The 144179-nt window shown below is 31.3% G+C and overlaps 7 protein-coding genes, 1 long non-coding RNA gene and 1 pseudogene across 12 annotated transcripts in view; 3 read left to right on the forward strand and 6 right to left on the reverse strand.

The window, feature by feature from the left end:
- Positions 1 to 806: 806 nt before the first annotated feature.
- LOC124530425 (catalase-like) lies at positions 807 to 2840 on the reverse strand. The gene is made up of 2 exons (XM_047104593.1): positions 2742 to 2840; positions 807 to 2290 (listed from the first exon to the last, which is right to left on the reverse strand). Exons 1-2 carry the CDS (start codon positions 2838 to 2840, stop codon positions 836 to 838), a joined length of 1554 nt encoding a protein of 517 aa, XP_046960549.1. The 3' UTR covers positions 807 to 835.
- Positions 2841 to 6821: 3981 nt separating this feature from the next.
- Positions 6822 to 14882, forward strand: LOC124530720 (dnaJ homolog dnj-5). 2 transcript variants are annotated; one of them, XM_047104976.1, is made up of 9 exons: positions 6822 to 8555; positions 8633 to 8799; positions 8993 to 9110; positions 9596 to 9749; positions 10778 to 10902; positions 11946 to 12048; positions 12395 to 12496; positions 12725 to 12834; positions 13182 to 14882. In XM_047104976.1, exons 1-9 carry the CDS (start codon positions 6994 to 6996, stop codon positions 13318 to 13320), a joined length of 2580 nt encoding a protein of 859 aa, XP_046960932.1. In that variant the 5' UTR covers positions 6822 to 6993; the 3' UTR covers positions 13321 to 14882. The 2 variants fall into 2 exon arrangements, with proteins under 2 accessions (XP_046960932.1, XP_046960934.1); XM_047104978.1 differs by having other exon boundaries at positions 12728 to 12834.
- A 249-nt stretch (positions 14883 to 15131) lies between these two features.
- LOC124530721 (pre-rRNA-processing protein TSR1 homolog) lies at positions 15132 to 19840 on the reverse strand. The gene is made up of 8 exons (XM_047104979.1): positions 19651 to 19840; positions 19304 to 19574; positions 17941 to 19195; positions 17587 to 17853; positions 16974 to 17063; positions 16794 to 16901; positions 15848 to 15968; positions 15132 to 15322 (listed from the first exon to the last, which is right to left on the reverse strand). The coding sequence occupies exons 1-8, from the start codon at positions 19745 to 19747 to the stop codon at positions 15165 to 15167; spliced, it is 2367 nt and encodes a 788-aa protein (XP_046960935.1). The 5' UTR covers positions 19748 to 19840; the 3' UTR covers positions 15132 to 15164.
- Positions 19841 to 20256: 416 nt separating this feature from the next.
- LOC124530333 (protein transport protein Sec61 subunit alpha) lies at positions 20257 to 24661 on the forward strand. Its single transcript, XM_047104466.1, has 10 exons — positions 20257 to 20420; positions 20562 to 20629; positions 20832 to 20897; positions 21342 to 21552; positions 21960 to 22121; positions 22226 to 22321; positions 22497 to 22663; positions 23135 to 23275; positions 23492 to 23740; positions 24202 to 24661. Exons 1-10 carry the CDS (start codon positions 20414 to 20416, stop codon positions 24463 to 24465), a joined length of 1431 nt encoding a protein of 476 aa, XP_046960422.1. The 5' UTR covers positions 20257 to 20413; the 3' UTR covers positions 24466 to 24661.
- A 608-nt stretch (positions 24662 to 25269) lies between these two features.
- LOC124530332 (midnolin homolog) lies at positions 25270 to 36114 on the reverse strand. Its single transcript, XM_047104465.1, has 5 exons — positions 35746 to 36114; positions 35528 to 35615; positions 33908 to 35388; positions 33279 to 33366; positions 25270 to 27646 (listed from the first exon to the last, which is right to left on the reverse strand). The coding sequence occupies exons 1-5, from the start codon at positions 35943 to 35945 to the stop codon at positions 27221 to 27223; spliced, it is 2283 nt and encodes a 760-aa protein (XP_046960421.1). The 5' UTR covers positions 35946 to 36114; the 3' UTR covers positions 25270 to 27220.
- Positions 36115 to 36750: 636 nt separating this feature from the next.
- On the reverse strand, positions 36751 to 57748 carry LOC124530296 (ATP-binding cassette sub-family D member 3). The gene is made up of 15 exons (XM_047104399.1): positions 57382 to 57748; positions 56706 to 56957; positions 48503 to 48572; positions 47918 to 48015; positions 46823 to 47003; positions 46402 to 46471; positions 45788 to 45882; positions 44991 to 45108; positions 44173 to 44270; positions 42794 to 42983; positions 41600 to 41729; positions 40836 to 41010; positions 40099 to 40272; positions 39004 to 39108; positions 36751 to 38636 (listed from the first exon to the last, which is right to left on the reverse strand). Exons 1-15 carry the CDS (start codon positions 57486 to 57488, stop codon positions 38502 to 38504), a joined length of 1998 nt encoding a protein of 665 aa, XP_046960355.1. The 5' UTR covers positions 57489 to 57748; the 3' UTR covers positions 36751 to 38501.
- Positions 57749 to 58518: 770 nt separating this feature from the next.
- Positions 58519 to 62128, reverse strand: LOC124530426 (annotated as a pseudogene).
- A 1960-nt stretch (positions 62129 to 64088) lies between these two features.
- On the forward strand, positions 64089 to 89228 carry LOC124530169. 4 transcript variants are annotated; one of them, XR_006966458.1, is made up of 6 exons: positions 64089 to 64390; positions 79403 to 79580; positions 79947 to 80077; positions 81126 to 82584; positions 82726 to 83442; positions 83786 to 89228. It is a non-coding gene; the product is annotated as an uncharacterized LOC124530169 (long non-coding RNA). The 4 variants fall into 4 exon arrangements; XR_006966459.1 differs by having other exon boundaries at positions 82726 to 83007; positions 83173 to 89228; XR_006966457.1 differs by having other exon boundaries at positions 82709 to 89228.
- Positions 89229 to 97443: 8215 nt separating this feature from the next.
- LOC124530312 overlaps positions 97444 to 144179 on the reverse strand; it is a 48769-nt gene continuing 2033 nt past the window's right edge. Inside the window, exons 2-3 of the mRNA XM_047104425.1 lie at positions 127370 to 127421; positions 97444 to 99394 (exon numbers count right to left, since the gene is read on the reverse strand). Of these exons, the coding sequence (XP_046960381.1) occupies positions 98875 to 99333 (459 nt within the window). The 5' untranslated portion in view covers positions 99334 to 99394; positions 127370 to 127421 and the 3' untranslated portion in view covers positions 97444 to 98874. The remainder of the gene's footprint in view (positions 99395 to 127369; positions 127422 to 144179) is intronic.

The following is a 144179-nucleotide window of genomic DNA, read 5'->3' on the forward strand; positions in this document are numbered from 1 at the left end:
AATTTGTCAGTGTCTAAATGGCTTTACGCAATAATATGTACTAGAAAGAACATTGAAAATATTTCAGAAATTACAAGTACACAAGTTTTAAGTTACAAGTCTAGCACTCTTTCATAGTCCATATAGTTGACCGAACATAACAAACGTTTCCTGTATATGTAGACGTATGTTTGTATGATTAACTATGGTAATTTTGTCATTAGAAGTATAGCTTAAAATTATCGTTAATAAGTACGGTCGTACCATCTCCATCCACCCGGGTGAACCTGCACGCTAACACTAACTAACACAGAAACATAAATGTATATCATTCAAATATAATATACTGGAGTAAAATTGAAATGTTGATTAAGAATATTTGCAGTGCTGATATTTATTTTTTCTTTTAAATTTATTGTTTTATGTTAAAAAATATAAAAAAAAACATTTTCGATAGCAACCAAAACCTACTTAGATTATACTTAGATTAAACTAGAAACATTATTTATCTAGACGATTTTTAAAATATAAAAAAATAAAAAAATATTTAAGAAACATATTTTAAACTTTTTTTCAGGCATTAAGTTGGTAAATGTTTGATGTACGTACTGACACACAAATAATATTATGGCGAGCTACTCAAACTGAAAAAAATTACAATCTTCCTATTTAAATACAGTTCAATTGCATGGAAATGTAATATGACTACTCCCATCGTATTTCTACGATGACTTAAAATTCCTTTTAGTTACAATAATAAAAAAAGCATTATTATTTTACGTGAAATGCCGTTTTCCATCTTTTAAAATAAATATTTATTTTTCCGTGTTATTAAAATACAAAGCCATAAAATAATCTAATTCCAATTATTCCATTTATTGTAAGCATCACTTTTTGTTGTATTCGATTGTAGTCCCTGCTCAATTCGAAAACCCAAATCTGGATGAATTATTGAGAATAATTTTACTGCTCTTTCTTTAAGCTGCGCCGTCGCCGGTGCCAGACTATACAAAACATTTTCGACCAACCTAGTTCGTTCCTCACTCGTCATCTCATTAACATACAATTCAGTTGCCTGTTTAAAATTATCTGGTTCATTTTCTATGATTTCAATCAATTCTGTTCTTTTCTTATCAATATAAGGAACAGGACCATTAAATGAGTTGGGAAAATAGTTAGGTATATCTTTTTCATTATCTTTAACTGGAGGGCGACCATCTCTATTGTATATAAAAGTTTTTGTTCTGAAAGGACAGTTTACAGGTATCCTGTTGAAATTGGCCCCTAATCGGTAATACTGAGCATCCCGATACGCTAAACGTCTTGCTTCAAAAACTTTATCTGGCCCTCCAAGTATACCAGGAACTAGATTCGCTGGACTAAACGCTAATTGTTCTATTTCTGCGAAGTAATTCACCGCATTTTTGTTCAGGACAAATTTACCAACGGGGTGTAAAGGATATTCATCTAGAGGAATTACGTTTGTGACATCAAATACGTTAAATTCCGACTTTTTAACATCATCGAGAGTAAGCACTTGAACACTTACTGTCCAACTTGGAAAATCACCATTGCCTATAGCTCTATACAAATCTCTCGTATTGTAATCTGGGTCTTCAGCTCCTATTTTCTGAGCATCTGCAGCTCTTAAATTTTTGATACCAGCATCAGGCACAAAGTGAAATCTTATGAAATAGTTGTCACCGTGTTCATTTTCAACTTGATAAGTATGAATTCCAAAACCAGGCATATGGCGATAACCATCGGGTATACCACGATCTCCGAAAACCAACAAAAACATGTGTAAACTCTCCGGTTGCAAAGTAAGAAAGTCCCACAAGGTGTTGGCATCAAAAAGATTAGTCGCTGGATTTTTCTTTTGTGCGCGAACGAATGTAGGAAACAAACGAGGGTCGTTGTATACATACATAGGTGTATTGAAACCGACTATATCGAAGTTTCCATCTTCCGTATAAAACTTCACAGCAAAACCTCTAGCGTCGCGTGATGTATCACTACCGCCTCTTTCGACAACTACAGGTGAAAATCTTGCCGCTACAGGTGTTTTCTTGCCTATTCTACTAAATAATTTAGCTTTGCAGATATGTGTTATGTCATGTGTTACTTCGAAATAACCAAAAGCTCCACCCGCCTTTGCATGAACTAATCGTTCCGGTATTCTTTCACGAACAAGATGAGTCATGGTGTCCATGAAGTACTCATTGAATATGAGCCTTGTATTTAAAGTGTTTAGTGCCTCAGTGTGTTCAACGGGTGCTCCTGCGCTTGTTGTTATTATTCCAATAGGACTCTGAAAGAAAGTTTGCTATATGAAAAATTTGAAGAATGAATCTATTCAAAAACAATAATAGACGAATTTAGAATAAAGGAATTTATAAAATCATCTATATTTCAGAATGTTATATATTTATAAACGACAATATTGATAATGTTTTTGCCTTTAACTAACTATGACGCTAATTCATCTTATTTCAGTGATATTTTTTACATTGATAAGATTTTATATGCAGCTGACCAATTTAGATTTTTATTTGGAATATATAATCTATTTTTTATTTCAAGTATAATAATATATCTCAAATTTATATAAGGCAAAATTAATTTGTAAATAGAAATTTATTAATTTCTATTTTTCCTCAGTTACTATCGGTGTTATCCTTAGTACTATTTGATTTAAATAAAAAATATGATAAAATATCATTATCAGAGCATGAAGTAACGGTACAGATTATTTAACTTACCTTGTTTCTCTCTTTAAATGCAATAATTTGTTGCGCTGCCGGATCTCTCAAATCTGCAGCGACCGCCGTCACCAGAATAGATAACAAAAACACTAACATTTTCAAAGACCCACAATATACCAATCATGTAGAAGTGTTTCAACAACAACTTTACTGCAGAGCACCGTCTTTATAATGCTTTGGGTATTGCGACCTTGTTTAGCACTGCACAGGCACCGCAATCATTAGTCAACTTTAATAAAATTGGTCAATGTTTTACACGTAAGAATAAACTTTTTTATAGCGGCACAATTGATTTCATTGATCTGAAAGTGTCTAAAATAATATCATGGCAATTAATATATATATTCTAAACGCATTTGTAATTATATTGTTACACGATTTAGCTGTACTTAATACTCAATAAAATGTCTATAAATATTACATAATAAGTAATAGGTACAATTAATATTCTGTTATTAGATATAAATAAAAACCGTTGCGTATCGTTTAATTCTGAATTTATATTATTACAGTTTAAGCTTTTCTTAGATTAAAGTGTATCGCATTAATATATTCAAAGGATACAAATTGTAATAATATTTATAATAATTTAATTTTAAGATTAATAATAACAAAGCTAGGAATTACAGTATTATTAAGATATAATTTATTAACAAAAATTTTATTGAAGCTTAAACATACTTTCAATTTGTGTAGTTTATCTGTAAATCAGTGAATGTTTTATAAATATTTTAGGATACCTTGATATAAACTCACTCACTCGTGATATGAATTGCACACAATGAAATCACTTAATTAATAATTAGGGATCACAAAATATAAGAGTTACAGTATCTATCAACACTGGATATCTGTTGTGGTAAGTGAAGCGAAAATTTTCGATGATAGGTAATAGGCAGGTACTACTTCATTGCAAACTTTTGTTGATTGCCAAATAAATAGTGAATGCATTTTGTCGCGAATCAAATCATGTTATACAATTTTGCTTTAGTTGGTTATTTTTAATATACACCGCCTACGTAATCTATACATATAATAAATTGTAGTGTCCGTTTATAATATGAAAATAACGGCTTTTTACTAAATGCATATATATATGTATGTTTACATAACATTTTTTGTCTGATTATCGTTTAATCTCTGGAACGACTGAACCAATTTTAACGGGCCTCTACATGCATATAGCTGATGTATTAAGGAATAACTTAGACTACATCCGAGTCGATATGGCCCAGTGGTTAGAGTGCGTTCATCTCAACCGATGATTGCGGGTTCAAATTGCTTGTCTGGAAAAACATCACTGAATTTTCATGTGCTTAATTTGGGTTTTTAATTCATCTAGAGATTAACGGTGAAGGAAAACATCGTGAGGAAACCTGCATGTATTTTCTTTCAACGAAATTCGGTCACATGTGGATCCCCCAACCCGCATTGGAGCAGCGTTGTGCAATATGCTCCTAACCTTCTCCTTAAAGGGACACAAGGCCTTAGCCCAACAGTGGGAAACTTACAGGCTGTTATTATTATAGACTACAACAATAATTTATTTCTTAATTCAACACGCACAAAGCACACGCATAAAGTCGCACACACATCTAATAAAACTTAGCCAGATAATCTGCAGAATCGTTTGTTAATCTGCACTCTTACTAATTTACGGCAATTAACGGTATATATACAGGCTATTTGACTGGTTTTTAAAATCAATTTTATATTATTTAGTAGAGGTTAAGGAACCCTGTAAAAGTTATTTTTTTTTCTAGTATAATTTGCCAAAAAATATCATATTAAGGCAGGCAAGCAAGGTTAACAAGCAAATAACTTCATCATAAACCCGGTCAATCAAGAGCGTTTTGTGTCACGTGACAAACGTTTAAAAAAATGCATTTTTATTTATGGATTTTTCAATAAAATAAGTATTATTTTTCTCTCTCTTATCAGTCTCATTTTTATTGATTACAATAATTGACACTTTATTTTCCGCATTGTCAAATAGCCTATTAACGATTATTCATCATTTAGGTACTAAAAGACAAATAAGAAGATATGTTTAGGTACGTTACATATATGTTCAACAAAGATTTTGATTTAAAAAATATATTTTATTTTCTATTTCAAAGTGATAATTAAATTGTTGAATGTTCCCTAGACATGTCATGGCATGACTTTGTTATTTTATTTTTAATTTATATATTTTATACTTATATAGTGCCCACTTTGTGTTTTTATGAACAAGCAACGTAAAAAAATAAGTTTTAGGATATGTAATACAAAGTATTCACATGCAATATATATATACATATAAATGTATCTCGAAATAAGTGTCTATCTATATTAAAATTCATTCAATTTCAGACGATATCTATGCTATTTCGGAATTCGTTAACAAAGGGCTGTTTGTCTTCATGCAATTCTGTAAACCTTGTTTGAAAAACGTCTTCGATGTCTGCGGTATAAATACGAATCTTTTTATCTGTTGCAATATACAATATTAGCAGGGTTATTATGATTATAACTGTTGCTATAAAATGCTTGTTGCGGATTGATAAATGTTACAGTCGATAAATCAGAATTAGGTATGCTACTGCACAGGTCCATAATTCTGATTTACATTTTTAAGATTTGATTTGGTATCCATACGCAATATAATATTTGCTAGAATTTTATAGAACCACAAATGGCAATGGCTCCAAAGTGGACTATCTCGAGGATCGTATTGTGTTATATCTTCTTTACTGTGTCCACTCCCGCCGCGCCAGGCTGGTGATTTATCTCTCGAATCTTTTTTTGCATCTATTGTGGTGATGGCTAAAATATATTCTGATTGCACTCTCTGTTTTCAAAGCGACTGTCTTTAACCAAAATGGTTTTTTTTTTTATTAATGGCCGTCGTATTAAATCGGCCTTTTTTTCTATAAAAATTCCATAGAGTAGAACATTACTAGTATTTTTATCACATTTATTCAATATCCAAAAATATTATTTATTCAGCATACGTACACGTATGAGCCCTAGAGTGGAGACCGCGTCTCGGCAAGCGTAATGTAGGACGACCTCCGAACCGCTGGTCCATTCGTAGGATCGTCGTTAGAAGCTGAATGGGGGAACAACACTAGGCTGATGATGCATGCATTACACTGCATTTATTGTAAAATTTACATTTGTATCTCTATAGGCTGCATTACCCTAAAGTTAAATGCCGTTAAACATTATGCTGAGAAAGTGTCTGAACATGCCAGGTGCGCCGTATCCACAACAGTTAATATTCTATTTTTTTTTTAATGCGAACGTAAACGTGTTTCTATTTGCCAACTTACTAATATCTCTCATTTTAATAAAAAAGTTTTTATCGTTATTAACAAAAAATATTGTTAACAAATAACAATTAGTAAAAATATGTTGCAAATATTGATGTAGGCTTCCATATTACTGAAATTCTTAATAAATAGTTTAGTATTCAATTAATAATATTTATTTTTTTATTACGAACGATCTATCTTGTAGTCTATATTTACAAAACATTACAAATTATCATGACGATAATAATTTGTTTTTTCAATGGGTAAAAACCTGTTGCAATAACTAATGTGGGACAAGTGGTCCCACCATCAGGTGGCCCATATGCTCATGCTCCACAAACCTATACAATAAAAAATCATAATAACAGAAATAAAAAAGCAGTGATAATACTTTGATCGTAAAGACGCTTCTCGATGTCCACGAAGCTGCATACTGCTAGGGCCACATCGACATCTGAGGTTATTTATGACATTGCGCTCCATATTAATAAAAACAATAGCTTCCTCATATGTGCCTCCTATTTTGGCAGAAAAAGAAATAAAAATATTCGTCGTGGCAGCGTTCGTATTTGCAATTCATACTCAGCATTATTGCTCGGGTTTGGTTTCACGGATCAGCGTGACCGTTATGAAATGTATTAAAGGAAAACTCTACTGAGTCTCTATAAATAGATATTTCGTTTTTATAGTCAACAGTTTTATATAATGTTTATTTTTTATTATTTTATAATCTACAATTAAATTCAATTTACTTTCACTATATAATCTGTATCGTAGCCAATCGAAGTGTCACCGTAAATAGCAGTGTCAAAAGTCTATAAAATACACATAATTATTTAAGTATTTTATTTTTTGAAATCTATATATGAAATAGAACAATGCTAAATCCTTAGTACAACAATCAACACAGTGTCTATATATTAACATTCATTGGCTATATCTTCTTCATAATGGCAAGGTCGCCAAAGGATGATCCAAGATTTAATGACAATACATGGAACTATCACGCGGAAACCGGCGAGAATTGTACACCTGGTGGTATAAATGAATTAAAGAAAGCACAGTTACCACCGAATGCCACTGTAATACCTGAAAACATGTATGGAAGATCGAATTTTGCTAATGATGTTTATATTAACAAACCTTATAACATGCAGACAAGCGATAACGCTTCAAATAAAGACGATAAAATGTCATACAATACCATGCCGAATGTAAATCGACAAAATTATGGCAATGCTATGTTAAATTTAGGTAATGGACAGGTTGTCAGAGTCTTTTACGATGAAAACAACCAGCAACTTATTTTCCCGATGTCGGGCCAATATGAATTGTTCAACCATAACCAAAGCCTTTGTGACGTTCCTCTGCAAACACAACCTTCACATCTTTTTACACTGAACCAGGAGTTTCATGTGAATAACAATGTTCACATGCAGCCATCAACAGCCACTATACAACCTAGCCCATATAACCAAGAAAACGTAAATCAGACGTCTAATATACCCACATCCAATTTTTTAAAAGAAGTATTGGGAAATTGGGAACCTAACTCATCTGGTACTTATTCACCGTTCGGTCAAAATTACCCTCTCAATCATCCTGATGCACCTACAATTGTAAACACTAATCCAACCATGGAACCATCACTGACTCAAATTAAACCAGACAATTCTCCTAAGAGAAATGAAAATGGTCCTTTAGCTGACACAAGTAATAAAAAGCGTATAGTCGCTGAAGTTAAACCAATGCGGCCAAGCTATTCAGATGTGTTAGCTAAAAACACAAAAAATACTCAACCAGATGCAACAAAGAAGGTTCAACCTCAAAGCAATACTGAAAATAAAACCCCGAATAAACCAAATCTTAAATCTGAAAAAAATTCAACAAACATAAAACATGTCAATGAGGAGAACAAACTCAAAACTGAAAAGAAACCTCATACAAGTACAATATCGTCTGGCAGTGAATCCGGCGATATAAATACTGATGATATTGAAAAACATCAAAAGAGCAACAAAAAGTCAAAGAACAAGAGAAATAATATGTCTCGTAAGTGGTCATCACTGGATGATATAACTGGCGAAGAAAATGGAAGCTTTGAGCAGGAAAGCGAAAGTAACTTTGTGTTTGTTAAGAATGATACAGAAAAATTAACAAAGAAGGAAAGAAAGCAAGATAAGCCTAAAAATATGGAAAAGAGTTTTGAAGAAGAGGATTATGCCCTTGACGATGAAGATGAAGAAAAATCGCAATTCATCCTTCAAGATGTACAAAATGAAGCAGGCAAGACTAAAAAGAAAAAAGAGCCACGGCACCATAAAATTTCGAAATCTGTTCAGGAAAAAAAGAAAGGAAACCAGACCAAACTGAGGAGAAACAAGCCTGGCTATATGGGATTGGTACAGAACTATTTGGAACATTGGGGAGAGGCATCTTGCAAGGCTCTTATTTGGTTCTTCTACTTGCTCTCGGATATCTGCCGTATGAGTCTCCATCTGTCTTTTGACTTGTAAGTTTTTAATCATTACAAGATTTATTATTACTAATAAATCTAATTTAATTTTAAACTACCCTACTATATTCCAGGTGTACATCAGTATTTACTCAGACTTATGTGAGCTCTCAAGCAGTTTGGCGTAGTGGCAAGGATTGGCTCTCCAAACTCGGGGAAAATAAATATTTAATGTATATTGACAGAAAATTTGGACATACCAAGTTTGGTTTCTGGAGAAAACTGAAATGGTTTAAAAAAGGTATGGATTTCATTTTTTATATGAAAATTTTTACTCATGCAACTGTAACAGACTGATTATCATTGCATTAGCATTACTATTTTGTGTAATGTAGCAGATAAGATGTGACTTACATGTAAATATGTTAAAACAATTAAATCAACTTTAAATATTTGTAAAACATCCTATATTAGGTATTATTATATTTGAATAGAAACTGACATGGACAACAGCAATGATGCAACAAAATTGAATTCAAACATACCACTGCCGGCAACTGGTGAGGAAGCAATGAAACGTTTGTTGGCTTGTAAAGGCAAGGACCCATATAGGTAAGACTGATCAAAAACAGGATTAAGATCCTTCTTATCTTACATCTAATTTGGTAAAAAATAACATTTATCATAGTCACCACATTTCTTATTGTTTCTATAAACAAATTTCCTTTAACGCTATAAAACATTATTATTACTTGAGATATTGTACTGTTCAAAGTTATAATTTGTGAAAATTAAGTTTCAATTTAAAATCATATTCATTAGTTACCATAGTAATGCTAGAAAGCAAAGTAGGATAGGATGATAGCCCTTAGGAAACTTAAACAAATACACATATAGTTCTTAGTAGACATTTTACTATAAGATAATAGCAATATTAACAAAGGAAAAGAAAACAACATAGCAATCCAACAAATTCCTGTACATTTTTTAAATGATTTTACATAGTAGTAGTATATTTAAATGGAATATTTTTAAGGCATAGACTAACCTATAGATCATAATAGATTTTTTAACTTGCTTATTTTCTGTCCTTTCAGCATCTTGGGTGTAAGTGTGACATGCACAGATGAGGAAATAAAGCGTTATTACCGAAGACAAGCTTTCCTCGTCCACCCAGACAAAAACCAGCAGCCCGGTGCCGAAGAAGCTTTCAAAATACTGCAACATGCTTTTGACCTTATCGGAGAGCCGGTATAATAAAGTTTATTCGTTAAACATTTTAAAACAAAAGTTACTATAGTCTGTTCGAGTTAAGAATGTAGTGAACACAAATACGCCTTTACCCTTCTTTTAAAAAGATTTGATTGGTCAAACAATGACAACTCACTGCATTCTTAATGCGAACAGACTATAGTTAATATTTCATATCTGAAAATAGTAAAATGCATCAATTTTTTATATTATATATTCACTATATTTAATGTATTTTGTAATTAAATACTAAGCCAACTTACCTCACTAATCTACCTAAATAAAACAAATTAGTTTGTGATTAAATGTTAAAGGGCAGAATATATGATATAGATAGAGATTATGATAGAGTATAGATATATGCGTGTTAGCCTTTCCCTGATTTTTTACACTTGCTGAATATGCTGGAAAAGGCACTCGAGTAAGAATGCTTCTAAAATTCTACTATGGGCTACTTCATGTATTCGTAATAGTCAGTACTATAGTGGAATTTAATCACAAATAAATTTATTTTATTAAAGGGCAGAGTATGTGTATGCGTGCTAGCACTTTACCTGATTGTTTACAATTGCTGAATATGCTGAAAAAGGCACTGGATTAAAACTACTTCCAAAATTCTACTATAGGCTACTTCATTTATCCGAAGTAAAGTAAAAAAGTAAAGTAACAGCCTGTAAATTTCCCACTGCTGAGATAAGGCCTCCTCTTCCATTAAGGAGAGAGATTGGAACATATTCCACCACGCTGTTCCAATGCGGGTTGGTGGAATGCACATGTGACAGAATTTCGATGAAATTAGACACATGCAGGTTTCCTCACGATGTTTTCCTTCACCGCCGAGCACGAGATGAATTATAAACACAATTAAGCACATATATATAGTGGTGCTTGCCTGGGTTTGAACCCGCAATCATCGGTTAATATGCACGCGTTCTAACCACTGGGCCATCTCAGCTCTTTATCTTTATCCGAAGTAGTCAACGCAAAATCAAACAAGTTGGTACTATAGTGGGGGTGTGTGTGCGCAGGAGCGGCGCGAGGCGTACGAGCGGCGCGCGCAGGAGTCTCGGCACGCGGAGGCGGCGTGGGGCGAGTTCAGCGTGCTCTTGGCGCAGCTGCACGACAAGATGGAGTTCGCCGCCAACACCATCCGGTAGCGCGCCCGTCGCCATTTTTTTTTTTTCATTGTCATACATTTTCCCTAGTCCAGTCAGCTGACATGTTGTGAAATGTTTAATATTTTTTTTAATATTATTTGATGGTGCGCGCCCGTCGCCATTTTTTTTTATTTTTCATTGTCATACATTTTCCCTAGTCCAGTCACCTGGAATGTTGGGAAATGTTTAATATTTTTTTTTTAATATTATTTGATGGTGCGCGCCCGTCGCCATTTTTTTTTATTTTTCATTGTCATACATTTTCCCTAGTCCAGCCACCTGGAATGTTGGGAAATGTTTAATATTTTTTTTTAATATTATTTGATGGTGCGCGCCCGTCGCCATTTTTTTTTATTTTTCATTGTCATACATTTTCCCTAGTCCAGTCACCTGGCATGTTGTGAAATGTTTAATATTTTTTAATATTATTTTTAATTTTAAATGTTACTTACTTGGTGGTAGGGCTTTGTGCGAGCCCGTCTGGGTAGGTACCACCCACTCATCAGTTATTCTACCGCCAAATAACAGTAGTCAGTATTGTTGTGTTCCGGTTTGAAGGGTGAGTGAGCCAGTGTAACTACAGGCACAAGGGACATAACATCTTAGTTCCCAAGGTTAGTGGCGCAGTGACGATGTAAGGAATAGTTAATATTTCTCACAGCGTCATTGTCTATGGGTGATGGTGACCACTTACCATCAGGTGGCCCATATGCTCGTCCGCCAACCTATACCATAAAAAAAAAATGTTAACTCTGAGTTGAGACTACTTATTACTGAGACACATTTAAGCTTCTAACTTACTTGGTGACAACTCTCATCAGATATTTTCTCACCAATATTAATTATTAGTATGCTTAAAGTGTAAGCGATCCATAAGCTCAGGCACAGACGACGTAACCATTGAAATCCCTAAATTGATAGCAAAGTGGCAATTTGAGTTAACATTTCTTACAGCGCCGATGTAATAAATTACCATCAGGCTCATTTGCCCATTCGTCTAACGTCAAAAATTAATATGAATAACCCACGATTCCGACAGATGCACGAACTGCGGGCGGCGCCACAAGCGCGTGCTGACGGAGCGGCCGTGCTACGCGGCGCGTTACTGCGCGCAGTGCAAGATCCGCCACTCCGCCAAGGAGGTGCGCGTCTGACCCGCCATGCTCTCCCATACATCCCATTCAAAACCTTCCCGCTTTACTGGACTTGTGAAATGGGCTGCAAAATATTATTAAAAATAATTTTATTATACTAGAACCCTTTGTTATGACGCACGTAGCAGATAAACGTATCGAAGTTTATGACTGATGATGACTTAAGTGAAAACTAAGGTAGATTATTTTGCTACCGACCATTTCTCTTGTACTGTGATATTATGTACATAGTGTAATAAAAACTATAAAAATAACCTGTCACTAAAGTATCCGAAGAACTAAATAAGCGTGTATATCATTTATAATTGATGGTTTTAATTTATGATGTATTAAGGGTGACATCTGGGCGGAATCGAGTATGATGGGCCTACTGGTGATGTACTACGCCTGTATGGACGGCGCAGTGTATCAGATAACACAGTGGGCCAGTTGTCAGGTTTGTGACACCTTACTCACACCATTGTTTTTCTCTTTTTATTTAATTCTGTTCATTAGATAGTTTAATATAAAGTGTGTAACAAAATAGTAAAGAAAAATAACCATTAAGATAGTCGATTCCTTATGTATTAATCAACAGTACTAATTATAATTTGTGTTAAAGCATTATATTAAACACGATCGCTTATGTTTGTGCATATGTCTCTATATATTTGTTTGTGAATAGAAGAAAAACCTCAAACAACTGAGGCCAGACTGCCACGTGGTACAGTACAGGATCGTTCTCGGAAACAAGGCGGCCGCCGCTTCTGACATCAACCAACGACCATCCACTGGGTAAATAAAATTATATTACTTATTTCAATATTTTTAAGTCTTTATTACAATACATAGGGACATAGACATAGGGATACATGTACTTTTGTTCAAAAATGTAGGAATTCCGACCACAGCTATTAATTATATACTATAATATACTATCAGACCCGACCACGTTGCTATGGTTACCCTAAATGTTAAATTAAGTATACTGTATATAATATTCAGTCCAAAAATATGACTTTAATTATAGAAATTTAATGTATAAAATAATACTCAGCGATCTTTTTATAGGATTAATCTACCCTATAAAGAATTTCGAATGAGAAATCCGCACAATTTATAAGTAATTATTTTTGTTGCAGTCACGATCCTAACCTGGAAGAATTTCTCAACAACCTGTATAGTAAGTCCGGGGTGTCGACAAACACAGCGAGCTCCAAGCAGCCGCCCGCCGACGCTACGGATGCGAAAAAACGACGCAATAAAAAACCTAAAGTTTAAGATAATCTGTAATTGCCTCTAAAGAACTTGATATAAACCCAACCAGCACAGCGACGGCCATGATTTGGCGCCATTTCATGTCTGTCTCTCCGTCGTAATATTATCTGTGAAAAATTGCCTTTGATATAAATATATATTATATTTAATAAATGAAACATAATTATTATTCTGTAAAATTCTACCATATAAAACAGAGCAGATTACATTAATATAAATAAATGGCACTTTGAAGATGGATAAACGATATGCGTACCTCAGAAGTTAAGAGACTTACAAGCATTACTGTTAAGCGATATTCAAACTTATCTAAAAGATATAAAGTACATATTTATTTTTCCTGATGTGCAGTAGATGTATATAGGTCTCTAAATTTTGGGCGATCTTAGTGAGTAAAGTTTAAAGCGTGTCATCGCAGTTTGCTTAGAAATTAATATATCTCAAAAAAATTAAATACTTTTTTATTTTCAATTTATTAAATATTTTGCAAATTAACACCAATTAACTTTCTCATGGCACATTATATAGCATTCACTTCTATCGATTACTTTTAAAGAAACTTATTCAATTCATTCGGCAATTGTTATTAATATAGTTACATATTATAGGATAATAAATGTGGAGTAAATTTTACATGCAATTTATTAATACTAAAAATTATTGTTTCAAAGTAATGCATGGAATTGACATTATTACAAATAAACTATAAAATTAAGAGAAAAAAAGTTGCAACAAACATATTTCTCACATTTTGTCTTCATTGGGGAAACTAATTATTTAAATTGAATTGTTATTTTGAACAAATAAAACAACAAAAATTTAAATGTTTTGTTATGAATTACTTGTTTTTTTTTATTATTGTATAATAGTTATCGAATATTATTCCGAATAAGAAATGTATGTAAAATTCAACACGACAATCTCTCCACTGATAAAAATTAAACTTATAGTACAATCATGTTTGCATTCATTATAATAAAAAGATTTACATTATTCTTATTTTAAATAATATTTCCAGAAAATGCTACACATTATGTAATAATTTTGTAAGCTATTTTAACGTTTTCTTTAAAATGCTAAGTCATTAAAACGAATATTATCAATAATATGATTAATTTTTAAATAACGTGTAGTGTTCATTGTGTATGAATTGATTTTTATGATAATATTTTGAAAAGTCGATCATTTTGTTGGCACAAAACTTTAAGAAATTTGAATAATAGATATTTGAGCAATCTATGATAAACTAATGTATCCTTTGAACTTTTTAATAGTTATAACATTTTCAATATAATTGAAACTTCGTCAATTTAAACCCAATTTTTTAAAATAATATGTAATTATTAGAAGTTTAATTAACATTTTTCGATGTGAATAAGTAATTCTGATTGATTCTTATTTTTTTGCCAATTGAATATCGACATAACATAGTAGATGTTAAGCAGGGTTACACCCACTGCCTCTACCAGAGATTATTGTTAATTAAGCTAGGAGAATCGCTGTCCTATTGTTCACTGTGCGTAGGCATTCGCGCTTCATGTGTCAGTAAAGATGTGGAAACTGAATCTTTTCTTTTTTAATACCTTTTATACAAACCTTGTGTTATTTCCAAACAAACATTACAGTATATGGATACGATTTCATCCGAATTTGTAATTAAATTATCTCTTTTTGTCAATAAAAATCCTTGCAACATTAAAATAAATGATAAATTGCTCTCACCGAACGGTGTGACAATGCTCTTTTGTTTGAATTTTATTTTAGAAATTTAAAATTGTGATTTTAATAATTAAGCGTGAAAACAAAGTCCAAGATTTATATAATAACCTTTATTAATATACAGAAAGTTATTCCATTAGAACATCACTTCCTTTCCAATCCTTGTCTGTGACAATGCAGTCTTCGTAATTCCATTTGGGGAACATGCGCTTGTACATGTTTAGAAGTACTGTATCTTGAGATTTCAGCTGACCATCAAATACACATTTCATGTGACCATGTGTTCCTGAAATGTTTAACATTATGAATATACCATGGGAGATAAATTATATGTCAAGTTAAAGTTGTTAAAATCAAATCAAAATAAAATCAATTATATTCAAGTAAACTTCACAGTGAAGCGTTTTTGATCAATAATTAAATACTACCACCGTTTCGGAAAGCAGCTTCTAGCGAGAAGAAACTGCAAGAAACTCGCATAGTTGCTCTTTTCATATAAACAAATTTACAGTAATTTTGAAAAGTGTCCTATGATGGAACCCGAGCCTAACTCCAGGCGTTTCTTTCTAAAAAGTAATTCTTTTAATAAATAATATGATTTATGAATTTGGTCTTAATAATCTTTTTAAATTTTGAAAATGGTAAATTGATGATATTTATCAGCATCTTATTATATATGCATATACCATTCAATGCTTGCGGAATTTATACTTGCTCACACTTGGTGGTGTCTAAATATTGACGATTCAAAAACGGTTAACTTATCGTTTAATTGGTAATAATATACTACTGAATCTGATTTAAAACGTACCTAGAGGTTCCTTAATGTGACCAGTGCGTCCATATTTAGTTCTTAACTTGCAAGGTTTGAAGTAAATCACATCATCTCTATTAAAGAACATAAATCTTATAACTGCTGATTTCTTGTGAACCTGTAATTAAAAGACAATTTTAAAAATATCCAATGTTTATTACCACATTAGAAAATATTCCTCACAAAACTCAAAAAGTACAAAACTGAAGGATTGTTTAAATATTTGTCTAAACAAATTATGTTGACCAGTAAATATCTTATATAATAATCGTAAGCCGATTTTAGTCCCCGTGATTATGAGACGATATCTGCACATAGAAAATTATGAAATAGTTATGATCTCATTTTAAAGAGCTCTAGCCATAGATGATCAGAAAAAAAGAGAATTAATAACAAAGATTTAATATTATAGAATGAGAGAAAGGTCGGTCAGACAGCGGCTGTATAAGAAAAAAAAGTAAACAAAATTAAGGAAAATTGCCATCGACAAACTCCAATTCTTCTTCATTCTCCCAACGCGAAGTTTTTAGGGAGACCCACTAGTGTATATGTTACAGTAAGATTACAAACATCGTTGGATTACAGTCTATCTAGCCAGATTGTAAACGGTCAAAATATCGTGAACCGTGATATTTCACAGTTCACGATATTTCGATTGCAATTTAACGAATTATTTTATCAATTATCGCTATATTGTAAATATACTACGCTAATTGTGTTTCTGATAAAAAAATTAATTATATAAATCATAATAATGAAAACTGCCTCAGTATAGTAGTAAAAATTACTAAGTGCTATACTAATTTTATTAAATAACTTTAAATATTATCTCTTGGGAAAGACTAAGCAATAATAAATCTTTTAAAATGTATTTACTGCTACTAAAAACTATATTAACTTATTTACTACAATTAAATGCTATAATGATTATGACAAAGCATACCTTATATGGATGACCAGAAAGAATAATTCTCTTTATTACAAGTCTGTCAGGATTACAGGATAATAGAACACCTGATGCAACTAGTTGTAGTTTTGTATTTTTCTTTTCCTGTTAAATAAAATTGACTCGTTAATACAATTTCATTTAAGAATATTGAGTTGTATAAGATGTGATAATTACTTTGAAACATAAAACTGTAGATGGACTAAATTGAATGGGTGCATAAAATGTTGCCACACACGTAGATCCAGGCTGGAAGAAACGCTCATACTGAAAACAAAAATTAATACATATATATTTGTAATTTTTTTGTAAGAAAAGAAAAGACACAACACTTTTTTAATTTTCATTGTTTGCTCATAATTATTTGTCAGTTATAAATTAAAACTATCTGAGACAATTATAGTACGACACAAATTAGATGTAGCATCGGAAAATGCAATGGGATGAAAATAAAACCGATTACTGCCGATTTACACAACCAATAGAAATAGCTCCCTATCGCGCCATTCGACGCTATTCGTCGCTATTGATTCACGCGTCGGAGAAAGCGAGTGCATGTAAATCGACGCGTCAAATTGACGAATATATTAGGTCATACGATATTACAAGTTATTACGTCTGTGCAAAGATCATATTCGCATGAGAAATAAATATTGATAATTTGGGATAGCGTACTTAATTCGGATGTGACCGGTTTTACGAATTTTGCCGATGCGACATCTAAGTTGTGTCGTACTATAACTGATCTGAAATTTATAATTAAGAGTAAAACTTAAATGCTTAGACAAACCTTATGTTTGCTTCCATTCGTGTGTTGACTAAATATTGGATTGACTATAAATCTTCTATACCCCACTTGAAATATAAGCCTCTCTTTACTTTTTATTGGTTCATCACTAACTCCAGTGCGTTTCAAAACTACATTCATTAATGACATTTTATGTTCATGAGGCAGAAGACCAAACACTGACAGTGGTGCATTAGGATTGGCCGCAGTAAATGCTTTCCACAAATCTTGTCGCACACCTTTTACATGAATTGTTATGTAGAAACCATACTGAAATCAAGATTATTTGTTATTAGTTATTAATTTTTAATAATAATAAAAATAAGTATTTATTTAATTTACTATCGTTTTTATTACCATGTTAACAAGACTTTCTTCAAGCTCTTTGAAAACTCGTCTCCTTGTTCTATCATAATTTTCGAATTGAAATATCTTAGCATAATCTTCCGGAAGATTTTCTTTAGGATCCCATGGTGAGGTTCTGAATGATTCTAAGCCTCTGTATCTCATAAATCTCTCCCTTGCTGGTACGTCTTGTGGTGTATCAACTTCATCTGGAAACTGTTGGTCTTCTCTAGCCGCAGCCAATTTTTTTAACATTTCATGTTCCTCAAAACTGTCAATTGTAGCATCATACTTTTCATCACTTACACCAACCTCCGATTCAGTAACTGATTCAAAATCATTATCAGCTTCATTTGCCTCTTGGTCTGAATTATCTTCCTCACATGACATGAACTCATCATCATCATCTTCTTCATCTTCGTTTTCACTGTCTCCTTCTGAACCATCGCCTTCAACATCAGACTCAACAATCCAAGCCGCCTGATAGTCTGACCAACCCTTTGGCACTTTCTTAACTTTTTTCTTAGTATCAATATTAGCTTGTTTGATTTCTTCATCAGTTGGCCATGTTTGCTCAGCTTCCATTGGATTTGGAATATTCTCTGACACTAAAGACTCTTGCTTATTTGGATCTGCTACTTGTAATACAGATACCTTTGTAACTTCAGCATCCATTGAATCAGATTTAGTATTTTCCTTGTTCAGATTTAAAGGATGTGGGTCCTCGAGTCCATCAATCTGAGACATTTGGAAATCTCCCAAACCAGTTATATGAATCAAACCATTGACATTTAAAGGCATGCCACGTAAGTAACCACTTATTTTTAATGATCCACTATCACTTTCTGCCTCTGGTACATACTCAACTTTCTCAGCCAACATGTAAGGTCTCTTTTCTCTGTGATGTATAATATTTCTTTTCTGGTTACCAATTCTACGAAGTACATTCAAACCATCAGAATTCTTATCTAACTGCATAATTTTTTCTTCTGGTAACCATTTTGAGACAAGTTTCTGTACATTTTGCTTTTCGCTTGTTCTTTTCTTAGGATGTACTCCTTCAATGTCCATGGCCACCACTACTGGAGTGGGCAGTCCTTGAGCCATAGCTAATGCTAAAGCTTTTTCTCCCCATTCATCAACTGGTTCATCAAGGGCAGAACTAACAAACAAGACTGTGTCAGCAATTTTTAAAGCATCCAGAAGACTGAACTCATTATCTATCTCAGGACAAAGAAATGAAAAGCGTTGCTTGAAATTAGGTAAACTGAAAATAATGATAGAATTAATTACATAAATTGAAAGAAACTTGAAAGAACAGGATAGTATCTTACTGTTGTTTCACAATGAAAAAATTGAAAATGATGATTCTTACCCAATGTGCAATATTCCATTTGGGGACTGGCTAACTACAGCTCCTTCAGAACAAGTTTTTAATATAACTAATGCTGATTGCACATCCAGTTGCGCATTAAGCGGCACGACACACACAAGGAACGGAGGGTTCCTATTTCCCCCAAGCGCACGTTTTTTTGACAGTACTTCTTCGCGTTTATTTTTACGAATTTGTAATGCCTGATGACGTCTTTCATCTTTCTTTAGTATATGACGATTTCGGCGTACAATTTCTTTAACATTTACTTTACCTGTAATATTATTTAATATAAAAAATCTTGTTATTAAACCATAAATGCAATCACTTCCTTTTTTTATTAACCTGACCTTTTACTGCTGCTGAAATACCCCTCTTTGATCTATGACGAGATTTATGAACTTTATTACTCTGTTTCAAGTTTCCAGAACGATGAGCTTGTTGCATTTTTAATAGTGTAATTGAAAACTAAAAGATAAACATTTAATTCAGTGACAATTCAGAACTCACATGGCCCTTTACATTCAAAAATTGACAGTGATTAGTGATCACTGACACTGACAGTGAATATTATTTGATAATATTAAAGATTAAAAAATATATTTTTGTATCGTTTGTTATAAACCTAAAAAGTTATAAAATCGATGCCCCGATATACGATTCTAAAAGACAACAGGTTTTCGAAACAAAGTTCTAGCAAATTATTATTATATAATTTTTATGAAAGTATAAAATACTTTACAAGTGTAACACAAACCTTAAGACCTATGCCTTAATAAATAAAATTATTAAAACTATATTTTATTCAACTAATGACTATAAATACATGTAACTATTTTAAGTAGTATTTTTTTTATTTAGGTTTTGTTATTTAGGCATTTTTAGCACAGTATTTGAAAAACTGCTAAGGCAACATTTTACACGCCAACATCACAGGTCACGTGACATGACGTTGTGGACGTGTCATTTGTGGATAGCTCGTTGGTGGCGTTGCGCAGGTTCATTTTTGTAAAAGTCTAGTTGGAGTCTTATTATTGAACAAAAGTTGAATGGTTTCATTCGAATTGATCAGTTGATATTTTAGTTAGGATAGTTAAATCACAGTAAATCATAATGGCGAGTGAGTATTCTTTATATTAATCCTTGAAATAAGTGAATATATATTATAGACACGTATCACATAGTTTGACCGAAAATTGTGTTTCAAATTCAAGATTAATGTGATAAACTTGTAAAGTAATTAAGATTTCTTATATTCCAGTAAAATTCCTCGAAGTAATTAAACCGTTTTGCAGTATATTACCTGAAATAGCAAAACCGGAGAGAAAGGTAAGTTTTGCTACTTTTTATTATTTTGCATTCATTTTTAAGTTATATATACTACATAAGCTTTGAACATGATGTATCTAATCTAATTAAGCATATTGTAAGACAAGCTCTCATACATAAAGTGAAAGTACATTATTCTAACCTATATTGTCATCAGATAACTGTAAATATCATAAGTTACAATTAAATTTTATTTTTTCAGATTCAATTCAGGGAAAAAGTATTATGGACAGCTATTACGCTATTTATTTTCTTAGTATGCTGCCAGGTAAGAAATTACTGTTTATGCGAGTAAGTGAATGTTATTGCACTGTGCACTCCATATGTTATATTGAAAATAGGCATTTCAATATGTAGACACTAAAACACAATGAACAATATATAAAACAACTTATACATTATAATATTATAAAGAAAAATTATAGCCCATTTATAAAGTGAAAGTTAGTTAATATCAATATGTGTTTTACATTAACAGTAAGAAAGCATCAAAGATAATAATTTATGTACCTAAGAAAACAAATCTAGTTATTTCAATTAAAGACACAAACATTTTTTTTCCTTATCTAGAATAGTATTAGTAGGAAGTATAATTATATTTTACCATAAAATCACACAATAAATAATTATACAGTGTGCAATCTCTCAATTTGAATTATCCTTCATTATTTTATACATTTTTCATATTAAGTAATATTAAAATTATTTCTAGATCCCATTATTTGGTATAATGTCATCGGACAGTGCAGACCCGTTCTACTGGATCCGTGTGATCCTGGCTTCTAACAGAGGAACACTTATGGAACTTGGTATCTCTCCTATTGTCACATCAGGTCTTATCATGCAACTTCTTGCGGGAGCAAAGATCATTGAAGTTGGTGATACTCCAAAAGATAGAGCATTGTTCAATGGAGCTCAAAAACGTGAGATATTAATTTAGTAGTAAATTGCCATACATCAATTTGAAACGTAGAACCAATTTCTTGTTGGTAGTAGAAATTTTTAAGATTAAAAAAAAATTAATCGCTTGTTTTAAATATTTTCATGGAGAAAGTGGCAGATGTTATTGTAAGAGATATAATACTATACAATATATTTCAAAGGCAATTTGCCAATATCCTCTAACACTTATAATTCAGGCAAAATGCCAATAATATATATAATTTTTACTTGTCTACAAACTCTTTTTTGATTCTTTATAAAATACTATTTACCTTGCTATGTAAAAGAAAATTAATGAAAGAAGCTTCTAAATTTTTTTTTTATTCCTTAGAATAAGTAAAATTCTTTTACCATAATTTCTAACTATGTTTTTATTTATTGCCTGCAGTGTTTGGAATGGTGATAACAGTTGGTCAAGCCATTGTCTATGTAATGACTGGCATGTATGGAGAGCCCAGTGAAATTGGGGCTGGAGTATGTCTCCTTATCATCATACAGCTGTTTGTTGCTGGATTGATTGTTTTACTTCTCGATGAGCTGTTACAAAAAGGTTTGTATACTTGCAACACTTATTGTTCTGAGATAAGACATTTAAGTCAATCAGACCATGATTGTTCTAACAAAGGGTAAATTCCTAATAATAATTTGTTTCAGGATATGGCTTGGGTTCTGGTATATCTCTATTTATTGCCACAAATATTTGTGAAACAATTGTATGGAAAGCCTTCTCCCCTGCTACCGTCAATACTGGTAAGAAAATAAAACTTTCATATCTTCTTAATTTCTTTTGTACTTAGTGTCTTTTGAGATTTAGGTTGAGATAATGTTGTAAACAAACTTATTAAGAAGCGGCAAGACAAAAATAAAATATTGTTATTTAATTTATAAGTACAATAATAAAATATATTATTTTTTCTTCTAATAGGTCGCGGCACAGAATTTGAAGGCGCAGTGATAGCTCTCTTCCATCTCCTCGCCACAAGACCAGACAAAGTGCGCGCTCTTCGCGAGGCCTTCTACCGCCAAAACCTGCCCAACCTCATGAACTTGCTGGCTACCGTACTGGTCTTTGCTATAGTTATATACTTCCAGGTATGTTTCAGTTCATTTAGTTTACATATGATAATATAAATTGTGCTATGAAGAGAAAACTCATTGTCAGAAAATTAAGTGACATAAAAAAAGATATTGGGTTGCCTGAAATTGATATTTAACTTACTGGTTTTTTTTTGCTTAATACACTATATTTACCTAGAATAGTTTCTTGGTAGTTTTGGAACAGCCATAGATATCATTTTGTTTGTACACAAAATGTAAAAAAAATATTATTCAAATAGTAAATTAACTGACAAGTTTTTTTTTTAAGAAATTATGATAAAAAAAGTGAAAGGCATCACATTGGACAATATAATTTGAAACATCCATACCAGATGCTTATGTTTGAAATGTGATACATAATCACATAAACATTTATGACTGTTCATATATATACTTATAACTAATTTTTCATTATCTTTATGATCGTAAATATTAATCATTAATTAATTCGTATATTTATTGCAGGGCTTCAGAGTGGATCTACCTATCAAGTCGGCGCGCTACCGCGGCCAGTACTCGTCTTACCCAATCAAACTGTTCTATACCTCCAACATTCCCATCATTCTGCAATCTGCATTGGTCTCCAATCTTTATGTTATATCTCAGGTAACTTTGGTTGAATTATTATTGCATATCATACTCAGATTTAATCATTATAAAAAATTGTATCCACTATTGTTTTTCTTTTAATATATATGGATTTGCTACAATTACATATTAAGAAATCATTATTATCAGATGATATTAATTTCTGAAAATGAATAGTATTTATATAAACACTAGTTTGTGTATCAGCATACAAATATGTTTGTTCTATTACAGATGTTGGCTGTCAAATTTAGTGGTAACTTCCTTGTCAATCTCCTGGGAGTGTGGGCCGATGTCAGTGGCGGCGGCCCTGCCCGGGCCTATCCTGTCGGCGGTCTTTGCTATTACTTTAGTCCGCCGGAGTCTCTCGCACACATCGCCCACGACCCCTTACATGCCGTCCTCTACATCATCTTCATGTTGGGTTCATGTGCCTTCTTCTCCAAGACGTGGATTGATGTGTCCGGATCTTCAGCTAAGGATGTAAGTAAAATTATCTTAATTTTTAGTTCATGCTTTATGGAATAATCAATATTACATAGTGTGATCATTTTTTGGTGGTAGGGCTTTGTGCAAGCCCGTCTGGGTAGGTACCACCCACTCATCAGTTATTCTACCGCCAAATAACAGTACTCAGTATTGTTGTGTTCCGGTTTGAAGGGTGAGTGAGCCAGTGTAACTGCAGGCACAAGGGACATAACAACTTAGTTCCCAAGTTTGATGGCACATTGACGATGTAAGGAATAGTTAATATTCCTTACAGCGTCATTGTCTATGGGTGATGGTGACCACTTACCATCTGGTGGCCCATCTGCTCGTCCACCAACGTATACCATAAAAAAAAAAAAAAATTTATCAACTATTATTTTTGTATTATTGAAAAAAATATCACATTGCATTGCATTAGAATATATTTTTCACATTGAATCTATTATTTCAATCAGGTGGCAAAACAGCTGAAAGAACAACAGATGGTAATGCGCGGCCATCGTGACAACTCGATGATCCACGAGTTGAACAGATACATCCCGACCGCGGCCGCCTTCGGAGGTCTCTGCATCGGCGCTCTCTCAGTCCTCGCCGACTTCCTCGGAGCCATCGGCTCGGGCACGGGTATCCTACTCGCTGTCACCATCATCTACCAGTACTTCGAAATATTCGTTAAAGAACAAGCCGAAATGGGCGGCATGAGCACACTTCTATTCTAAGCCTCAGTCTGATGTCAGGCGAAGCGGCTAGAATGTAACTGTTAGGTCTCCACGAGTGATTGTGTCGTCGAATTTGTTTTTCGTATTTTTTTTTATATTATCGCGATGTTCTAGCCGTTGCGTTTGTGCGTGCGAGTGTGTGGGTTATGTGCTATTTATATGAGATGAACTTTATATAATAAAATAATTTACGATATTTACAGACTTTTCTTTTTTCCTGAGACAGATCGAAGATCACGCCGATTTTTTATTGTAATTCATGTGCTACCATGTGCAATAATCAATAAAAAAATATACATAAAATTAGTGATAGTAGTTACTGTGTTTCCTTACTAGAGTATGTCAAATATTGTACCACTACTGTGTAACCTACAGTTTAACTGAAGCAAGGTCTACTTTTCAATCAATCCACAATGTAATGTGTTCTATCTCACAAAGTTTAATTTCTTTACATGTTTTTACTGGAGTACATTTTAAAGCAATGTAATAAGCTCTACTAGATGTTACGTTTCCCGTTATATGTTAATTATGAATATTTTAAAGACTATGATTCATATAATTATTATAATAAGTGAGACAACTCATCATTATTGTTTACAATACCTGTTGTTTTATGTATGATGTATTATATTATACAGTTTACCAAACTTCATGTCAGAAAATTAAACGAATTGTGTAATATAATGTTTTTATTTACAAGCCAAATTCCTGGATGCAGCGTGTACTATTTCTCATTTCATTCTCTGCAATTGGTACATTAATGAATATATTATTTTCAAACGGTTTAAAATAAAACAATCAAAATTTAGTATTTAACTTTATTCTCTTTACTAGACATGCAAAATACAAAGACAAAAACAATTCACGATTTTTTTACTTTAACCCTGTTAAATTATAGCTGTTATGTATGTCAAGGTTGGAAAACGTTAATTAAAACTCAAAAAGATTATGGGAATATGGTAACGAAAGTATTACAACTTTAAAAGGGGTTTCTTTCATGTAAAAAAATAAAATGTATATACAAATATTTCATGAGATCTTAGCGTTCCAGACTATAAAGAAGTGGAACCAAATCAAAGGAATAAGAACAATGTAGGTGCCACATGTAAAAATTGTTAAATATGAACCTAAACCTCCATATGGCACAACACTTATAGGTAAGTATATTTTACTACACATCAATAGGCACTTTGCGTTACTCAACGGCAATGTAAGGAAACTTTTTATTGCTTTGTTAACAATCCCGGAATCGAACAACAATATAGCTTGTCTCTTGGTCCCTCGCCAAGGTACAACTGCAACATAAGATTTGTCACGGAAGACTAAGACGTAACCTCACATCATATTTTATCATATTGAAATATAACAATCTCCAAACTATTCCTAAAGAATAGTTTCATATCCCTGTTTTACTAAAATAGATCTCTTAACAAAATACCCGATAAATATAGCGGTAAATAAACCACATCTCGTTTCAATATACCGTTACTGACGAAATATCAGATTAACATTTCAATTTATAAAATATATTTTACAATTTATTCGATCGAATTCCACCCAAACTTTTATTTCAGTAAAATATCCGACATCCAAAGAATATTCAAAACCAAGGAAACTGTAAATAACATAGTTGGCAAATTTTATTTTTATCATTAGCGAAAACAATTTTCAAGTACTTTTTAAATAAAACAGTAAGCATTTCTATTTTATTACTATTAATAAATCTATGTACAAAGCTTGTATACACTAATATATCATTTTATAGGCTTGTAAGAATATCTTTTTATTGCGATAAATATTGATTGGTGTTTTAGTTCTTAGTCATTTGGAAGGTAAATTACAAGTTAGTAAAAACAAAAAGAAACTAAAAAAAATGGCTATAATGAGAAAAAAAAACATTTATTAAAACAACATTTTGAAAAGTAATGAAAAAAAAAAAACAAAGAAATAACTAAAGATAACAGTGCCAATTATTTTCTAATAAAACATGGAGTCAAACTTGTGTAATGATGAATAAAAAGTATTAATAATAAATGTTCCATGTTATAGTTTAAACCCCACATTTCAACAGTGAAAAGTAACTTCTTAATATCAAAAATTAATTCCAAAAGATACATCAATCAACAGCGATCTCGAAAAGAAATTAACTAGGTACAAGAGTGTCTAAAAGTTGACTGTCCCATTAAAATAATAAAATATAATCTAAAATATAACAACAAAAATCCATTTCAGCCGCACCAGGCAACATCAATCAAGTACCCTACGCGATTATTTAACTATCAACTAGGATTTCGCTAATTTTTCTTTTAATCATTTGTACATGCCGTAATAGCGCTTAAAATTTATGTCTACTCATCGAACTATTAAATATGGTATTTTAGAATATATCCGAGGGCTTCCCTCCTTCAAATGCAACACGCAATAAAGCTAACAACCTTGCCAATGCGCAATATTTTCAAGTTATTATAATATTTTTTATTGTTATATAGATGGGATCAATGTGTACTACAAAAAATATTTGACAATTTTAAAAGTGCATAGGTAACAATAGAACAAACACTTTCTCTGCTAGCTCTCGATGAATGCATTGTCAATATTGAGGTCACCCATTTATAACAGGCCCGTTTGGTGATTTATTTGAAAACTAATTTATTTACCGCAATTAGAAATAACAATAAAACTGTAACTTAATATAACAATTACTATTCCAGAGCGCACTAGCCACAGCAAGTTGCAATTATAATATTATTTGGTGTTAAGCAACAGTCTCTATTTCTTCCTGCATTACAGCCTGCTTCTCGGCCGCTGCTATAGCTTTAGACGGAGTGGTGTAAGGGAGGGTTTTTAACTTGCGCGCTTCGCGTCTTTGCTTCTTTTGTTGCATGACCAGCCTAAGTTGTTCGAGCTTGCATTTCGTTTTTGAATTTTCCATTGCTAATGTTTTCGCCATGTCGCATTTCTTGCATGTTTCCCCTGGTATCGATTTTCCTTCACAAGAGATACACACATTAGGATCCAATCGATTGCACTGACAGGTTTTGTGGTCACATATACAGCCTTTGCTCGAAGTAGAAGGGAGGTGACCGTCGCACTGACCGTAAGAACATGAAGGTTGACTGCAACCAAGACATTTCCTAGCTTCATCAAGATTTTTAGTTGAGCAGGAGTGTTTAGATTCTTTCTGAAAACGAAAAATAAAAAACATAAGTCATTTTATAGTAAAACTAGCTGTGCCCTCGACCTTGTACACATTTTTTATTATTGTAGCCTAAGTTACTCCCATTTACTTTGTATTATATCAGTTATCTGCCAGTAAAAGTTCCGTCAAAATCGGTACAGCCGTTCCAGATATTAACCGCAGCAAACAAACAGGCAGGCGACAAAAATTATAAATAATGTTATTTTGGTATGTGTACCGTGTATAAATATGTTCATATACATTGAGTAAAAAAGGGCTATTTTGATATTATTTATTTATTTATTTATTTTTTATTTATTTTTATTAAGATCCTCCAGGAGTAAATACATTAACACAATATTAGTAACAATAACAACATAAAGCTTAAAACTAAATGCATTACCTATAAAGGAGAATACCTCATGCAATGTGGATATAAAAGGAGCTTACACGATAAAAATATGTACATTTACAAGTTTAAAAATATTATGCTAATTGAAAAGTTACAAAAAAAAAAAAATATACTTAACAAAAATATTTGCAAAAAAAAAGAGATTTTTAAAAAAAAAATGATAACGAAACAATAACAATCAAATGGCTAATAATTCTAACATTTTCTTACGGAACTTAGATAAAGAGTCACCAAATGGATCAAGGGAGGCACTGTGCTCGTTTAAGATTTTACAAAAACGTGCCACAGGTGAGTTACTTCCTAAGACGGTTTTACGAAAAGGTCTTACTAATGGCGCTATCGGTTTTCGTGGGTATCTAGCAGGAACATTTAAATTTATTCTAGAAACTAGAAAAGAATTATCATATAAACTATTTAGAGATTTGTATAAAAACGTTAAATCTAGCATGTCACGCCTTTGACTTAAGGAAATAATTTTGAAGTACTTTAGTCTGTCATTGTAGGTAGGAAATAATTTGGCTTTACCTAAAGAAAATGTAAGATGGTAAAGAAAACGTTTTTGAATTCTCTCTAGTCTTAAACTGTGAGTTGCGTAATGTGGCCTCCACACAACACTTGCATATTCCAAAATGCTCCTGACAAAACTGTTGAACAATATGATCTTAGTTTTTGGATTTCGAAACAGTTTACCGTTTCTGATAACGAAACCCAACATTTTAGATGCCCTGCTAATTATGTTGTCCATATGTGATATAAAAGTTAATTTTTTATCAAAGACCACCCCAAGATCCCTAATCGTGTCTACGGATTTGATATGATTGCCAGCTATATTATAATGCCTACTAATCTCATTATAATTTCTAGTGAAAGATATCCATGAACATTTATCTGGGTTGAGTTTCATACCATTATTTTGACACCAGTTGTACAATTGTGTTAAATCATCTTGTAAAAGGATTGTATCATTTGAATTCCTAATGATTTTAAGAAGTTTTACATCATCAGCGTACAAATATGGGGTAGAATATTTAAGAGAACTAGTTAGGTCGTTTATGAATATATTGAATAATAACGGGCCTAAGTGTGAGCCCTGTGGAACTCCAGATATTACTTTGCGTTTACTAGATTGAAAACCGCTGGCAACAACATAAAAATGTCTGCTAGTAAGATAAGACTCAAGTAATCCTAACAGTGACCCTGTGAGACCACAAACGGACAGTTTTAAAATAAGAGCAGAAAATGGCACAAGGTCAAAAGCCTTACTTAGGTCAGTATAAATAACATCTACTCTTTTATTTCTATCGACAGATTCAAATAAAATTTCTGAGAAATTCACTAAGTTCGTACATGTAGACCGTCCAGCAACAAAGCCATACTGATGATTACTGAACAAGCATCTAACATGGTTGTAAATATATGGGTAAATTAATGACTCAAACACTTTTCCAAATATCGAGAGAATTGAAATGGGCCTGTAGTTTTTCACATTATTTTTCTCACCACTTTTGAAAATGGGAACTACTTTTGCAGTCTTCCATTTCGAAGGAAATATCCCCAATCGTAGCGAAGTGTTGAATATAATTGTGAGGGGCAGAGCAAGATTTGATGAGCATTTTACTATGTAAATTGGGGGAATGTTGTCAGGTCCAGAACCTTTATTGCTATCCAAACACTTTAATTTTTCTAGAACGTCGGATTCTTTCAATTGAATTAGCGCTAAACTGCTATTGATTCTACTGTCCAAGGTTTTAAGAATATAATCAATATTATGGGAAGGTACTTTATTTTCTTCATAAACTGATGAGAATTGTGATGCAAATAAATCACAAATACTTGGGCCATCACTCGCTATAACTTCATTTCGCCTCATAGTTGCTGCATAAGTGCTAGCTTTGTTGTTTTTCTTTCTTTTTGTATACGACCAAAAATATTTAGTATTAGATTTAATTTTCTCTTCCGCGAATTTATGATACGAATTATAGCACTCCAGTGATAGCTTGTCGCATCTTTTCTCTAAAATGGACAGTGACACCCCATCCATTGGGTTTTTATATTTCTTAAATCTTATTCTTATCTTTTCTTTTTCTTTTATTCTTTTAATGAGAGTTTTATTGAACCATGGGGGGTACTTAAAAGTGTTTTTAACAATTATGTTAGGCGTATGAAGTTCTATGGAATTTTGTATAATAGCGTAGAAGCAGTTCACCATTTCATCTACATCATTAATCCCTGCAAACGTTTCGACCCAATTTACGTTGCTGAGGAATTCATTTATTGCATTGAAATTTGATTTAAAATAATTATATTTCTTTGTGTTAAGATTTTTATTCAGGTTTTTCTGCGAATTATCTTCTAGATCAATATTGATGTTAAGAGGTGGATGTAGAGGATCCACACGACTTAATTCGTTTGTTGAAGGGTCAACTGTGAGAGTTATTAATTCATCATTAAAGAGAACTAAGTCCAAGATTTTATTCATATGGTTTTTTACACGATTAAATTGACGGAAACAGTTTGTGTGCAAGAAATCTATTAAAGATTGAGCTAAGATGGTAGTGTGGTATCCATCGAGGTGACTTTCAGCCAAGTTCCAATCGATACAACTTAAGTTAAAATCTCCTATAATAATTGTTCTATAGTTAATTAATTCAGAGATACAATTATAATTATCCATAAAATTATCTAAGACCAATTTATTGACAGGTGGAGGAATGTAGGCTGCACAAATAGCTAATTTAATAGATTTACTTATATCAAGAAAAGGCCCATTCTGCGAGAGTTTAGTCTATTTGATACAGCAACCAATACCCCTCCTCCGTCTTTTTTCTTAGAGTTAAACTTATCTCTATCCCTTCTGTAAACATTATAATCAGCGCTAAACATTTCAGAGTCCAAAATACTATTACTTAACCACGTTTCAGTCAATACAATGATGTCATATTTATTGCAACAAACATTTCTATACAGATCATGAGTTTTTGTCCGCAAGCCTTTAACATTTTGGTAATATATATTTAGTTGGTTGAATTTTAAAATAATTTGAACCAATATGCGTGCTATTAAAATAGGTAAGAATAATTAATTTAACTTATCAAGGCAGTCCATATTGCTTATAAGTTTGTAGTCTGAATTGTCCGTTTTTCGCATATATATGCGCCCACTCCGTACCCAAACATGCCTGTAATTCAGTTCCTTAGACTTGCGCCTTGCAGCAGCATGAAGTAATTTATTGGCTGGGGATAAATGTTCACATACATATACAGGTACTATATTTCCTCCAATACCAAGGTGAGAACTGTTTAATTTTCCTGAGGGATTCTTTTTATTGAATTTAATAACGGCTGCTAAAAGCTGATCTCGAACTAACGGTGTGCTCAGCTGTAGAATAATAGATCTTGGTCGCTTTGAACTAGAATCAATTTTTGCGATGCGGGTACAATTCTGAATTTTGCTGTCGTCAAGGTCAAAACCAACGGCGTTTGACAGCTGTTTTGCGATTTTGATTAAGTTTTCGTTTTTCGACTCCGGTACACACTGGATTTCGATGTTGGTGGCTCGTGATCTTTGTTCAATCTGATTTATTCTGTTTGTAAGATTTAAAACAGTAGATTGAAGCGATTGGTTTTCCTGTTGTAATTTTATAGTCAACTCAGAGTATGTACTGACTTGTTTTTTTATGTCATCATACTGATTACTTATAAATGACACGGATTCCTGTAGATCTGCAATTTTGGTTTCTATGTTTTTTAAGTGAGTACTAACAGTGGATAAAATTGTTTTGTTGATGTTTTCTATTAGAGTAGTCATCTCCTTTTCAATAACTTCACTCACGATAACACGTACTTGTTCCTGGGTTACGGCTGCAGTTACATTCATAGACGTTGGAGAACTAAGCGCCTGTCTTTTGTGCGGTCTTTTGGTGACATTACAATCACTTGCCTTAGTAAGGTTATTACTTAGTCGCACAGGCGTTTCATCATGTCTGACTCCTTTTGGTGTTGATCCATTGCATTTTGGACAAATCCAATTATTACAATTGCCAGTACTTAATTTAACACCCAAGCAACCACAGTGATATGCTACATTGCATGTTGAGCATAGGATGTGTTCATCTTCGTCTGAACTTAAACTACAACATCCACAATTTATACGTTTGTCAGCCATGTTTCAATAATTGCTACAAAGACCCACTATTTAAATTCGATAAGGCGAATACTTTAAAACAAAGAAAAAGTTGAGATTACGCCAGGGTTTGAACACTGATTCTTCGAGTTGTCACCTAACTATCGCACCGTAGGACCAATCGTTTGATAATTGAAACGGTGAATTTGTCCTACTATAGAGTCATTAGCGATTTTAACAAACAAATAAATAAATAAATAAAAGGAGGGTATAGCAGCGTACTTTGTTAGATTTTACACTACATACATTATAATAATCCCTTTGTAGTGAGCTTATATTTAGCAATTTTCATCACTTTTTGTTTGTATCACACTGAGTTTTGCCACTTATCACTTAACTTGCTGATTAGTACAGTCAATCAAATAGATTTTACAATTATACTATAACTTTTACTATTATTATTCGAATAAGATGTACAGAGCTCAAAAGAAACACGTCTATCTCCGTCAGCGCCTCGCTTACGCTGTCATTACAAACAGACACTCCAATTTTATTATTATATGTATAGATAACAGCTACTAAAGTTTTGGAGCTAGTTCAACCACATTACCAAAATATAGATACCAACTGGTTACCAGTACAGCACTTCTTGTATTTTTGTGTTCTGTTTTGAGGGTGAGTAAGCCAGTTTAAGTTTAGGGCAAGTTATAGGCAACTTCTTAGTTACTAAGGCTAAGATTTCATAATTTACTTCTAAGGTTCTATCTACTTAAGAAAGGGTGGCCAATTTACTAGTTGTTGATTATACTTTAAAAGAAAAAAGTTGATGAGTCATCTAGCTGAAATTCGTCTGATAGTTTCATTTTTATACAACCAGTAATGCTTCTTTTTAATCCTTTGGGTTCAAATTCAAAAAGGCACAATTCATAATATGTTTGTCAGGCTCTTTCCAATAACTGTACATATACAATGTGTAATCAAATTTTACTAGGTCACAGTGACTATAAACAAGAGTTTTTTCAACATCTGTTCAATGTTTGCACAAAAATTGAACAGATGATGTTGAACAAAATTGTAGTGTTATATTCATCAAAAACATACCTGTGATAAAGCAATGGGTGGTGCAGCACATAGTAAGTCATTTAATATGTGAATAATCGTTGAGATATCCCTCTTTGGTCGTCCATATCTGAAAAGGAGCAATCAATAATTGTAACACTCAAATGTTTAACAAACTAATATATTGTAAGGATTTGTTTTTTGTAATTTACATGCAACATTCTAATAATTAATGTAAAAATATTCAAAGTCAAATATAACTAGCATATTTGCAGAATGCATTGTAATTTATTTACAAAACAATATTTTATGACTTGATGACATGTACATAAGAACTTGTAAGACTATAATCCTTATTTCTAATGTGCATTTATATAATTTAAGAAATGTAACTTTTAAAAAATGTTTATTCTTATCATTTAAATAAAGTCAAAAAACACTTGCATAGTAAAAGTTATTATTGTTAACACAGCAAAAAATCTATTGACAATATAAATAATGTTGTCGCTGACACACTTACAACCTAATCTTTCCTTTTATTCACATATCACTTGATGTACATTTTTTTGTTATGAAAAATGTCTTAGATTAAAATTAATTTCTCATACTCAATTATCATAATTATTTTAAAAATAAATAAAACATTAAAAAAAAAAAAACAAAATTTTTACCTGTCTTGAAGAGCAGGATTCAGTGTGCCCGAAAATGTTCCTGAATATATTCCTTTCCCATGGTGCTTCATGGATTCTATTACAGCCCCGGGGCCTATCTTTGAGCGTACTGACTCTTCTGCGGTTCTAAGATCAACCTTGTTGGTCAATACCTCCTTTGATAACTTCTTCAATTTCTGTGTCAAATTTTTTGATGCTTCTATAAGAGCTTTAGTATCTACAGGAGGGGTAGGAGATGCCCTTTGAGGTTTTCTAGGTGCATCTGGAGCCCTAAAGGATATTTGCTTAGAAGTTGATGGTGTTACCTCCTCAATCTGACCAACAGATTGAAGTGGTTTTTTTGTATTTGTTACATATGATTCATTTCTAGAAGTTGAAGGCTGAGGAAAACTTGCATCTGACTGACTACCTATAGGTGTAATCTTTTTCTTGTGTTTATTAACAACAGACTGCATGAAAGCTTTCTGTTTATTATGACCAATGGGATGTTTGAATTTTGAAGTTTTATGAAGTAAATATTGGAAGCGCTTGTTTTTTAATGGTTCATTCAGACTCTGAAATGAAGGCAAACTTCCTGAAGTTTCCTGTGATCCATGACTTGTGGTTGCCAAATTAGAGATTTCTCTGTCCATCATAGATTCATCCTGCTCATCAAATAATCCTTTGTCTACAGCACTATTAAACAAATTTTCCATTGGATACTCATCGATTGTGCTCTCAGCAAGGAATGAGCTTTGGTCAGTAAAGTTGTCACTATCATCACTGATGGAACTATCTGACGTATGAGAAGTTGTGGGACAGACTTTATCATTCATGGCACTCGTAGAAGGAATAGAATCTGTAGGTAGTTTATTACTTGATAACAAGTCTATTAAACTACTCTTTACAGCATTTGCTACAGTCATATCCTTGTTTTCAGAGGTAGTTGCATCAATTGGACTAGACACCAAATTAGATAGAGATTTTATGGGAGACTGTTCATTTTCCAACGATGTGTCTGATAAATCTGAAAGGGTACAATTTGAAGTATCCATCTGATCCTCTTTATCTTTACTTAATGCAGATTTCTCTGCATATTTTTCTTCAGCCATTGTGCGATATAAATCAAAAGCATTTTGTAACATATCTAGATCTTGCTTTTGTAAAATAGTCATTTGATTTTCTTGCTTAGTCTTATCACTGTGAAGTACCGTTTCTTCACAATGTGAGGATTTATGATGTGTAATATGTGAGCTTGGTGTATCCCTAGAGTCACACTTTGTTCGTATAGTTGAACTTTTTGTTGGAGTGGATGTCCTTAAAGTCCGAGAGCCACCTGATGAACTCGAGTTCAAAGTTGATAACTGTAACTGGATTAACATCATATGATCACCCAATCTCATTGTCAAATTAAGAGGAGATTTACCACTGAGAAAATCGTTGACTTGTGCGTCATTAAGGGACTCCAAAGCTTGCATTACCGAGTTTTCAGGTCTTTGACTCTGTGAAACGAATGATACACAGTATAAACGCAATGTTAACAAATGATAAACTGTTATTGATTAGCTTTACATTATTGTGAAACACGTGATTATCATGGGGCATTGAGCATGGAGTTTCGAAATTGCGTGACGTACTCACCAGAAGGCCCGTCTCAACACTCGGTAGTAAAATTATTCGCGATCCATCAAGCACACCATTTTCTTGTAGAGTACCATCTCTTAGTTGTCTGTAAAGACAAAATCATTTATCAATAATCATGTCAAAGGACGCGGATGCGTCATCATATCGACGCAACTTATTTCCGTGATACCTATGTTTAACAATAGAAGTTTGGCGTCTGACGCCTCTGCACTTACCTTTCGCGATGCAGAAGACATATTCTATCCTTTGACACTTTAAGTTTCTTTGAAACGACCTTTTTCAGATGCTCCACTGTGTTTTTACCGTTCAGGCTGATAGAGAAACTACCACCCGTTGTCGTTTGTATATTTAGCGTTATGTCCGTAGAATGGGGCGAGCCACACCCGTAAACTTCTGTTCCTGTTGCACGTTCCATATTTTACACATAAATTACACTGCAATTTATTTGTTATATTGTTTTAATAATGCACAACTTATCTAGGATTACACAGCTATTTTATTGCAGGATAGAAATAACAGGGTCACACGCTAGACCCCCAGATTTGATGTGGCCGTCGGTGTGACCAATCTCAATCGTCGATTTCCCGTTATTTTTTTTTATTCAACAGCTGATGCGAAGCGATGTTCACTTTACGTTCCTTTTTTGTAAATTAATTTGATTTAAATTGCCTCTTTGCTCTACACTGTTCACTTAATATTTCTGGTATCACATATCTAATCACTAAACCACGAAATATGAATAGCGATTGCCAAAAGCTAAAAATATTCTAATTTTCTTTTCATTTCATTACGTTATTGCCTCAAATGAAACGTAATTGTCAGATGTTTTTACTATAGGGTAATCAGAATGTCAGAAAGCTTTGTGCGGTAAATTTAAAATATTAAATAAGTTATCTATATGCATTTTCTAATATATTTATATATTTTACTTTAGTTCTTTTTAGATCTAACCTTAATTTTTGATCGACTGTTTTTTTTTTAATAATTATGATTTTAATAGTAAAAAATATACTTGATTTTGTCAGAAATACTTAAAAGCAATTTAGTCAATATTTTACATGCTACGTAATGCACCAAACAGTGAGTTATTAATTTGTCAATAACGCTGGGCAGTCACATGACTATTCAGTTACTGTATAGAACTATTCACAGTTCGACAACAACCAAACCATTTTATAATAATTAAATTTCATTGGGGGTAACAAATGAAATAATAATAATATATCCTCAACCTTCTTTATTGACCCAGCACCAACAATTTTAAAAGAACAACAAAAACATCTATCACAGCAATCTTTTTAAATATACTTTTATAACCCATATTAATAAAATGTATGATGTTGTATATCATTGACAAATGACATTAAATTAATTATACATACAATACAATTATATCAAGTTTTATGATCATTCAATTATTGGTAACTTGTCGAATTAAATTAGGAGGTACATAAAAAGTATTCAAATAAATCATAGCTTGTACTGTGGAATTGAATAATATTTTCACTAGTTTCATTACGTATATTTCATAATAAATAGCATTATTTTATTATGTATATTCATTATTTTCAACATTGGTTATAAATTAATTTCACTTATTTTTTTATGTTAATTTTAAACATTTAAAAGACAAGAATTATTCACGTATAACGACTTTAATATAAAATATACACATTTATAATTAACTTTATAAATATTTGTGATTTATTAAACATAGCATAGATTTGAATTATTAAATTTAAGTTAATAAGGTCCAGAGCATTTTGTTTTTGTCACATAATTATCATTATAAATATTGTATATTTTTATTGATTATATAAATGATTTTCAATCATATATGTGTACATACTATCTACATTTAAAAGGTTTTGTTTCTGATAGAGAAATAAAAAAATAAATAAAACAATCTATAAAATTGTTAAAAATTTAACTATATGAGGGTATTTTTTGTTACTTTTGTTGGTAAATTATGTAATGATATATTATGTCTTTCTGTTATTTAATTGAAAACTTGTAATAGTAATATTACTTTATAAAGGCTATTATTTGTACTTTGTGCAAAATCTGAAATTACTTCTTAGTATGAATCCGATTATTTTCCGAATATTTTCGATTTTATACATGAATAAATATTAATAAAAATCTAACAAATGAATCTGGTCCCGTTTCACAGTAAAATAAGTGTTATCGCTATTTACTCTTAAAAATGAGCAGACATTGTGGCGAGTATTAACTCTCAAATTATTACGTCGTTACAGTTTATAAAAAAATCTACGTGATACTTAAGTTAAAGCAGACGATGATAAACAAAAATAAAAAATATAAAAAAAAATCTATTAAAATATAATACACAATAAAATATTCTTCCTAATAATATGTTAATTAGAAATTCAAGGTATTTAAAAAAATAAGTTTTCAAGGACTTGTTGTGAATACATTGCAATTAAATATATTACATTGATTATCATGATGTGATGAAATATATTACATTGATTATTACTTAAAACAGTCAGTAAGACTTGTTACGAAAGTTTCATCAATATATTTTTTTGGGGATATGGTAAATTACGTATTAATTATTTGTATTTTGAATTATATACATAAAATGATATTTCAAGGCATATTGTGAAAGTTGTAAATATATTATTACTTCAGTAATATACATATGTATGTGTTCAATACATAAGTAAAGTACACGGTACTTTAGTATGTCTATTACGTATATGAAATACTTAAATATAACAATAATATTTGATCGAATACAAGATCACATTAGATACGTATAAAATATCACAATTAGTATTATTGTGATTCATTCAAGTAATCGGAATATACAAACCACATCAATATAGCCATCGGAGACCCCGGAATACTAACAATATTGTATTAGATCTTAATCTTTATTATCCGTAAAATTATAGGTAGCTTTTACTGGTTTTTCTAGAAGTTTCTATTTATAAAAAATGGCGGATCAAGAGCCAAATTCCGTCGTTTCATTGTCGATCTCTTCGAAGACGTAACCACCGCGTCCGTCCATTTGTAAGTAGTGGTCATGATGTTTCCATAAAGATTTCCGATGTGAGACGGTAAAGAGTGATATGCCCATCTGAAAACATTATGTAAAATCCAATTTTTAAATACATTTTTAGTATCAAAAATTATGTTTGCTGGTAGTTGTGTACAGTCAAGAAAAAATATTTCAGTTAACTATTGGCTGCAAAGGGTAATACCATTTGCAGCCAAAACTATGTTGTATCAGAATTTTTAATCACACACAGTTGCCGTATGACTGTTTTCTATAATTTTTGAATTCGCGATTGATCTACTCAAAGTTAATTTTAAAATTATACGTAAATTTATTTAAACAAAACTGACACCAGAGCTACTATAGCTAGAGAGAATAATTCCATTATTTTTGATAGGGAAACCCAAGCCCTTTGAGTCCTGTAAGCCTGTGGGCAGTATCTCATTACCTCTCTGCAGTACTGGTACATCTGGCCCTCCACGTCGACGGACACGGCACTCGTGCACTCGTCTAAGATGGCGAACTGCGGCGCGTGGTAGAACAGCCGCGCCATCTGCGTTATCGAGTTACGTCATTGCCAGACATGCCACTGAGATAACATTGGCAAACTTTTTACACATGACTAATAACAACGTATAGTACGACACAAATTAGATGTAGCATCGGAAAATGCAATGGAATGAAAATAAAACCGATTACTGCCGATTTACACAGCCAATAGAAATAGCTCCTTATCGCGTCATTCGACGCTATTCGTCTCTATAGATTCACGCGTCAGAGAAAGCAAGTGCTTGTAAATCGACGCGTCAAATTGACGAATATATTAGGTCATATGATATTACAGGTTATTACGTTTGTTTAAAGACCATATTCGCATGAGAAATAAATATTGATAATTTGGGATAGCGTACTCAATTCGGATGTGATCGGTTTTACGAATTTTGCCGATGCTACATCTATCTTGTGTCGTACTATACCTTAGTAATTCTAAATTCAAAATTATTTATGGTATTTATGACGGCCAACTGAAGTTATAAAAAAAAGTAACGTGAAGGAGTCCGAGTTAATAATGAAGTACCAGAAATATTTAGTATATAGTATAGCATATGTGAGTCGAGATGGCCCAGTGGTTAGAACACGTGCATCTTAACCGATGATTGTGGGTTCAAACCCAGGCTTTATAATTCCTCTCGTGCGATGAAGGAAAACATCGTGAGGAAACCTGCATGTGACAAATTTCATACAAGTTCTTATTATTAATATATACTAATGTATAATATTATTTATTATACATTAGTATATATTATTGAATAATAAATAAAAAAAAAAAAAAAAGAAAATCAGTGTGGGCCACGTCTCCCAAGAAGACGACAAAAATGATTTCCAGCGAAGATCTGCTGATGTTTAGTATAAATAAAACGCCAAAATGTAATTGAATATAAAATATAAAAAAAAAAGGCACGGGCATCTGCGAGCCTGTGGATGTTGTTTTTTAAATAAAAAAAAAAAAAAAAATGCAGCAATGGTCCAGTTGATCACTCACGGCTATCCGCTGCTTCTCGCCGCCGGACAGCACATCCATCCAATCCTCGACGGCGTCCCAGCCGCCGTCGCGCTGCACGAGGTAGGACAGCTGCACGATGTCGAGGAAACGCAGCAGCTCGGCGTCCGTGCGACCGCGCCGCGACATCTCCTCGCGCGTCTGCGGGTAGATCACCTGCGGACCGCGCCCGACGGTTAATTCCCGACTCTGTACGAGCTTTGCTTTTAATATACTTCTAAATCACCAATAGGCAATGACAATGCGAAAAATAAATTGTGAATTATTGTAATCTGTGTATATTATGAGTTTAAAAATGGTTATTAAAAAAATCAATAAATAAAAATGCTATTTTTCAAACGTTTGTCACGTGACACAAAACGCTGCTGATTGTCCGGGCTTATGATGAAGTCACTTTGTTGTAAAACTTGCTTTTCTACTATATGTACCACAGATTGAAATACAGCGAAGTGACGTCACCGACGCCTAATAGCTTATTGTATTAACCCACTTAAATAAAGAGTACTACGATTTTGATGGATTTTATTATACCACACACTTAGCACTACCACACAATGAGGTATAGACTTAGTTTGTTATAAATGTAATCGGAATGCAAATATGAACGACTATGAAAATATTCTAGAAGACTATGAGAACGAACTCTTGGTGTTGACCAAGCTAACAGAAAATATTAACACAAATAAGGTTTGCATGACAGCATGGTAAATTAATCTTACTTGATCCCTAAAAGTGCCGAGGGTCATGTACGGTCGCTGTGGGACATAAAACAGCTTCCCTTTGGGGGGCTTTGTGAGTGTTCCTCCAAATATCGGCCACAGCTCGCCTAGCATACGGAACATTGAAGATTTCCCACAACCGTTTGGACCGCAGACGAGCACGTTGATACCAGATCTGTAACATTGTATTATTTTAATATAACTAACATGTTAACAATATTTTACCTTACAGAAATGAATCGTTCCCACGATATATACGATACGACACAACTTAGATGTCGCATCGGCAAAATTCGTAAAACCGATCACATACGAATTGAGTACGCGATCCCAAATTATCAATATTTATTTCTCATGCGAATATGATCTTTGCACAAACGTAATAACTTGTAATATCACACGACCCTAATATATTCGTCAATTTGACGCGTCGATTTACATGCACTTGTTTTCTCTGACGTGTGAATCTATAGCGACCAATAGCGTCTAATGGCACGATAGGAAGCTATTTCTATTGGTTGTGTAAATCGGCAGTAATCGGTTTTATTTTCATTCCATTGCATTTTCCGATGCTACATCTAATTTGTGTCGTACTGCAACTGATAAGGTTATGTGTCTCGCAATGTGTGTAAATAAACATTAGGAGGTGACGTGTTATATAATAGAATTGAAAGGGATTCTTGTGTATATACAATTATTATAAATTAAATGTTTTTTTTTTTTTCATTTAAATGGCAGAATGAATCTTTAAGCTGGCAACTCACTTGACTTCGAAGCTGAGTTCTTTGATGAGCACGTCTCCGTTTGGCGTCACGAGCGGCACTCGGTCGAAGCGGATGATCTTGTCCTGGTACACGATGCGACCCGCGCCGGGCGCCAGGATCATCGGAGGGACTGCACAAAAATATTTATAAAAAAAAATGCTCGTATAATAAATGCGAGAAATTAATTCGTTGGTCTTAGAGGTGACAATCTGTAAGTTTGCATCACTGCGACGTCGATGTCGTCCGGCTGATTTCGGTCACGACCAATCTCATGAGAAACCAACCAAGTAGGCACTAGATACTGTAATAAAACTATCTATAACGTTCGTTAATGGTCACGGGTAGACAGTCTACCCGTGACCACGAACGCTGTAAAGTGCTCGAAACGTCGGGATGTAAAAAATAATTAATATACGCGATTCAAATCCGTTATAACTAGTTTTATTTCAATGTGTAATCGCGAAAACTTAAGACAACATTACTAGATACTGTAATTTACAAGTGCGTGCTAACTGATGCACTCTCTATTCCGTCACTCTCATGATTCGATGAGACTGCAAATCCGACCCGACTGGATAGAGTACAGGTGCGGGATCAACGGTTCACATATATACACACGTACGTGCGCACACTTGCAGACGCCGGTCAGTTGACAATTCGACCGAAAACCCAATAACATAGTATGGGTCTTAAATTTTCGCGATTATTACACATTTAAATAAAACTAATTATAACGGATGTATCGGGTAGACTGTCTACCCGTGACCACGAACACTGCAAAGTGCTCGAAACGTCGGGATTTTTAATTAATATACGCGATTCATCCGTTATAATTAGTTTTATTTAAACTTTTCACTTGGTGGTAGGGCTTTGTGCGAGCCCGTCTGGGTAGGTACCACCCACTCATCAGTTATTCTAACGCCAAATAACAGTAGTCAGTATTGTTGTGTTCCGGTCTGAAGGGTGAGTGAGCCAGTGTAACTACAGGCACAAGGGACATAACATCTTAGTTCCCCCGGTTTCCGGCAGTGACGATGTAAGGAATAGTTAATATTTCTCACAGCGTCATTGTCTATGGGTGATGGTGACCACTTACCATCAGGACCTATACCAAAAAAAAAAAAAAAAAAAAAAAAAAAAAACATAGTATGGGGCCGATCTGGAGTTCGGGAGCTGTAATAGCGGCGGGCTCACCACCATCGGCGGCGGGGCGCTCGACCATGGTGCGCGTGTAGTTCCCGCGGTTGACGTCGGCGAGCACGCGGCGCAGCTGCGTCACGCGCGCCGTGAGCCCCGCCAGCTTGCTGAGCTCGCGGCCCGACAGCACCAGCCGCCCGATGCCCTCCGCCATCTTGACCAGCATGCGCCCGTACGTGTAGTAGTGCTGGAACGTATCGATTGTATATCAAAATGTGTACCGTAGCGACATCTAGTGTAAAAAATCAAAATCAAAATAAACTTTATTCAAGTAGGCTTTTATAAGCACTTTTGAAACGTCATTTTACAATTAAGTGAAGCTACCACGTTCGGAAAGTAGATTCTACCGAGAAGAACCGGCAAGAAACTCAGTAGTTACTCTTTTTTAACATTTAAAAAATACAACGTCATGTTAATTAAATACAATTATTTCAATTAATGTATCCTGCTTGGAAGTCAACAGGTATTAACTCCACGCTTTTTTATCATCTACAAAATCTTGTATCGAATAGTATGCTTTTTCTACCAATGTATTTTTAACAAACGATTTGAATTTACTAAACAGCAAAGTTAAAATTAATGTTATGTTATGTAGTTTATGTAGTTTATGTTAACTGTATCTATGCAATTGTCTATGAAATAAATACAAGTCAGTCTGTTTTTTCCAACGCACTCGGTTGTTTCATTTAAGAGAAGGAACAACGACCTGTCACTGTCGCGCTGCTGGCCTGAGACCTCAACTCTGCATCTACCGCGCTGCTCATATGCATGTCAATGGATAGACGTGGGGTAGAATTTGATTGAAATTAGGTAAATGCAGGTTTCCACACGATGTTTTCCTTCATCGCCGAGCATCAGATTAAGCACGTATGAATTCAGTGTTGCGTGCATGGATTCGAACGAAAGAACGAACGAAATTCGCACAATTGTCGGTCAAGACGCACGCGTTCTCTCAGCATTATCTTTTGTATTCATTTTTATTGAATAGAACCTCCCTGCTGCTACTGCAGAACCCCAGTTGTGGGTCTTGTCAGACTCGACTAGAAGTTTTTTATGTATTAAATGGAAGACAAAAAGTAAACAAATTTGGTCTTAAATTGACTCGTCACGATTGATCGAGATCTAAAATTATTTACGGTATTTATTATGGGATACCATATATTTTCTTCATGTAATATAAGTTAAGATTATATAGTGTATATAGGTGAGAGCCTAATATATATGCCTATAAATGTATGGCGTGTTTATGTTTCCTTTTCTATAATATGAAATATAGTTTAAGATTTTTTAGTAGGTAATGCGATTGTTTGAATTCTTGCATTATTTAGTACATACATAAATAAGTCAATACAAATAAGTATCTGCAAATGGAATACCCTAAATCTGTCCTGTTCAGTGCCAGCCGTTAACAGATTGTGGTCCGTTACGAAGAACGGCCGTGATACTGCATAGAAACCAACTGTGATGGCGATATCTGAAAACAAATTAAAAATTCATTATAAACAAATTTAATTACGGTTATAATAAAGGTTATCGAAGCGTAAGCGTTGTTAAAACACAACATTGCTTCTACGGAATTGTAGCATGACAGCTAAGTTATTACACATTCGTTCAAATATTTTATGGAGATGACGATAAAAAACAGACAAACACCGTTTGGTAGAATTTGTTTGAATTATCACTGCGCGAAACTTATATTGCAGAATCGTATTCCAAAACAGTCCCACAGTTGGACAATCTTTATGGGCAAGTAGTTTTCCGAATAATGTTAGCCTTCATAGCCTAGTACGAAACATATTCGAAATTCAAGAAAGTTCTAACATTGATCCAGTAATATTTGCTTCTCTCTGTATCTTAATCCATCTGGTCAACAACGAGTCATCAACGAGTTTTCATCTCGTGCTCGGCGGTGAAGGCAAACATAATGAGGAAAATCGTGTCGGAAATCTTGGAAAGCTGAAAGGCAATGGCCTTTGTATGCATGTCTCATATTCAGGGTTCCAACAATATTTATTTGACTAAGGAATAAGGCATTGCTAACTAACATCACAACAGCTAAATGTATTAATGGTCACTTTTGTATCCACCAATCTGGATTAGACCAGTATGAAAGAATAAGCTTCAAGAGATGATAGTTGACCAGCAGTGGAAGGTGACCTTACTACTACTAAAAATAATGTGAAAATTTACTCACACTTTGCAATAATATTGTCAACGAATCCCATTCCCACTCTGAAGTTAAGGAAGTTGCGAAGATGCCTCGTCAGCTTGTAGAAGCTGGCGAGTATCGTTAGCTGTTCACGGTGATTACCCTGAGAGGAAATGTACAAGTTACATACGAACTGTACGGCATATCTATAGGTTTCTATAATAAAATTGTTAATATATGCAGCGCAATTAACACATGTCATAAATCATAATATAATGCACGAATGCTATCTCTATTACCACACTCTCGTAACCGATCGGAAAGATTTCAGACGTGGAATTAACCACTTTACCTGTTTTACAGGACATAGTGTGTTTCCGAAATTACATTAATAGATGTTCCTAAGAAATTGGCAACAGAAAACTCAACTCGATTACTTTCATCATTTTCCCGATTAACCTAGGCTTTAAATCCAGAATCGCAATTTTACAGTTTTATATTTTATAGCTACTAGCAAAACCAAAGAGATATTAATTTTTTAACCGATACTTTTTATTCTGGTTACTTTGTGAGGTTTAAATATACATTTTATTACAAACCATAACATCGTTGCATTTTAATTTATATTTTATTTCTAAACACGTTATATACTGTACAATAACGGCTCACGAAAGGACGTTCAATATAAACAATATTTGATTATTTTGATTTTATTGCATTAAGTTTTAATAATTAAAAATAATAATAACCGCAGTCTTAAAATAAAATAATTCAGGGCTCTAAGGGCTCTAAAACAAATATGTATGAATTACATAAATGTTTAAGAACTATAAATGACTTACTTGATAGAATGCAATTTCTTCGGAGTTTGTAATAAGTCTTGAATTAACATATCTGAATTCACCTTCTAATTTTTGTTCCTGGACTGTCATTCGAGCTGAAAAAATAACATTAAATTCAAAATTATGATGAGAACTAGACAAAAACTAGTTCCCATGGCGGTAACCACGTACCATCAATCGACTACGACAGTATACATATATACCTACTACAATATTGGCCTATAGGCCAATTAAATATCAACTATGATATATAAAGGTTGCAATTTTTGTATTAGAGGCTACTAAGAATTGTACTAAAACTCGAGTTGGCAGTTTTTATCGCAATAATATCAACTTTTAATAAAAAAGTTATAAATGTTTCATAAAAAATAAAATATTTTCTAGCACCTACATAATGAATATGATTAAAAGAAATACACTTTATCCAAATTAATTATCTTTACTGTCATATAAAGCAGCTGCTTGTGGTTTGTATGTTAATATATTATTATCTAACCATCGCACTTTAGTAATGTATTCATTTTTACTTTGCAGTTCTTAATAAAAGGAAAAAATATACGGAAATATCAATAGCGCATCTTAAATGAGATTTCTAAATTATTATAAATATTTACCTGTGGGTTTTCGGAGGTAAGTTAAAAATATACCAGAGAAGAACAGGTAAATCATCATAATTCCTGGTGTCTGAAATAAACAACATTTTATTGACGTTTTTTTAACGTACTACTAACATGACGAGTTAAGTACGTTACGTTATTGTAATATGAAGTTAATTTTTTCTATATAAAATTTAATGTTATATGTGTAATTATTTATATGTATGAAATTTCTCGAAAAAAGGCGGTGGAAATTTCGCCAGTAAAACCTTCACTGTGAGGCATATCAATTATTTTGACACATCCTTAATTGAAAATAAACTTTAAACACAATATCAATTCGAAAGAAATTAGCGTATAATCAGTTAAAATATCCGAGTTTATAAATTAAGTAATTGAAAGCGGATATTTTGCGTACTTGTATACAATATTAACTCACCGAGGGTCCCAAATTAACAGTCAATCTGTACAAATATATAGAGATGTCCAGCAGAGGTTTGCTAATGTTGCTATATAAGTCTATTACTGTATCGCAGAATTTGTCTATGTCTGTGGTCAGCAACTGGTCTGCGTTCGATATTCTGTTGTCTAGATTCGTCACTTGGTAATATGTGAAACCTCTAAAATTAATAATATAAGCAATTCAATGATTATTTATAATTCGGAGATATAAGTAGTTATTTACTTCCATATATATTTACATTCGGTAAAAGAGAAATATAATGATGGTAGTTATCTTCGCTTATAGGCGTTGTCATTGTGCGAGTTATTCACAATCAATTATTATTGATTAATTGTATGGTCTAAGTTGTTTCTTCTCTTGTCTTATGGTACTCTAAGTTGTTTCTTCTCATGTCTATACTGGCTATGTCAAATGTACATCGAAATACTACACAATAATATGTATAGTAATAGTCTTTATCGTTAAAGTGTCTGGTCTGTACATTAGTCAATAATTAGATTACATAGGCAATTATCAATATTATTTAAAAAAAAGGGTGCTCATACTTAATTCAGTGTCTACTATTTGTAAAGATTTTACTCAGAATGTTGGATGATACTACTTCCCGTTTTAACCGGAAACAGAGTATTGGTTGTAAGAAAGTACATAAATTAAAAAAAAAAAATACTTTATGCATAGCAAAATGGTGTAAGAATGTGCATATTATATTTAATTGTGATGATAAAAAGTCAGTTAACGAGTTAACGATCTTTGCAACTCGGTCAATTGAATAACTGTAGCTCTGCAAGCCGGTCATTACAGCTTCCAAATGTGAGCACAGAGATTCGCCTCGATTACGACGTAGTTTTGAATGTGTACAATTTAATTTTGTTTTTAAATTTATTCAATACCATGAGGATCTCTTTATAATATATAGGGTTTTTGACATGTTTATCTAATAAATATTTAATCGACTTTAATCACTCACGGCAAAGACATTTGTTAATTGTTCGTATTAAGGAATACACTTGCTAACATAGTAAAACTTCTAAAAATTACAACGATTGGTTGGTTATAAATATATGTACTTACTTTAAATATTGTTGATATAAATGTAAGGAAAGATTGGTTCTTAGTCTTAATTTAACTTCTCCTATACTCCACTTTAAGACATTGTTTACTAATGAGATCTGAAAAAAAAAAGTTTATATAGCGGATCTTGTAGGTACCTATTTGTTTTGTTGCCAATAACTTTATAAGAGTTTATACGCTGTAGTTTTTGTATTTGATTAATTAGTGATTGAATTAACAATATATTTAACTAGCATTCATCTCATTTTCCCATGGATAAATCTTCAAGGAAATAAAACAATAAATGATCGCGAATTAGATATTAATTGAAAAAATAACAAAATCATTTGCATGAGCCAGGCAAAAAACAAACAAACAAAAATCTATCCTATTTATTATTTGAAATAAATAATATATATTACTTTGACGTTGCTATTGTTATTATTTTTGTAGAGCAAAGACATATCTGTAGTCCATATATAAAATCATCAGTTACGGCCCAGTCACATTGAAAAATTGAGTCAATATAATATTTGGACCATTAAGCAATCATGTCTATTAGATAGGCAAATATATATGCGTCATAGTGTAAAGCTGAAAACGTACCAAAGGCATCGCTGTGAAGAACATCAATAACAATCGTCTGAACTCCTTGTGATTCATTGTAATGATTGACCTAAAACAATTAATTTACTATCAAATGTTATTTACTATTCGTAAAAAATATAAAGAACCGTAAAAAGGGTATTGTTTTTATTTATTTAAATGCAACATAATTATTACCAATAACAAAATTCAAATGTTCTTTATTCATTGTATTTGGAACCGTCATTTGATGTAAATAAATTCAGTTCGAATTTAAAATTTTATCGACAAACTATGTACAAATATGAAACAAACATTCACAGTTATAAAATACCAAATGTACAAACATCGATGCAATATAAATTTAGTCTATTGTATAATTATTGGATTGGATTTTATTCAATCTATTATTTTGTTTTCAATTTTTTTTTCAAAGAGCAGTCCATGACTTGCGTTATATTGATATGGTAATTTAAAAAAAAACGAATTTACGAGCATACTACGCTACACGGCTGATTTCTACAATCAAAAAAATCTAAATCAAAATCAAAATATACTTTATTCCAGTGGGCTTTTACAAGCACTTTTGAATCGTCATTTAACAATTAAGTGAAGCTACCACCGGTTCTATTAGTAATCGTTTCTATTAGTAAGTTACAAGAGAAGCAGCTGCACACACATTGGAGCAGTATGTTGGAATAAGCTCCAAACCTACTCCTCAATAGGGTGGACGAGGCTTTTGCCCAGCTTTAGACCTTTTTTGACATTAACAGGCTATTATTATTTTTTACTTTACTTCCTTATATGTTTCACAATGCGCATATTTACATTGTGCATGTCCATTACGTATCGTGAAAAGCAAAGTCCATTAGGGTTTACATATGTTTAATGTTTATCTTGGCAAATGGACTTTGTGATTTCAATGGAGATACAATCATGAGCGACTTCGATGATTATGTAAACATTTTTTGTAAATAAATAATACCTAGACAGTTTATTAAATAACTCCAACGATAAAATAAATAAAACATAACAAAGAAAAAAGAACAAAATTGAAATTATTTTATTTAATGAGATTATATACTTTTGCATTGTCATTTTATAAGATTATTTAATATTTAAAATTACCACCAGTTCGAAATATTATACGTTATTCTGATAAACTGAGTAGAACCAACAATAAACTTAGTAGGTATTTTTTCCGATAGCTCAATTACTTGCGAAAACAATTGAATTTTTATTTAATACGAATGGGTATCAACATATATTATATTTATAATCTTTATCAAGTGTTTTCTTTTATAATATGAGATTTAATTATATTAAGCGCGGAAACTTTATGTCACAAGATTTTCTATATGCCTCGAGTTTATAGATTGTTTATCATTTTATATAATTAATCAATATCATGGGTGTAGTGTTCAAATAGTTTATATATGTATATACCGTAAGTAACTTTATATGTATAGTAATCGAGTACTATCAATGTCAGTCTAACTTTCCTAACTGCGTGTGTTGCGAAACATGTACATGTAACATGAACATTACAAAGGGTGACACGTGAGAATTCAAACACTTTAACTTTGAATCTACATTAATGCCTAAAAACTATTTCAAAATTAATCTGTCTTATTTCATTTACGATAGGCTCACGCTTGACAACAACCATAACTGATGGTAAGAATGGGACGTGCTTGCATAAAAGATAATAGTTAACTCTTGCCTTGAAAATATTCGGATTGTACAACTTAAGATACACAAATATAAAATGATTACAAATTGTTACATGTAATAAAAGAGATGAAAAATTCTTCGTACGTATGAAGATATGAATGTTCGACCTTTCGATGACGTAGGGGAGTAGGGTCACGCCACAATTGGTTGTCCGACGATAGAAAGCTGTAGGAGGAGTTATAAGGATTCAGAGCCCACAGGACAAGGTAAGGGGAGACTATTAGGCAAGCTACTTTGCGTCTATGTTGCAAGCTCTGGATTGTGAATTGTGTCAGCAACGTAACATGGAGTCTCCTAGCCCGGCGATCCACCGAGTTTAGAGCCTCTAACCGATATTCGCCTCAGCCATCCCAGAAGTGACTGCAATGATTCTTACATGTACGGACGTGATCTTGATAAATGTTGGATCATCGGCATCGATGGTCATTAGATTAGAAGTGCATCAATTAGTATTTATGAACTTTATTTACATTTTTAATTGTAATTCATTAAAAGTATCGCGAATAAAAACCCCAAAATCCATCAAAAGTCCTTGGAATTGTAACTAATTTCCAAGTAAATTAAATAAAAAGAAAAAATAAACGTTAAAAACTTCAAATGGGTACTCATTGCTATAGTAGATACCTTCCTATTTAAAGTCAAGAAATTTACATAGATAGTTTATATTTAATATAAATAAACATAACTTACAATTTAGATATACTCTATTGGTTAGTTTATATAAAAGTTAGTTAAAAGAGTTTTATTGATATTTGTATAGCTACTAAAGAGACTTTCATACTCAGACTATTTTACCGTCTGGTTGTAGGTAATTACTAGTTGATAACGCTGCAGAAGTCGAAGAAGAAACTTCGGATCTGATCCACAAAATATGACAAATATAATGACGTTGTGCAGTATATTTAGTATTAGTATTGCACCCGTGCAAAAACCGGGGCGTATCGCTAATTAATTAAAATGCACTGTTACATACTACTAACTACTCATATCCACCATAATTTTACTTCCAAAGTACGATAACAGTTCCGTCAACATTTTTCGTAATTCCATAGTGAATCAATAGGTCAATAGAATAGATAGATCAAGTTCTAGGCCAATGATATTGCATCATTTTGCTGTAAAATGTTTTATGTTTGGCATTTCTCCTCATATGGTTGGTATTCTCGCACGTTAAACGTCGAGAGACATAAAAAAACAGATACAAAGTCTTCAACTTTGTATGAAGAATAGCAGATAATAGATATAAGTTTTTTTTACGTTCACATTTCTCCGTCAACTTAGTAGAGGAACTCAATAATCACAAAATATTAATAGTGCGTTAATAGCAATAGCATAGATGAATAAAATTATGTACATTATTCAATTAGTAACACAATACTCAAGGATATATTATTCTACAAATACACTATAATGCAATAACTTATGATACATATAATACATATGAATGTGTTGGTAAGTCACTTAGTGACCGTATAGAATGTGTAATTTTATACAAAGTTCATTAGGCATTTATTAGTTTTAACGAAGAATAGGAAATTAGAGGGACAAACTGGTAGTCATGTCAAGAACTGATATGAATGGATGCAGGATACACCTATGGCATTTGTTATAACAACAATAACATAAACATAACTAATTTCCATACACAATTAATTTATAATACTTTAAGCATAATTTTAACAATATTTAATATAAGTTGGGCGCCAACTTTTATGGGTAAAGGTTTTTATTTTAGTACAGGTTCATTTATGATTCCCCGCTTGAGGAAACCTGATCTACCGAATGTTTTTGTGACGTGATCTTATAAAACGCAAGTTCCACTCACCCACATTACCGATGAAATAAAACCAGTCTTAGATTCATATTTTTTGTTGCTTTAATTGTATAATTAAAATATTCGAATTAAGCTCATTTAATGTGAACAGTAAGTACCTACCTACTAATTTTATTCTATTCTCTGTTTTATTCATATCTATTATTATCTATATTTAAAAGCTAGAGATCTTGTGGTTCATTTTATTTAAACTAATATCATTGAAACTGCAAATTCGAGTTAAAAAGGTACTATGCGTTAGATATACTATTATACAGTAAAATTGGAGGTAACGTTAATAGTTGTTATAACGAATCGTCGAATAACACCTCATTATTATTCGACCTAAAAAAATAATATAAAGAATAATTTACTTGTTATCAAATAATAATATCCAGCTTGTGCTAGTCTCGAACTTACCAAGCATTTATATTACTGTTATGTAATTTTTTGCGAAGATTATGGTAAGAGAAAATAACGCATTAAATAAAACGGTCTCATGATTAAAATTTTGTATGCTGACATGCTGACAACTCAAAAAACTATGATTTGAAAAAAGATACTCTGATTGAGTACTCGATACTCCAGCAAGCAATCTGTTCATTCAGAAAGACTATTTCACCCAATTGAATTTTTGAACAGCCTCAACGTATCATGACCTCCAGCTCGCAACTCACAATTGAAAATCAGTTCAATTGTTATCCTGCTTCGTAGCTTGAACGCGATGCAAAGCCTTCTGAAGCGTCGCCATTTCCAAAGACAAACTTTAGACAAAGTTGGCCTTTATTTACCGAACTTCGTCTTCTCACTTGGTCAACTATACGTTACAATCTGTCGAGACGTTTTGAAAATTCACTTTAGATAATACAACAACTCGCAGCATTTTGTCATTAATGGAGAAGGATCATTTACCAGAAACGATGTCGCGAGATTTTACAAAAATTATAATTCTCACCTTGCTGATTCAATAAATAATCACCAAATAAAGTAAAAGTAAATGGGCATCGAGGAACTACAATTCTAACTGAACTAATGTATAGTATTTGACATTCAAAATTTCTTTTAAAAAAAGGTTTCGTAATTTTGGAGTCAGATGTAACTAGTGCCTTAATTTACAATGAAATAAAATCAAAACAATAAATGTCATAGGTTTCGAAACTCTAAAAAATCTATTAAATAAACCGAACACGGGCGACCCACCAGCATGAATTAAAAGCCGACGTCAAAAGGGAATGTAAAATTTGATTATTTTTAAGTCTATATTGTTTTTGTTCATTTCTCGTTTACTTAAGACAACTATTCGAGGAATGTCGAATGATACTAGATATTATTTTATTATATTCGACGAATAATAAAAAATCTCGAGTACCTAATGCAGAAATACTAAAATATAGTAAAAAAGGACTAAACTAAAAACTGTAAGAACTACAAAAAAATGTTTTATACATAATAAAAAGCTGTAAAATCTGATAATGATGTAAGAGTAACTTAAGATGAACACTTGAATATTGAATGTATTTGATAACAATCATTATGATCCAATCATCTATGATGTTCTTATTATTATTCATGTTATACCAACTATGTTGAGCTAATGATACGATAAATAGTCAGCTTATACATACATACACATATAGGAATTTAAAAAAATGCGTTTATCTAAACTAAAATTGCAATTATGATTTATAATCTAGTGGTTACCTATATTATTAATGCTTGGATAGCTCTTAATATAATATTTACATTCAATGACGTTTAGCACACTTGAAGAACCTGTTTGCTTGCGTCATTTATTTAAAGTGAAAGCATTTGTTAAAATTAATTTTTGAAGTTATTCTTACTAGCAATTGTGTTGTGCTTACGCACCACGAATTTCAAGTTTTTTAGTTTCAAGCCCTCTGTCAATAACTCATTTATTTATCGTTGTACTCTAAGATTACTTTTGGAAAACTCTTCGTGACTCTAAGGGGGTAATTGATATTAATTTTCCTTTAGATTGATATGTGCATCGTTAAATCACTGAGTTTCAAGTGAAATAGAAGAAAATGCGCATCTATGGTATAGTGTGTAGATTAACCGCGCTATTAAATACAAATAAAATCGATACAAGTCAAGGAAAAACATTATTGATATTCAGTCATATTTTTCCTTACACAGTTTGTATTACAGAATGAAATTAAATTCCGTAGGTTACTAGGAAATCTTTCATAAAAAAATTAGAACTATAATTTGTTCAAGTAAAAATCACATTTAATTGTATCGTGGTGTAAGACGATGAATTCGTAGAATATGTATGTATACAATATATAAATTTTGCCAAAAACCTGAAATTTACTTTCGTCAAGGCTATGGCCTCAAATTTAATAATATTTTATACTAAAACCTTCTCCGACCTTGACTGTTGTATGTTTTACGTACCTATATTGATTTTTATTTTTCAAATAAGTATTCCCAAAAAAGGTTTTACTCATTAATCCGTAAATTAAAAAAAAATCTATAAATAAACAATAAACTTTAAAAAGAAGAAATTTAAATGGGCTAAACTAGTTTGTACTACACAATTATAATCTAAATCCTTTAACCTTAACAAACAGTGTTATCTTGTACTTATGCCGTACAAGTACATGTCTACAACTTTATTAGACTGTGGACATACCTATGCAGTTTTTAACGACCCCTCGATAAACATATATGAAGTATATTGTGCCCAGACTATATAATCTAAGTAACATCAGTTTTATTAATACTTTGTATTTCAGTTTTATTAATAACATTTCGACTGTTCATTTTTAAAATCTTAACTACATTTGTTTTGTAGAATGAAATACCTCTCATGTCTCACAGGTATGAGACGTACCTATACATATAAAAGCATTATTACAATTTAAAGACGTTCATTACTTGTTATTTGCATCTTAAGCTTTAAAAACGACATAAATATTTACGTATACTTATACTATGTGGTTTATTTGTATGAAGTTTGTAATTAATAATGACGCTAAATCTTTAGCAGCGCTCTCGTGAGTTGTAATAGATCTAAACTACGGTCGTAGTCACACAGTCTTGCCACGCGATTGAGAATTCAAAAAGGTGCTAGAAAAATCCAAAACAAGCCAACTGTCTAGTGCTGTATGCCAAATTGGACTGAAACGGACTGTAAGACTTTCCCAATCGCTTACAGACAGAAAATTAAACGACAATTTTTCCCTCTACGCCATCATTGTAGTTTGGGGTAGCAGCGCCATCGCTTCTATTGCCGCGATTACCGTCATAACGTTGAAGATTTATTGGGTTAGATTCTTGAGATAACTATTTCATAAAATTAGGCACAAGATACTATCTATTACTAATAATTACAGAAAATTTTTTAATATTTAACGTATTATATTATTTAGAAAACGTAATCAACGTTTTGGTACCCTTATTTTTTTAATATGTATGTTATTAGAAGCAGTCACAAATGCCAAGGTTTTAACTTTCAATGCAGTATTTTCAATGTAATGCCATTACACTGCGAATTCTGTTTACGAAAATGAAAAGGTTTAAGAATAAGTCCAAATTAAGTGTAATTTTTTAAAATATTTATGAGGCTAACATAATAATTACGATATAATTAGTCCATTATTTATTCAGGGTTTAAATAATTCTGCTTACAATTAAATTTTAATATTATTTACACAGCTTTTTATATTGTCTATGAAGATAATACATTGTATACACAAAATATACTTTATTTATAATTTTTAATATCTAATTCAATCATTGCCTAGCCTCATTACTTTGAAAAAATGCTACATGTTAAAATGGATGAAAAAAGTCTTCTAAGTTTTCAATATATTCATAAATTAGCTTTTGAACCCAGCAATCATTTTGTTTGGAATTAAAGTAAATGCTGGCAATATAGTGTAATGACATTTATATTTTATTAACTTTTGGTGACAAAGCAACTCAATGTTTTTCGAAAAATAAATATGTTTAATTTAGAACCAGGTACTATAGTCCACTACTATACATACCAGGAACTATACCAGGTACTATACCTTGTCAAACTCGCAAAACAAAACTATATTTTGTTTTAAAAAAGGAGGTGGTTAATATTGTTTATTTAATAAAAAAACATTTTGATTGTCTGTACTATCATAGATCTGTTTCTTCTTTAGGTATTTATGTTGTGTAATTTTATAAAAAAAAAACTATTTGCAAAGACATCTTGCACACTCTGTATTTTCTTATTTTATGTCACTATTCAAGCTCAAGTCCAATTATTTATATGTAATTTTTTTTTGTAGTGTAATACATGTATAATGTATAATTAAAATTTTACACAAAAATGTTACCCCACCGCCCCGGAATAAATTAATAAATTTAAATACAATAGAAATATTTGTGAACTGATATGAACTTAATTAGCAATTTAAAATTTTGTTGTACAGCAAAAGCATAGATTATAGAGCAACAATTTTACCTTACTTAACCTTTACATAATGATACATAAAAGGCAAACTATAATATAAAACCTTAACATTTTAAAAATATAAAATTCAATATAGGAAGTGAGTCAAAGATATAACATACTTTTTGCTACTTTTTTTATTTTCTTGCAGTCATTACCAGTACCCAAAACATGTATGATACAGTAATTTAATTATTATTATTAATTGGATAAATAATACTTACCCTTCTACAAGTGTTGTATGCTGAATAAGCCACAGGTCACAGAGTGTTCTGGATATTAATGAAAGAGCTATCAACACCATAAAGCCACTCTCCTTGGTCCATAGACCTGGTACCATTATACCCCATAGTACTTTGAGTTCAGCAAAAAATCTAGCATCTACTTGAGCTTTTGGCCCCTTTTTGTCTTTATCTTTTATCATATATTGCACTCTTTCTTCAGGTGAGAGCCCAGGTTTAATATTTTTGGAAGCGCTGTAAAAATAAAAGATAAATATGTAGATTTACTAAAATGTGAAATATATTGGAATTATTGTTATTAGTATTTTTATGATAAATATTTATTTTTATATATATTTTAAAATTCTCTCAAGTACATACAAGAACAATAAAAAATCAAAGAGATCAAAACAATATTAACATTCTCAATTAAGGTACTTGAGTACTGTAATTGAAAAAAACACAACAAAATTTTATAGCAATTTTATATGAAACCATTTATTTGACATAGAATTTGTGATTATACTAATCAAAACAATAATACTAAATTCGAAAAAAAGATACATTTTTCAAAACTATCACATATATAAAAAATATTAATGCTAATCATCTATTAATTGGCATTATAGTAATACACATTTAATAATGGAATGGAAAAGTACCAACAATGTTTAATTACCTTGGTTTTAAGAAATTTCTCAATAACCATGCACTTAATGCTGCAGAGGCAGCTAAACCAATTTTTACATCAGTTCTGGAGGTAATTTTACTGAAATTCGGGGCCATTTTTATTAAAACTTAGCACTAAAACAATATTTAAAGTTTTATCATATACACATTATATCATCACTTTATAACACATCACACGTTTATGTGATTGTATAAAAATGTTGCGCTATCCTTTATTATGTGACTTTTATTCTTCGAAACGATTTTAGGCAAGTGTGCGCGATAAACTTGGAAATGTAACTGGTTTATGGTTACCTACTGGAAAAATATAGATATTACAAATACAATTTACAAAAGTAAAAATTGCTGTGACATGTGACAACTGAACTGACAGCTGACACAAGTAGTGACGTTTAAAAATTACTAAACCGATTCGATAAATTATGTTTATTATACTTATATACATATTTATTGCATTATTTTAAATAAATCCTGTAAATATTCATCTGATTCTTCTTTTCAAAACATATATATATATTTATAATAGTATATTTTGTATTAGAGTAGATGTTGTAGAAAGATTCTCCCTTAATAATTCAAGTATGTATAAAATTCAAATATTTTTTTAATGACTTATATATTTCATGTATGCGAATGTATACGACGCGTCACTAAGTGAACCAAATTTGCATCCTATGGAGATGCAAATGTATTTATGACGATTATCGTATTTATAAAAAAAAGTCACGGACTCTTTTCCAATATTGAAATATATGAACATTGAAAACTATAAAATTCAACTTATTTAATAAACTCCTCATCGTTTGTTAAATTTGTTTTAAATAAACTATATACTATGAGATAGGAAACAGTCAGTTAACAAATTCAACATATTGAACCTCAATCGACTTTATCTACTGTCGTTTTCGAATTAGTTCATAATTATTGTAGGAAACCCCCAGTTTCTCCTACAATTATAGCTGCTCCTTACATTATGTATGTACTTATGTTCGTAGCCTGCTTTTTCGGTCAATATTATATTATTGTCAAAATCGTTTTAGAGCCTAATCGCATTTTTGTCAAGCCATTTGTTTGTCCTGATCGCTTAACTTATCACCATAGATAATGATCCAGAGTCTGTTTTACGTTAAATAATTGATTGCATACGGTCAATTTCAGTTTGAGATAGTCGTCCCTTATATAATTCTTGATAACTATATTATTGCTACGACTTGTACTGTTCTTTTTGACGAAAACATTAAGAATACCATTCGCATCAAGATCAAACTTTACATCGATCTTCGGAACACCCCGACGCGCTGGTGGAATGCCAGCTAAGTCGAAGCGGCCTAATATATTATTATCTTTAGTCATTCCACGCTTACCTTTATGTACCTGGTCGGTTATAGTTGGTTTATTGTTTGTCTGCACGGGATTTAAGCGTTTCTTTCACTGATTTTTGTCATAAGATCATCCTTTGCCTTTTCAATAACGAGTGACAATGGTGCAACATCCACCAATAAAACATCTTTAATTTTACCGCTTAGGATAGCAAATTTTACGCGGAGCCTTAAGGGGACTACAGGAGCTAATTGTCCTTGAGAATCACGCGCACACACTTACAATAACGACAAAAACGGCATGCCCCCCCGCGCACTACGCTTAGCGAGGCGGCGAGGTTACGCCTGAATATTCCAATAGATGGCGCCGAACCGCCGCGCGCCGCGCCGAGCGAAAGCGAAGCGAAGTCAATTCTATCAATTTTATCAATCATAGATTTCATAAAAATAGACAGGACAACAGAATTATTTTAATTTCTTTGTGTCATTTAAAAAATTATGATAAAATTAAACTGAATTAATTAAACTTAAATTATTATTATTTTATGTACAAAACATAGTTAATTTAAACATTTTTTTCTTTAATTTTTACTGTATCAATTCAATTAGTTGTAATACTAAATATTAAATCGTACCTATTTTTAAATTTTGTAAGTTTGTTAAGCGATTTCTTAAATAAAATTGGAACTGTTCGTAATTTGTACACTGACAAAAAGCGTAGAGTTTGTTCGTTTTACTAATATCGGTACACAAAGAAAAAAAATTAAGTTAAAAAAGTCAGCATCAAAAAGTTACTATAAAAATAATATCGTCAAGTCGGTTTAGTAGAATTATTGGTTAACTCAGTCAATCACAGTGGGTTTAGTCATAAATCTCATAAAAATAGTTTGGATATTAGAATTATTTGTATTGTTTTTGACTGATATTTGAAATAAAACTGATTCAATTACATTCAAATATTTTTATTTATTTTTGGTTTAACAAAAATACAAATAAATTTCGTTTAAATTTTTTTATTAAAATATTTTTTTTTAATTATTCGTTCGTCGTCGTTCGTTATTAAAATATCTTGGATACTTGCAATTAATATTTTACCCACTTTCACTGAAGCTACGAGCTAAAATTTTTCAATTGATACTATTTCCAATCTTTAAAAAATATTGAATTACGTATATGACACTTCTAAATATTTTAGTTCTTTGGTTCACAACAATTACATATTTCAAGATGGACCAGTGGGTAGAACGCGCGCATCTTATTGCGGGTTCAAACCCAGGCAAGCACCACTAAATATTCATGTGATGTGCTAATTTGTATTTATTTTTTTTTTATTATTAAATTTCATCCATACATAACTATATTTCCTATTATAAACAAAATTGATAAAATTAAACTCTAACGTAATAAAAATAGCTTCCGTGTTATTTTTTTTCGATTTTCTTAATTCTGAAAAAATAAATGCATAGTTGTTAGGAATTAAATTTTAATAATTATAATATATATATATATATATATATATATATTTAAATATAGTCCTTTAAAAATAATAAAATTTTAGTTCAGAGTGCGGGGATCGAACCGGCACGATCATCTTGGATTTGCTTGCATTGACCAAATACTCCATGGTGATTGTAAGAATTTTGTCGAAAAATCTGATTCTATGCGAACTAATTGCATTGTTTTTAATAAATGTTTCCAATAATCATTATTTATAATATATATATATGTTTACTAATTAAATACTCTTACCTTTTCATATTATCTTTCATATGTTCGGCTTTTTAATTTATATGAACGTTTTTTAGTTTTCTTCACAGATTGTACTTTATTTCCCATGTTTACAAAATTAAACTTTATAGAAAATAACTTAACAAAAAAATAAATGGCTAACTACAACTAGACTATTTTAACTCAATATCTTTATTTACATAAAAGAATAATATTCGACAATTAATTTACAATTAAAATTACACAAAAATAAAATCTACGAGATTTTATTCGCAACGATGCGGTGAAAAGAGCGACACGTCTGTATAGCAACAGGCCTCGGCCGGCAGTGTCTGTACGAGGCGCTCACGCACACATGCTTACGCATTTTGGTCGAAAATAAGAAAATCTGATTTAAAAAAAATCTATTGATTTTACTAAATAATTAAGATAATAAATTTTTAGTATATTGTTTGTAGAATAATCTGACAAAAGACCAAAATTATTGAAGGTATATAAGTGTAGTTAAAAAACAAAAAAAGACTTTTTTAGAGGTAACTGCGATTTTTTTCTATCGTACCAAATTAATTACATCATGTTTTCACCACAATTAATAACTAGCATCTATCCTGAAGATTAACATATATTTTTTTATTTGGTTTATTGCATTGGATTATATACTTTTTGGCATTTTAAAACTTGCATTTAGCTCATGTAGTCCCCTTAAGCGACCGATTCATCCGAATTAATAGAAAAGTACAGTTTTTTGCTACAAAAGAAGTTCTGAAACATACTTTGTATTTTCGGTATACGAATAGAATTGCCCATCAATACAACATCGTGGGTAGAAGTTTTGTCCATTTTTGCATCTTTTAGTGCTTTTTCAATCGCAAAAAAGGTTCTACGATTCTAAACTACCGCGAAATAGATCGAAGTTCAATTCTTCAAATCGTGTTCTTGATACCCTACTAGGGTACGATTTGTAATTGTTTCCGTACTCAAAGTTATTGCGCGTTTCACACTTTCAGCCGCAGTTTGTAACCGACGACGTAGGGCTCGTGAAATATCACGGATGTTTTCTTTTTGTAATTTTATTTCAATTAATCTGCCAAATGTTTAACAAGTCGGTTATCAAAATTTTTGCCTTAACGTTGTCCAGCAATCATGGCTTTGACCTCGAATAATGAACCTTCGTCGATACTCCAAAATATAGAGACGTCGATTTCGACAACCACCGAGATCGAATATCCAGACATTTCGCTCGCCCTGGATTTCAATCTAAACCTAGAATTATCAATGAGCCTTCTGCAGCCGCTATAGGCTGCAGAAGCGCAGAAGAATAATTCGCAAAAAAATTAAAAAGCTTTCTATTTTTCTAAGTTAGCTTCTGTTATTTCCTTTATTTTAGTACGCTAATTTCTTCTGGAGTTACTCATTTTATTTCAACTTGAATTCTATTTTAATTTTTAGTTTGCCACTATCATTAAAAACTTTGATAGACCAGTGCTGCATATCTTTCTATATTTTTAAATCGTCAGACTCTCTCCAATGCGGCTTTTTGGAGATGTCAGTATATTCCGTATCCGTAAATGCAACGTATGATGCAGTAGTTCGATTTATTTGACCTTTTGCGATTATTTCAACAATTCTATGTTGCCAAACTCCGACACAAGAATATGTTAATCCCGAATCAATATCAATTACTGGCATTTCTAACTTAGTTTAAATATCACGTATTCAGTATTCTTAAAAAGGCAGATGAATAAGTAATTAAGATACTTAATTGAAGAATCCACCGACTTCACTTCTTCACTCTTCTATACTTCTTTTTGAATATTGAATGATTTGCCGCGCTTCCAGTTCTTTAGTTCCCGGTGAGCTAGCAAATCAGATTCCATGTTCAGGAAATTAAAGCGTGTCAACCAATGACGAGTAAGTAAAGATCTGAAAAATTCTGGAAATATAATACAACTATCCAATAATGTCACGAATACTAAATAGAATAGTATAGAAATATTTTTAGTATAGAGAGCAGGCTATGTGAAAGAATGAGAGATATATAATTCAACATTTGCCGCAACGAAATAACGCTATCGATCGACACGGTATCAGAGGGGTAGTGTTGCAAGAACTAATCATATTACAGGTTATTAGGTAAGAATAATTTACATTAAAGCCTAATATATTCAACAAAAATAAAAATGGCTTCAATGCTAATTTATTACTCCAAGGTCCAACTGTATAATCTGTAAACTGAAGTTAGAAATTCAGCTCTTAAAATGAGAATAAAAGAAGATATAAATAATTTGGAATAAGAGACTAATAAGTACAAGTCATATGTTTAAAATTGTTTCCTTGATGAGAGGACAGGATGTTTTTGTAGGAAGGTATTAGTGAAATATTTAAACATAATATAAAAACACAATAACACATTTTCTCAATTAAAAGCCTGATAATAAGATCGACTCCTTTATAATTCTTTTGAAAATATTAAATGGGGAAATATAAATATTTAAGAAATTTAATACGTAAATAATTTACTAAATTTAAATTAATTACTAATTTTATTTTGTTATTAAATTAATTACTAATTTTGATTTGTTAATTAAATTGGCATAAAATATTTTATTTAAGCTGGTAACACAATATATGCGTCATTATTGTCGTCGCATTTCTCCGTTTCTCGAATTTAACCGAGTCGGTATTGATCGTCACGAGCTATAATATTTTTGTCTCTTTTTTCGTCCTATGTAGTCTAAGAGTCTATTGAGAATGTTTAAACAATTGATGAAATTATTTTCGTTAATTTTTTGTTTTTAATAATGTTAAAAAATATTTAAATTTATGTCTTAAAATTCAGATTTTTTTTTCTGATATCTGTAATCTTAATCATCTTTTGGGTCTCATAAAAGACGATGATAGTGTAAATTTGCTTCTGCAAATTAATGAAATTAATCGTTTTAAGTAAAGTAAATCACTTAATGAAACAAGTGACAAGTTAAAAATAGTCTATTTCGCTGGCTCACAATCAAATCTCTCTTTCTCTCGGCAAAAATGCGATAACATGACGTTCCAATGTTACACAATGATTATAATTATTAAATCTACTCCGATTTTATCATTTAGGTAAAGGGAATTTGAAAGAAGAAAAGAGATAATAAAGTTTACAATTTGGTAATTTTGACTATTATAAGTCAATAATACATACATTCCATTAGACTTAGCAAATATAAATAGTTTTTATTTGTCTTTGAGTCTATAATTTTTTCAAAATATCAAACACCTTAAAATAATTACTTCAATATTAAACGATTACATGATGCCTGCTTTATATTTTATTAATATTGTGAAATATAAAAGTTATTAGATACCTATACCTAACTGATATAATATAATGTTTTCGCATGCTTTGTATTAATATTGATTAACGCCTTAAAGCATAACAAAAATAAAATAAAGTCATATCCTAGACTATATGATGCAGTGGAATATTCTAGAATCTCAGTCTACGTCGCTCATTCTTATACATGCATCTCTTTCGCTCGGACAAAGAAATTTCTAGAAGGGTAATACTACCAATTTAAGAGTATACTTCTTATCCGCTATAGCTTAGTTTCCAACATGTCTCTTTAATTTACACGCCTTATAATATCTGTGGGGTGTCAAGTGTCTGGTATAAAAGCGATTTAGCCGATGATTCCCCACTATACCTTTACCATTAGTGTAGTGGCGAGGTTCTGTCGTAAAGTAATGAATTTTAGGATAATTTAGTATTAAGTTAAAGATATTCTAAAAGTTAAATGTAGCAATAAGCATATAATTTACGCTAAAATGTTCTGGAATATGGAGTTTCTATGAGAGGTGGCAAGTTTCGTTAGGAGTTTTAAGATGGCCGAGTCATCGCCCGGTTGATTGCGTATCCTTGATTGTCTTTAATCTATCCAAGGGAAGTTACAAGGATAAAGATGTAAGGTGGGTACGATTTTTATTATATTTTATCTAAACGGTTTACTTTTCTTGTAAGGGTTACTTCACCTTAATGTATTTTGATAAACCTAATTGCGTCGTAATTTGACCTTGTCGCGCCGTACAAAGTCAGTATTATTTGTTTGATTTAAAATTTGATGATGTCATCAATGTCGGTTAACACCCGACAAACTTATAACTGTACTAATTTTATTTTATGATTTATATTTCTTTTTAAGCATATGAAATATTTAGATTATCAAAATATCTATTATGAAAAAAGTTTAGTTTTGGAAATCATTAAGAAACTTGTTAGTATATATATATTTTTTAACATGTAACTTAAATCGTAATTGGTTCAGACGGCTGTACAGTAGATTGTATACTGTTAGGCGACAGCTTTGTCGGTAGTCTGTACGGTACCGTTGGTACCTGACTTTTAGATGACGTCTAACCAAAATAGAAAATAAGTCAGATGAAAAAAATCGTATTCGGAATCGTATTCAACAAAAAATTGTAATATAACAAATGTTTTGCCTTACTCGTAATATAATAAATAACGTCATAAACAGCTGATATGTATGAAATTAATGCCCGGTTTCTTATTTTTTTCACTACAAAGTGACGCTAAAATTGATTTTGCTAAAGAGTTACACGAGATTATTTATTATGCAGTAGTATTTCTTAATTTTCTATTAAAAAGTAAAAATGATAAGGAAAGCACAATTAAATATCAATTCAGGTTATGGTTATTATTATATAATTTCAATTTATTAAGGATATAATAAACAAATCCAGAGTGTTAGGCTAAGAATAATAACAGATTAAAGTATAATAAATATAAGCGAATTATCAAACATAATAAATATCCACAATAAGAATTAAACGAACATTTTATATTGAGTAAATCGAAACGGAAAACGTGACCAAAAATAATGTCAGTGATAAAAAGATTACCGTAGTGATGACAATGTAAAGACAGCTTACTTACGTACTCTTTAAGGCAGTTATTAGTTCTATCTTGTTTGGTAATTAGGCGTTAACAAAAGTAAACTGTAATTAAATAGGCACTAAGATAACAAGTACTCGTTCATATTAACAAATATTTATTTCGAAATTATAGAGTTGAATTGAATCACATCTTAAATGATTGAAGAGAATTTGTGGGAAAAAGGATACCCATATGCAATTTGAGTTCTTAGTTCTAATACAAATTTAGCTAGATATGAACTTCAATTTATCTGACAAATAATTAACTATATAGAACAAATAACAAATAGTTCATAGATCTTCATTTTAAGTAGCACCCGGTTCTTTGTATAGTCAAAATGTTTTTGTTTTTTTATTTAGAAAATGTGTATTATTTCAAGACATTGACTGCAGATTAATATTAGGATAGATTATAATAAATTGATACTATAAAGTAAGAAATAGTTGCTACACAACATTTTACAAAAAAGTATAGATACTGTGTATAATTTCAATGAATATGGTCATTTAAATCAATCGACTATAGTATCTATCATGAAATTCAAAAGGGGTAATTAATCTGAAAGGATTAATATTCAGTACATAAAAAAGTACCAAAAATGACAAAAATAATCAAAAATGCAATATATTTTACATCTAGACCGCTTGAGAACTATTGTATAATAGGTGGTAGTTTTTCCAACGGTCTCACACAATGCCTACTTCAGAGGAAGTAGATAAAAATTCTTAATCAAAGAATTAAATAAATATATCTTATTCCGACAATTGTCAGTAAAGTGAAATCAAATATATTTATGTTCAAAATATTATGTTATTAAGAGGATCACGCATAACTTGATTGCATACAGTTCGCCAAATAAATACGGCCTATAATGAAATAGAACGAAATGAAAACTAGGAATAAATTAAAAAAAAAGAAATAATTGTCATAATTTTCGGAGTTTCAGAAAATTAGCAGATAACTGAACAAATGTTATTACATTTGTAGTTTTCTATTACATCACGACACAATTATATTAAAAAAAATTAAAATATTTCATGAAAACGAATTTGGTCTATATTATCTGGATTTATATTATTACGAAAATTAAAACAAGTTAAATGAAAATTAAGAACATAATTTCTCGTAATATATAAAATATAACACAAGTTACGATTTTAAAAAATCCTAATATAAGTTTAAAATTGATTATTACAAAAAAAATGTCAAAGTACTCATCAGTAAATATATTATATACTCATTGTATAAAAAATATATTAGAAGAAAAAGAATAAAGAATGTTCACATAAAGTAAAAGAAATAATGTTCATTCTTAATTAAACAATATATCTTATATAAATGAATATCAGGTGAAGATGAAAAAGCGGACTTACTGCAAAAGAATATAATAAAAGTAAGCAATTACATAAAATGTAAACGGTATAGATAGACATAAAAATCTCAGTTATACTTAAGGGGACTACAGGAGCTAATTGCCCTTGAGAATCACGCGCACACACTTACACTAACGACAAAAACGGCATGTCCCCCCGCGCACTACGCTTAGCGAGGCGGCGAGTTTACGCCTGAATATTCCAATAGATGGCGCCGAACCGCCGCGCGCCGCGCCGAGCGAAAGCGAAGCGAAGTCAATTCTATCAATTCTATCAATCATAGATTTCTTAAAAATAGACAGGACAACAGAATTGTTTTAATTTCTTTGTGTCATTTAAAAAATTATGATAAAATTAAACTGAATTAATTAAACTTAAATTATTATTATTTTATGTACAAAAAATAGTTAATTTAAACATTTTTTTCTTTTATTTTTACTGTATCAATTCAATTAGTTGTAATACTAAATATTAAATCGTACCTATTTTTAAATTTTGTAAGTTTGTTAAGCGATTTATTAAATAAAATTGGAACTGTTCGTAATTTGTACATTGACAAAAAGCGTAGAGTTTGTTCGTTTTACTAATATCGGTACACAAAGAAAAAAAATTAAGTTAAAAAAGTCAGCATCAAAAAGTTACTATAAAAATAATATCGTCAAGTCGGTTTAGTAGAATTATTGGTTAACTCGGTCAATCACAGTGGGTTTAGTCATAAATCTCATAAAAATAGTTTGGATTTTGGAATTATTTGTATTGTTTTTGACTGATATTTGAAATGAAACTGATTCAATTAAATTCAAATATTTTTATTTATTTTTGGTTTAACAAAAAAACAAATAAATTTCGTTTCAATTTTTTTATTAAAATATTTTTTTTAATTATTCGTTCGTCGTCGTTCGTTATTAAAATATCTTGGATACTTGCAATCAATATTTCACCCACTTTCACTGAAGCTACGAGCTAAAATTTTTCAATTGATACTATTTCCAATCTTTAAAAAATATTGAATTACGTATATGACACTTCTAAATATTTTAGTTCTTTGGTTCACAACAATTACATATTTCAAGGTGGCCCAGTGGGTAGAACGCGCGCATCTTATGCGGGTTCAAACCCAGGCAACCACTAAATATTCATGTGATGTGCTAATTTGTATTTATTTATTTTTTTTTATTATTAAATTTCATCCATACATAACTATATTTCCTATTATAAACAAAATTGATAAAATTAAACTCTAACGTAATAGAAATAGCTTCCGTGTTATTTTTTCTCGATTTTCTTAATTCTGAAAAAATAAATGCATAGTTGTTAGGAATTAAATTTTAATAATTATAAAATATATATATATATATTTAAATATAGTCCTTTAAAAATAATAAAATTTTAGTTCAGAGTGCGGGGATCGAACCCGCACATTCTTCTTGGACTTGCTTGCATTGACCAAATACTCCGTGGTGACTGTAAGAAATCTGTCGAAAAATCTGATTATATGCGAACTAATTGCATTGTTTTTAATAAATGTTTCCAATAATCATTATTTATATATATATATATATTTATACGTATATATATATGTTTACTAATTAAATACTCTTTACCTTTTCATATTATCTTTCATATGTTCGGCTTTTTAATTTATATGAACGTTTTTTAGTTTTCTTCACAGATTGTACTTTATTTCCCATGTTTACATAATTAAACTTTATAAAAAATAACTTAACAAAAAAATTAATGGCTAACTACAACTAGACTATTTTAACTTAATATATTTATTTACATAAAAGAATAATATTCGACACTTAATTTACAATTAAAATTACACAAAAATAAAATCTACGAGATTTTATTCGCAACGATGCGGTAAAAAAGAGCGACACGTCTGTATAGCAACAGGCCTCGGCCGGCAGTGTCTGTACGAGGCGCTCACGCACACATGCTTACGCATTTTGGTCGAAAAAAAGAAAATCTGATTTAAAAAAAATCTATTGATTTTACTAAATAATTAAGATAATAAATTTTTAGTATATTGTTTGTAGAATAATCTGACAAAAGACCAAAATTATTGAAGGTATATAAGTGTAGTTAAAAAACAAAAAAAGACTTTTTTAGAGGTAACTTTGCGATTTTTTTCTATCGTACCAAATTAATTACATCATGTTTTCAACACAATTAATAACTAGCATCTATCCTGAAGATTAACATATATTTTTTTCATTTGGTTTATTGCATTGGATTATATACTTTTTGGCATTTTAAAACTTGCATTTAGCTCATGTAGTCCCCTTAAAACACAAATTAAGTCTTAAAAAAGGTAGACAAAGAATTATTCTCAACTAAAAAAGTCATTAGAAAGACTTCTTACAGGATAAAAACATTCACTTTTTAACAAACTCTTCAAGTTATGTTTATTATTTTGTTTATAAAATTAAAGAATTGTATAATATGATTTTAATATACTCATTTTCAATGAAAGTATGTAATAATATTGTATGCAAATGGTATATGGATAGTGTCATCTTAAAGTATATTAATATAATCGTTATTTTTAATAAAATAAAAAAATATATATTGAATCTCAATGGTACACACAGTCTTTCAAATCTCAATAACATAATTCATCATTGATAATGACAAAATAAAATTAGATTACTATATACAAGAAGCAAGCCTTACAGAATAAGAATATGGACTGGCATACTAATGTAATCGTCATTTTCAATCAAATTATAAAAATAATTTTGAATCTGAATAGTAAAGACAATAAAAATAAAAAAAAAATGTTACTAGTCTCAGGTATAGACGGTATTATACTGAAAAGATTAAAATAGTCGTCAGTGTAGTTAGAAAACAAAATTAGATATACAAATATTGGCAGCGTCATACAAATCTCAAAGCTATACACGATGTGTTACAGCAAAATAACGTTATATAATAAGACTCTTATAATAATAAGTCTATATAATAAATAAGACTACTTAATCAATGAAAAAATTAAATTGGTTAAAATGTCCAGAATGGTATAGACGTCTTACGGAATAAGAAAATGACTCGTTTTCTATGATGGTATAATAATATTGTTAGTCAATGGTATATGGATAGTGTCATCTTATGACAAATAAAATGAAATTCGAAAAATATTATTGAATCTCATTCGTATAGACTTACAAATCTCAATGCTGTAGACCATATCTTACAGCATATTAACACAGTATAGACTTACATAATAAGAAAAGGAAATAACACGCTTTCAATGCAAGTATATAATAATATTGTATGTCAATGATATACGGATAGTGACATGTTAAAAGCATTATATAAGCGATCATTTTCGATGCGGAGCGGTCATTTTCGATGAAAGTAAAAAATAGTATTGAATCCAAATGTCTGGTATACAAATAACAACATATAACAAATTTTAGGCATAGACGGTATTACACTACAAAATATATCAATAGTCGTTGTTAGTTAAGTAAGAAAATACATTGGATCGCAATAGTATATAGACACAGATGTGTCTTATAGAATAAGAATACGACTTGTTTTCTATGAAAGATTACAATAATATTGTTTGTCAATAGTATTCGGATTGTGTCACCTGAGAGCATAATATGTTTATCATTTTCATTGAAAGTATAAAATACTAGTGAATCTAAATAACGTATACAAATATCTAACAAAATCTCAGGCATAGAGGGGTGTTATTATACTGCAAAATATTTCAATAGTGGTTTGCCAGTGAAGTACGAAAATAAATTTGTTCTAATGGTATTGATAGTGTCCTTAACAAATCTTAGTTTTAGACGATAGGTTACAGCATTATAACGAAATAGTTTAAGAACGTTTAAGATACAGGATAACAATATAATAGTCGTTTTCAAAGAAATTATAAAATTAATATTGAATCTCAATAGTATGGTACATACAGTCTTACAAGTCTCAATGCTATAGAAGATATACTACAGCATAACATAATTGTCAATGTATCAATGACAAAAAAAAATTAGATCACCATAGTATACACAAAATGCCTTACAGAATAAAAACATCGACTCGTTTTCAATGCAAGTACACAATAATGTTGTATGGAAATGGTATATGGATAGTGTCGTTTTCGAGCACATTAATATAATCGACATTTTCAATTAAATTATAAAAATAATATTGAATCTGAATCGTTTAGACAGACTTACTGATTTTAAAGTTATACACGATTTATATATACGGTTTTCAATAAAAGTAGAAATTATTATTTTATATTATTGCTAGTCTGAAGTGGAGACGGTATTATACTATAAAAGATAACAGACTTTGTCAGTGTAGTAAGAAAATCAATTGGATTCAATGGCATTGAAAGTGTCTTGATCTCAAAGCTAAAGACGATGTCTTACAGCAAAACAACTTAATTAGTCTTAAACAATTAATAAATAAAATTTAATCACAATGATATAGACAAACGTCTTTCTTACAGAATAAGAAAATGACTCATTTTCTATAAAAGTATACAATAATATTTATTGTCAATAATATATAGATAGTGTCATCTTAAGATATAATAAAATAATCGTCATTTTCAATTAAATCGAAAAATATTATTGAATCTCAGTGGTATCGAGACTTATAAATCTCAATCATAGCTTACAGCATATTAACATAATCAATCTTTATCAATGAAATAATTAAATTTGATCACAAAGTTATAGACAGATGTCTGACAGAAAAAGAAAATGAATTCGGTTTCAATGAAATTAGAAAAACAATATTGACTATATGGTATTGTCTTATGAATCTCAATGCTATAACTCATATCTTACAGCATATTAACATAATTATTTGTTATCAATGAAAAAATAAAATTAGGTCACTATAATATACTTACAGTATAAGAAAAAAATAACACGTTTTCATTGCAAGTATATAATAATATTGTATGTCAATGATATACGGATAGTGTCATGTTAGAGCATAATAATATAAGCGTCATTTTCGATGAAAGTATGAAATAGTATTGAATCCAAATGTGTGGTAGGTATACAAATAACAAATTTTAGGCATATACGGTATTACACTGCAAAATATTTCAATAGTCGTTGCCAGGGAAGTAGGAAAAAAAATAGGATCTAATGATACTGACAGGGTCCTACACATCTCAAAGCTAAAGACGATATCTTACAGCATAATAAGACTTTTTCAATAAAAATAGGACATAATTTTGAAGCTCAATGATACAGATTATAGACAGTCTTAAGAATGTCAAAGGTGACACCAAGTGTCTTAACCAATCTTAGTTATAGACGATATGTTACAGCATAATAACGAAATAGTATACAAATTATTATTAACTCTATTATTATTTATAATTCCATTTTCAACAACATGAGCATCTCACAATTTTTATGTTTGAAATGACCTCATATTCTTCTTAGTTGTAGAGTAAGCAATTGGAGAATTAAACAGAACTTAAACGATTTAGTGTCTGTAATAACCACAAACATTACAAAATACATCAGGATTGTTAATATAACATCATTAAGTACTAGCAATAATAAAATAGTAACATTAACTTTTTCGAAGTTATCGTAACACAGTGACTCTTTAGGAACAAAACCGAGAAAAAATGAAATGAGGATAGTAAGTAAACTAGAGCTGATGAGTTAAAATGACTTATGGCAATATATTGTACATTACATGCTTTATTGACTGCAGGCACAAACAGAGCTGCACCAAAAATTTTTTTGATTTTTGTAGGCTTGTGTAATGAAATAAAATTTTAGTCACAAAAATAGACTTACAGAATAAGAAAAAAAATAACACGTTTTCAATGCAAGTGTATAAAAATATTCTATGTCAATGATATACGGTTGGAAGAGACATCTTAGATCATAATAATATAAGCGTAATTTTCAATGGAAGTATAAAATAATATTGAATCCAAATGTATGGTATACAAATAACGACAAATAACAAATTTTAGGCATAGACGATATTACACTACAAATTGCCAGTGAAGTAAGATAATAGATAGGATCTAATGGTACTGACAGGGTCCTACACATCTCAAAGCTATAGACGAAATCTTAGTTACAGACGATATGTGTATATATATACAGCATAATAATGAAATAGTCGGTTAAGCATACAGGATAACTATAATAGTCGTTTGCAATGAAATTAAAAAAAATATATTGAATCTCAATGGTACAGAGTCTTACAAATATCAAATTCATAATTGATAATGACAAAATAATATTAGATCACTATATACAGAATAAGAATATGGACTCGTTTTCAATGAAAGTATTTATTATAATGTTGTATGGGAATGGTATATGGATAGTGTCGTTTTAGAGCACAATCATAATATAATATATAATCGTCATTTTCAATTAAATTATAAAATAATATTGAATCTGAATCGTATAGACAATCTTACTAATCTTAAAGCTATACAAGATATTTTACTGCATAATAACATAATGTGTATTTGTTTTCAATAAAAATAGAAAATAGTATGGAATTTAAATGGTGTGTATAAATTATGTAACAAATCTCAGGTATTGTACTGTAAAATATTTTGATAGTCGTTTCTCAGTGAAGTAAGAAAGTAATGACTCGTTTACAATGTAAGTAGAAAATAGTATTGAACAAAAATGCTGAATACAAATACCTTACTAGTCTGAGGTGTAGACGGCATTATACTGGAAAATATTATAGTTGTTGTTAGTTTAGTAAGAAAATAAATTAAAAACAATGGCATTGACAGTCTCTTACAAATCGCAAACTATAGAAAGATGTCTTTCAGAATAAGAATATGGACTTCTCTAAGGTATGTCGATAGTGCTATGTTACAGCATAATAGTATAATCGTAAATTTCAATAACATTGAAAAGTAAATCTAACTGGCCATATACAATTGTAGAACAAATTATAGGTACAGACGGGATTATACTGCGAAAGATTGTAAGTCATTTGTCAGTGAAGAAAGAAAATTAATTGGATGTCTATGGAATATGCATATAACTTCACAGGATAAGAATATGACTCGTTTACAATGAAAGTAGAAAATGTTAATGAACTAAAATGGTTTATACAAATATCTTAATAAATCTCTGGCATAGACGGTATTGTCGTTATTGACGTTGATCGTTATTGACAGTATTGACGGTATACGGTATTGACATTGTAAAAGATTACAATAGTCGTTGTCTAGTGAAATAAAACAAAACATTGGATTCTATGTTATTTAGTGTCTTATAAATCTCAAAGCTATAGGCGATATCTTACAGCATAAGATTTTTTCAATGACAGTAGGACATATTTTTGATTATAAATTATATTGAAAGTCGTACAAATGTCAAAGGTGAATAGACAAGTGTTTTATAAATCTTAGTTATAGACGATATGTTACAATATAACAAAAATGGTCATTGGAAGTGAAACTTGAAGCTTACAGGGTAACAATATAATGGTCCTTTTCAAAGAAATGATTAAAACAATATTGTGTATCAATGGTATTGTCTTAAAAATCTCAATGCTATAGACCATATTTTCAGCATTTCAATATAAGTATTTTTATCTATGATAAAATTGGATCACAATTGTATAGTTACAGAATATGAAAAGAATAAAATACTTTCAATGCAGGTTAATATAAGCCTCATTTTCAATGAAAGTATATAATAGTATTGAATCTACACTGTGTATACAAATCTCAGGCACAGAGGGTATATGGAATTTAAATGGTGTGTATAAATTATGTAACAAATCTCAGGTACAGACTGGATTATACTGTAAAATATTTTTATAGTCGTTTGTCTGTAAAGTAAAAAAATTATGACTCGTTTACTATGTAAGTAGTAAAAATAGTATTGAATCAAAATGGCGAATACAAATACTTTACTAGTCTCAGGTGAAGACGGTATTATACTATAAAATATTATAAAAGTTGTTGTTAGTGTAGTAAGAAAATAAATTGAAATCAATGGTATAAACATTGTCTTACAAATCTCAAAGCTATAGGCGATATTTTACAGCATAAGACTTTTTCAATTAAAGTGGGACATTTTTTTGAATCTAAAGATATAGACAGTCCGAGAAACGCCAAAGATATAGACAAGTATTTTAAAAAACCTAAGTGATAGACGATATGTTACAATATAATAACAAAATAGTCGTTGCAAATGAAACTTGAAGCTTCCATGGTAACAAAATAGTGGTCTTTTTCAAAAAAAATATTAAAACAATATTGTATATCAATGGTATTGTCTTAAAAAATCTTAATGCTATAGACCATATTTTACAGCATTTGAACCCAATTATTTTTATCTATGATAAAATTGGATCACCATGGTATAGTTACAGAATAAGAAAAGAATAACACGCTTTCAATGCAAGTATATAATAATATTGTATGTCAAATGATATACGGATAGTGACATGTTAAGAGCATGATAATGTAAGAGTCATTTTCAATGAAAGTATGAAATAGTATTGAATCTACACGGTGTATACAAATCTCAGGCATAGAGGGTATTACACTGCAAAATATTTCAATATTGGTTTGCCAGTGATGTAAGAAAATAAATTTAATCTAATGGCATCAACAGTGTCCTACAAATGTTAAAGGTGACAAGTATCAAGGACGGTATATTATATACTATAAAAGTTAATAGTCTTTGTCAGTGGCGTAAGAAAATAAATTGGATTCAATGGTATTGAAAGTGTCTTGATCTCAAAGCTAAAGATGATGTCTTACAGCAAAACAACGTAATTAGTCCTAATCAATGAATAAATAAAATACTACTTACAGAATAAGAAAATGACTCATTTCCTATGAAAGTATACAAAAATATTTATTGTCAATGGCATATGGATAGTTTCTTCTTAAGATGTAATATTATAATCGTCTTTTTGAAAAAAATCGAAAAATATTGGATCTCAGTGGTATAGAGACTTATCTCAATTCTATGGATCATATCTTGCATATTAGCATATTAATATAATTATTTGTTATCAATGAAAAAATAAAATTAGGTCACAATATATTAGACTTACAAGTATAAGAAAAAAAATAACACGTTTTCATTGCAAGTATATAATAAAATTGTATGTCAATGATATACGGATAGTGCCATGTTAGAGCATAATAATATAAGTCATTTTCAATGAAAGTAAAAAATAGTATTGAGTCTAAATGATGTATACAAATTACGAATATGTTACAAATCTCGGGCATAGGGTATTACTTATTATTATTAGTCTTTGTCAGTGAAGTAATAAAAGAAATTGCTTCATATAATATATATATATATATATATGGATAGTCTGACTAATCTCAAAGCTATACACGATATCTTACTGCATAATAACATAATGTGTACTGGTTTTCAATGAAAGTAGAAAATAGTATCGACCCTAATTGGTATCTAACAAATCTCAGTTATAGGCGTTATTATACAGTAAAATATTTTAGTTGTCGTTTGTCAGTGTAGTAAGAAAATTGACTCGTTTACAATGAAAGTAGAAAATATTATTGAAGCAAAATGGGTATACAAAAATATCTTGTTAGTCTCAGGTGTAGATAGTATTATAATGTAGAATGTTATAGAGAAAGATGTCAATATAGTAAGAAAACAAATTGAAATCAATGGTACTGACAGTCTTACAAATCTCGAAACTATAGACGATGTCTTTAGCATAATAAGAAATGATTATTAAATGAAAGTAGGACATAATTTTGAATCATAATGATATAGGCAGTCGTATTCAATGGAAGTATATAATAATATTGTCAATAGTATAGTTCGACTTACTAAAACTTGTAATATAAAATTGGATCTCAATGGTATTGACAGTATCTCACAAATTTTTAATGTTATCGTCAAATTGCGAATCTAAGATTCTTGTATATACCCATACAAGAATCTTAGATGGTTTATTATTTCATAGGATTATAATTAGTCGTACCAATGAAATGAGCTAATAATACTGACATAATATCTCACGATAAGGACATAAAGGTTTAATGAAATCAAATACAAGAGAATATTGAAATTCATATAACCAACAAATATTACATTTAATTAATGTTAGTAGCTAAGTGGTTTTATTAAATTAATATGTCGAAAGCAGGCTTTTTTATTGAAATTATATGCGCGCAGTCCTTTGTATAGAATATGATATAAAATATCTCTAAAAAGTTCGATACTTAAAAGCGTTAAAAATGGAGTATAATCTTATTCGTAGATTTTTTTATTGAACCTTAGGTCTTATTAGTATTTCGTTTATAAAACGGGAGCCGCTGCCAACATTAAGTGATCAAAATGTCTAGACTACCTACTAAAATAGAGAATTAAACTGGCTATTGTCCATCTTTTGGTATAACTACAAAGTGTGTATAACTTGCATAATAACATAGGACACAAATATCACCAGCAGAAGTTGAATTACAAAATAAGAACTTGAAGTAATTCTGTGAGACACCAATTAATAATGAAAACGCAACAAAAACACATGTAATTAAATCGCATCCTACAAAAATTAGTAAGTTTCATCTTTTTAGTGGCGTTTTTTATAAGCATTACGTTTACAAACCGTTCGACAATTTTATTTTATCCTTTTTATCAATAACATTGTAATAACATCAACATAAAATATATTGCCAGGCTTCTATAATAATAATATTGGTATTAAAGACAATAACAAGGTTATCATTATTTGGTAACTAAAAAATGTAATAAAACTTTGCACGCATCGAACGCGAAGTTTCATCTTGAAAGTGATTTCTTTATATGACTTAAAGGTTTTTTTTTTATATCATAAAGAAACATTTAATTTGGCTACGTATTTAAACTAAAGGCAATTAACTTAACAAAATATGTTTATTTCAAAATTACTGAGAAATTTGGATAGTAATGTCGAAACATATATATAAAAGGATATCACGATCGTTAAGTATATATCATTTCGGTATTTCACAATCTGTATGCAAGCTGTTGATGACGTTATGTTTGCGTTGAATAAGCGGATGACGACTTACCTTTTATTTATATTACATTAACCTTCAAAAGAACAGATGTTTGTGCGATATAAAAGTATAATGATTGTATCTAAAATTTAAATTACATTTATAGGTTTTAATAAAATGTTTTTAGGCATAAAAATGTAATTTTCGACTGGGTAATAATAATCATAAATAGATGCAAGTTAAACAAAGGTTTCTATTATATTTAATTTCTAAAAAGATAATTATGGTATAAGCAGTGTTTTACAAATTTAAAAATGAGACGGTAAATCTTACAGTATTGCAAGTAAAATTAAAGAATATTATGCTTATAAAAAGAGTCTTTGTTTCGCAAATCAATTAAGTATATATAATAAATATTATATATAGGGTTAATAAGAATCAATTTTGAGTTTCTTAAAATAATATATCACACATAAGTCTTAAACTGTGTATTATTAAAACAATCTAGAAAATCTCATTTTTATATATAGAAAAATAAAATGCGTAATCATTTGGTAAAGCATTAACTGTTTACAATAAATAAAAGAATTAATTACAGACAGGAATATTAACTATTGATATTATTCCGACTGGGAGTTGAAAAATACAAAATGTTGAACCTGGCATTGGTGCCAATTTGTAGAACAAATTAGTAATATAGCATTATCATAAATAGGACAATATAGTAAAGGTAAACTGATATTTTAGAGGTTGTGATTTCGTGAAGACACTTCGTGCATATATTGCAAACGCTGGCTGAACGCTATGAAATAGATCAATCTAGTTTAGAGATTAAAAAAGGTCCGCGATGTCTATTTCTTACGGATACCCCACAATTTTACTTTACTTTTTACGAGAATAGTGCTTATTTTCGAAGCGATATTTAGTAATAAAGCATTAGTTCTTATCCAATTAAGTACCTTAAATTCATTGTGTATTTGACATAATATATAGATAACGAAATCAATTGAAAGTAACCTAAACAAATAAGAGTTTTAATTAAAAGGAATATTTTAAAAAAATAATAATAACTGTGATGTATTATTCAATAAACAATTATAACGGAGCAAACATACACAAAATTAGTCATTATACTTAAATGAATAGATGATTTCCTTTATCAATCCGTAAAATCTTAGTAACTTTTGAAACTAATGCACTAAACTGACAACTAATTTAGTGTGATAACTTGTTTCAAAATAGACATCTTTGGACTACGACTCGTTATAGTCTACGTCATGAAATCTTTTTAGTTTTTAATGGACATAATCTTCTGAATCAAACTGAATTGTCAAAATGTCTGTTAGTATTCATATATTCTCGATCGGTAAAGCAGACTCGCTCATACTGAGAACACGAAAATAGATCTTAAGGTGACGAACCATTTCTTACCCTGACTGTACATAAATGTACCTATTAATTTACATATATGCAGCACGATACAAAAATGGCAAAAGTTCAAATATAATTAATATTTCATAAGCTTTTATTCGTGTTATTTAAATATAAGTATCTTATTAATTCTACCAAAATCTGTTTGTATATGAATAACGAATTATTTCAAACTAAATTAATGTTTTGTGATTTTTATTATATTTCAGGATTATTGTGATATTTATTAACCTTTATCCACGCTTCTTCTGCAGACTCGGTTTAACTCGTCGAACATCATGGCAGGTCGATTACATCCCTTACATTAGGCCAGTACTTTAGCAGATTCAAAAAGTATTTATATGGCTCGCGTCGGTACAAACGCTAAGGAATACGTCCGGTCATCGGTGTAGAAACGTCCCCGTGTAGGGATCTTTCTAGTTGGTTACGCAGGTATTGATAAATTTTGACTTTAAGATAACATTTTAAAAAATCATTAGATATTCTTTATATTAATGAAAGAGAAAACGTTATTTGTTTATAAATAGATCATATTACAAATCAGAGACATTCTTAGTAACATTTATAATATAAATTAATTTAGTAAATAATAATTAGAGTAATAATAAATTGAAATAAATGAAACCGGAAATTGAATTGGAAATAATAGACGTTCTATTCTTACTACAATAAGTATAGCTAATAGTCCGTTTAGATCAGATCCGCCGGTCCATGACATATACATGTTAGTCACCTAGCACTTGACATATTAGTTATAAGGATTGATTTCAGTAATGGTTGTCGTCAATTGATTTTCAGATGTTTAGTTGGAGCTACAGGCAGGCTTGTTCGCTATGTATCACGGTAGCCACGAGATAGCTAAAGCTCTTAGTTACGATCATTATACTCCAACTTGAGTTTAGATGTTACTGGCTGAAATAGTTACATTTGTAAGTTTCGGATACATACAGATTCAATTACATTTATATATTGCAAATTAAGCTTGTATTTAAATATATATTATATTTAATATTGTTATTGTAACTGAAGATAATTTCTTATCTTTAGGTCGTAATTCAATATATATTACTTAGAATATTAATATCGTACATGAATTATTAGATACGAGTTTAAAGTTAGTTATCACGAAATACAGTAGTCTAAGATACGAATATTAAAATAAAACAAGCGATGACGTACAGTTAATTTAGTGTTTAGATTATTTATAGGTTCGTTATAACATCACATTAAGCACTTTGATTTTGTCTAGATGTAGCTTACTTTTATCTTAGCTGTATGGTTTATAATACGATAGTTACTAATGATGAATTTTAGTAAGAATTTAATAATATGTATTATTTACGACATAAGATAGTTACTAATGCTAAACTAAGAATCATTCGTTAGTGACACATACTTTTATACTTATGTATGTATATATGTATATATTCAACTCATAACAAGTTTAGAAAGCGTAGTATTAAGGCACTCATACGCAGTGACCTAACACCTATTAGGTATAGTATAGGACGAAATTATATCTGAAATAGTGTTACCCAAAAGATAGTAGGTTAAAAATAAGATTCATTATTGTTGAATCTATAATACCGAAATGGGCACGTTGAACAGTTTATATTAGGTTCGTTAAATAGTAGTGTTTAGATTTAAAAGCTTAACAGCAACATACGAGAAATAAATAATTTAGCTACACTTGGATAATATCGTCATTGCTCAGTTCTTAAATAACATCAGATCATATTTATAAAGAAAAAAACTGCGGGATAAAAAGCATTAAAACTCGTAATCGGTGATTTATGTACGTGAAGATTGTTAAAATATACGAAAAATGTAATCTGTCGGAAAATATGAATAAAATGAATTACACATTCTTTTTTTAAACTATTTAAAAAATAAACTAATATTGTTAAAAATTCAATAAAAGCAAAACCAGTCACACAGTTCTTTTTATTTTTGCAACTAATCTTTTTTTCTTTTTAGCCCTTTTCCTTTAAAATATATTGAGTTAACTCTTATTCAAAGTAACATAAAATCAGGAACTTCAGCACATACATACATATATGTATAATAAATATATAAAACGCAACATAACTACTATATGAAAGATACGGGAATACAAAACACAGAGAGAATAAGAGGAATAAACATTAAAAAAAACTAGAGAAGAATATATCAATATTCATCAATTTTACAGATACAAGAATTAGGCGATATAATCGGATGATACCGTGTAAAGTTTATTAGTTTTGTTTGTGGGGAAAGTTTTGTGCAGTTATAATAGTGTTCATGTTTTTTAAGAAAAGTATTATATTCAAAACGTGAAAGTTTTAAGTTAAGTGATATGTTGAAAAATGAGTTGATGGTAGATAAAATATTTATTCGACGTTATTTAATTTAAGAGTATTTTTTGACAAGTTACTAGGATTTCGAAAATATAGAGAAGTTATCCATATTGGGCGTTATAACCATATTGAAAAGGTTGAATTAATTGAAATACAGAGCAGAGTTCATTCAGAAATTAAATAATGGTTTTTATAAAAAGCACTCAACATACGTCACATTTACGTTGAAAATAGTTTCAAAAAAGGATGAAAAATATAGCAAGATAATCGTTTTTAAAGTGTGCAGTTAGTGTCATAGTGGAATGTTTTGTTAGTGATAATGAATTTTTTGTTGTATATATTGGAAGAAAAGTTAATATAAAATAATATAAATATAAAAGTAATATGAAAAGTATCGAAAATACCGCAATGAGTGAAAGAGACTTGATGAAATCTGTAATAAATACAATAAAAATATCCATAAAATAATGTACTGATTTTAAACTACGAAGATTTGTAGAATTTCGTTCATGGAGGATCACATTAAGATTTAAATATTTGAATAACTAATTTCTGCTCGTAGTAGAAAAAAAACTGCGCTAATAGAAAGAAGAATATATAGCCCTAAAATCTTGGAAAAGGTAACACTGACGTTTACCATCGAAGAGATATTACATGTTAAATTAAAAATCCGAAATAATAGCTCAGTTGGTTCCATTTTTACAGCATTTTATAAGACATGTATTGATGCCACTTTGAATAGATTTAATTAATGAATGCGTTAAGTATCTTAAGATCTCTAATTAGCCTAAGGTTAGGATGCATTAGAGGCCATCGCTTCACTTATCAAAAACGTAATAACGGATATCTTAAAAGAAAATAACGGAAACTAAAACGTTAAGAACAAGTTCAACTACATGAAGTCTGAAAACTAAAAACAAATTAAAAATAAAGAAACGTACACCTACTAAACGAAGCCTATATTTATATTTAATAAACGAAGAAAGTAAAGTATTTAATCTAACAGCACTAGCAAATATAATCACAAGTACACAAATACGTGAAACTTTATTGAAATTGCCGTATGAGAAATCGATCTTATGGTGACGTTGTCTTAGGTGAGTCCAAGAGAAAGAGAATGACAAAATATATATTTTTTTTGCATAAATTAAATATTTGTATTGTGTATTATATATTAATATTTTTTTTATCTTCCTTAACTATCTTTCCTTTTTCGTTTAGCTTTTTTTTTATTCCAGATAAATAACAATATTGGTAACAAGAATGTTATACAAAATCAAAAGTTAAGCATTTAAAATTTTAACATCATAAGCGTACGATGAATATTATTTGGCTTGGAACCGTATTACATTTCAAAATAATGCATAATATAGTGCGATATTGGCTTGACCTTTTTTATATTTAACTATTTAAACTAAAATTGGTACAGCATGGTCTAGATTGTTTAACACTAGGGATAGTCACAATTCTCAGCTGACTGCACTGATTAGCACTTGGATGACCCTTGGTTGATGAGTAAGGTTTGTTTTTAGCATCTGCTTGTAAATATATTTTATTTGTTCGATATATCACGTGATTCGTCTTTCCTGCGTTTCGATCCATGTGGATACATCGAAAACGTAGTACACACCTTACTATGCTTATCAGCCCCACATACATTGTTCAAGTAATCAAATTTATTTCAGAGAAAGGTTAATATTCAATGTTATAGGCTTAATTGGGATTAATTGTGGTGATTAACGATTTTCTTTGGATCTTGCCTATAACTTTGTATTTGAATGAGCATGAGATTAGGAGGGATTGGTTTAGTCAATTCGCCAATTGTTTGTTAAAATGTTGCTATACAAGTGTGAACAGGCTTGGATATTACTAGTGCATTTCTGCAGATATACATTTGGTGCTTTTCACGGCTTGAGAGTTAGGATCCATGATTCAGTCATCGGTGTCCATACGGGGTATGTAACTTTTTTAAAGTAACAAATTAATAACGATACACTACTAGCAAATTCCAATGTTCTTATGTAATGTTATTTCCCTCACAGTATTAATAACAATTTACATACTCGCTTTACTTATGTGAAATGGTTTTTATAAAATAAATTATGTTGTGTTTAAAATATGGTTTTGATGCAATTATAATAAATTTTATTTCAGTTTGTGTACTAGTTACACGGTTCTTTTGGTATTGTAGTTGTTTTGCTCGTTACAAAACTTACGAAAACAAAATTTGCTTTGAAATTTCTTGAATTTTTAACTTCATAATACAGCACGACTAGGTGATTAATATTTTGTTTTCAGCTGAACTAATCGATAGAAAATTTAGAAAGAACCAATTTTCTACATTGCAATAAAAAATACATACATAATACACACTAGAATAAATGGATTTATACACGGAGAAGATTGTTCCTGCACCATATTGCTTTTGAATCCACGATTTTATCATTATGCCAGTTTGTTTCTTCGCATTATAGTCGTCTGTAAGCTCAGAAAAACCCACCAAGCTTGAGTCACGTGGTTTGTTTGTGGTTCCGTGTAACAATTATAAAACGATATTTTGGTAAAACGCAATATGCTAACTATCCAAAGTGTTACTACTATGTAACAAAAGTAACCGTTGCTGCTTCCATGCATCGTCCAAGTCTTCTTAAAATAGATATGCTTTTATTTGCATTTCAATGATTTTTATGTTTGTAGACACAGTTCATTTTGATTACAAAATTTTCTGTGATCTTTTATAAAATGCACCAACAATTGTTTGTGGCTAACTTTAACATGTGAATGAGCATGGAGCTAGATGGAACATGTCATATGGAATCGAGAATTCTTGCAGGTTTAGATGGTGTGTGATAGTTAAACATTTGTTGTCACTTTATTATTCTTATATATGGCACATACATCGATGTTGGGTTTACTAGAGGCAATGCAAGATTTTCATGAGTACAATGCGAAAATATGTGCTTAAGTTATTGTTCATCTTAATGCTACTCATCGGTGTTTATGTAATATATTAAAGATCTCTTATCCCTCATTGTATTAAATGCTTTTTATTTTTAATAGAGCTTTAATAATTTGTGGAATGTCACTATGATACTCTTTTAATAATATTGCTGTGGTGATTCGTCCGTTTTTAGTAAAGATGTAAGGTCCAAAATTAGTGTTTGTAGCCATTAACACTTTTTTCAGTCCTGGCATATGTTGTCGATATGTTTTGTATATGTTATATAATAGTTAACACTCCAGTGTAGCGAGTATGTTACTCTGTATCACAGGATATGCTTTGGGAGAATGACCAGTAGGATCACGAGTGCGAGAACGAGCTGTCGCTTGAAAATGAATTCACTTCAATTTATTATATTATGCTTAAATGCTTTTGTAGGATTAATGCCTTAACGACCCAAGAAGTAATTAATCTCTGCAAAAAAGAAACAAAGTTTGTCCTATTTCGTTTGTTGTGGTTAAGTGTTCGTTTGCCAATTGTTAGTAATATTAGTTCTGTTTTTAGTGAATACATTGTGAATAGTGAAAATAAAAGCATGAATACAAAAGTTAAGTTTAATTGAAATGGTTTTAGCTATCTACTTACAGATAATATTGAAAAATAAATAATGCAGACTAGTAATTATGAGATTAAAGTTAAAGTGTCAGTGGTGATGTGCTGTGAGTTGTATTGAGAAGTTTAAATTACAAGTAAATGTATTCTAAAAAGTTATTTATATTCATGCTATAGTTATAGTATAGAGAAATGAGAAAAGTTGAGTTGATGTGGAAAGTTTGTGTAAGTGAGATCTAAATAGTTCTCAGTTCAATCTGTTATTAATATTTTTTCTTGCAGTTGATAAATTTATAGGCATATAAATTATGCAGAATAAATGTTAACACGCCATTAAAACTCGTTGCAATAAAATATATTAGAAAACAATAACCACTATTATTTACAGATAATGAAATATTTTTATAATAATTCCAGGAATATATAAAACGTTTTTTTTCTAATTTTTTTTTTGCAGTTATATATAAATGTAAAACAGTATAAATTAATGAATTAAATAGCAAAACAACTTTAAGAACACGAGAAATAAACAAGCCGAGACTTTCGTTTTTACATTTTAATTTCAGTTAAATTTCTAAGATCCTGTAGGCTCGGATGTCTGCAGAGTAACATTATACGAATATTATGTAGTTCTACTCAGACGACACTGAACGAGATTAATATAGGTAACCTAAAATAATAATGTTTTAATAATTAGAACTATGCTAGCGTTATAAGGACATATACTTTCCACGTGTGCCTTTTTTTAATATTATTACAGTTCGTGATTTTATGGCGTCCGTCGTGGTTTTGGTGATCCAACCAGACAGCGGCGTCTGCGTATAATTATATTTTTCTCACACTTATTTTGCAGGTATTAGACATTCTTCGCTTACGTTTAATCGGCGGATACTTTATAAATAATATTAAGGTAAATCTGAACATAATGTTTAAGATTAACAACAATTTTCCTTTCTTGCAGAAACAATACATAACTGTTACTAGATGCAATCAGTATAAATCATATAATATTTTACATCTATTTAGACAAATAGTAAATATTCATGTTATCCATAAATAGTTATGTACTTTAAAAATTTTCTTATTCTCCTATCTATCATTAAAGGAATATAAAAAAGTTTTTATTTGCATATATATTTCTTCTTGATTCTTTTTTAATATTATTATTTTTAATTTTTTTAAAAAAGTTCGATGATTTCACTTCACGCCGACGCGGTCAATGCTTACAATATAACGTTTTACATATTTTATTTACCATTATTTCACACATTGCTAGTGATCAATTTAATTCATCAGATTGACTTATTTGGCTGGTTGGCATATATATAAATTCATATTTTATGTGAAATGTAAATTTTGAAAATGTATATACTTCCTATTGTTCACTTCGGAAATTATAAATGTATAACGTTGTTTTTGCGTTTTCGTGTATCTTTTTACAGTTGACTGTCTCGACAAAAGCTAAACGTATAAATCGGATCGAGCGGAAAGCGGGGTTCGAAATTTAATTAGGCACAAAGGCAACGAATGAGAACGGTATGATAGAATTATAGCCCACACCAAACATTTTTGTCCTATTTATATATTTTTTTTCAATTTGAGCTTTACGGCGCATGCAGCGGCATAGGTTGCATACCAAAATTTTAATTTATCATAATCCAACAACGCAGAAATGCTTGTTATGCTTTTTTTCGTGTCGGTACATTTTTGCAGTTCCGGATTATTTCCTGACGCCTTATCCCGTTCGGTGTTAACTCCCGAAGGAGAATAAATAAAATTTTAAAAATAACAGGGCATAACTTGATAGTACAATGTAAAGGAAAAATATTGAGGCCAGAACATGCAGTCTTACGCGGGCTTTAGGACTTCAAAGTAGCAGGTAAACTTGCCTTTAGTTCGAATCTTATATTTATGTTCACAGTTACCAGATACGAGGTCGCTTATATATATAGGGAACGGGCGGAACGGACATACGGTTATGTTTGAAATAATGTCATATGAAAAGTAAAAAATTATAATTCAGGTAATAAAATCATTTACTGTAACTGTAATCTTAGGAACACTTTCCTTAAGCCTTTTTGTTTGCTTTTCTGCGTGTTGTTTGATCTTTTTACAGTTGAAGATTTCCGCACAAGTCTAAACAACTTTTCCTGACATCGAATTCAATTCAATGGTGATAAATTGGTATGAATACATGTGTGCATATGAATACATATATGTTTGCTGACACCAAGTAGATTATGTTGATGCCAATGACGTGTTAGAAGCATGACTGAAGATAAACTAGTCTTAAAATCTCTAACCCCCCTTTACCTTTACGTCGTTTTCTTGTGTCCCTTAATTATTGTTTGCAGTTATCATGCTGGCAGATAGCGGCATTCACTACGAAGGACAACAAATTCGAGCCTAACCAAATCTGATTGCACTCGTAAGCAAAATCCGTAGGAGCCACTTTACTGTACTGTACGACTCAAAAGTAGAAGTTATTGTGACACTCGCATGATTATTTTCAACTACACTACACATCAAGCTATATAAAAATATTTGAGTATGTTTTTTCGTGTGCCTCTCGAAATTTTTGCAGTTCAGAGATTCGTGCAGATAAATAATCTACGGAGAAAGAAAACGATTCTACGATAGTAAACAGCGACGGTGTGTTGGTTCACTTGCATTGCCTGTGAGTTGTATTTTAGGCCTTATTTATATCCTAAATAATTAGTCTATTGTCTTAGCTATAATAGTTAGTATAATAAGAATTGATCTATCGGCGCAGTTTCGTGGAACGACAGTAAGGTTCTGTCTCGGGATATCGTATGTATTGGCCATGCCGCATATTATTATAGACGTAACGTTGCTGCTGCTGCTTTCAATTAGAGAACTTCGATCTAAATAGGTATTTAATTTATTTTTGCATTCTTACGCGTAAATAACATCACTACATCTTTGTGTAGCAAAAGTTCTGTGTGTATGTGTTGTTAGTTTTAGCGTAAGCGATAGTATTAACGTTAGGTTCTGCTTGACTCTGGTATGTAAGGGTCATTATCTCAAACTAACTAGGTATGGAAATGCGATTTCTTAATCTTTTAACAGGTGTTTATATATAGCTATAGGAAATCGAATGAAAAACATTGGAAGTAAATGTTTGCCTGCGAGAAATATATATTCGTGTCGCCCTAATTGGTACGTAACAGTTTGGTATTTTAGGACACGGACGATGAAAATATTTGGCTGGTAGCGGGTTTATATACAAAGTATGTAGATATTTAGAAGCATATTGGTGGTTGTTGTTTTCTTTCGAATGCTTGATTAATGAGTACTGTGGATAAAATAGATCGTGTAAGTGACAGTCGCAGGCTATCGTAAGTTTTAATATTATTTTACTGCTTTGAAAAATCATTAATACAATAAATTTATACAATAATTATAAGAGTTACTCATTATTTACAAACATTACTTTATTAATTACATTAACAAAAAGTTCCTAATATGTGTTAGGTCTTTATTTAAATTAATATAATATACATTAATTTTTAAATATAATTTACTTTAATATTTCAATTATTATAATATTGATATAAGTATCATGTCACCGAAATCTTAACTTTAAGATTATATTATAACGAAAATACAATTTACAGCAAAATAATTGTTTCATAACATATATTTTCGCAATATGTATGTTCTATTTTTTCAGATATATTAACAAAAATGCTCATTGAAATCTAGAAATAAAGAACTTGCCACTTAGGATAAATGTATTAAATGAAGTACCTAGTAGGTACTACCTACATGGTAGGATAGAATAGTAGGTATTTACTTAACAAATTTTTTCAAATGATTTTCAGGTTATATTTTTATATAAGACGTAAAACCGGGCGATGACATATAGGGAGGGGTTTTAGTCTTAAGAATTTAATTATTTTACGAAATTATGGAACTAGGCAGATATAGCTATATATTTCAAAAAATATATATATTAGCAAACAAAGCAACAGAAAAATAAATATAATGGAATTCAAAAATTGGCTTAAATTCAGATAAAAAAGGTGATGCCTGTGGAGTTTCTTGCGCCGCTTCTTCTCCACAGAAGAACACCTTCCGAAGCGGTAGTAGATGTTTTCAAAATTAAAAAAAATGTAAATACTAAGATACAATATAACAATTAAAATAAATTCAAAGGTATAACTATTTCGTCGTTTTATTTCACTTCCAATTTAGATTCAAATAAAATTCAACAGATTACTTGTTGTTTTATTACCCTTGCCCTTATCCCCATATTCCTGAAGAAGAACACAAAATGAATCTTGAAAAAAAAAATCGTATGTGCATAACTTTAAAATCTAATAGAATCTCAGTATTATTGCAAAGTATGTTATCAGTTTTAAAATGAATACATTTAATACTTGATGAAATATCAGGTAACCTACATTTAAAGAGAAACATTTTGAAGATAAAACACCTCTATTTTTATAGAAATTATATGGACTCCTATTTTTTTTTATTTCTCACTGGATTACGAAAAAATTAAATAAATGTTCGTATAATTTGTTAAAACTGAAGCAATGCCTATTTTGCTGCTATCTAAAAATAAATAGTACAGCAAAGTTTAATTCCCATTGTCATTTCAGTACCTAGTTCGAGATGGCCTAAATAAAGTCTTCATCTCTATCCTTTGTTACAATGCCACGCTATTGTTTTCTAATGACAGTTCAATTATATTTAAAATAAATAGTGTGATATGCCAGTTTTAAATGCTATGCCATATAAAATAATTAAAGTTTTACAAATTATTGATCAATTAATTACAATAATAATTGTATATAATAACTGGCAACCAACGAATACGTCAACATGCAAAAAATTGGGCTGTCACAAAATTATTCAAAGAAATTTATTTAAAATAGTGTAAATCTGATTTTTAAAACTAAAAAAGTAAAATACAGACCTTTAAAGACCAACATAAAACAATAAAATATGCATACATACCAATATGAACAAATATACAACAACAATCTGCAGAAAATGAAAGTGACAGTGTCAAAACACAATAAATAATGTAAAAATTCTAAGAATATGTTGACAAGAGCCAGACAACGAGCGCACAACTATCCATCCCCGGACCCGCCGCTCAGCTCCGCCTCGCAGGCACAGGACCCCGCACAAGGAAGTAGTCTGGTGTCTGCAGCTGCGTCGAGCTCGAGCGACGAGTACTTCTCCCCGCCGACGTCGCCAACACCTGTACGTCGAGCGGGGAGACGCCGGCCACCGACGGGCTTGGGAGCCAGAGGCCAACCGGTCTCGAACAGGGTCCCCGCTTCCGGTGGTGGTGTGCAGCGCATGCGATGGACACAACCCATTAATGAAAATGTCATGCGCGCATACTATGGGGCTACAAAGGGGGGAACTAACCTCACTGCGTACCGTGTTAGGATGCTCTCTCTGTTTCAGGCGCTTGAACCAGCTGACAACGTCTCGGCTCAACGACTATCGGATCAGGTGCGAGTCATTCTGCGTAACAACAGGCTGAGTGACACCGTACTTGATCGGATTCGCTCGGAAACATGTAATAGCGATGTCACTTCTGGCCCGTCAACGCCCGTGGTTGAGGAACCACTTCCTGCAATACCACAGGGCCCAAAACATGATGATGAGGGTGGTGGTGACATGGCTATTACAAAAAGTAAGTACAGTGATCATTTGAGGAGCGCACTGGGGGATGCGATTCGGGAGTATCGTAACACTCCCGCTGAGCTTAGGCCACGTTTGCCACGTTTACCCATGACTAAACGGAATAGGGACCTAGTGTGCACTCTGGATTCACTGCTCGCAGATTATTTTGAGAGCAGTGAAAATCTCGAGGATACGCACTCAATTCTGTTTTGTGCGGCTGTTGCAGCATGTCGTGTAGCTGGTGTTACATTTGAAGACACCGAACGTGCTACACGACCAAAGGCTGTTGCACCGGCCTGGCAGAGCAGGATTGAGAAACGTATTCATGAGACCAGAGTGCTCATTGGAAAACTATATTGTTTTAAGGAAGGGAATACGCGTCCACGTGTAATGCGTTTCGTGGGGCGGGCGTTCTTGGGAACTGGTATAGGTCCGCAAGAATATCCATCCCATGTCGTGGAGCGTATTGACTTCCTAAAACAAAAAGTTTATGCATGGGCAAGCCGCATCCGTCGGTACAGGCGGCGAGTGGACCGTTATCACTTGAATCGCAAATTCCAGAGCGATCAAAGGTGGGTGTACAGAACGTGGAAGCGACTCGACCAGGATGTGAGCGATGGGTGCCGCCCAGATGATGATGCCACGAATACATTTTGGCGCAACATCTGGTCGGTGCCCGTCGACCACATTGAAGGTGATTGGATGCTGGAGGTCAGGCAAGCGTGCGAGCCTTTGGAAGTGATGGGAAAAATTTCCATTGCTTCTGAAGATGTAGCTGCTGCAGTTCGATCCGTTGCCAACTGGAAGTCTCCGGGACCGGACGGGCTGCATAACTTCTGGCTAAAATGGCTGCGCAGCTCGCATGAATGCTTGGCATCCCAGTTCCAGTCAGCTCTAGAGTCTGGGTGGCTACCACAGTTCCTTACCACCGGAGTCACCCACCTGCTCCATAAGTCAGGTAGTGCAACGGATCCTAAAAATTATTGACCGATTACTTGTTTACCGACGGTCTATAAGCTCCTTACCGCCATTCTGAGAGATAAGATTAATAGTCACATACAGAATAATAGTATTTTGTCTGTCTCTCAGAATGGATGTAGGGGTGGATCACGAGGCACTAAGGAGCTACTCCTCATTGATATGACCATTAGCCAACAGGTTCGTCGTTCTCGAAAGAGTCTGTCGACATGCTGGATAGATTACAAGAAGGCCTATGATTCCGTGCCGCATACATGGCTCTTGAGGGTGCTGGAGTTGTATAAATTAGATACAACTCTATGCAGTTTCTTGAGATCATGTATGGGGCAATGGCGGACAGTCCTTCGCTATCCAGGATGCCGAACGATTCATGGTAATGACGAACCGATAAGGATTGAGCGGGGAATATTCCAGGGCGATAGTTTGAGTCCATTGTGGTTTTGTTTAGCCTTGAACCCCCTAAGTACTCTCTTGGAGAGTTCAAGGCTAGGCTATCGTTTGCGGAGAGGAGGTAAAGTAATATCCCACCTACTTTACATGGATGACTTAAAGCTCTTTGCACCTTCAGATTCACAACTAATGGAGTTACTAAAGGTAACAGAAACTTTTAGTAATTCTATTAGAATGGAATTTGGAGTTGACAAATGCGCGGTTATGCATGTAAAGCGAGGAGAGATTATGGAATCTGACGGATTACAACTTTCAGATTCCATAAACTTTAAGTCACTGTCCGCAAACGAATCATACAAATACTTGGGTATGTCGGAAGCGTTAGGCATCAATGTGACCGACATGAAACAATCATTGCAGGAGCGTTTCTTTGGTCGCCTGAAAAAGGTACTCAAAAGTCTTTTATCAGGTGGCAATAAGGTTCGCGCCTTCAATGGTTGGGTCATGCCGGTCTTGATGTACTCTTTCGGCATACTCAAGTGGACTCAAAAAGAACTAGACGCCTTGGATAGGAAAGTCCGTGTCCTGCTGACTGCATATCGAATGCATCATCCTCGGTCTTCGGTGATGAGATTGTACATCCCACGGAGATGTGGTGGCCGTGGCTTTTTAAATGCCAAGACCCTACATAACCGTGAGGTATACAAACTCAGGGAGTATTTTCTCCACACTGACTTGGATATGCACCGAAATGTAGTTACAATGGACAAGGGACTAACTCCGCTCTCTTTAGGCAAAGAGAACTGGCACAAACCTGTAGTACTAAGTACTGAGAACCGCAAGGAGGTATGGAAGAGCAAGGAGTTACACGGACGCTTCTATCGGGCCCTTCATGGACCCGATGTGGACTTTATGGCGTCCGTATCTTGGCTACGGTTCGGTAACCTATTTGGTGAAACCGAAGGTTTTGTCTGTGCGATTATGGATGAAGTTATCATGACGAACAATTACCGGAGGTATATTGTGAGGGATGGCACGGTGGACATATGTCGGGCGTGTCACACTCCGGGCGAATCCCTTAGACATATTATTTCCGGTTGTTTTCGTCTTGCTAACGGAGAGTATTTGCACAGACATAATCAAGTGGCCAAGATTATCCATCAACAACTTGCACTTCGATACGGTCTTGTGGTATCAGAGGTACCATACTACAAGTATGTGCCCGACCCAGTTCTCGAGAATGGTCATATCACACTGTACTGGGACCGATCTATAATCACTGACAGGACTGTTGTCGCCAACAAGCCTGATATAGTGGTGATAGATCGGTCAGAGCGCCGCACGATAATTGTTGACATCACCATCCCTCATGACGAGAATCTCGTGAAAGCTGAGAAGGATAAACAAATAAAATATCTTGACTTAGCTCACGAGATTGTCGACATGTGGGATGTGGATACAGCAGTTATTGTGCCGATAGTTGTTTCAGCGAATGGCCTAATGGCCAAGAGCCTCGACCAACATCTTAAGAGACTCTCGTTAGACAGCTGGGTCAAGGGCCTGATGCAGAAGGCAGTACTCCTCGGAACGGCGCGTATTGTGAGGAAGTTCCTCTCTTTGGAGCCCTGACCACCGGTGGCTTAGACCCTGTTCCCGTCACTGGTTGGCCTCTGTATTTTATATTTTTAAATATATTTTATACATATGTTTGTATTTTATATTTAAAAATGTAATATAATATGAGTAAAAATAAATAAATATATAATAAATTCAATAGCCCCTGCTAGATTCATAATATGCAATATATAGTAATGTGATATAAATTATAATATTGAATCAAATGTCATAACGCCGTGTTGAAGGCTAAGGTTGCTCTCGTAACATATAGTTTGAAAACATGCATTTTTATTTATCTATTTTTGAATAAATTAAGTATTATTTTCAACTTTCGTTAAAAAAAAAACCGTTTTTAAACTCGTACTGGTTACAATAATTGACACTTTATTTTTCGCATTATCAAATATCCAAACATATCACATTATGATTACATTTTAATGAATATAACAGAAATTATTAAATTTACTGTATTTGTATACCATTATTATTGTAAGTAATTTATCAATAACTTTAATATTATCTTATATGATGCATTTAATACTGGCATATAACACAATTTCTTATTTAAAAAAATAATTCAGCTGTCATTAGAAAACAATAAAAGAAATATAGAGATATTCTAGTATTGTTAAAACTTAATTTTATTTTGCCACCTCGAACTACTGAAATTACTTTATGTAACTTCAGTAGATCAGGATGACAAAATTTTAATTATTATTTTAAGAATTGAAATATTATTATTAATAATTTAAACTTTACAATAACTGTCCAACAGATATGTTTCACAATCCCTCGTAATTATGGTTTCCCCGTGACACCTGACAGGTCAATTTAAAAAAATAAGGAAAAATAGTTTTATGGCCAGTCTCAAATGCCACATCAAATAATATTTGGGTGAAAAATCTGTTTCAAACATTGTCTCATTAAAAAAAATCATCTTTTTTAGTAAACGAAGAATGGGATATCATTATTTTAATATTTGCATATATTCTTGGGTAATGTATTGTGAAATTGTGTATAATTGTTATTTATTGTTTTTCATCGAAATAATATTTCTGACACAAAAAAATAGGAAGTATATCCTTCTATTTACCGTAATCAAAAATACTGCTACAATTAATGTTCTCAGTAAATTTCTAATTTGTTGTTAATTTCTTGCATTCAAAAAATATTAAAACAGATCAGTTTCTCGGTTCATTGTATTCACCAAGTCGTTTCATATTAAAATTGGTTTTTAAATATGAACTGTGCATTGCAAAAACGGTTGGAATTATATCATCATTAACTATAACTAGACAGTCTATTACTTCTCTTCATTCTATCCAATTGCATTACACGTGACTTCATTGTACTTAAATTAGAAGTAGTTAATTGATTGTGATGAAATCGATCACAATAAGCTTTACTATGAAATTTTAAAAATGATAATTTTAGTATGTATTTGTCTTATTTATTCTGCAAATCAATATTAATGGATGAACAGAACATATCTACTTGTGAAAGATTGTTTCGAAATGCAGAAAAACCGTTAATTATAATCTAAAAGATCTGATTGTTTTGAACTGAGAACAAATAAAAAATATCTATACCTTATTTGTCAAGAAATATTCTGATTAAACAATGATTATCATATAATGACTGGACATATCAATAATAATGACCGCCCATTTTTTTTTTGTTTTCAATATAGATATCAAATATTTTATTAATGTATCAAAAATATTTAATATATGCTGACATTATTTTTCAAAGCTGATGTGAACCGGAATTGGACCTGGAGATAGCGACTGAAGTTGGTGATATTTATAGTGCGAGTCAAAATTAGGTAGATAAGTATCTTGGAATTCAAGACTGCCAGCTATAAACTTATAGGTACAAACCTTTATTTTGACATCCCAAAACTTGCCTACATAATATGATGTATGGGTATATGCAACTACACTTAACTACCATCAAAAGTCAGCAAAATTTTGTTTTAAAACATGTTATTTGCAAATTTTTATTATACCATATCTTTTTATTACCAAAATTGATGAGGATTACCTTCAGCTTTTGTTTGAAACTTTTTTATGCCTTCAATCGTCCGCAATAAAGGATAGGTTTTACTATATATTATTTTTTTTAATTTTTACCTAAACTATCCGCTTTAATAAGTTACCACCAAACAAACCCATAAACAAATTAGAAAGCTCCTGAGATCTAATATAATGTGCTGACTGAATAACATAAAGTGTAACAAGTCAAAAACAAGAAAAATCAAAGTGACCATCCATGCATATAGGGCTGTAAAATCGGGTGCTACCACTATGGTTTATAAAAATGACATTTGTAATTAATTGGTAGGAATCACTAGCCCAGAGCTGTAAATTTGGTGTTATTTTATGCCCATGTCATGGTAAGCAGGAAAACCCATCGGATCCACGACTGGTACACTTTTAATTTCCTAAGTTTACCAGAGTTAATGCAATAATGAAAATATCCTTGTTCAGTTTTGTAAGATATTTTTTTTGTAAAGTCTGTAATTCCAACTTATTCATAAATGATGTATATCAGAGACTAAATCGTAAAATAAATATCCAATATTTATAAAAAAAAAAAGTAAAAATAAACTTATATGATATGGATGTTTTAAAAAAAAATAAGGAAATTAGAAAGAGTTAGTTAATCCAAATTGACTAATTCTTGGGTCACACTACATCAATTAGGGCACAATGGAAAAAAAGTAATTATACAATGTCCATGTATCTATCACTATTTACTTGGTACTTGGGCTATGTTCAAGCCCGTATACCCATACGGTAGGTAGGTACCACCCATTAATCAGATATTGAGTTGAGTGGGAGTGGGCATTTCTCCTACCAAGGTTGATGATGCATTGGCGATGTAATGATTTGCATAAAAAAATGAAAATATAGGGAAACTTAATCTAATAGCAAAAAAACCGTAGACCAAAGCCTCAACAAACCTTTCGTGGAAGCTAGATAAGTAGATATTTTCCCCAGATGTTCTATCTTCGTTTTGCTGTTTGTTATAATATTTGAGGACGAAAAATAATCTTGTAACGTAATGTCAACTTATTTAGACTTAGTCTAAATTAATAAAAATGGCATTAATTTTCTACGGAAGTAGTTTGCATGGGTCTTAAAATTATTCAATAGCAAAGTTTAGTGCCCGAAGTGTAGATGGCGCTTACTAATTATTCTTCCCTAGATAGAAGTTTGACTCAATTATCTCGTAGCTACAAATATGTTATAAATTTATTGTGCTTCCATCTAAAGGACGTATACAGATCACTCTTACACACTGAAGGGAAGGTGGCCCGACCGAAGTAGTTAATTCTCTATCATAAAATAATAACATCTCAATTTAATGGCTTGCAAGCTCCTTCAAATCGTCAGTTAGAAATAGATCTAAAAGACCAAAAATGAAAAAGTATATATGATAAGGTTTAACTTATTTATCTAATTGAATGAATTTCAGAGGTACTATTAGAATATATAAGTGGAGATTTAATTTAATAGTTCTTGTTCTACAAAACATAAAATTGGTACTTTGTTTTGTAGTGTTGTTTGAAGGGTCCATTGCAATTACATGGACATAACACATCATTTATTATGGCATACATTGTAACCCAAATATATATAGCTTAATAATAATGAGGCACAAAAGTTTTTCTACATTAAATACAAAAAAAGAGGATTAAGATTTTACCAAAAAATGGACATAGTTTAAAAAATAAACACACACAAAATGTGTAAAATTTTATATTGCATTATAGTTATAAACTGTCACAACAAGGAATTGCCGTACTACCTCACATAATTTTATACCACTTAAGAAATACTTAAACCTACGTAAACTATTAGACTTAATTTTACATCACATGTAGAATGAGATTTCATTTTTTATAATAAGTAACAATGGCCGATAATATTCTTCACATTACTCCGTTACTAAGGGCAGCTCTTAAAACCTTAGTATGTTACTTTCATTTAAAAAATAAGCGCCTTACAAATATTATGCAATAGTTGTTACATATATCGTTCTAATTACATATAAATAGATACAACAGATGTAAAAGATTAAATACTAGAGACACAGAAATTATTTTTTTAAAAAGGACAAAATGTAAACAATATGGATATGATACTATTTCAAAAACAGTCTTCATTTTAGTCCGAGGTTGAAATTGAATACTAATCTTATCCTGAAGTGATTTGTTTTTATTGATATTTAGAGTAAACGTTCACAATTAAATCGAATACATTGTATAATAGTATTCATATAAAATGATCTTATATCGATATAAAATGGGCAAGTGAGCCAATATTTATTTACTTAATAAAACTATGTAATAGACATGTATATTTTACAGATATAATGCAGTGTAATTAATATTTTATTTATTTTAATAAAACGCACCTATTTTTTTTTCATTGTTAAGAACCGATATTTAAAACATAAATAGGCTTACATCCAAAATAAATGACTTTTTTTGTTGATAACGTTAACATTATAAAAAAGTTCCGTTTATTTTTATTATATAACTCCTTTATGTGCAAATATGAAGTGTACATATATATATCTAGTATATATATATTTGCTCTAGCTATGTTCTGTCCGACTAAGTTATCAGTTCAAAACGGCTGTAAGTTAGTTGTAGCTTTTTTGCCTTCCAAATGGTGCTATTGAAGGCGGTCTGAAGCATTGAGTAAATTTAATTGCCTAAAGACAATATTTGAAATCACATGTGATTTAGATTACGAAGAAGCAACCTAAATAAACACTATCCAAACAAAAATATTTGATAACTAGTTCATTATTGAAGGAAATAAATAATCTACCTAACATAAAAAAAATTATGATCAATTAGGTATCTCATGAAATGTATCAAGGATACTAGCGATTAGTTTAAAAAGCAAGAATTGTTTCATTAATCAACGTCAATACATTTTGTCATATTTGGCATCGTTTTATTTAATCTCAAGTTCAAAATACCGTAGATAAAAACGTTAGGATAGCTGCCATAAGCCGGACAGAGATAACAAAGTTTTTTTTTATTGTTTCCAGAAAGTCGTGGTTGAATACAACAAAGAAGTTACGACAAGATCTGAGTCAACGTTTAAGAATAGTAGATTTATAAAAACGGAGTAAAGTGTTATAGGCGTCCGTAGCGAAATTATCTTTTGTTCTTGTTTTTCATGGTAAGACGCCGCCAGAAGCTAGTCTTCTCTGCCGGCGGTTGCTCCTCCCTCGTTTCCTCTCCTCTGGTTTCACCTCGAAGCATGTCTAAGAAAGTTGGATCATTCTTCCGCACATTCTTTTCGATTTTTACAGCTTCCGCACTGAGTTCCGCTTTCAATTTTTCAGGACTCGTATTCTCGACCTTAAACTCATTAGGGTCTTCAACGAACGCCTGTTGCAAATCGCGCATAATCTTTTTTCGTATGGTCTTTTTCATGCTGAGGTGTCTCTCCAATGTTTTTACGTCACCATTAGCGTAGGTGCGGTAGTCCTCTTTCTTCTTTTTAACTGACTTTTTTGTTTTGTCTTCATTATCTTCATAAGGCTTTCCATCATACTGCTGGTTCAGACCGAAAATGTCACGCAAATGCGGGATTGCCCTCTCTGATGTCATCTTGTGTGCTGGCGCCCTTCACGCCCAATGTAAGAAGATCACAAACACCTCATTATGGGACCTGAAACATAAAACGATTAGGGGTTAATCATCAAGATCATCAATCATCAAGTAACGAGAACAGGTGATAAAGAACGTCAAATAAAAAAAAAATTCATTAAAATTTTCATTCGATATTATTTGCTAATGTATAATATGATTTTGGCATAATAGTTAAAATTTCGAAGAATGGTGTCCCTAGTAATAAGCTAATTATCAAATTTGCGCAATTACTGAGATATATATTCGGCTTTTAAGATTGACAAGTGACAAACGTGTATTAATATTCAGTATGTAATTGTCGCCTGCGGTTTTGGTATTATCGAATAAACTATTAATATAATATATGTATACCGTAATAATTATATTAATCCAAATATTATCTTTGAATCTAGGTCTCCAAAAGTATTGCAAAACATTTTGCCGAAATATACATACATAGCTATGTTCACAATTTCACCTCCTAATTTTTCCACTTTGAATAATATATGTATTTACTAGTGTACATAATAAAGCATAGTATTGACACTTCTTATATTATATTAAACTATTATTGTTCTCCTTCAAATAAATAGTTTGGATGCAATTGATCTACAACTTTCCATTTTGCGCCTTTTCATACGAATAATATATTCATATACTTTCTATGTATCGATTTAACGTTATAACAATTTTAACTTAAACTGGAAAATTAGACACACCTACAGATTTTAAAGTTTGCTACCAGAAGAAATAAAGACAAAATTATCAATTTCTTATAATCCGTTACAATAGGTTAATACGAAATCTCTATTTCTCGTGATTTAAATTACCCTGAGTTACGTGTCAAAATAGATAAGGAACAAAATACAGTAAGTATATAATAATGGCGGGTAAGTGGAGGCTCCGTAGCGTGACTGCACTACTGACGGTGCGGCGGCTGTAACAACTTCCCTTAAGACTTCAAAAGACAAGTTCGCTCACAAATGCTCATATTCAATTAATATTGTTTATGTTTATAATTATTATGACTTAAATATGTGCAAAGATTAAATAATAAAAATGTTAATAGATACAGAAAGGTGTTTATTATTTATTCAAATAATTTTGCTCCCGCTTTTCACCTATGTTATCGGGACTTCATCATGAGATTCTAAGATTTAGTACATATTAGCTTTTAGCAAAATGCTCAGTATACTCATTCACTGAGCAGTTAGATTTAGTTTCGCATTTGGCGTATTCTTATTAGTACCTATATAATATACTTCAGAATTATCACAAAGTTAACGATGACCGTTTACATCATCTCTCATAAATGTTAATACAAAAATGTCGAGAACAATTCCAAACATGTTCTTTGTGATTCACGTTCAACCATGAAACAAGCGCTTTACGCGACTGTACCTAGCTATCTATATATCTACTAGCATCCGTACGTATTGTGTTCAAAATGTAATAAAGAGCGCTTCACTGCACGAGTCGGCTCCTCTCACTAGACTCAACCGAACAATGCGTTCACTATTTCGACCATTTACTCGTATAAATCATCTTAAAAATACATCATGCAATATTCGTCCTATTTGCTAAGCGATTGGGATGGAAATCAGCTAATATTATTTTGAATGTATAAAGCATAAATATAGGCCGATGCGCCTATAAATCGTTTGCGAAATAACAAATACTTTCTCGCACTTATCCGGTCCATTTCAAATAATATAGCAAGTTAGACTAGATTGATGTAGCGGTAGATGTTTCTGGTAAGTATTCATAAAAATTGAGACGTACATAGCCTATAAAATAAAGCAGGTATTATAGTAATATATTATCAGATTTAGAAGCGATCAGATACAACGCCTACGTTAAACTTATGAATGTGACATGATTGAAATTTAAATCCATTTGTAACTTCTATAAGAAGTAAATTTAAATACTTATAACGAGATTACTCAATAACAATAATATGGAACGGTGATACTTAAAATTTTATACTTTTTTATGATCAATTGAAAGTAAAAAAAAGTTTTGAATAAAAATATTTGTGATGAAGATACCGATACATACATATAAAGACATTTAACGATATCCCCTAAACTGACAACCCCTCTCATAGACACCAATATCTTCCCATAAAGTGATTAATAATACGGTCTGCGAGAAAAAAAAATACTTCTGTATTTGTATTCGCATGTGGGTGCATTTTAGTATGAATATGTAATGTATTTGTATATATCGTTTTATATATTCGGGTTTGTATCAAGTTGAATAATATAACTTGGTTAAACCAATTCAATGTGATGTAACACACGTAGATACTAGATGTGATCGTAAGATATATTCTTTATTATTCTGTAACTCACATAAACGTTCGGACGACGAATGCAATAAAAGTCTGTCCATACATCTTAGGTAACCATTTAACAGCTGACATTAACATTGACACAGGGTCAACGCACTTCACCTAACACACGTTCGAGCAGCCATCTTTGGGCTATGACGTCACTTGAAGTCTAATGTTAGCAAACATGTTTTCGTAGATTTTGAATGTTTATTTGTATTTCTGGTTTTCTAACGATGTTATATAACTTAGTGCACATGATATTTACGTACACCTGTAATAGGTTGAGAGGTCAGGCAATTGCTTGCACTTAATTAGCTTGTTTATTTTAAGTACAGGCTTATGGATATCCAGAAAATAATTTTTCATTATTCATAAATTATGAATATAATTATGTTGAGCACATATAGTATCATAAAATAAACAAAAACAAATTCCAAAAATTAAAAATTATTTAATTTTATTTAATAAAACGACATTTAAAATTATGGCTCAATTGTGGCTTAAATTGCATTAAACAAATTTTTTACTTCTTTTCAAAAGAAGTAAAAACGGAAGGGAGGCATTGTTAATTTCAAAGGGATGAGATTTTTAGAAATCATATTCATATTTTACAAAGCCTGAGCGTGATAAAAAGGATTCATAAACCCTTTCAGATGTTCTGAAGCATTACTTCCCTAATGCCTACATAAACAGTACATATAAGGTTATGTCAGTGATTTAAAAGTATTATATTCTCCTTAAAAGAGAATTGTTTAAATTATTTTGACACAAAAAAAAAATATATAATGTTTATTTGGTAGAGAATTTTTTTTTTTAATACAAATTAATTTGACATGCATGAAGAGCAGTCAAAAGTACTTTTAACCGTTGGCTATAATACTTTTAACTGGTTGCCGGTACCTATCACGTATATTTCATACAGGCTTAAAAACAATTTACTTATAAGACAAGTTCTATCTTTGATACAAACAAAGAAAAAGACTACATATGTATAAATTTTATTTTATTGTCTGTCGAAGAACAAACGGCCTTGGAGATATTTCTTAACAAGACAATATCGTTTATTATTTTATATATGTATTTACAATGTTTGTTCAACTGCATGTAGCATAAAAGATAGCGTAAGAATAGCTTGAACTAGTCTGGAAACGATCACTTATGCATAAGTAATGGAACGTGCTTATTTAAAAAGTTTTTGTTAACAATGTATATTATCGAGTTTTTGTTTTAAATAAGATGTGCAATAATAAAATTCATTATTTTACTTACACACACACGCAACTATAACAATACAACCAAATACTGCACTTTGTCTTATATTGAGAACAGTATGGTAGTAATATGTAAGATAATTGTACATCTAGCAGCTATTTTTTTTATAAAGTAAAGCCTGACTGGATTGTACAAGTCTACCAAGGAAACTGAGTATATTGCGGATTTATGAAAATAATATAACTTAATATTAAAATTTATACACGTAGCAATCTAATACAGCTAGTACGTGACACTCCATACATTGACAATTCGACCTCTTCTATCTTTTTTATCAATTTGAAATGAGCAAAAGCATTGACTAATCAGTCACCTAGCTATCTTTGCATTTTCATCAATAAATTGACAATTTTAGAAGTATTTTCCATTTAACAATGTATTTCATTTAAATAATTAGTATACGCTGCACGGCAATATTGCACTGAGCGTTATTGTCTGTCTTGTCTCCATTTCCCTTCGTGTGACATAATCTGATACTTTTTATCCGTACAATGTAGAGCATGCCTCTATCTGCGATACGCACACAATTTGATGTCAGCAATAATGTGTGATGTAGTCTACGTTTTACAAATGGGCAGAAAGGTGTTAGCTGCCACGTTGCGCCCTGATAATCGCGCGCAACGCTACGCGCCGAGAAAAATTACTCTTTTTAACTACAAACATTTGCGAAACGAATGTATGTTCCTTGTAATTTGAATGCATATCAATATTTGTGGTTAATTAGCGGGACCGAATTGTCTTGTCAAATTATTTAATAAAACATTTTTTGTATAATACCTGCAAAGTTGTCAATTAAACATTTAAAACAATATGTACCTACTCATAACACTGTTTACATACAAAATAATCATATTGCAATGTGTCGTAATTAAAATAGTATAGCAATGTATAAAATACAACATTTACAATTTCAATTTTGCTGTTATGGTGTGAAGTACCACAAAAACTACGGTATAAAATAAGATCAAAACATAACGCCCATATTCCGATTCGCCACAAAAGCTGTTGTACAAAAATTTTCTCATCGGTTGGTTAGACCTAATATTTTATTTAAAAATCCAGTAATTTATTATGCTTTCAATTATAAGTTGAATGGATTGTCTATAACGAATGGAATGAGTATAGTTTGTAATGCTCTCTTGGCTTTTTATTTCTAGGCTAAGTTCTTCTGTTTGTTACCTGTAAAGCGTCATGAAAGTTTCATTATTAATTATGTCAACACTAAGTCGGTAATATATAATTAACAATTATTTTTGCATATCTTAAAACGTCGCATAGCCAGCCTTATGCCACGTTCCCAATTTAATTATAATTTATATCTTTTTAATGTTTTTAATATGTTTGAATAATATAAATATAGTCACCCTACGCGGCGTTTGTCACCCTGACGTACGTCGCCTGATACGCGCCTGGCCATACCGGAAATTGCGTATACACTCGCTCTCTTATTGTTCCTTCATTTATATGCAACTCGTATGCGCGGGAGTATAAGGTAAACAAACCTTTCTCCACCTTTGTTTATTACTAATATCTATTCAATTATTGCATAGATAATAGGTAAAAATCAATTTGTTGCTCTATTAGAAAAAAAGTAACTTTTTTTGTTTATTTAAATAATGTTAATAAGTTTCAATCAGGGTCAATTCAATGCATTTTAGATAATTTTCTATTTTTATGACTACCTACTTTGATATTAATAATATTGTGATTTTTGCTGATAATACTTAATTATTTTTTAAAGTATTAATTCAATTATTTTGACAACCTAAACAATGCATCGTAAAAAAAATTTTTTTTTTGATTTACAACAAATGCTAGTTAAGTATATGCTAGTTAAATAAAATGTTTAGTACGTACAATATCAAATGTAAAGCAATAACGTTTGCAATAAATGATGGAAAATAGATATCCTAGTGTAACTGATAGATTTTAGGTATTACCATTGATTCAAAGTTGCAACGAAATTACTATTAGTCTTCCCAGGTAAACTCAGCTTCGCAACAAACGCGCTAGGCAACTAATTGACATTGATAGTTGATACTGATATATTAGATTTTTTTTCATAGTATATAATACTTATAACGATATAGGACAATATCATTAAAACGCGTGAAGTTAGTCTTTGATTTCCTCGCAAGATAAGTAATTATTCATATTCAGTAATTGTATTTAAAACCCCTGTAGTTGATAGTCGAAAAAAGTAACAACTGAGTTTTTTGTCTGTCCTTGTCGGTAGAACCTACATTTCAAACCAAAAAAGCTCACAAATACACTTCATTTGAACTGACTTATTGTATGACATAAACTAATTGTTAATAAATCCTACCTGTTCATTTGTTTGATATTAATTTATTTTTCCTGTCTACTAACTATATAACTATTTTATTAACATTACATTATAATCCTTAAATTGTATACGCTTATAGTATAAAGTAATTATTAATAAAATCGGTGACAAGTCCCTATTTTAATAATAAACACAAGGATTATTAATAGACAAGTATATATCATAAATGTAATAAGCACTTAAATGATAAGCTGTCCTACCGCTACTTAGAGGAATTGCAGGAGTTAAACAAATTCATTACAAAATTATATTTATTCCATTAGTAATAAGAGCTACAGAAGTTGGGAGCTATATTACTGGTACATGATGTTGGCTCTCTATTTGATGAGCATTCCATCTCCAGCACGCAATCAACTAATGGAAACATTACCTCGCGCCCGCCTGCGGCTTCGTCAACTTGCAGTTCCTGATGTGATAGATAAGTGCGATGGAGTTTAAGCGATTCTTTTAGTTATTACTGTATATTAATCATAGCAATACGAAAATAGATATACAACCATGTTAGGCCTACAATTATACGATGTAGGTATATAAATATGTAATTAACACGTAGGTACATTCAGCGTGAGACATGAAATAATCATAAAACATAAATTTAACTTATACAATTTTGTACGTAATTTATATTGCAAATTAGTATTTTTTTATTTATTTATTTTTACTCATATTATATTACATTTTTAAATATAAAATACAAACATATGTATAAAATATATTTAAAAATATAAAATACAGAGGCCAACCAGTGACGGGAACAGGGTCTAAGCCACCGGTGGTCAGGGCTCCAAAGAGAGGAACTTCCTCACAATACGCGCCGTGCCGAGGAGTACTGCCTTCTGCATCAGGCCCTTGACCCAGCTGCCTAACGAGAGTCTCTTAAGATGTTGGTCGAGGCTCTTGGCCATTAGGCCATTCGCTGTAACAACTATCGGCACAATAACTGCTGTATCCACATCCCACATGTCGACAACGTCGTGAGCTAAGTCAAGAAATTTTATTTGTTTATCCGTCTCAGCTTTCACGAGATTCTCGTCATGAGGGATGGTGATGTCAACAATTATCGTGCGGCGCTCTGACCGATCTATCACCACTATATCAGGCTTGTTGGCGACAACAGTCCTGTCAGTGATTATAGATCGGTCCCAGTACAGTGTGATATGACCATTCTCGAGAACTGGGTCGGGCACATACCTGTAGTATGGTACCTCTGATACCACAAGACCGTATCGAAGTGCAAGTTGTTGATGGATAATCTTGGCCACTTGATTATGTCTGTGCAAATACTCTCCGTTAGCAAGACGAGAACAACCGGAAATAATATGTCTAAGGGATTCGCCCGGAGTGTGACATGCCCGACATATGTCCACCGTGCCATCCCTCACAATATACTTTCGGTAATTGTTCGTCATGATAACTTCGTCCATAATCGCACAGACAAAACCTTCGGTTTCACCAAATAGGTTACCGAACCGTAGCCAAGATACGGACGCCATAAAGTCCACATCGGGTCCATGAAGGGTCCGATAGAAGCGTCCGTGTAACTCCTTGCTCTTCCATACCTCCTTGCGGTTCTCAGTACTTAGTACTACAAGTTTGTGCCAGTTCTCTTTGCCTAAAGAGAGCGGAGTTAGTCCCTTGTCCATTGTAACTACATCTCGGTGCATATCCAAGTCAGTGTGGAGAAAATACTCCCTGAGTTTGTATACCTCACGGTTATGTAGGGTCTTGGCATTTAAAAAGCCTCGGCCACCACATCTCCGTGGGATGTACAATCTCATCACCGAAGACCGAGGATGATGCATTCGATATGCAGTCAACAGGACACGGACTTTCCTATCCAAGGCGTCTAGTTCTTTTTGAGTCCACTTGAGTATGCCGAAAGAGTACATCAAGACCGGCATGACCCAACCATTGAAGGCGCGAACCTTATTGCCACCTGATAAAAGACTTTTAAGTACCTTTTTCAGGCGACCAAAGAAACGCTCCCGCAATGATTGTTTCATGTCGGTCACATTGATGCTTAACGCTTCCGACATACCCAAGTATTTGTATGATTCGTTTGCGGACAGTGACTTAAAGTTATTGGAATCTGAAAGTTGTAATCCGTCAGATTCCATAATCTCTCCTCGCTTTACATGCATAACCGCGCATTTGTCAACTCCAAATTCCATTCTAATAGAATTACTAAAAGTTTCTGTTACCTTTAGTAACTCCATTAGTTGTGAATCTGAAGGTGCAAAGAGCTTTAAGTCATCCATGTAAAGTAGGTGGGATATTACTTTACCTCCTCTCCGCAAACGATAGCCTAGCCTTGAACTCTCCAAGAGAGTACTTAGGGGGTTCAAGGCTAAACAAAACCACAATGGACTCAAACTATCGCCCTGGAATATTCCCCGCTCAATCCTTATCGGTTCGTCATTATCATGAATCGTTCGGCATCCTGGATAGCGAAGGACTGTCCGCCATTGCCCCATACATGATCTCAAGAAACTGCATAGAGTTGTATCTAATTTATACAACTCCAGCACCCTCAAGAGCCATGTATGCGGCACGGAATCATAGGCCTTCTTGTAATCTATCCAGCATGTCGACAGACTCTTTCGAGAACGACGAACCTGTTGGCTAATGGTCATATCAATGAGGAGTAGCTCCTTAGTGCCTCGTGATCCACCCCTACATCCACTCTGAGAGACAGACAAAATACTATTATTCTGTATGTGACTATTAATCTTATCTCTCAGAATGGCGGTAAGGAGCTTATAGACCGTCGGTAAACAAGTAATCGGTCTATAATTTTTAGGATCCGTTGCACTACCTGACTTATGGAGCAGGTGGGTGACTCCGGTGGTAAGGAACTGTGGTAGCGACCCAGACTCTAGAGCTGACTGGAACTGGGATGCCAAGCATTCATGCGAGCTGCGCAGCCATTTTAGCCAGAAGTTATGCAGCCCGTCCGGTCCCGGAGACTTCCAGTTGGCAACGGATCGAACTGCAGCAGCTACATCTTCAGAAGCAATGGAAATTTTTCCCATCACTTCCAAAGGCTCGCACGCTTGCCTGACCTCCAGCATCCAATCACCTTCAATGTGGTCGACGGGCACCGACCAGATGTTGCGCCAAAATGTATTCGTGGCATCATCATCTGGGCGACACCCATCGCTCACATCCTGGTCGAGTCGCTCCGCTTCTGTACACCCACCTTTGATCGCTCTGGAATTTGCGATTCAAGTGATAACGGTCCACTCGCCGCCTGTACCGACGGATGCGGCTTGCCCATGCATAAACTTTTTGTTTTAGGAAGTCAATACGCTCCACGACATGGGACGGATATTCTTGCGGACCTATACCAGTCCCCAAGAACGCCCGCCCCACGAAACGCATTACACGTGGACGCGTATTTCCTTCCTTAAAACAATATAGTTTTCCAATGAGCACTCTGGTCTCATTAATACGTTTCTCAATCCTGCTCTGCCATGCCGGTGCAACAGCCTTTGGTCGTGTAGCACGTTCGGTGTCTTCAAATGTAACACCAGCTACACGACATGCTGCAACAGCCGCACAAAACAGAATTGAGTGCGTATCCTCGAGATTTTCACTGCTCTCAAAATAATCTGCGAGCAGTGAATCCAGAGTGCACACTAGGTCCCTATTCCGTTTAGTCATGGGTAAACGTGGCAACCGTGGCCTAAGCTCAGCGGGAGTGTTACGATACTCCCGAATCGCATCCCCCAGTGCGCTCCTCAAATGATCACTGTACTTACTTTTTGTAATAGCCATGTCACCACCACCCTCATCATCATGTTCTGGGCCCTGTGGTATTGATATATTGATATTGATATTGATATATATTGCAAATTATTATTAGAGTTTTAGATTATTTACTAATATTTTATTTAGCTTTAAACACAATACTTAGCAAAATAATTGTATGTATAGATTCGTGGGCATAAATGTCACTGTGATTACTTCAAACATGTACATAAATTTGTAGTCAGTGAGGGTGCAGTTACTATGGATAGAAAACAATTGCGTTGCAGAAAAAATATTTTTAAAATTTTTCACACTGCCTATATTTATTATTTGATATATTTAAGACGCAGTAGCAAAATCGAATGAATACTTACTTCAACGAATTGTAAGGACAATAATATATAAGGACATGTTGTTTTAAATTTTAATTCTTTATTAATGATGGGAAACGTTATACTTTTTTGTTACAACGCATTGGCAAGTATCAGTAGTTTTTTTTTTTATATAATACGCTTATTAAATTACATAAAATGTTATATAAATTATATTTCAGTGTATCTAATTAATATAACTATTTTATTGTGTCATTCAACAGCCCCAATTCATGCACTAAGTTAATTTGTTAAATTTTAATAATATGTAGTATATAATATGTATGTAATATTAATAAATGTAAAGAATATTTTTGTATTGGTTTCTAGTTGTTCCTCATCATTTAATATGTTTGTTATACACTTAGCATAATATAACTCAATAATAAATTTGTATAAAAAATATAAATAAACAAATTTATTTCACCAGTACGGAGTCGTGATTGACAGCTAGTTTGATAAAACATACGTGAAAGAAAATTTGAAACTGATAATAATAACTCTGAAACTGTTTATAAAATAATTATACGATACGATACGATTAAAATGTAAATGCAATGACGTGTACTTTCTATAACGAATAATAAATACAGGCTGTTTCTTGCAATTTATCATTCACATAAAAGGTTTACTTGAGTATAAAACCTTTTTTATAGTTGTTTTTAACAAATTCAACAACAAAGCGAGCTGAACTTTAGATTTTACTGTCGATTCTAGATGCCAATGAGCCAACTGCCAATGTGCGATGATTCCCACGAGTCAGTTGGATAATAGTTACTTAACCACTGTTCATGGATTGCGCAAAACACCCAAGGCCCGCCGTGTGATTATAACCACAATGTCTTTATTTTTCATAAATAATAATAGCAGGTAAAAGTTATTCGCTAAAAATAAACTTTGCACATATTTGGCACGAAATTATTTGCGAAGTGTAAACTTTATTGATATGAGAGCGCAACTGTTTTAGAAAAGATTATGTGTGTCTTATGAATTCTTATTGTTGTATATAAATGTTGGTAAGTTTTGACCATTTGAACGCAATCTGATGTCCGATGTTTAGGGTTTAGTTAGGTTAGGGCTGTCTGAGATTATTCTAATCAATATTGAAACTAGGAAATAATCAATAGATCTTTTTAATACTTATGTATATTTATTTATGTTTTGATTACGTTAACGAAAAAAATATCTTCAAAACTGTTTTGTGTAATATGAAAGGTACATTTTAATTGTTTTTCAGATATTTCAGTAATTTTATTTCCAGATTATAGATTAAAGTACAGTTATGTTTAGTGGAAAAACAAAATCCAATATTATCATTTAAATTACTTTTGATTTAAAACATAATAAATACTTTTTAGCTTTGAGAATATAATTAATAATTCATTGAAATAAGTCAACCTTGTATGTTAAACGAATACGTTGTCAATAATGACTAGCGGTAAAGTAATTAAGTTCTCCTGTTATCATTAATTTATATGTAAAAATTAACAGAGCGTAAATAGCATGGTGTTATTATATGTATTTACGTCTTGCGTTTTGAGTAGTAAATGATTTTAACTTATTATATTATATATAAACCGTAATACAATATTTATATGGTTATAATATACAAGCAACTGTTTGCGTCGATAAATTATTATTACCAAGTCTGTATATTAGAAAAAAGGTCATTGCTTTTCTTAGTCAGCAGTTTCATGACTATAGATTGTGAAAATATTGAAAACTAGTTTACGCCCGCGGCGTCGTGCTTGTTAGCGGTGGGGAGGGACGAATGCCAGATGTTAGGTAATCTAAATTATTTCCCTGACAACGTGACGTATGCCAATTTTCATGACGATACTTTGAGTTAGATATGATAGCGTACAAATAGGCTTTCGCATTTACAATAATTATTATAATATAATGACACACTACAACTTGAACTTGAACAATAAGCATCCTTCGATGTGATATAATGTTATTGGTCAAACTAAGCAACTTATATGTTGCTATAAATACTAACACAAACCAGTCAGGGTCAATTCCGACTGTCAACCAAGTGATATAACATTTCGTGTGAAAATACGTCTCAGTGAAAATAATATTTGACGGTGTGTTATTGTTCGTTGTTATATTCGTAATCTCACAACCTCGACTGTTTCTTCATAATTCGGAGTGGTACAATCAGATAAGCGGGTATACAGCCACCCGACCGTTTTAATTGCTGTTTTATGCTCATTATGTACCAATGATACTTCGTACTACGTTTTAATGTTAATTTTATAGTATCGCTGTGTCAAGGCATATATTGTATATTATGTTGAATGTGGAACACAATACAAATTAGAACTCCTAACAAACACAGGTTATTCATTTTATTGTAAACGATTTATCACTCGGTATCTTTTGTTTAGTTTCTTTTTTCACTTGATACACTCGGTATCTTTTTTCGTTTAAAATCGTTAGCTGGACAGGGGAATTAACCCAGTAATGGTTAATAGTCACGATCGCTCATAGACATTGGGACTGTAAGAAACATTAACCATTTTTCTCATCTCCAGTATGTTACCAACCTTAGGAACCGGGGAAAGGGGATAAGGGCTATATGTTATAACTGACTCAGTTATACTTCAAGCGGAAACACAAAGTCCTGGTTAGCGGCAAAATTTGTGACTAGAGGGTGATACAACCCTACACCAAGTAAATCTTAGCAAATATCGCTTAAATATTTATTAGCGTAGTAGAGTCTACAGGCATAAAGAGCAATTATATTATTATTTTATCTGAAACTACTTATTCGCACACGTGTTTAAAGTATGCCATGTTTTGATTTAAAATTAATTACGCAAATACGTAGTATTTCAAACAAGGTGGTCCGGTTACAGTAAATAATACAGCTAGCGTTTTTACATTATTACGTTTAACAAAAAAATGATCATAAGTAGTTATTGCGTAAAACTTTTTGTTGTGTATGTTAAACACTAATTTTATTTATTATGCAGAGTTCATTGTATGTAAATTTTTAATTTAATTGGAAGTTTAATAATCGTAAAACCAGTTTTTCTATGATTGCCTGAGGCTGAGTGATCTATGCATGAACTCACAAATTATCGCGCCTCAGACTGCATAATTAGTATAACAAAGACGGCATTGATAGCGTCGATATAACATCCTCCATTTTCAAATTTTTGGTATCAATTTACAGACATCTCTGATTTACAATTTAAATTAATATTATCTATCATGTAAGTATGATATATATAAATATATTTTGTCTTCATTCTTATTCATATATGATTCGTAATTCTTAAGACAAATTAGTTGTGTATTATATTTAAAAAAATGATTAGTGAAAATAAAATCAAAGTAAAATAACAACTCTTTACTCTCTCACTGCGTAAAACAGGAGTTATGAAAATTATACCACAATGCTTACTGAACCAATGGGTAACCGGCAACCATGGTTCATGGATACTGTGGCGTTTCTCAGATATGAACATTAGATGTTTTGTCAACATTCATTGCTATTCATACGTATACATAACTTAAACATAATAAAATACACGATTACCTAAACCTAATCCTAAGTTTCTCACATTCCCAATGTCACGACAGACGTCAGTCGGAAGCGTCGACTATCTAACTACGACATCTAATGTAAGTCCGAATTCTTCCTGAGATCTACAGATAAAACTCGTGAGAAACAGCTTTGTTCCTAACGTTTTCGATTTTTAAAATTATAATATCACTTTTAAATGGTTTCGTAAATACTGCGAGTTCTAACTTTTTAATAAATGAATTTGTTGTAGCTGAGGTATGCAGTTTAATATTTTTTTAAATCTATTAAGAATAAATTAATTCTTAAAGTAAGAAATATGGTGGTCTTTTTCAATTTAATTAAACTTAAAATATAATTATTACATAATTTTTGCCTGTTTTCTCTTTTGATTTAGATTCGAGGAGGAGGAGAGGTTTTAATTGAAAAATAATATATTGTATAAAAATGCTTGAATGAGTATACCAAGTTAAATGTCAATAACATTAATTAAATTTACAAAATATATTTTAACAACAAACTTATATTAATAATACTTTGATAATATAATAAAAGCTTTTCTAACTGTTAGCAAATGCAATTTTAGTAAATGATTGACTTGAATATGTTTATCTCGTTGTTGTGTTTTTTTATAAAGTTTTAATAAAGCAAAATAATATAATAACTGGTAATGCTGTTTATCCGCGTGAGAGGCACTGCTTCTTTGTTGATAACGGATTTTTCTTTCCGACTCATCAATCACGACTGCGTGAAGTCATCGCTGCGCAGGCGCGCCATACGTGCTTTATTAAAATAAAATTGTTCATTTATTTCTTAATGGTAATTGCTATGTAAGAATTTTCTTTTACGTTAATTAAAATGATCAAATGTAATAAACCCATTTATATCTAAGATTGTAACTTGAATGTAGTTTTATTTATGCATTCGATGGCAGTTTTTTTTGAGCAATAAGATTTTTGTGTCCTTTGCATTGTTCATATTACATGCGTCACCATGCGTTGTTTTTTTTATTCTTTGTAATAGGAAGCAGTACACAAAAGTCAATTTTATTCTTAATGTAACATGACGTAATAACTTTAAGGTAAGTCTGTTTCCTTATGGTACTTATAAGAAAAAATATTGTAATACGTTAACAGTCAAGCCTGTTGTTATTTCCCATATAAAATAAAATTGCAATAGTCACTTGAATATCTTACGTGCCAGCATCGTTCTGGAATATATCACGTAGCGGCTAGTAAGTGCATTGCATCGGAAGTAGTCAATCTCGGAGATATTTCCTGCCTAGTCTTTTCTCATTACCTAGATATAAAAAAATATCGTGGCTCAGGATCGCGTTTACACAAAGAACATATGTGGAAGGATTATATTTTATTTTTAATTTAACGTGGTCCGTAACGGTACCATAGAAAATTGGTTTAATAAAATGCAGAATACCATTTTTGACGTATACCAGTTGATATATTTTAGCAAGCGAAATAATTAATAAATTTATTAAAATGCGGATATAGTGCTTCTAAAATTATTTATCGTTATTATAATATAGATATTAAAATTATAATGAGTTTCTTGTACTGTGTACCTGTGTGATATATGTATTTCACTATACGCTATTTTAATGCTATTGCACTTACATAAATGAATATTATTTAACTATTTATTTGTCTGTTTATAAAATAATGTACAAAACGCCAACGTGTTAAATAAAAACATAACAATTAATTTTAGGTTCTCAAACTACGAGTTGATGTTTGTATTTATATAATTAATTTATTATAAATGTATGTCATTGTTCTATTATTAGGAAGTAATATCTTATAACAAGGTTTTGTTTTATATTATTACATCAAGTTTTCTTTTCTTTCGAGTTCAGTGTTTCTATTTTTGCGCAGTCAACGTAGAAGTTGCCAAACTGCAATATCATCTTTAAGTCCAAATAATATATTCCGACGAAAGTATTAAAGCTGGCTAGTCATTTTAGACATTAAGTTATTATTAGGCAAATTTCTCTTGAATTATTATTAGAAAGAAGTTTACTAAAATGAGGTTGTTAATGTTATAAATATGCTTTTTCATACAATTTAAGGTATTGGCACAACAATTACTGCAGAGGTGTATTGTCGAACAGTCGAGACTCGTCAATTGCTCTAGTTTATTTGCCCGTAAGACGCCGTCAAAACCATAGGAACCGCCTCTATATTCATCAGACACAGCTTGAAGTGATTTCCAGTTTGTTGCAGTTTGCTTTTATATAATTTTACAATTATTAATATAAATAAATAAGATTTTCGATTTTTGCTAAATAAAATGGAAATTTCAAAATGATCTAATACAAACAAAAGTCTATAAGTTTGTTTTAAGCGAGTATTTATTTAATTAAATATGTATGTGCAAGTGCGGGCGTTGATAGCATGAATTCTAGTTTTCAATTATCACTTGGTTGAGCAATAGACATTATGGCTCAAAATTAATCAATACTTGAATAAGCGAACTTAGAAAGAGAAAGGGATCAAATCTCTTGTAAACAAAGACACCTTCAAACAAATTAAATTGTATCGGAATTGCTAGAAAACAGTTAAACACTGTCTATCAGATAACTGATAAGTATTACCCATTCATGTCGAGAAAAAGACTAATCTATCAGTGAAAGTGAGCAAGAAATACAGCTGTTGTTGTTTTCACTGACTTTATAGTGTTATGCCTGCTCTACACTTGTCTGTGTCAAATGCGTTAGGTGTGTCGTATATGTTAAAATCTTTACTCTCTGGAACTGTACATATTTTTTTTTCTTATCTGTATTTAAACACTATATTACGACCAATAAGTTTTATTTTATTTAAGCTTTTTAAATCAAGTATCCATTCAAAATTAAAAACACAAATTACAAATTGTCGAATGTCGTCGAAAATTTAAACCATCCCCATATAGAACCAAGTTTAGTTTGATTTAACGTGTATGCAGTATAAGTATATTTCCTATTTTGTCATAAAACTATTTTAAATTTTTCTATTTAAATTATGTAAGAAAAAATATAAATTTCAACGTTGGGCTTTAAATTAGCGTTAGTAATATTTTCAAAAATATATATTTTGTTATTTTTTTTTTCTGGTAGAGACGGCTAAGTGTAGTGTTGCCTTACTATCTATATAAATGTCTAATAAAATTGACGACTTTATTGCGTGTCAGTTGTTATATGATCGCAACCTTCATTTATCATTCGCTTGTAAATTGTCTTTTATAAAATATTTTTAAGAAATCTTTAAGAAATCCTTAAGTATATTAACCAGGTAAATTTAAAAACAAAAGCTTTTCTTTACAATTATGTATACGGAAGTAGATGCAAGTAAGTAGCTAAAAAGGGGAAATAATGTACTCCATTAAAAATTTATAAGATTTTATTAACAAATTTAGTATTCAATAATATTAATTTACTATTACTTAATTTCAAAACAAAACTACATTATTTAATAATAATAATGATTGTTGATTGTAACATTTCAATTGAAACTATATTTTGTCATTGTATGCGACAAAAACTTCTCGTCTTTAGTGTTTCCTAACTTTAAAGAAATATATTTCAATGCATTTATTGCGATTGTCTGGAAACCAGTCACGAAGCTACGAAATGTATTTGCAAATTGTGAATTGAGTCTTTAATTGTGGTAATAAAGTTGAAATTACTTTAAATCAAATTAAATTATAACTTTACTCGGCTAAAAGTGGCGGAAGCGTGTGATGTAATCTCGCTCTGTTGAAGCTCTTGAATTGAATTTCGTGACCAAATTTGCTTAAGAGAAATCATGATAGGATATCAGAACTATGAATTGGAGACCGGCAGTCATTATATTTAATGAATAGTTACTCTTTTGGAATGGAATATAAAACAAATATTAATTTCTATTAGATTAACGTGTACGCTCAAGCAACCAATTATATAATTTCAATGAATTCCATAAAAAATATATTAACATTTTACGTAGAAAATAAATGTTAAATAGTTAAACTAAACAAAACGATGCAAATTATAGATAAGTGTGGTTAATAATATGTCAGTTTTGGTAATATCAAGACCTGTTCGTCTGATAATGTAAATATTTACTCCTTTGTTATATTTCACTCCAGATTCATGGAATACTCATATTTTAATACATAATCGATATGATGCCGAGATATGCTTATGCTATAATTATTGAGTCTTTGTATAAAAATCGTCGTTTCCGTTCGCGTTTATCTGGGGAAATTGAACAAAATTATACCTAACAGGTATATAATAATCATGATTTTAGTGTAGACGATTTATTAACCACAAAATGTGTGTAAAAAAAAGGTGATAACATATTTGATATTGTATGTTATATAATTGGGTTTCACAAAACTCAAGTTTAAAACAAATTTACACTATTTTGAATGAAGACTTTTTATCAAGCTTTGACAAAATATTTGATATTAGTACGACGAAAGTAGTAAGACTCTTGAAATATCAATGTTATTCAAACGGTTTTTGGAGATGTTAACCCTAAGCCATACAGTAGATATTAGACAAAGCAAACAGCGTCACGGATGTAACAGAAGCAAATATTTCAGCGCATATTGTGTTAGTTCAGCGCGATGAATTAAACAAAAGCTGTCAAAGATTGCGAGCTCGAAGGGTGATTTTGTTCACACTAACTTCGCGGGAAAATCGCGGTGTGAATGCACACTGTGAATCACGCGAGTCTGGAACCCGTCTTATAAACTATCATATATTCTATTATAAAACAAAAACACATTTCAATGCAGTGTTCCTAAAAAATGGATTCTTCTTTTTCGACTCAGGGCTTTTGCTTAATCTAACGTAATTAACATAACAGTTTTAATTTCTCGAAATATAAATTTTATGTGTGATATAAATATGTAAATTGATTCGTCTCGTAGAAAGAAAAAATAAAAAAAGAGTGTTATATATATTTGACTACCTTTTTTTTTCGTTATTAATGATTAGGTTTTAAAAGTGATACGTGATCTAAAAGAAAGTAACGCATTGATAAATACAGTAGGTCGTGAGTAAATCGTTTATTCAAACATTTTTTTATGATAAGCGGTTGTTACAATCTTTATACCTAATTTTTTTTTGTGGTATATTTTGGCGGACGAGCATATGGGCCCCCTGATGGTAAGTGGTCGTCATCACCCATAGACAATGACGCTTTAAAAAATATTAACTATTCCTTACATCGTCAATGTGCCACCAACCTTGGGAACTAAGATGTTATGTCCCTTGTGCCTGTAGTTACACTGGCTCACTCACCCTTCAAGCCGGAACACAACAATACTGAGTACTGTTATTTGGCGGTAGAATAACTGATGAGTGGGTGGTACCTACCCAGACGGGCTTGCACAAAGCCCTACCACCAAGTATTATAATACTCAATTTCGTGTGTAAAACTAGATCTTGTACATTTTAATTTTTAATAAAGTAAGTATTAAAACGCTTTATTGTAGTCTATGGTCTAAAGATGTCGAGCCAATTGTTTTCTTTTCAAAGCTGCCGGGGTAAGTTTGCGATTTTTCATAATGTCCAACTCTCGGGACTAATTTTATTTTTCAGAGAAAAAGGTTCAAGTAATTATTTTTTTCTAAATACCTTTTGCAACTTAAAAAACAATTGAATTTGTAACAATGGGGTCCACAAGTTTAGTTACAATGACTTTTTCAGCAATTAAACTAAAGTTTTTAAGAATAAAAGGATGCTTGAAATATACTGCAGCTAAAAAATTCAGTAACGACAACAATTAAGTAAAAGTTACGCGTGTAATAAAACAATTTACATGGGTTTTCATTCGATTACACTTGATTTATACTAGACTCTGTACCATCTCAGGTACTTAATCTTTTTTGTCCACCGTAACTCGGTTTTCCTTGTGAATTTAAAAGTTTGATTTTCCTTATATCGTGGGCAGTTTTGGCAAGGCTTTGTATATCTTCTGTTGATTTTTTGGCATTTAAATATATAATAAGGAATCCAAAAATTTAAAAATATAAATTTTATTTTCAATGGTTTCGATTTACTCCTCAAAATAAAATAACAGTCTGTAAATGTCTCATTGCAGTTGTACGAGTTGTTTGATATAAAGCTTCATTCGTTATATAAAGGCTTTGTTACAACCCTGACCTTCACAACCTAAAACGAGATTAATTACAAACCAAAAAATATACATATGAAAATTTAGAGGAAATTTGGCTCGAACTTTTTTTCTTCGGCTAAAATACACGTACTCTCACTCTAATTGTTTAATTATATTCTCATTATATCTATTTTTCAACATTTTAATCTAATACCGTAATATAATTATAAAAGACTAGGCAGTCCTAAGAAACATTAATCACTTTAACAGTGATAAACATGAGAAGAAGAAGATTCAGAAAGGTCACAAACGTGTTTATCATATTTTTTATTATCGCTTTCAAGAACACTATCGAGGAAGTTGCAAGGCACAATGAGGATAATCCAACTTATTCTGGGAAACGTAATGCCTCAACCGATTTGCTCAACAAATACTATCGATTTAGGTTAATATGGGAACTTTTTTGTGATGATTAGGAATATAAGCTGTCTGCCCTTGACACTACTTAACATTTTCTATTGAAACTTGGTTACTTATATATAGAATATTGATTTATTGTATTTTAAATTAATATATTTTCAATTACAAATCTAACCTATCTAGTCAATCTAAGCAGTCAATTATTATGCTTAAAATATTCTGTCACAAGAATGTAATCGCGTACTTTCATACATTATTTGTTTGGAAATGTGACTTTATCAGAAAAAAGATGTGACTTTATTAGGTATTGATGTGTAACATCTTTTATCTCGCTTTCCTGCAATCGGTGGGAGTATTTTTGTGAAAAGGGATAGAAGTTTGTAACAAGAAGTCGGGCCAGCGTGCTCATAGGGATTGGACTACTACATAGTATAATATGGGATTGGACTACTACATATAAGTAGGTACTAGTGAGATCTGACGAGTATGCTCTAGTACTAGTACTAGAGCATACTCGTCTAGATCTCAACCATTAATTATGCGATAGGAAACAATCATATTCGGCTACTGTAAGACTCGTTTTATATTCATTATTTATCTGCAGTTTTGTAAAGTAGTGTACGTAGTCCTGTCGTTACTGCAATAAATATTACATTTAAAGAGTTTTATTTCACTAGATAATTATTTTAATATAGGTCTTCCGAGAAAATTGATCTATTCTCTTCTATCTAGTAAATTATGTGTAAGATCAGAACAAGTGCATAGGTTCTGTTTAGGTTCAAGACTAAGTGATTTAAGCTCGTTTGTTTTTGAATTTTTAAAGAAATTGCCTTGGAACCTAGCCAGGGACTGAATCTAGAGCAGGCTTTTGAATAAATGGCAACAGCGAACCTATGACTAGTAGTTTGGCAAGGAGTCTGTAATTTTTAAGAGTTCCGTAATATCATGTTAAAATAAAAATCCATTGTTAAAATTTAAAAGTATCGCTTATCAAGTAATCAAGTAAATAATAAGATTTTTTGATTGATTTCAATAAATTGGCGTTACAGAACATTTTAATATTATTATTATAATTTAAATAACTTTTTTTAAAAAAACTTTTTAGTAAAAAAATATTTTGATGGACTAATATGTGTAATACATTCCACTTTTTTTTTAAATAAATTTTAAGTTTCGTTCACAAATTATGGGTAACTAAAAGTATTTATGTATCGGTGGTAAAAACATACAGACTACTTCAAAAATCATCACGTTAATTTTATTATTTATTGTAACTGTTAATTTGTACGAAATTTTACAACTATTCATCGGACTTGCGATTCGTCTTATGTATAAAAGTTTGTTTTTTATGGCATATTTAGGTAAGATGTTAGCAAAATTTGGACACAAGAAGATTTTCTTTATTCACATTTATTTGAATGCGTTACCTCGATTAAATATCAAAGATATTTGACGCGACATTTATTAAAACTGCATAATATAATAATAAGATATCTTTCTAAGAACGCGAAGAGAGCTAATTTTCCATTTAAAAAGTTTCAAATGTATTTTGCATGAATTGAGCTATTTGAAGTTAAGGCGTGCCAATGTCGTGATTGAGTCAACATTAGATCCGTACAAATCCTATAAAACGCAATGCACATAAACGGCTTAGTAAGAAATAGTAAGCCAATGTATGTGGTGTTTATATTTAAACCTGATGGAATGAAGCTACTGTCTGGGAATAACAAAAGAAACTATTCGTGGTTTTATGTAGTCATTAAACATATGCTTAGTGATTACAAGTTTTTATAAACTAAACTATCTTACAATAAAAATAAATATTAGAGCAGCGATACAAATGAGGAATTAATAATAATAAGTAGTTGTTAATAATGCTTCTAATTGTATATGTTAACCAATAAATAATTCTATAGCTTTATTTAGAAGAAAATGAAATAGTTTTAAAACTTTATTTTAAAAACCAACATGGCGGACAAATAGCATCCATATTGCAATGTCCAAGCAAGTATTTTTTTTTAATTCACAAAGACGAAACATACATCGGTCGATGGTATTATGCCATTAGGACTCCGGGTTTTTTTTTAACCATAATTTATTTAACATTTCAACCATGAATAAAACTGCGTCAAAATATTTAAGTTACAGTACGTACAATACGTTTAACTAGTGTAATTTAAATGTTGTAGAGACATATGTGGGAGTTGGGACGGAATGGCAACGGTTAAAAGAACAAACTCGTTGTATAATCCTTTTGGAGATGTCCTAGTTGCCTGAATTAATTGTACGTTTGTTGACAATGCAAGCGATTTATTGTCATAAATTTTTTTGTCAGTTGAGCTCTGTGAAATGTTTATGAAAATTTTATTTTAGTTCTACTTTAGTTTTGTTTAATATTTCGACATACAGTTGTATTTTAGTTATTTCTATTAAAACTAAGAAAAACTATATAAAAACTCAACTCAAATTCCTCTATTTATTTCGATGTTTCATTAAATAAGTATTAAATTTAATTTGTAATTTTAAAATATTACCGATACTTATAAGCATAATAAAAAAAAAGTAAAGTAACAACCTGTAAATTTCCCACTGTTGGGCTAATGGCCTCCTCTCTCATTAAGGAGAGGGCTTGGAACATATTCCACCACGCTGTTCCAATGCGGGTTGGTGGAATGCACATGTGGCAGAATTTCAATGAAATTAGACACAAGCAGGTTTCTTCACGATGTTTTCCTTCACCGCCGAGCACGAGATGAATTATAAACACAAATTAAGCACACATATATATATAGTGGTGCTTGCCTGGGTTTGAACCCGAAATCATCGGTTAAGATGCACGAGTTCTAACCACTGGGCCATCTCGGCTCTTAAAGCATAATACTTAAGAGCAAAAGAATTTCGATAAACAGAAGTATTTTTTCATTATACAAAGAATTTTTTTTTATCATATTTCACTTATTATAATAAGTAAAAGTACTCCAGTCAAGTACCAAATATGTTAAATTTAAACAAATAATAATATTTTATTCAAATAAAAAAGAGCAAGGGAAATCCGCTACCATAAAATGTTGGTATCAACATAAATAATGTAATGATTACATTATAAACAAGTTCTAATGACCTTATTTGTAAATTAAACAGAACTAGCCAATATTCAAAGGCATATAAATAAAGCTTTATATTAAAAGGAAGCGAATAATCTAATTGTCTGGCGAACTCGGATCATGACCTTATGCCAACCGGTTTGCAATTCGCAAACCTCGTACATTTAAAAATAAAATAACGATTAGTCTTGGTTCTGAATTGGTGAGATAGATTTAAAATTAAATATTGCTGTCTTCAAATACTCTCAAGATTTATTGATTTATCATTTTGCAACATGGCTTTAAGCAAACATGAAATAAATGTAACCCTTGTACTGAACAGGGTTGGATGGTCATTTTTATCGAGAACTATAGTTATATATAATTAGTTACTCTTATTAGTGGAATCACACACATCATGTAGGATATAATCCTAGTCGAGACTACTTCGTCGGTATAGCAGTTAGCTATAAGACTGACATATCCTGATATCCTTGGTTAACAGCTGGCTTAGGTCATTTGAATGTAATTGGGCTTACTACCAACAAATTTTCAGTAGGCAGTCCAATTCAGTACGTTTGAAATCGTGAATACAATCCAGCAAGGTTTTTTTTGTTAACATATTTAGGCGCTTTATAATTTACTGCGCATTTTACTAACCTCCGTTGGAATTGGATGGCGGCCGTGATTTGAATAGAATATAATTAAGAAATTGATTTTAATAATGATGACGAAAACTGTTTAAAATTTTTCAAACGAATTCTGAATAGTTACTAAAAAAGTATATTACTAAAAAATGGCATCAATGTTAATTACCTTTTTTCTAAAGATAACATACGAGTATTTTTCTGTAGCCTATAATCTGATGTAGGTATTTACAAAATATACTTAGTGTTATTCTAATTACCTTTTGTAAATTCGCTCATAACTTTATCATAGGAGAAATGAATACTTGGTAGGGTAGGGCGTTGTGCAAGTCCGTCTTTGTAGAAAGAACTCATTATAATCTGTGTTTTGATTTGAAGTGTGAAGTGTACTAGTGTAACAATAGCAAAAGATCTGATGCGCCTTAGCTCTCAAGGTTAGATGAGCATCGGTAATGTGATAAACTACTAATATTATTTACTAATGTCTATAGAAAGTGGTACCTTCTTACCATCAAGTGGCTATTTCACTTGGCTAGCTAAATAAAATTAAAAATCAAACCGACTAGATGAAGTCCGATCGTCCGCCTACCTATGACTCTAAAAAGACTCAAAAAAAAAACCATCTAAATTAAGATCATTTAAAGTACATGTATAAAAAAAAATCACAAGCTTTTCATTGTGGAACGCCGACTTTAAGCCAAACCCAAAATACTTTATTCCATTTATGGAATCTTGTTGAGTTCTTTGACTTAGGTATGAATTGTTGAGATCAAGAACCTCCCCTTTTGTAATCACAATGTAAAATTGATTTACAATGATAAAATACATCGATATGAATTAAACTATTTGAACGAGGTGATCCACTTGACACTTTGCGTCTTTTCTTAAGCAAGTCACACACATTTTGATCCCGAAGCATTATGGAAATTCCCTGATGATGAAAATGAAAATCTGAAGTTGATATAGCTCCGTTTGCGGTAAAAATTTTTTATGCGATAGGTGGCAAACGAGCAGGAGGCTCACCTGATGGAAAGTGACTACCACCGCCCATGGTTATCTGCAGCTCCAGGGGGCTTGCAGGTGCGTTGCCGGCCTTTGAGGAAGGAAATCGGTAATTTTCAAGCATTGAAATTTTCGAATGTTCTCATGTGACATTCATGTCAATTTTAATGGACATAGATGTAAGCAAAGTGTGTTGTAAAGTTTTAATTCAGTTTAATATTTTTTTAAACCAACGTCTGTTTCTACTTAAATCTATTTTAAGGAGTTTCACGTAAATTACCCTTTTTATGAATGGAAGATGTTTTGGCAAATCATATTTATATTATATATTCATATTCATAGTGGGTAGAACGGGACCGTTTAGTAAAATGTCTAGGCTGTTAATTAAAAGGCTAGGCAACATATACGATGCAATAAATAAATTAATACTACATTATTTACGAATGTTTCTACATTATTTGCGTCTGAACTTCTTACTACTCGTTAAAGACTAATCTGTCTATACAATATATGATTAGTGGTCTTACTGACTACATAATTCTTAAAATTTTCGAATACAATCTTAAGCGAAAATTTACTTTGATCATCTGGTAGCGTGAATTTGTGTTTCGTGTCTCGTATCAGTTTTGTCATTACTTTTATTTGAATCTCGAGGCTCCGATAATATCCGAGCTCGTTAAGATAACTAAATAAGGATATAGCATTTCTCAGGAGCAATTTAGTTGCAAAGTTGTCAAATTTTACCAGAAACATCCTTATTATTACGTACAATATATAAAGATAAACATTTTAACACAGCAGAATTCATATAAAATTTCATACTAAAACCGCAAATTTGTTAGTCAATAACATTCGACCCTGCGATTGAAGTGTTTCGAGGCAACTTTTCACGAAATATTTTAATTTTATGCGAATAAAATTGGCCAAGTTTTAAATAAGAATGTACCCTTGCTCCATTTACATGAATAATTAAATTCATTGTCTCGACCAGGGCACTGCGCGAAGATGGTCTGAAAGGTGAGCTTAGAAACAACCTTGCGGTTAAGTCAGAGACGAAGGTTCTTTAAGTACACACTATGCATTTGAATTTTGTAAGCTTAATAATAGACCTCAAACTATACTTCAGAGTATTTTCTAAGTCTCAATCCAAAAAAGTACTTAATGTGTGATCCAGCTTTAAACCATGATTTCTAAATAAAAATCGAGAACATATTATTATAAAATTAAAAATTAAATAATCAGGCAGTGCTAAAGTTTTTTCATTTTTTATAACGTAACATCCAAAAGGGTCGATGGCCGCTAATAATAATGACCTCACTTAATGCTAAGATTTTTTTTATATATTTAGCGGAGATAAATAATTTACAACGATTTATTGCCATCACTTTAATCAATTAATCACTAAAAGTAAGATTTTTTAAGTTTATCGTATCATATCTGCTTAAAAAAGTTTAAATACGAAAAAGATTATTGAAATCTCAAACAAGTTAATGTTATAAGTAAATCATCGTCTATGACATGCATGACTTTTAATTATTTTTTTATTCGTTTCAAATTTGAATTTTATCAAAAATCAACTCCTATTGGGTGTATTTACAATATTTATTACATAATATAGCAAGTGGTCAAACTAGTTATGGCCACAAATCAATCAGCCAGGGAGCTTCCGAACATTTCGGTATGTGATGTCGATAGAAATAAGATATAATAAAGTAAATAAAAATGAAATTCGGTTGGTTCAGTAAATTAAGATTTACGAGCGCCTTAAATTTTTAAAAGCAAGTGCATGAACTAATTTTTTCTGTCTAAAGAACGATGCAAATCCACGAGATACTACAATATATTCCAAGATGCTATCATCTCCTCATTGATTTGACGTTGTAAATATCTTAAAGTAATTACTGCGGCTGATATCGATCGCATATACGAGCTTGTTATCGATGTTATCGATTACTCATAATGTATCACATACTATATTTTTGTAAACTGATGTCTTTTTTTAGACGCAATTCTTTTGGAATATAAAATCTCTGAATATTTATCTGATATATTGAATTAAAAATCTATTCGGGGAGCATATGAAGTTCTGTCACTAATTGACAACGCAGCGCTACCGTAGTGGCTGACGAAGACTATACGTTTCGTGTATCTTAATAGATATTATTAAGAAAGGTCTACCACGTGTCTACAATTATATAATAATTTGTTATTAAGTAGTAAGTCAGCTATTAAGTAATGTATTGAACCAAGATATGCATTGCAATCTGTCGAACTTGAAGTCTTTTTTTTGAATTTTTTTCTTGAACCTTTTGCGCACATCACAGATTTATAATATATAATACAATGGTTTCGTGAGTGTGCATGATGATGCATAATACGAATATTTTAAACGTACTTCATATTATAGTGACGTAATTTATAAACACGTTATATTTTAAAGAACAAAAGCCAATTGCTTGTGTTGTGAAAGCTTTTGAGTAATTTATGTAATAGTATTATAATTGCACATATTGTATATGTATGTGCGCTAGTATAATATATCAGTCACGACTGTGCCCAGGGAAGGGAAGAAAAAGGTGAAATAAACATTACCCATTCGCAATGTGTCATGCTGACCGATTTTAGCCACGACAGCCAAACTCAAGGGATACCAGACAACTATGCCTACATATTGTACATATTAGAGTCCAGTATTGTGTGCACAAATAGAAATGCACTCACTATTTCCTCAGTCATAATCCGATGGGACGGCAAAGTCAACTAAACCGGAAATAATACAGCATCAACGCCTTTGTGTGCTTTCAGACACACGATAGTGTTCGTACTTCCAACTTCAGACCTGATAACTATTTATTGGCACAAAACGGGGTTTGAACCCAGGACATAAGGATCTGAAGCCTTATATAATCTACATTATAGAACACCTGGGCAGATGCAAGTAAATATATGTATGTATGATTTATATAAATAGGCCTTTAAAATACTTTTAATCAATTAACAGAAATCATTTCCTAATAGAAAACGATGGTCTGTGTCAAATTCAAGACTGACTCCTTTTTATTGTTGTATATAATATAATAATATTTTTATCTGTGCGCTGATAATAATAATAAGCTTCACCTACTATGTATATTATATCGTAGAATACTTACGCAGTCAGCAGGAGCTTTACAACTGAACCATTGGGTATGTCAATGTGGTTAACTGAAAAAAATAATCCAAGGTTAAAAAATGAACGGGAAATCACACTGACACAGTCTTTGTGAATAATAAATAAATAAAAATGTTTTGTTAAACTATATTTGTTTACTGCAAAAACAAAATAAAAACTGATATTAAAAATTAATGTTGCGCGGAGTTGTGACAAAAACGCGAATGTAATATTTTTTAGTCAGCATTGAAGTAAAAACTATATAAATATTTATACGATTCATCGTTTTTCAGTAAGGAAGCGTATGTGAATTTATTTATTCAAATAATTTAGTTACAAATATAATTTAGTAGCTTTAATAATAATACTAGCTTAAGTGCTTTATTAAAAGGATGCTAAAATGTTAGCATACAATAATTAATTAAACGTATTAATTAGCAACTGTTCAAAGTTCGAGTTGTTTGGAAAAAGAATAAAATCGAAACGAAACGGTACCAAGAAACAAGTCCTTTGCCCGGTTTTCGCGAGGCAGCTGCTTTAAAAAACAAGTTTGGCGATCTGGAAAGGCGATTGACGCTGACATAATATGGCCTTCACTGCAGCGATGAACAATAAACGTAGCAAGGATTTCTTAACAAGATTTTTTTTATTTCGTTTCATTGCCAATTCAGGGGCTAACCTTCATTTTTAAAAGATATATTTAATTCCTCTTAGACTGGATGGTTATTTAAGTGATCTACTCAATATTCAAACTTATATATATAAGTATAAGCTGCATAACTGATTTATTGACAATACTCATTGTACAATTATCGAATATACAAAGAAAAATACTTATAAAAATACCTTACATACAAGTATTATCTAAATGAATGCGATGAACACAATATTTTAATGTTAAATATTGTATAAGTATCTGAACAATGAATATCGACTTTCGAAATTCGATTTTTTATCGAGTTGTATCCTTTTCTTACTCTCTAATATTATTTAAAGAAACGCTGCAAGTTAACTTAAGTTGACTTAAGTAAAACTTATGTAAATTAAAACTATTTAATCTCATATATAAACCTACATATTATTAAATTCTTGTGTCATCTTAGAAGGAAGCTGAAATTATATCCTTCAGATATATAATTTATGTTTTTACTGTATATAATTATAGAATTTTTTGATAAACGCAAATATAAAATAATCATTTTATTCATGATTAATTAAGACAGTTTTAAGGTGTAGTTATTGTTCAGATTTATACAACTTTAACTCATTATTTTCCGCGTTTATAGTATAGATAGTAAAATCATATAACATAGTCATAAATACTTAAAGAAGTATTTTACTAGAGTCTGCCGATTGTAGTATAACATATAATATATATCTTGTGTACATTTGGAGATTCAGTAATAGCCTAAACAACCTAGTTAACATTAAGGGAGATCGCGATTGCAAACTATATTACTTGTCCATACTTACTATACATATATCTACTAGAACATACTTGGTTTGACATAATACGTTTTATATAGTTTCTTTAAATACCTTATTTATATAAAGGACAAAAAATATAAACAAATATAATTTAATAAGTACATTGCATGAACCCAGAAGTATAAAAAGTGACAACTCGTTAGTGACCCTTGTAGAGCTTGGTCTACCTATGACAAAACGAAAAGAATATGAAGCGTGGTTAAGAATAAGTTCCAAAGCATGCATCTCTCTCCACATTAACCATCGCACATGAGTTGAATAATGAACACAAAAATAATACTTGCGCTTTACCGGATTTGAACCGATTGCCAGATGAATCCACGTATTGCGTTTACATCCGGTATTACACTCGCTACTCGATTGATAAGAGATAAGTTAATATTCACACTCTCCATACAGCACTACAAAATTAATGTAGGTATACCTTAAACCACAAGTAGCATATTTAAAAAAAAGGTTTTAGAGTATAATATGATTATATATTAAGAATATAATCGTAACAATCGCGAATTTTACGTTCTAGAGTTCCAGTGTCTTAGTTAGTCTGTACATAGGATTATATTAAAATTTTGTAAAGCTGTACATTTTGTTTGTCATAGTTATGACTATGATTTATGTATGACTTATATACAATTGCGTTTTTGTAATATAAATTAAGAAGATGACCCAGACACATATATCAGTGTTTGTTTTAACAACAAACTTATATTTATTAAGTACTAAAACATGTTAAAGAACATTTTATGTGCAATACTAAAACTTTCCACTTATTTAATGTTTTATGCCTTAAAGACAGAATTCAAGTTACGTAAGTTTTATTAACTTCATATTTAATTAGGGGTCTGTAAAAAAATAAGATTATTTTATATATGAATTATAATTTTGCACTCTATGATATAACGGAACTTGTAGCTATACAAAGCTATAATATCTAGTCTTGCGTAGAATTCTAAGTAACCGGAACTTAGTTTACGACCAATTTGTCATAATACTAAACGTAAAAATATATGCAAATAATGTAATGGTTAGCTGAATGAAAAGTTTATTTTATTTTACGTAGAGGCCGTTTCACTTGACCAGTCATTAACTTTCTTAAGGATATTTTATTAAACATTGTCCGACTAATTGGGCCTAAAGAAACAAAGAAACGCATTTATTTTTAATAAAACTGTCCTGTTTTCAGATCTTTCAAATCGTCATAAAATTGCATAACATAGTATGAAACGCATCCTGGTAGACAGTTCAATCCAATATTAAAATCTCCGCTCCGCCAACGTATAACTAACTTTACAGGCAATATAAAAAGTATAAAAAATTTCGCTTTCGCAGTGATAAGAATACGAAACAGTCAGATCTCGGTATCAATTTCAATGTAATCTATAAACGTGTACCGAAGTAGTTTAAATTTCAGTGTACAATTTCCAAACAGAGGTGAAAGGCGCCAAGGCCGATGGGCAACAATGGTTTTGATACCAGTCAACGGAAGACGCCTCCATTCATAATAGGAGCCTTCTAGAATAGTAATTGGCGCCATTTATTATCTGGAGCCTATTAAGAAGATTATAGTCGGATCCACGAATAACAATGTTGTGATTTTGCATAACGACAACTTTTAAATAAAAACAATTGACGACATTTTATTTTATTCATTTATATTGCCTGTCTTTATTCTAAGCATAACAATAAAGATAGTTTAGTGAAATATATCTCGTCTTTCTTCAGAACTAGCGACTCGCCCCGGCTTACTACAGGATTGTGTGTTTTAAAAAAAACCGCATCAAAATCCATTGCGTAATTTTAAGGATTTAAGCATACATAGGGATATAGGGACAGAGAAAGCGACTTTATTTTACACTTTGTAGTGATAATATAGTTGTTCTAGAGTAATGTATATGTATGTTTTATTTAAGTACTTTACACAAATTTACAACTCTGGATACATTGTAATATATTTAATACAAGTTGAGGGACTCAAATTTAATATTTGATTCTGTGGCTATTCTTTTATATATTTATTGTAGTATCGGCAATACATAACGGTTTGTGCATTTCTAAATCATACATAGCTGTGAAATAATAAAACAGCTAATATAAATATGTAATCATAATACGACTGAATTTACAACTTTTTTTTGGGACACTTAGTCAAAGACTGCAATGAACTCTTAAACTGGTAGGTAAGAACTAGTTTGTAATAGCCGTACTAAAAGCTTTTTTATATGAAACGAGATTAGGAGCCTGACTTCTAGACAACAGTAGAAGTCAGTCTCATAATCACTTTTTTATTGCTATTCATTTATCTGCATAATTAAAGGACATTATTTCGAATGATTACAAAATCGTAGTATTATTTTTTCTTATGAAAGGATTATAACTTAAAATATATTTTAAACAAATTAATCAGTAATCTCTTAATAACGAAGTTACCGTTTAAAAGTGTTTTTTGCATACGTTTTGCTAGAAGATCGATTCGCAGTTAAATTAAATTAATCGCAAATGTAAAACGAAATATAATAAAGAATTTAGTAATTAAATGTTTTTAAATTGGATCTAACAAATATTTACGACTAAATATTTATGTCGATTAAGTAAAACAATATAATCAAATATTAATAAAATCCTTTAAATTCTTTCATAGTAGTAAAAGTAGACATATATTTGAACATTCCTTATTAAAAGGAAATAATTGCTCCTCTTAAGCTCGAACAAGTATTCAAGTATTCTGGAAAGTTCAGTAGTTTTCATTAATAACGTAGATCGATAAAAGAGGTCTTTGCTACGATTCAGAAGATGAAACTTTTAGCTGGCCTGGTTTCGCTTCTGTAATATTCAGGATGTATTCTTGAATGGGAGACCTAGTTACTCTAGGATCGTGTGTCTAAGCTATTCGTTTGCAGAAAATTCATAAGCCTCGGTAGTGTATGAGTAAGATTATAACTTTATGTTCATTTAAATGTTATTACTAATTTTATGAATCATAAAATCAAGGAAATGCGTATTTTTAATTAAAACTCTAGCTTAATGATGCTTGTTATTTTAATTACATACATACATATAACTTAATTAGGTTTTACTTGTATAAATGTAGATTAAAATAGCTTTTAAGGATTGACCGCTTGTAAAAATATATAAGTATCCTAAAATAGACTTTTTTACAAATGTTACATTCGCCATGAGTATTCATTTAAATAGTTTTTCATTATGATAAAGCTATTATTATTTCAGTAATAGAAAACGATTAAAGTATTAAATTCTAAGAGGAGAAAGTTTCTTTACATTCGTCTTTTTACGACGTTCTTATAGTACGAGTGCGTACCATCCGACTTCAGTAATTCTAACTAATGGTGGAATTACCTTTTGCCTTGGAAGCATTTGTCACGACTCTGACAAAATGAAACGTGGCTCGGTTAACTGAGTCGGATTGTATTTCATTTCTCCCGTCATGAACGACTTTTCACTTCTTATTAAATTGAAAACGTTATCCAACTGTATAAAAGTGTTACTAATAACTTACCATCACATAATATTTCGGACGTGCTGTTTTGCCGAGTTTTTTTCCGGAAATTTGGAGTAGGAGTTGTAGGAGACTAGTTAATCTAAGTGTGTATGAAATGTCATTGCTTAGTACAGTACATTATTATGTCAGGATTTTTAGCGTCATGTAAAAGTAAACCATAATTTGATATTATGTCATCACTTAATTTCCATTAAAATTCGTTCAAAAGTTTTCGTACAACGCGTACTTAGAAATAAAATTATATTCAATTATAGTAATATAATAAATATTCTTTTATTCACTACTTCGATAGTATAGTCACGCACGATATTAATAAACCGTATTATATGTAAAGACGAGAAAGATTTCTATTTTATTATAAATAGCTACAGATGAAGAGGCAACAAGGTCCGGCACTTATAAAGTAATTGTATTGTGCGGTGTTTTCTATGGTGTGGCAGTGACTTAACAATTCGAGGTTTTTACTGTATGTGTTTGTGTATACATATAGCATTTATATTTATAATGTAATTTAATGAATATAGTAAATACAAAGAATAAAGGTCATTTTTAATTAATTTATTATTTTAAAACCAAAGCGCCAACTTTTCAAATTCGATTCAAAATAAACAAACTTGTCAGCATCTTTTTGAGAAACATAGTATTCATTGGTGTTAAATATTTATAATCTAACTTATACTTAAAATCTATAATTGATTTAATATAATAAGTAACATCACAATAGATTCACAACCATAAATCCACTAGCTGCTCACCTATAAACCAACCATAAAGGTTTTTTTCAATTTACTAATCTAACAAGAAATAATTAGGCAAGTTAGGTGGCTACCAAATAAATTAGAGAGAAATTAGACAAAAAAGTGCCCAATTAACCTTATCTTAAAATACAAGAATGTGAGTTTTTACTTAAGTACGTCCAGTCTTAGGCTCAAATTATTCGAAAGGCACTAGTTTCTAATATATGTATATTATAAATACAATAATATTCATAGATAAATTAACTTTATTATGAATAATAATAGTTAATAATAAATAAGTGACTTCGAATAAAAAACAAAAGAAAAGCAAAAAAATATGTCTATATATGCATTGTAATTGATATTGTTTGTTTATATAATCTTTAAGTAATCTATTTTCGACCTTACACTAAAGATATAAATATTAGACTTGATTACCTCAATGGTTAAAATATAGACATCATGTCGTAATGTGTTTTTCCTAGATACTTTTGCTGACAATAATTTTAGTGCTGATTGTAATTGGATGCTTATTCTGTTGCTGTGCTGATTTACTTAAAAATATTTTTTTATTAAACTTTAGTCACTTATAAGTTATAACACAAAATATTTTATTATAACATTTGCGACTAAGTTACACCTGCTGTTTCACTGTTATCATTCGCTCAAATTGTTCAAGTTTCTTTATCAATCGTTAAAAAGAATAGCTTTACCCAATCTGAAGGCAGCAATAACATAATGCAGCATCACTTCTACGATAAAAAAAATCGTCTATTTAATTTTGTTATAAGTAGATATTCCGCAACCAATCGTTTTTGAGTTCGCTTTGAATTCGTTCTATCATCGTCAAAACTTTCGAAACAATTTCTATTGGGATGATTTTGAATTACGCTTCGTGGGGAATTCTACCATCCGTAATTTAATTATTTTGATAAAAAGTTTCTTGTTTATAAATAACCAGGATTAATGGAGCAAGCTTACCGAAATAAGTTGAAATTAATTTACAAATTCGAACCATATCTAATAACTATATACGTTATCATCGACTGACATTAATACTATCGACGTATGGAGACGAAATGAAAATTCTTTAAAAAATCTATGGGGAAGATCGAAATGTTTAATTAAAGATAATGTCATGCAACCTACTTTCAATGCACGTTCTACTTTGAACTGCATGAGAATAATTAAAAACAAAATAAAACTAACTTAGATGGTCTTAGTGCTTGAACTTATAAAATATAATTAAACTTGAATGCGAAAAGTTAAATGGGACTTCTTTCTAGGGAATTGTTCATGGCAATGAAGTTGAGAAGTCGATGTTATACAGAAAACAAGGTAGGAATATAAGTGGATACTACTGCAACTACGGATACGACGATGTTCAGTTAATTAGTGACAACTATTACTTGGCAATACATTAGGTATGGGTGTATAACTAAATTATATCTACTAAGTTAAATAAAAGTATATGAAATATTTGCTTATCTTGCGTACTTGTGTATAGGAGGCAATATCGCATTGTGGTTAATGGATCGATTGTTATATAGTTGTCATTCGTCTCCCACATTTAGTATTCCACGTCACCAAAGTTGAAATTTGTAGCGACGTCAAGTAACTCAAAATTATACAAAGTTGGTTCTAGGTCTTAACTAGAAAGTATATGAAAACACATCCCAGTAAACAGATTAAAAATAGTAATTCCTCGCTCGAAATAGCAAGCGGAGTGATTGCAGTCTGTCTGTCTGTGTCTACGTCTCGGTCTGCTGCGCCGTCTTTTGTTCACACCAACTGAAATCCACACAATTCTGCAACACTGGCCAAAGGAATTTATATTCAAACTTGTCATCTACTAACAATAAGATCAATAAAAAGTTCAATTAATTGCCTTTTTTTAGTATTCAGGTTTCTCTTTATGCCACAGCCATCTCTATCTTTTTTACTTTTAAAATTTTTACGCCAAGGAGCGCTTTCTTCAAGTTAATGTATGTTAAGTTTCTATAATTTATTGCACTTTAAAATAATGAAATGAACTGAACATTTTTTTTATCTGCGTAAGTAAGAATACATTATCAGTGATGACTGATGAAGAGACCAGTTTAGCAAACAAATCTTAAGTTATAACTTGATAAATATTGCAAAGATATATGTATATAATATGGAAATAATATACTTTCGTCTCGCCTTGTAAAGAATACGTTAATTATTGAAAAAGAATGTTCGCGTCATATACAGGCCTTATACAAAAGAATAAGAATTGGTAATTCCGTGTTCATCTTTTTGCTACCGCCTCTATTGTGAATGCCCCAGTTTTCGTCCGATTAATCAAAGGGAGCAAACTTTTTTTTTATTATTTTTCAACTTCGTATTCTATACTCATATTAAAAAGAGGTTAAATTTATTTGTTTGTGTATAGGTAATCTCTGGATGTAATCATCATTTTTTAAAGTTGATCATTAAATACATTATTTCGAAACGCTATAGGGTACAAATTACGTATACTTATATACCGTCATTTTCTTCATAACTAATTTTCAACCGTGCGAAATCGGGGCGTGCCACTAGTTAGTACTGAAATATTATACTAAACATATAATTTATAGGAATAACCGATATCAACTTCAATGTAAAATAAAGGCAAAGTTGTTTTCAAGTTATGATACTTGAATAATATAAGTAAAATAAAAAGTAATTAGAAAATGTAATTAGAGTCAATTCAAATATCAGCGGCTTGCTATTTGATATTCGTGAAGATATCGAATGATCAAGAAATCGAGACGGCGACATGTGCTATTCAATTCACCGCAAATATTTGCACAGGTTAAGGATTTTAGCTAATATTATAAAGTATTAAGTATTATATTAGAGCGTAAATAATAGAATTTGAGAAATAACGCAATTGATTTTTGCATTCAAACTGATTATACGACACTCTTTTTACAGGTATTATCGTGAACAAAATTTAACCAACAATTTTGTAAAATCCGCGAAGTTAGCTATTGTACTGATATGAGATTTATTTCTTATTCTGATTACGATTTACTGTGGTAACTTCACGTAGAGCTGACATGACAAGTTTGCAAAATTGACTATTCGATCGATTTTAATATATTTAATATTTTTCTATAAAAACATTTCTAATTGTTATGACGACGTCCGACTAAATAAAAACAGACAAAAATGCCTGATACTAAGTGCTTGTCTTGAACTGAAGTCTTGAGCTCAATGCATAAAAATTGACTTAATTTATTTAAAACGTATAACTAATATTTATCCGTCCGTTTTCATCACGAATAATAAAAATAGACTGAAACGATGGTAATGCAGAATTGAAGAGGGATACCGGGTCCTGAAAATTTACTTAACATTGGCGTATAAATTACAATATTTATGGGAAAAATATACGGAAGTAACAAGTTCATTATACTGTCAATTGATAGGGAACCGTCCAAAGAAACTAAGTTAATACTTTTCATATTTATACTCTATTACCTAAACATACATAAAGAATCTATGTTATTTTGGCTTACTCAACTAACGTTAAGCAATTGAAACCTTTTTCGGAGAAAACAAAAATATAGCTACGACCTTACAAAAGGTTGTGAGGACATTAAAACATTACGAAAATATATCATTACCTAACAAAAACTTGCACAAGGTGACTGGGTTTTAACGGAGTACCTACTCACTGATCGTGGTTCAAATGGAAATCATATAATTACACCTAGCTTTGAATAGACTACAATTTGACCCATGACCTTACTGTTACCGTTCCATCATTTGGACATAGTCTAATAAACGTTACCATTTGATCGTCGACTAATTCGTTGATTTGTCGACATTTTAATACGTTTTATTATTCTAGTTTCGGAAATATAGATAAAGTATGAGTAATCATTGCAATATTTAATTTCTACAAATATACCTATAACATTATAAGGGTGATTAAACTTTGCATAAGTTTATTAGAGTCATATAGGTATAATGTAAAATATTATGCTCTAGTTTTTTACTTCGAGCTGTGAAGTTTCGTCAGAATTATTTTATAATAGTTAATAAATTCACGAATATATTTTAAGCAGATAATAGTGAATGTCATAAACGTATATGTCTTTAAAGCAAAATACGAATAAAGTAAATCATTTCTCAGAATACATCCTCCTATTAGACGTTATTTGTAAACTTAAATAACAAGAAACCATTAAGAGTTTTCAACTTTTTCAGGATTCATCACAAACAAACTTCTTGCATATTCAATGCGAATATATATTATCAAGCATAATACATATATGTAAAGTTGTTAAGCTTTGGGCGTTGTTCAGAAACAGGTCACATGTGACCGAGGGTTGCTTACGTGTCACTAAGTCCGTGTCCGTAATGTGTAGTTATATATAAGTAACTCACGAGTACATACAACTTACTAAAAATAATAAAGTAACATTTATGTTATCGATATATTCATAGGTATACTCTCTGAAGTATTATTTATTTAAATAAAACTAGTTATAACGGATTTGAATCGCGTATATTAATTATTTTTAACATCCCGACGTTTCGAGCACTTTACAGCGTTCTTGGTCACGGGTAGACAATTTACAGTGTCACAAATAATCGCGAAAATTTATGACAACATTAAGTATTATTTAGGTACTCATCATTCCACATGATTATCGTTTCTTCTGATCAATTTGTTGGGATGATAAGGGGAAGTAGGTCGAGTGCGCGATGAGGGCTTCCGTGTCAGTAAGCTGTCGCGTGTTCGCGGTATGCGGAGCTTCATATTAGATCCCATCGTCGATGCAATATAATACAGTGACAATCAGTCAACAGTCAACCTTTTACAGACAATTATGAAGCAAATATAATTATATTTCTTTTAATATTCCAAAAATGGAAAAATATGTATTTGATGGACGCTCCAACCACGTTTAATGTGATTATAATTAACTTGCAAAGTACTTATGTAAATTTAATTCCAAAAAAAGATTGCTATATTTAAAAATAAAAAAAAATAATTAATTTAAAAAAAAAACATAGAAACATAATCAAGACCCTGAATGACTCGATGGTGATTTAATTAAAACTATATATTAAAATTTTACTTCAAATGTATTTGATTTAATTTATGTCATAAATATAAAACTTTATTATTGGTCCAAAATTATCAATTTATGAAATTGAACAGATTTAATTTTTTTTCTGTATTTATACATCTTTTAGTTTATACATGCTTTTTGTGTGGCGAGTCTCATCTCTTTACTATTTATCGCTTAACTTTAATCAGGTTCTTTAATTGACAGAAAAAAAGTAAAAACTTTGATCTCTCGAGCTTGGAAGCGTAAATAATAAAAGTACACCATAAGAAATATAATATAATTTACTCAAGGCTTGTCATAATTTGAAACAAATAAAAAATTAACGAACATTCTCAGACCTGATTCACAGTGCAAGTCGGCGCATGCGTCACACGCAACATAATATATCTATGGAATATCTATGTTGACCAATGAGTCATTGTCGAGTCGAGACATTAACTTCACAACTCGCTTAAGGGCATGGGAAATTGTACGACTAAAAGTTGTCACGAAACTGATTTTAACTCTAAACTAATCATGGTACCTTATTGGATGATAGACTTTTAGTTAATGATGTTCTAGTAAACAGATATGTCATTAAAGCGCAAAAAGTGAAGATTAGAAAACGTCCTAATTGGGACGTTTGCCTTTAATCGTTTTCTTCCTAATTATGCCAGTAATACGTTATAATACATCATAATTATGTAGTAATACGTTGTGCGTAATTAAACAGCTAGTTATCCCTTTTACTTATTGTTTTTATCAAGCTATCCTTTTTACTTGTAACGAAATGTAAAGTAAACTGTCCCCGGCGCGGCACACTTTTTTCTTTGTTTAGTATGGGTATAACATATCTGTTTATTAGAATATCATTGCTTTTAGTATATATCACTAATTATAATAATAGTATGGATTTTATTGATTAGTCACTTTCCATTTAAATTGGTAACGTTTTTATTTTTTTAGGTTGTAAAACATATTTATTTCGAGTATAAGTGGATGAGTTTATTCTAAACTACAAGAAATATCGTAAAAACTTAAAATAGTTTCGAATGACGCTTTTATGGATACTAAAATTGCTTTTTATTCTCAAAAAGTATTTTCCCTAGCCGAGACGAAAGAAGATTAACCGGTTGATTTAAAAAAAAAGACCGTACAACCTATTTATTGCACCAGCCAATGATATCGCTAGTTGAACTTAGAATAACGAGGTTTTTAGATATCATATGATATATAGCTTAACATTATACAGCTCTATCTAATAGTGACATTAATTTTATAAATTATTTATTATCTACGCCTTACACAGTGCATTCAATGTAAAAAGCAATTACCGATTTGCTTTTGTTACTACGTAATTATTAATTAACTTGTTTACTGTTATTATAGCGATAATAAAAGCAAGGAAGGTTTTAAAGAAGAGTGCATAATTGCAATGTATCCAACCCTTTCGCTGCCTTACTTTCGAGAGCTCTTAACGGAAACGTACGCGTTAGCTACAATAACCCGGTGACTGGCAGACTCGAGACCGGTTTCTCCGCAATAGGTTGCGGGCAACAATATAGTGCATATAACATACACGATTGCAATCCTCCGCACCGTTTCGTTGTCGTTTCTGCAACATTTCCTTATACGAATCTGCGATATCTTGTATCGTTTTATGCGTTTTAAGCTGATCATGTAAGGTTCTTGGTAATATTTCGATCCTTGCTTTTATATAATGTATGTAAATAGTATTTAAAATAATAAACACGTTTTCGTTACTTATAATTATAGTCAAGAAGAGAAGGAAACAAGCTTAAGTTCTTGTTAAGTGAAATAAAACAAAATTCAAATTAATCGCATACTAAGTACATTTATAGACTATATTATACTTAATAGTGTAACAGTTCGAGTTAGTAGTTTGGAGCGAAGGGAAAAAAATAAAAATAAAAATTTTATAATTTACGCTAACTCTCTTAAGTCTACTACTTCATAATCGTTGTATTTTTGACTTTATTTTTCAAATCGTAACCGTGTCCGTACGTGATTTAATTAGTAAAGTCTCGTAGAGCAAAGAAAATCACTTATTAAATTGTTATGTGCCTTGCACCATTAGCAAGTAATCTCAGACCAAGCAGACTGCACATTCAACCTATAAAATTTTCTCATAAGATGGTTTTCGAAGAAATTTTATAGTTGATTTTTCTTTCATATTCATATTGAAAAAGGATTAATCGTGAGATTAAACGAAGCATGGCGATTAAAATAAAAAGCGTGGCGATACGGTCCATTGCGCTCTCACTATGAGTACGTGCTTGTAATTCATACTCTTTAGCCAGTGAACTGTAAATTACTATTGCTTTTCGCTCGTACGATATAAGGTTTAAGTGAAATGTTGAATAACTAATAAAAGGGAAAATACAAGATCCAAGACGGTCCTTTGAATTGTTACCGATGTTCGAATATTTGTAAACATACATATAGTCCAATACGATAAACAAGAGAAAACGTATTCTGATGGTGAACTAGGGGTTTATAAATATAGAACATAAGTTATACTTATAATATGTATTTATGTAGCACGGCTAATGTTTCAAAATGTAAACGTCTTTGATATTTTAAAGAAATAGATATTTTTGTAGCCGACAATAACTGCACTTAGGTACGTTCTACACAAACTGATGTACCCATAATAATTATACTGACTCACTTACTCTTCCTCGTGTAATATAAGTTAAGAAGTATCTTCGGAGACCTAATTTTTTTCCCGACAGATCCCATTTATTTCTTAGACCATATCGAGTCGGGGGCTATCTCTATCTCCAATGTAATAATGATCGGTTTCAATGGTTGAAGTGATGAGGTAACAACAAGATTGATAGAATTCATTTGCTATTTATAATATGACAAGTTGTTGTTTTGCTCGAGCATTGAACTACGGAACCGACTTTAATGAAATCGTGTTTAAAAGATTATGATTACACAAAACCTGATGTGCAATTTATCTCTCTAGTTGACAGTGGCTGAAGATATCACACAACTTTATAATAAAACATGAGGACTCGGACGCGGACTTAGTTAGTCGTATATATACATAATATACGTAAATATACATAATAGTTTGTTCATGCTTGAGAATGGACTTATTATTTTATTATCGAAACAACAGGTAAGAGCAATGTACAGTTGTTTTTTATTTATAAACGAGTTTATCGATTTATTTTATCTTTGCATTATTTTTTTCAGTACTCCGCTTGGACGTTCATTTCGCGAAAGGTCTCCAGGGATAAGAATCGATAATAAAACTAAAAAAACTTTAAAACGGCATTACCTTCACATATACTTATAAATAAAAATGCACGTGAATAAATAAAAATAATGTACTCATATTGTTTCCCAGAAATTACAAACACTGTAAATTAAGTATATTATATTTGATTATAATACGACGTAGAGATCTAGTGTATTTATTTTTAGACTTAATCACAGTCATCTAATAACGAACAAACAGCTCGTGACACACAATGACCTAAACAAGAACACAACCTTGTACCGCAGTTGTGCAAACATTAGTTATAATAACCTGTTTAGAAATCTTAAAAGTCGATCGACATCCCAAAGATATTGTTCACTTGATATTTCAACGTGTTCTTGCGTCGTTTAGAATACAATTATATTTTTAGTATCCGTTTAAATATTTTGTTACAGATTTAAACTTGTAATTACTCTTTTAAATCAGGGGCAGATCTTTGGGATAGCCTATATGTATAGGCATTCGAGGAATGGTCTCCACTCTTCTAATTACGCTAGGCCTCGTCGATTATAAACATATTACATACAAACAACACTGCTCAAGAACGGTTTGATCGAAAAGTCAGTCTCGTGAAAGTCGTCTGAGACATGCAGGACTGCGAGCAAATGATAAACAATTGAATAAGGCACATTTCAAAAATAACAAATTTCAAATAACTTAAATATAGTTTTTTAATAGTCAGATTACGTTGTTAAAAGTTTATAGTAATGAAAATAACCAAATTATTATGTATTGAGAGCATGTAAAAATCATTAAAAATTCAATGTTCGATTAATTAAAAACAAGCAAACATAAACGACCAGTAACCGCTCGCGGCGTACAATAATGTTTCTTGGGACCTATAAAGAATATTCTAGGTAGTCAGAGCGAGAATAAATCTGAACGATGTTATCAGACAGAGTATTTACAACCTGTGTGGGCAGGCTGTGCACGGGGAATGATCCGCCTCATTAACTGTAAAGCCCTCGCAAGACACGAGCGATAGAGCTAATGCATAAAAAAGATTATTCTTATCGCCGACAAAATTAATGCAAAGTTATCTGATTATTGAGTGAGAATTATCAAATCGAGCAACGTTTTAGAGTCAATTCGAAAATATAAAAAAAAATATTTAAGGAAATTATTGATAATCCGGCGCACACAAAGCTTAGCGAGACCGCTGAAACAATACCAGCATACAACATTTTGTTTAAATGACGCTAAGAATTTACTAAAATTGTATACATAAACGGAAGGTATGATTTTTAAATGTAATAATTAATATATTAGTTGTTTAGCATTGTAAGAAATAATGTAATTTTGCGTGTAATTTTCCTGTACGGGGGTGACATAGTCAAATTTGTGACTAAACTCCCAGGTTAAATAAAAAGATTAAAAAAAAATAATAAAAAAACATTTTGTTTATTTTATAAACGGAAAGTTATGGAAAGAAAATCGAAATCGTAATATAATAATGTAAGTTAACAGTAAAAAAATCATGTAAAGTTATTTCAACTTGATTTTATTTACAGCTAAATAATGGCTAATGTTTAATAAAACTTTATTCAATCACAATTCGTTAGTAAAACATCCGAGTATGTTTAAGTGCTCCCATATCGACAAAAGCAAAGTACAACCATGACAAATAGAAGGCTGAGAAAACAGTTAATCCCAATCAAGAGCGTTTCAATAAGCAAGGCGTTCATTGTATCCAATTAATTAACATTCCACTATCGTGCTGATTGTCATTACGGCGTGTTTGTCAATGGCGTCAGGCGTGTCAACGAACTAATTGGTTGACAAAAGCATGCAGTTTACCAGGACGTTGATTAGTTTGCATTTTGCATAGTGGCTTTTGCGTGGATGATTGTTTATTACGTAGCCCACTGGTGCATGTACAACCTGTCCCTTTGATAACATGCGTTTTGATCACATAATAACTGAATATTTTTGTATAGGACTCGAATTTCAAACCAATTTATAAATAGGTACTATTTTAAAGTTGGGTATTTATTGAGTGATATGTAAGAAGTAATAAGTAAGCTTTAATAGGTATTTATCAAAATTGCGTTTAACAAGTAAATAAATGAAATTATAATGTGTGTTTTAAAGAACGAAACTATTTATTTTTACAAAAAAAACTAATACAATACAATTTAATATCATTCTGTTTATTTTGCATCTCTTATGTTTAAAATAACGCTTGAAAAACCATATCAGCTCTGTCTGGCATTTTCATACTTGTTATTAATCCTCAAACATACGGTGTTTTTCGTCCCATTTTAAGCGCAATTTATAAACAAAACATAGGCATAATTGTGTTACGCCTAAGCCATTTCCCGTGAGACAGATTACGGCCGGGACAAATTGTCTGACCCACTTACCCTGGAACGAATCCCGGGGCGACACAGAAGTCTAAAATTGTTTGTTGTTAAAGTAAACGCTAGTGAGCGTTCATACAAAACCATTAACAAAAAACGACTATGTCACTTTATTCGTATTGTAAAAATTATATTTGTTATTTAAAAAAATACTTCCCTATTTATACGCTTATTATAATCTTATTATTGGGATTTATTTATTATGAAAAGTATTAAATTACTCATTTTCAAAGGTTTCGACATGTACCTATAGAGCTGAAACGGTATAAGTAAGTATAACATAAACGGAAGCTACGGAAACAAAATTTAACTTAGAAAAAACATTTCTTTTTCACATGG

This window comes from Vanessa cardui, chromosome 6, assembly GCF_905220365.1.
Source record: "Vanessa cardui chromosome 6, ilVanCard2.1, whole genome shotgun sequence".
Lineage (NCBI taxonomy): Eukaryota > Metazoa > Arthropoda > Insecta > Lepidoptera > Nymphalidae > Vanessa > Vanessa cardui.

Excerpts from the sequence above, each read along its gene's own strand:
- LOC124530425 (XM_047104593.1), bottom strand. The coding sequence starts at position 2,840 with ATGTTAGTGTTTTTGTTATCTATTCTGGTGACGGCGGTCGCTGCAGAT. Across the intron at positions 2,291-2,741 it reads CATTTAAAGAGAGAAACAAG|AGTCCTATTGGAATAATAAC; the intron begins GTAAGTTAAATA and ends ACTTTCTTTCAG.
- LOC124530720 (XM_047104976.1), top strand. The coding sequence starts at position 6,994 with ATGGCAAGGTCGCCAAAGGATGATCCAAGATTTAATGACAATACATGG. Across the intron at positions 9,750-10,777 it reads TTGACCTTATCGGAGAGCCG|GAGCGGCGCGAGGCGTACGA; the intron begins GTATAATAAAGT and ends GTGTGTGCGCAG. Across the intron at positions 12,835-13,181 it reads AACCAACGACCATCCACTGG|TCACGATCCTAACCTGGAAG; the intron begins GTAAATAAAATT and ends TTTTTGTTGCAG.
- LOC124530721 (XM_047104979.1), bottom strand. The coding sequence starts at position 19,747 with ATGCAACAAGCTCATCGTTCTGGAAACTTGAAACAGAGTAATAAAGTT. Across the intron at positions 17,854-17,940 it reads AAGAAAGTCTTGTTAACATG|TATGGTTTCTACATAACAAT; the intron begins GTAATAAAAACG and ends TCTTGATTTCAG. Across the intron at positions 17,064-17,586 it reads CGAATGGAAGCAAACATAAG|TATGAGCGTTTCTTCCAGCC; the intron begins GTTTGTCTAAGC and ends TTTTGTTTTCAG.
- LOC124530333 (XM_047104466.1), top strand. Across the intron at positions 20,630-20,831 it reads TAGCAAAACCGGAGAGAAAG|ATTCAATTCAGGGAAAAAGT; the intron begins GTAAGTTTTGCT and ends TTATTTTTTCAG. Across the intron at positions 23,276-23,491 it reads ATCTTTATGTTATATCTCAG|ATGTTGGCTGTCAAATTTAG; the intron begins GTAACTTTGGTT and ends GTTCTATTACAG.
- LOC124530332 (XM_047104465.1), bottom strand. The coding sequence starts at position 35,945 with ATGGAACGTGCAACAGGAACAGAAGTTTACGGGTGTGGCTCGCCCCAT. Across the intron at positions 33,367-33,907 it reads AATCCTGCTCTTCAAGACAG|ATATGGACGACCAAAGAGGG; the intron begins GTAAAAATTTTG and ends GCTCCTTTTCAG. Across the intron at positions 27,647-33,278 it reads CACCCATTGCTTTATCACAG|AAAGAATCTAAACACTCCTG; the intron begins GTATGTTTTTGA and ends TTTCGTTTTCAG.
- LOC124530296 (XM_047104399.1), bottom strand. The coding sequence starts at position 57,488 with ATGGCCCCGAATTTCAGTAAAATTACCTCCAGAACTGATGTAAAAATT. Across the intron at positions 56,958-57,381 it reads AGAAATTTCTTAAAACCAAG|CGCTTCCAAAAATATTAAAC; the intron begins GTAATTAAACAT and ends TTATTTTTACAG. Across the intron at positions 44,271-44,990 it reads TGACAATATTATTGCAAAGT|ATATCGCCATCACAGTTGGT; the intron begins GTGAGTAAATTT and ends ATTTGTTTTCAG.